Source organism: Musa acuminata, chromosome BXJ1-9 (assembly GCF_036884655.1).
Source record: "Musa acuminata AAA Group cultivar baxijiao chromosome BXJ1-9, Cavendish_Baxijiao_AAA, whole genome shotgun sequence".
Taxonomy (NCBI): domain Eukaryota; kingdom Viridiplantae; phylum Streptophyta; class Magnoliopsida; order Zingiberales; family Musaceae; genus Musa; species Musa acuminata.
In genome coordinates this window covers 41,072,420-41,216,598 of record NC_088335.1, presented here as the reverse complement: position 1 = coordinate 41,216,598, position 144,179 = coordinate 41,072,420, and the positions used below count along the sequence as shown (strand labels likewise).

Sequence of the window (144,179 nt, the reverse complement as noted above, 5' to 3'; positions counted from 1 at the left end):
TTGAGAATTTTTTGATGAAACCAAAGGAAAATCCACTGTTAGGAATGTTAAAGCTATCATAAAAATTTCGTAGAGATTTGGATAGAAACAATATAGTATCAAGATCAAACAAACAGTGCTATGTGGTTGAAATTTTACAGTGCAGATTTTCAAGTATAGCAGATTAGACATAAAAGATCAATGGCTTATATTGAGAATTTTTTGAAAAAACCAAAGGGAAATCTGCTGCTAGGAAGTGTCAAAGATGTCATAAAAATTTCGTAGAGATTTGGATAGAAAAAACACAGTAGCAAGATCAAACAGACGGTGCTATACGGTTGGAATTCTGCAATGTATCTTTCGTCGTAGAGATGAAATCTTTATGACGAAAAGTATATGCAGCAATATAGGAATAATTTTTTTGGGATTTTCAAATAAGGATAACTAAATTGCAGCAGCAGTAAGGTGGGAAACCAGAACATATTGCAATTCACAGGGAGATCAAAAGATGATCCGTGGTGGTGGAGATGATGGCAAAATTTGGCAACGATCTTTTAAGCAATTGTGGGAATTGCTTTGGGCGGTTGTGGAGGGTTGATGGATGGCTGTGGAAGGGCAGCGAGATGCCAAGAACGCTGCTCCGATACCAGGTGTTAGAACCCTTGCAGATTCTAAACTTGGGGTTGATCTCTTTAGGGGATCGGCCTCCTTGGAACTCTATAGGGGTTCCTCCCTCCAAGTTGCTGCTCAAAGGCTGCAGAAAAGATTCATCTATTGCTTATCAAAAGAGGAGGAATACATGGCTATTTATAGGGTTTCTAAACCCTAACTCCTAATAGGACTCCTACTCAAGACTCCTACTTCTAACCAACTCCTAATAGGACTTCTAATCAAGACTCCTACTTCTAACCAACTCCTAATAGGACTTCTAATCAAGACTCCTCTTCCTTTACAACTCCTAATTCATCTCTAAGAAACAATCTCCTAACCCTAGCCGGCCTCTTCACCTCTTTAATAGGGGTCGGCTTAGGTAGGTTTTACATGAATGTCCCTCTCAATTAGGACTCTCCTAGCTAGAGTCCTAACAGTTTGGCTATCCCCAGATCTAGTATAGCTGGTCATTGGGAGTGGTAGTCGACCTTACGAGGGCTATTGAGTGTCGATAGAGGATCATCCACTCTTGGCGTCATGAGAGGAATATCCTATGTGTTCTTGCTCAGACAAATCCCTGGCCAGGGTCATTCGGGTTGAGAGAGAAAGAGTTCTCCGGGAGAATCCGATTAGAGCGAGACTCGAGTAGAAACCGTATGGGTCTGATAGCACCATGCTCAATATACGGTCTCTGGGATATTAGATGGATGAGGGACTATAGGTACATGGTAACTGAGGACAGACAGGTCCAATGGATTGGATTCCCCTGTATCGTCTGGGGACTACGGCATAATGGCCTAGTACGTCCGTAGTCGATGAGTCGAGTGAATTATTACAGAGATAATAATTCACTGAGTTAGAAGGAGGTCTGACAGGTATGACTCACGGCCAGCTCGATATTGGGCCTAGAGGGTCACACACATATGGTAGACATTGCGATGAGTAGAGGTTCGGATATGAGATATCCGACGGAGCCCTTGTCTTATTGGATGCAGATCCAATACCCACTAGGGAAGGACCCATTAGGGTTTGACATGGAATCTCTATAAATAGGAGGGATTCACAGCCTCATAGGCTAGAGTCTTTGCTTGCCTTTCCTATTCTCCTCTCCCTCTCCACCTCAGAGTAGGCCTGGAGTTTTGAGGAGCGTCGTCGCAACCCTGCTGTGTGGATCACCGCTAGAGAGGAGGACGCTTGACCTCCTTCACCCTCTCCTAAGGATCTGCAAGGAAACAGGGATATACGATCTCCCTAGGTAACACAATCTCTATACGCAGTTTTATGTTTCGCGGATTTTTCGCACCAATCTTCGCCCGACGACGAACATCTTTTTGGGAATCGGGGATTTTGTTTTCTTGTTCTTCCGCTGCGCATGTGATGTCGCCCCCATTGATTTCCCAACAAACTAGCCGATTGGGCAATAGGCTGCAAGAGAGGACAATGTGCCGAAAAATCGGACGAAACATCGATGAACCAATGACATGTCAAACAACATTTGATTAGCTTAGTAATAATTATCTAGATCAAAGTGGGTTTTAAGTGCACAGGATTAACTACGATAGTAAGGCATAAAGCAAAATGAAGTCCCGGAGTTAAGAATAAGATTTTGTTGGGAGTTCGAGAGTTCATCGGAAGTCCGGACGTTCGTTAGAAGTTTGTTAGAATTGATTGAGAAGTCTAGGAGCTTGCCAAAGAAGCTCATTAGAACTCACCAAGAAGATCATCGTGAAGTCTAGGAGCTTGTTGGGAGTCTGCTAGAACATTGCCCAGAGATCGTCGGAAGTTCACCGGAATCGCCGGAAGCTCGCCGAAAGAAACCTAGACTTATTAGACTTATTTAGCTTAATGTATGCCTTAAAGTTTGTAGTTAGCACATAATTGAGTTTGAAATAGGCCAACTCAATTAGGGGCCAATTGGGCCTAAATTGGGAGTGATTTAGGCTCACTGGGAGGCCCATTCAATGACCAAAATGTTGGGCCAAGCGGTGGCACCGCCAGAACAAGCGGTAGAACCGCTTGTGAGTTGGAAAACTCGAAAAACTAGATCTCCGAGGCTGTCAGGTGATGGTACCGCCAGACTAGGCGGTGGTACCACCTAATGATAGTGTGTCAAGTGATAGTACTACCAGACTGGGTGATGGTACCGCCCAGTGTCAGGCTACAAGCGGTGGTACCACCTAATGCAGGCGGTGGTACCACCCGTACCCCGAAATCTCGAGAATTTAAATTTTGGCTCTAAGTTTTGAAGCCATTTGGGGTCTATAAATGTTAGGAAAAGAGTCGGCACTAAGAGGGAGGGTAAAAATTATGTCGGTTCAAATCTTCATTGCGATTAAATTCGTTTCCGATAAAAAATAATTTCATAAAGATATTAACTTTGAAAGCATAAGGAAGAGTATAGTGGATGTAAAGCAAGTAAAGTGGTTTGTAGTAAAGTAAATTATATAAGAGAAATGCAAACCAGATTTTTATAGTGGTTCGGTCGTCATGACCTACATCCACTTCGCCAATTCCTCTTCCATTGAGGCCACCAGCATCCACTATCGGTCTTCTTTCAATGGACGAAGACTAACTATCCTTTTACATCCCTCTTCTCCTTTTTACAAGTTTAGGAGATAATCTTTTACAACCCTCTTTTACAAGGTATTCCTCTCACGTCTCACTTAGAACTCTCTCTAAGCTTTGGGAGGAGGGGACTCAACTTTCTAAGGTTTACAACTTTAGAATCATAGGATTTTGCTCAATATTTCTTATTAATCCATGCAGGAATAGCTGAGATATTTATAGGCCCCAAATGGATTCAAATTTGGAGCTTAAAATTTCAGGGTATAGGCGGTACCACTGCTTATACTAGGTGATACCACCACCTGTAGCCTAACATTGGCGGTACCACCGCCCAGACTAGTGGTATCATCACCCAGAGAGTCTTGAAGACTGAGTCTAGGTGGTACCAATGCCCAAACTGATGGTACCACCGCTTGACACAGTCTCGGAGACTATGCCGTGACGGTTTCACCTGTTTGGTCACTGTTTGGGTCTTTCTCTTGGCCCAACATAGCCCAAACTTGGCCCAACTATTCCCTAATTGAGTTGGCCTAATTCTAATCCCTATTATGTCCTAACTACAAATTTTAAGATATTTACTAAGCTAAACAAAGTCCATAAGTCTAGGTTTCTTCCGACGAGCTTCTAGTGATCTTCCGATGAATTTCCGATGATCACTCAGCAATATTCCAACTGACTCCCGGCAAGCTCTTGGACTTCATAATGATCTTCTTGACGAGTTCCAATGAGGAGTCAATGTCTACTTTCTCATTTGATGAACTAATAAATTTTTTGCAAGCATATGAAAAGCAAGGTTGAATAGGCCATTTAAGAAAACTAAAGAAAAACATTTCAAATTAAGAGAGTCTTCTACTTCAAAAGAAGAAACAAAAATAATAATCAAAAGAGGACATGGCAAAGGAGGATTTCATGGTAGAAGAAATGGAAAAAGAAGAAGAAGCAGACATTTTAATGAGTATAATAAATAAAAATAATTAAATTATAATTAAAAAATATAAGAGTGGAATTCAATATCAATATGATAAAAAGTTTGATGATATAAAAGTGAATTGCTGGAAAAGAGAAAAGCAAGCAAGCTATGTAGAGGAAAATGAAGAAAGTAATAAGTTGTTTATAACTTATTCATAAGTTAATGATATCTCAAATAATATTTGATTTTTGGATAGCAATATTCTAATTGTCAGGTACATGATCAATGTTTAGAGATCTTGTTGAAACTTATAAGTTTACTAATGTGGACAAATGAAAACAAACTCATTTGATAGAAGTTAATATTTTATATTATTTATTAATGATTATAGCTACATGAGTTCGGTATATCTTCTGGAACTAAAATATAAAATTTTTAATAATTTTTAAAAATTCAAGGCACTTGTAGAAAGGCAAAGTAGTTGATAAAAAAAGAATCCTCGGACAAATAGAGGTGGTAAATTTTTATTTAATAAGTTTAATTTTTTTATAAAAAAATATTCATAAAAAATTAACAACATCACATACACCAGAGCAAAATAGTGTAGTTGAATGTAAGAATCTAACTATAATTGAAATGACAGGAAGTTTGCTTAAGGAAAAACATCTTCCAAATTAATTTTGGATAAGAGCAATTGCAACAACAGTTTATTTATTAAATATTTCACTAATAAAAGTTATTATGAATTAAACACCTTTTGAAACTTGATATAGTGCGAAACTAAGTGTAAGCCATTTAAGAATTTTTTATTATATTGTTTACACTTTGATAAATTTATAAAATCATCATAAGCTTGATGAAAAATCTAAAAAATACATCTTAATTGGTTATTCCTTATAATCTAAAGTATATTGATTATATAATCCTATTAGTAATAAAGTTATTATTAATAAAAATATTATGTTTGATGAAAGGACAAGTTAAAATTGGGAGAACAATAAAGGTGAAAAACAAATTTAGATGACAACAGAACTAGACACTCCATAGAATAAGTGATAGATTATGCTCAATAAGTTCATTGTCAACTTCACCCAATAGCAATTTAGATTCACTAGATGATTCCTTAGATGAAACCCCTAGTTATGATCCTTTTCTGAGCTTTTGAATAATGATTATTGAGTCTGTTTAGTCCAGTTGTTTATTGAGTTGGTTTGGTTCAATTAAAGTCAAGTAGAGGTTTATTTAATATTTATTTATTATTAGAGTTTAGGTGGAACTCTATAAATAGGGATGTAACTACTTCTTTTCAATTATTTATGAAAAATATTATTCTATCTTTTGACAAACCCTAGGAGGCCGATCCCTTTGAAGCGATCAAGGAGGGCCGATCCCCTCGAAACGATCAAGGAGGCCGATCCCCTCGAAGTGATTATCCCCTTCCCTTTCTCTTCTTCTTTTTTATGATAAGACTTTAGGATCTTATCTAGAGCAGCGATCCTCGACGTTCTCGCTGCAGTTCGTCATCTCAAAAAAAAAAAAAAATTATGAGGGTGAAGCCGGTAGCCACGCACGTTGTTCCTTCTCAACCAAGAAGGAACATTTGCTTCCCGGCACCGACCACCCCTGCTTTCCTTCTCCTCCACCGCCGGCGCTGCTTCCTGATCGACGACCACCGCTACCGCTGCTCCCCGGCCAGCGCCCACCACTGCCGCTGTGCCCTGGCCAGCAACCTTCTCACTGATAGAAGATAAGATTTCCCTAACTATATGAGGAAATCTCTCTATTCTGTTGAGAAAAATCCTCTATTCTGTTTAGGGAAATCCTTTCTCCTATTTTGTATAAATAGGAGAGGGAACATGTTAATGTATCGAAGTATTTCATTTCTAAAATAAAGCTTCTTCTCTTCTTCAATAATTGTTCTATCTTCTATTATTTTCATCATGGTATCAGAGCAGTGAGAAAAGCGAAGTTTCGCTCTTGCCTTTGGCAAGCGACCAACGTCGTTGAGAAAAGCGAAGCTTCACCCTTGTCTTCGACCAGCGACCAACGCCGCTGTAGCCACATTCCTAAGAGGCTCCATGGCCAATCCTTATCTTCCTCACAGTAGTAGCCTTCGCTACCTTCGCTGATCTGTCAAAAGATGGTGGACTTAAGGAGAACGAAGGGCGGATTTAAGGAGAACGAAGGGAACGCCTATGCCCTCATAGTTGTTGGGAAATCAATGGGGGTGACATCACATGCGCAGTGGAAGAACAAGAAAACAAAATATCCGATTCCCAAAAAGATGTTCGTCGTCGTGTGAAGATTGGTGCGAAAAATCCGCGAAACATAAAACTGCGTATAGAGATTGTGTTACCTAGGGAGATCGTATATCCCTATTTCCTTGCAGATCCTAAGGAGAGGGTGAAGGAGGTCAAGCATCCTCCTCTCTAGCAGTGATCCACACAGCAGGGTTGCGACGACGCTCCTCAAAACTCCAGGCCTACTCTGAGGTGGAGAGGGAGAGGAGAATAGGAAAGACAAGCAAAGACTCTAGCCTATGAGGCTGTGAATCCCTCCTATTTATAGAGATCCCATGTCAAACCCTAATGGGTCCTTCCCTAGTGGGTATTGGATCTGCATCCAATAAGACAAGGGCTCCGTCGGATATCTCATATCCGAACCTCTACTCATTGCAATGCCTACCATATGTGTGTGACCCTCTAGGCCCAATATCGAGCTGGCCGTGAGTCATACTTGTCAGAACTCCTTCTAACTCAGTGAATTATTATCTCTGTAATAATTCACTCGACTCATCGACTACGGACGTACTAGGCCACTATGCCGTAGTCCCCAGACGATACAGGGGAATCCAATCTATTGGACCTGTCTGTCCTCAGTTACCATGTACCTATAGTCCCTCATCCATCTAATATCCCAGAGACCGTATATCGAGCATGGTGCTATCAGACCCATACGGTTTCTACTCGAGTCTTGCTCTAATCGGATTCTCCCGGAGAACTCTTTCTCTCTCAACCCGAATGACCCTGGCTAGGGATTTGTTTGAGCAAGAACACATAGGATATTCCTCTCATGACGCTAAGAGTGGATGATCCTCTATCGACACTCAATAGCCCTCGTAAGGTCGACTATCACTCCCAATGACCAGTTGTACTAGATCTGGGGACAGCCAAACCTATAAGTCTGGTATCAAAGAGTGGAGCACTCATACAGGACATCCTTGGTGTCTCAAGTCTAAGGACCAGATACACCACTAGGACTACGGAATCACTATCTGACAATAAGGCATCATCAACCATCCAGCATTCCGTAAGCGGATCAATCAGTGAACTCATTCTCCAATGAGCACCTGTACTGTATCCCTAGTGTCCCTACACGAGCAGCTATGAGACCAGCTGCATCCATCATATGAACGGGTATACAGCACACCAGTCTATCCGGTTATCACGATGTCCCTCTCGAGTAACCTATGACCGGGATTATTTAGGATATGTGTTTAAAGGTGAATCGATCTCATTATCGTGATCTCATCACGATCCGATTCCCATTGCACAAATCCAAGGACATCACAATATATGTATGCATTTATGCAATAGTTATAAAGTGATATATGCCAAAATATAATAAGCAAAAAGATTATGTATCAAGTCACACGTGCCATCACTCACGTGATTGGCTTGCTGGGCACCTATGACTAGCAATCTCCCACTTGACCTAAAGCTAATCACCTATGTGTCTGATCCCCATCAGACCCCTGTGACACTCAAAGATAATCTGAGACAACGACTTTGTTAGTGGATTTGCAATGTTATCTTCGGATGGAACTCTTTCCACTACTACATCTCCTCGGGTTATGATCTCTCTTATAAGCTGGAACTTCCTCAGAACACTTTTGATGAGACCCGGGTTCCCTTATTTGAGTAATCACCCCATAGTTGTCGCAATATAAGGAAGTCGACTTGTCGCTATCTAGCACGACTCCCAAATCTGTGATGAACTTCTTCACCCAGACTCCCTCCTTTGCTACATCTAATGCAGCAATGTACTCCGCCTCTGTGGTCGAGTCAGCAGTGGTATCTTGCTTGGAACTCTTCCAGCACACTGCTCCTCCATTCAAGGTGTACACATACCCTAAATTTGACTTGCTATCATCGACATCAGACTAAAAACTTGAGTCAGTGTAGCCTTCAATCTTAAGGCTATTACCTCCATATACTAGTAAAAGATCCTTAGTCCTTCTCAAGTACTTAAGGATACACTTTACTGCTTTCCAGTGCTCCAAGCTTGGATCCGCCTGATACTTGCTCGTGACACTCAGAGCATGCGCTATATCAGGCCTAGTACATAGCATGGCATACATGATAGACCCTATTGCTGAGGCATAAGGTATCATATTCATGTTTGCCCTTTCTTCTAGAGTCTTTGGGGACATACTCGTAGAAAGCGATATCCCATGTCTCATCGGTATGAGACCTCTCTTGGAATTTTCCATGCCAAACCTTTTGACAATGGTTTCTATGTACCGAGACTGGGACAAGCCAAGCATCCTTTTGGATCTATCTCTATAGATTATAATCCCCAAGATATAGGATGCTTCCCCTAAGTCCTTCATGGAGAAGTGTCTAGATAACCAAGCCTTTACTGTGGATAGCATTCTTACATCATTCCCAATGATGAGGATGTCATCCACATATAACACCAAAAAGGTGATAGCGCTCCCACTTACCTTTCTGTATACACAAGGCTCATCTTCGTTCTTAACGAAGTCATAAGATCTGATTGCCTCATCAAATCTTATGTTCCAACTTCGGGAAGCTTGTTTTAGTCCATAAATGGATCTAAGCAACCTACACACCTTATTTGGGCAGTTCTTGGACATGAATCCCTCAGGTTGCATCATATACACCTCCTCCTTGAGGTTCCCATTGAGGAATGCAGTTTTTACATCCATCTACCAGATCTCATAATCATAGTGTGCTGCAATAGCCAATAGAATTCTGATGGATTTTAGCATTGCTACGGGTGAGAAGGTTTCGTCGTAGTCAACACCTTGCCTTTGACGATACCCGTTAGCCACTAGCCTTGCTTTATAGGTCTCTACCTTTCCATCTACTCCGATCTTTTTCTTAAAGATCCACTTGCAACCGATGGGTACAATACCTTTGGGCGCATGAACTAGGTTCCAAACCTTATTGGAGTACATAGAATCCATCTCAGAATTCATGGCTTCTTGCCACTTCCCGGAGTCTATACTCATAATAGCCTCCTCGTAGGTCTGAGAATCAATATCCTCTACATCCTCTCCTCTAATATGTCCCACATATCTCTCAGGAGGATGGGATTCTCTATCAGACCTGCGTAAAGTTGATACTTGTGTATTAGGTACCTGAACAGACTCGGGCTGTAGAGTGGTGCTTGAGCTTGGTTCTCCAACCTCGCTCAACTCTATCATTCTCCCACTGTCTCCGCCAAGAATGTGTTCCTTCTCAAGGAACACTGCTCTCTTAGCTACAAAGACCTTTTGGTCCTCGAGATGATAGAAATAATACCCACAAGTTTCCTTGGGGTATCCCACAAATTTGCATCGCTCTGTCCTTGATTCTAACTTATCGGGGTTGTGTCTTTTAACGTGGGCTGGGCAGCCCCAAATCTTAACAACCTTAAGATCAGGCTTCTTCCCTTTCCATATCTCATATGGTGTAGACACTACCGACTTAGTTGGAACTCTGTTCAGAAGGTAAGCTGCGATTTCTAGGGCATATCCCCAAAATGAGATGGGTAGGTCAGCGAAACTCATCATGGACCGTACCATATCTAATAATGTACAATTTCTCCTTTCAGAGACACCATTGAGCTGAGGTGTATAAGGAGGTGTCCATTAGGATAATATCCCATGGTTCTTGAGGAATTGAGTAAACTCTGTACTTAAGTACTCACCTCCTCGATCTGATCGAAGAGTTTTGATACTCTTTCCAGTTTGGTTCTCCACCTCATTCTTATACTCTCTGAATTTCTCAAAGGCCTCGGACTTGTACTTCATTAAGTACACATATCCATACTTTGAGAAATCATCAGTAAATGTAATGAAGTAGGAGTAACCTCCAATGGCATGAGTTGACATGGGTCCATATACATCACTATGTATGAGTTCCAACAACTCAGTGGCTCTCTCTCCAATTCCACTAAATGGAGAGTTGGTCAATTTTCCACGAATGCAAGGTTCACAAGTTGTATATGACATGTAGTCAAATGGATCTAGATATCCATCATTTAGTAACTTTTGAATCCTTCTTTCATGGATGTGACCTAGCCTACAATGCCACAGGTATGCACTGTTCACTTTATCTCGTTTCCTCTTAGACACATTTACATTCATGATATGTGGAGTAGTGTCTAACATAAATAAACCATTATGCAATGTTCCTTTCGTGATGATCTTATCATCTAATAATATTGAACAACCATTGTTCTCAAAAACAAATTTATATCCACTAACTATTAAACATGAAATGGAGATAATGTTTTTGATAATAGAAGGAACAAAATAACATGCATCTAATGCAATAAAAGCTCCACTAGGCAGATGTAGGGAGACCTCGCCAACAGCTAATACAGCAACTTTTGCTCCATTACCCATCTTGAGGTCCATCTCGCCTCTCTCTAGTCTCCTAGGCCTTGCCAGAACCTGCAATAAATTGCATATATGATAAGCACTACCAGTATCCAATACCCATGTGTTATCATAAGAGTCTGACAAATGGAGACTAATCATAAATGTACCTGAAGCTTCATCAAGCTTTTGTTTCGCCCTTTCTGCAAGGTACTCTTTGTAGTTCCTCTTCCAGTGCCCATCTTTACCACAGTGGAAGCATTGGCCTTTGTCCTTTACTGGGTCTTTCTTAGCAACTTTTGCTTTACCTGGTCTGCCCTTGCCCTTTCCCTTCTTAAGGGACCTTTCTGCTTTCCTTTTCTTTCTGGTCTCACCAGTGTAGAGAACTAGCTTCTCTTTCTTAATAGTACTCTCTGCCTCCCTCAACATATTGAGGAGCTCTGGGAGAGTCACCTCAAGCTTGTTCATATTAAAATTCATTATGAACTGTGAAAAGGAATCTGGTAGGGACTGAAGCACAATGTCCACACACAAGTTATCCTCTAGGACCATTCCTAGACCTGTGAGTTTCTCTATCCACTCAATCATCTTTAGGACATGGTTCTGAACCGGTGTCCCCTCAGTCATCCTAGCACGGAAAAGGCTCTTGGATATCTCATATCGTTGAGTCCTTCCCTATTCCTCAAACAATTTGCGAACATGTAGGAGAATGGATCTGGCATCCATCTTTTCATGTTGTCTCTGTAACTCAGGAGTCATAGAGCCCAACATATAGCACTGAGCAAGAGTGGAGTCATCAATGTACTTCACGTAGCGAGCGATCTCATCCTCGTTTGCCCCTTCTTCGGGCGTAGGCATCACTATATCAAGGACGTACACGATTTTCTCCGTTGTGAGAACAATTCTCAAGTTACGGAGCCAATCCGTATAATTTGGACCAGTGAGGCGGTTGACATCAAGTATGCCACGTAAGAGATTTGAAAGCGACATTTTCTGAAAATAAAGATGTAGCAGAAATGAATAACATGCAGATTTTGCAAGAAATAAACTATCAAGATATGGACTTCTATCTTAATATGCTCCCACTATTTTACTATCGAGTCACGCGACACCCTCAGCACGTAAAACGGAAGTCTCCGGCAGACTTCTAGTGGGGATCAGGATCCAATCAGCGTCTTAGTGTAACCTCGAGGGACTCGACCAATCACACTAAGCCTAAAAGGTAGGCAACTCTTGCCGATCACAACTCCTTGTGATTCCCATCCTGTTCGGCCTCCGAATCACCATGGCCTCGAGGGACTCGACCAACCATGATGCTCGGTTAAGTCAACACCTTCGTTACAAGATGAGTCTGATTTGATGATATACCCTCGAGGGACTCGACCAAGCATACCATGCCCTCAGGTCACCGGTGACATCTCTATGTCGTAAGCAAGATAGCGAATCGCGATATAGGTGAGTCTCGAGGGACTCGACCAACTCAACCTATACCGGGAATCGGTTCCTACTCATAACGATGGAAGGCCACGTGGGTCAATCTTATTGCCTCACGTTTACCAACTTAATATTATCGAGAGATGTTTCTATAATTTGGTCTCCTAATATGACATGTCACACATATACATATTTAATATATATCTACATCGCATGCAAATATATATACATATCTAGTATGTGTATAAGCAATCACATCAGATGATCATGGACCACAACCTAATATGATTAGGCCCGAGCCAGTAGGCCTAATCACTCACATCAAGATCTATGTGTGCAACGGTGCATCTCCATGCCCTGTGATCGTCCATCTCGTCCTCGTCGGTTCCGTCGACATCTTGATGCATCTCCATGCATCACGATCGTCCATCTCGTGGGTCCCGCTATCGCATCCACGCTCCCGCTGCGCCTCCTCATGTGATTATAACTTAATCATAGGCACGCAGGCCCGACAATAAACAAGAAATATAATGGAGGTTCGCAAACCTCAATAATAATAATCACAAGTACACACATCATACGGTCCATGATCATCCGTCCACACATCATACATCACATGTATAAATAATCATCATCATGTAGGACTACTAGATAATAATAAAAATAATAATCAACTAAACCTTTTAATTAATTAATATTTTTCTGAAATCAGGGAGATGTAGGGAATTTCTCAATTCCTAAGGTTATTTTCGTAATTTGGACAAAAGACAGAAATTGGAATTTCTCAAATTTTGAGGGGCAAAATTGTCTTTTGCCCGAAAAACCCTAATGTCCTCTCTCCCTTTCGCTGCTGCCACCGCCGCCACCCTGCCGGCGGTGGCCTGTGCGGCGAGGGGCGGGGCGCTGCCCTCGCCTGCGGGTGGCACGCCCACTTGCGGCGTTGCCGCTGCAGGTGGGCGCCCCCGCAGGCGTTTTTGCCCGTGGGAGCAGCGGCCACAAGCGCCGCTGCCATGCGGTGCCTCAGCCCGCGCTGCTGCCCCACGGCGCCTCTGCCCGCGGGCTCAATGGTTGCAGGCGCCTACTGCAAGCAGACCGCCGACCGGCTACTGCAGGCACAGCGCTTGCGCATGCGCCGGCGCTGTGCTGCCTGGCTGCGGCTATGGCTGCGGCTGCCGCTGCAGGTGGCTGCAGGCATGCAGATCGAGGGCAGCAACAGTTGCTGCCCTTCCTCGCTTTTGCGTCAACGATTTTGACGTCAAAATTCTTCCTAAACACAACACACGCAGTTCAAAACCAATCATTCGCACGAACAACCTGGCTCTGATACCACTGTTGGGAAATCAATGGGGGCGACATCACATGCGCAGCGGAAGAACAAGAAAATAAAATCCCCGATTCTCAAAAAGATGTTCGTCGTCGTGCGAAGATTGGTGCGAAAAATCCGCGAAACATAAAACTGCGTATAGAGATTGTGTTACCTAGGGAGATCGTATATCCATGTTTCCTTACAGATCCTTAGGAGAGGGTGAAGGAGGTCAAGTGTCCTCCTCTCTAGCGGTGATCTACACAGCAGGGTAGCGACGACGCTCCTCAAAACTCCAAGCCTACTCTGAGGTGGAGAGGGAGAGGAGAATAGGAAAGGCAAGCAAAGACTCTAGCCTATGAGGCTGTGAATCCCTCCTATTTATAGAGATCCCGTGTCAAACCCTAATGGGTCCTTCCCTAGTGGTATTGGATCTGCATCCAATAAGACAAGGGCTCCGTCGGATATCTCATATCCGAACCTCTACTCATCGCAATGCCTACCATATGTGTGTGACCCTCTAGGCCCAATATCGAGCTGGCCGTGAGTCATACCTATCAGAACTCCTTCTAACTCAGTGAATTATTATCTCTGTAATAATTCACTCGACTCATCGACTACGGACGTACTAGGCCACTATGCCGTAGTCCCCAAACGATACAGGGGAATCCAATCCATTGGACCTGTCTGTCCTCAGTTACCATGTACCTATAGTCCCTCATCCATCTAATATCCCAGAGACCGTATATCGAGCATGGTGCTGTCAGACCCATACGGTTTCTACTCGAGTCTTGCTCTAATCGGATTCTCCCGGAGAACTCTTTCTCTCTCAACCCGAATGACCCTGGCCAGGGATTTGTCTGAGCAAGAACACATAGGATATTCCTCTCATGACGCCGAGAGTGGATGATCCTCTATCGACACTCAATAGCCCTCGTAAGGTCGACTACCACTCCCAATGACCAGCTGTACTAGATCTGGGGACAGCCAAACCTATAAGTCTGGTATCAAAGAGTGGAGCACTCATACAGGACATCCTTGGTGTCTCAAGTCTAAGGACCAGATACACCACTAGGACTACGGAATCACTGTCTGACAATAAGGCATCATCAACCATCCAGCATTCCGTAAGCGGATCAATCAGTGAACTCATTCTCCAATGAGCACCTGTACTATATCCCTAGTGTCCCTACACGAGCAGCTATGAGACCAGCTGCATCCATCATATGAACGAGTATACAGCACACCAGTCTATCCGGTTATCATGATGTCCCTCTCGAGTAACCTATGACTGGGATTATTTAGGATATGTGTTTAAAGGTGAATCGATCTCATTATCGTGATCTCATCACGATCCGATTCCCATTGCACAAATCCAAGGACATCACAATATATGTATGCATTTATGCAATATTTATAAAGTGATATATGCCAAAATATAATAAGCAAAAAGATTCTGTATCAAGTCATACGTGCCATCACTCACGTGATTGGCTTACTGGGCACCTATGACTAACAATAGCAATAGCAATTGCAACAGTAGCAGCGATCTGCTCTTGCTCTATTCATAAAGTTCTTTGCATCAATCCAAGATTGGTATACAGGAGCACCGGGGGCATGATAGAAGATAAGATTTTCCCAACTATATGAGGAAATCTCTCTATTCTATTGAGGGAAATCTTCTATTATGTTGAGGAAAATTCTCTCCTAATCTGTATAAATAGGAGAGGGATATGTTAATGTATTCAAGCTAAAGTTATTTCAATAAAACTTCTTCATTTCTTATTCAATAAAGCTTCTACAATAATTTTTCTTATCTTCTATTCTTTTCTTCATGGTATCAAAGCAGTGAGAAAAGCGAAGTTTCGCTCTTGCCTTTGGCTAGCGACCAACGTCGTTGAGAAAAGCGAAGCTTCGCCCTTGTCTTCGGCCAGCGACCAACGCCGCTGTAGCCACATTCATAAGAGGCTCCACAACCAATCCTCATCTTCCTCACCGCAGTAGCCTTCGCTGCCTTCACTGATCTGCCAAAAGACGGTGGACTTAAGGAGAACGAAGTGCGGACTTAAGGAGAACGAAGGGAACGCCTATGCCCTCATAGCAACAGCAATCGCAACAGTAGCAGCGATCTGCTCTTGCTCTATTCACAAAGTCTCTTACTTGTAAACCATTCTTTGCATTGATCCAAGATTGGTATCCTTATTAGAAGCACCATCTTGCGGGGGCATGATAGAAGATAAGATTTCCCTAACTATATGAGGAAATCTCTCTATTCTGTTAAGAAAAATCCTCTATTCTGTTTAGGGAAATCCTTTCTCCTATTTTGTATAAATAGGAGAGGGAACATGTTAATGTATCGAAGCTAAAGCTATCTCAATTCTAAAATAAAGCTTCTTCTCTTCTTCAATAATTGTTCTATCTTCTATTATTTTCATCACTCACCTCGCCTCCTCGCTGCCCGCATCTCGCTAGAGCGAGAAGGGCCATGACCACCGTTTCCTAGCTAGTGGACCACCCATCGCCACTTCTACCGTCGGCGACGCTGCCCTAGCCACACCGCCATCGCTGCCTTTTCTTGGTTGTAGCTTCTGCCGTGTGATCTGTCGGCGTCGCTGTTTCTGTGGTGCGATAGAAACAAAGCAACCGCCGGTCCCTCTGCTGCCGCAGGCGCCGGTTGCCTCTACCACCACCGCTGTTTCTCGGCCACTTCAACGCCACCCCTCTCCTCCGTTGCCGAGCCACCACCGCTGCTAGCCACTGTGTGACGATCGTCGCACGCCTCCCAGCAGCCGATCCTCCTTGCTCTGCATCCGTAGTGCCAGAAACAGGGCAACTCACCGGTTGCCCTTATTCCCAACCGTGACACCGCCGACTCCTCCTTCTCCACCGCTGCCGCTGCTTCTTGGCCGCACGATCACCACTACACTGACATTGCTAGCATCGCCAGTGGCTCCGACTATGGTGTGATAGAAACATAGCACCCTATTTCCCATCTCTAGCATTGCAACTTCCCGGCCAGCGACGATGCTCGCTGCCTTTTTCTCCACCACCGCCGCTGCTTCCCGATCGCTCGATCACCGTCGCCCGCCTCCCAGCCGAAACCCTTGCCATGCCCCCCCCCCCCCCCCCCCTTGGGTCGTAGCCGTAGCCGCCAGTTGCCGCAGCCCTCGTTGCAACGGTTGCAGAAACAGAGCTTTCTCTGTTGCTGCAGTCCCCATTGATCCCGGTCGTGACCCTCGCTGCCTCCTTCTTCACCGCCAACACTGCGCTCTAGCCAGCGACCATCGCTACTGCTAGCCACCGCAGCCTTCTCCTCAACCGCTCATGATCCTTCCGGCCAACTCCTTCGGTGGTGCGACAAAAATAGAGTACGCAGCAAGCACCACGTAGCAACAAAAATAGTGGCACCCTCTGTTGCCGCAGCCACCGATTGTAACCACCGTCGTCGCTCCCGGCCAATGACCAACCCCTCGTTCTGCAGCAGCCGCCCTCCAACAGCGAATGCAGCAACCGCAGCAAGTACGCTGCATTGCCTCAACCCCAGCAGCGCATACAACACCGATTCCTCTTCTCAACCTCGACCGCATCAACGTCGCCTCCCCCTTGCTTAGCATATTTTGCCACAATCACAGGTTGCCATCACTGTAGCCTCAACCCCATTGCTCGACGATCGCCCCTTAGGTCGCAGCAGCTGCAGCCACATCAACGTAGTCGCCTTCGAACCCCTGCGCTCTCACCCCATACAGCGATAGAAACATGGCAGCTACTCTTCCTCCAACACAGTGACCGTAGCACTGCCCTTGGCGTCCACCTCCTCGGCAATTTCGCATCGACAGTGTTGATGCCCTTGACCGACACCAAAAACAGGAGTTGAGATTACATATTTGCAGTCTTACGCAATGGCCACTGATAACTCGGTGAAAGCACAAATGAAAGCATTGGAAATTAGAATTGAGAACCAACTGTAAGAAACACTTAATGATTTCAAAAAGAGCCTGCTAGAGAGCCTCAGCAAATTTCAACAAAATGGGGGCTCAAGTTTTACGTTGCACATATCTAAAAATACAGGAAAATGACCCCAAGATTATGACATAAATTACTCACACATGAAGATGGAATTTCCGAGATGGAAAGATGGAGATCCGACCAATTGGATCTCTAAGGCAGAAATTTTTTTCCGTTTTCACAGAACCCCAGAAGAATCCAAAGTAGAAGTGGCCTCAATCCAGCTTGAGGGAGATGCACTCTAGTGGTACGATTGGTATGAAACTTTCCACGGAGTTCCTTCATGAGAGCAGTTCAAAAGAGGGCTTCTTGTTCGCTTTGGCCCATCTGAATATGAGAATATTGGTTGCTAGCTCGCCAAAATTCGTCAGACTTCTACAGTGTTAGAATATTAGAGTAGGTTTGAAAGATTGTCAAATCAAGTTAGAGATTGGTCAAACTGACAACTTCTGGATACATTTATTGAAGGGCTTATTCCAGAGATCTAGTGTGAAGTTAAGTCTCGTCAACCCCGCACTATGATAGCTGCGATCTCATTTGTAAATCTATATGAGAAAAAAATTAGCAAGGAAAGATTAGCAAGGCGTTTGTATTATGATGAAAAATGGAGTATGGAGCACCGATGTAAACAAAGGCAACTTCTGATGATTGAACCAATTGGAGAGGAACCGAAAGCTAAGAATGTGGACTCCGATCATGAAGGTATAAATTCTAATGAAGATGTTAGACCTACCATACATACAATGCATGCATTAGCCGACTACTTTAACCCGCAAACTATGGAAGTTGGCGAAACTCTGGAACATCAGCCTGTTATAGTTTTGATTGATACTAGTAGCACTAACAATTTTATGGATAGTGAGACTGTTGACCGATTGACCCACCATATTAAAGGCTATGACAGATTCGAAGTAAAGATCGTTGATGGACGGATTTTCATTTGTGATAGTAAAGGTTCAAAGATAAAATTGATTATACAGGGCAAAAAATTTCATGCAACGATTACTACACTGAAAGATTGACCTGTTGCTTACACTATAAAAAAGTAGAGACCATACTTACTTGATCAACGGGTTGTGATACGTTGTAGATAGTCTATGGCTAAAGTGCTGAAAGAGAAGCTCCCCTAGATTGATGCTGCTCAGCCTTGAGGACAAGGCTGATTTGAAGAGGGAGGAATTATTAGGATCCTTTTTCTGAGCTTTTGAATAATGTTTATTTAGTATATTTAGTCCAGTTATTTATTGAGTTGTTTTGGTTCAGTTAGAGTCAAGTAGAGGTTTATTTAATATTTATTTATTATTAGAGTTCAAGTCCTGATGGACTCTAGGTGGAACTCTATAAATAGGGATGTAACTGCTTCTTTTCAGTTATCTATGAAAAATATTATTTTGTCTTTTGACAAACCCTAGGAGGCCGATCCACTCGAAGCGATCAAGGAGGGCCGATGCCCTCGAAGCGATCAAGGAGGTCGATCCCCTCGAAGTGATCATCCCCTTTCTCTTCTTCTTTTTTACGATAAGACTTTAGGGTCTTATCATTTGATATCAGAGCGATGATAAGACCTTTAGGGTCTTATCACCCCTTTATGAAAATTTAGATTATTGATAGAAATTTATGATTCAGCATTTGCTTTATTTAATTTAGATCCTATAAGTTTTGAGAAAATAGTTGAAAAATAGAAATTATAAAAGGTAGGAGAAAATTAAGTTAATTAAGAAGAATAAAACTTAGGACCTAACAGATCTATCGAAAGAAAAAAAAAACTATTGAATTGAAATGAGTATTCAAAATAAAATATAATGCAAATGGAAATATCCAAAAGCACAAGGCTCAACTTGTAGCAAAAAGATATTTATAGCAATAAGGTATTAATTTTAATAATATTTTTTCTCAATTTGCTAGATTTGAAACTATCAAAACTTTCATGGCTTTAGTTAATCATTTGAGTTGGCCTATTTATTAATTTGATATGAAATCTATATTTTTCAATAGAAATTTAAAAAAAAAAATATCTTTATTACTTAACCTGAAGATTTTTGAGTGAAAAGACCCGAAGAAAAGGTATATAAGCTATAGAAAACTCTTTATGAGTTTAAACAAGCTCCAAGGGTCCGATATAGTAAAATGAATTACTATTTTCATAAAAATAGATTTAAGATGAGTAATAATGAACCTAATCCTTATCTTAAGAAGGAAAATAAATATAATTTTCTTATTATTTATCTTTATATTGATGATATTATATTTATGGGTTCATCTAACTCTTTTGTGATAAGATTTAAAAAATGCTTGATGAATAAATTTAAAATGTTAAATTTGACTCTACTATACTATTTTCATAGGTTGAAAATGAATTATTGATCAGATGACATTTTTATTTCACAAAAAAAGTATATAATAGATCTACTTAAAATGTCTAACATGATTGATTGCAAAGTTGTAGTAACATCTATGATTGTAAATGAGAATTTAAAATTTGATGATGGTACATGTTAGATAAATACAAGATACTATAGAAATTTAGTTGGAGATTTGACCTATCTAACTTATATTTGATCAGATATTACCTTCTCGATTGGTGTAATATTAAGATTTATGCATAATCTAAGTAAACATTATCTCGGAGCTGTTAAAAGAATTCCATATTATATTACTAGAATTGTAGAATATAACATTTAGTATTCATATAATTTTAAATTTAAATTATTTAGTTTCACTAATAATGATTAGGCAAGAGTTTTGGATGATAGAAAGAGTACTTCAAACAATATTTTCAACATCAGAAGCAAATGATAATTGCATGACTAGAAGTAAATGACAACTATTAAGCAAATGACAATTGCATTGTCAACATCAGAAGCAAAATGTGTCCCTACTGTAACTGTTAAGTAATATGGCTTAAAAGATTTATTGAAGATCTTCATCAAAAATAAAAAGAAGTAATTAAAATATTTTATGACAACAAAGTCACAATTGTAATGAAGAACCCAATATTTCATAGAAGAACTAAGCATATAAAGATACATTATCATTTTATCCATATTCTTGGAGTAAGTGAAGTGATAACAATGAAGAAAATTAAAACATAGATGAACAAGTTATTTATATTCTTACTAAGTCACTTCCATTTCAAAAGTATATCTATTTCATGTCTTAATTTGATGTATATAACTATGAATCAAGAGGAAGTGTTGAGAATTGATTTATAGGTAGTTTCTTAGATAGTTATCATGTTTTAGATAGTTTTAACCATGTTATAAAATAGTTTACCTAAGTGGCCCATGATCTAAAAAGTTATCATGATGAGGATAGTTTCTTCACTCAACTTAATCATGGGTAATATGACGAGGAAATTATCATTAGATTCTATAAATAGTTTCATAGTTCATGAAGTAAAAGTGATGGTGTTCTCAGAAATATTTTATAAGTATTCTTAATTTTACCTCTTGCTTAATATTATCATTTTTTTAATTTAAAATCTTTTTAATTATATAATAATATTTTATTTTTATCATCTTTTTCTCGTCCATCCCCAATATTTTTCCTCATCTCTGATTTCGGATGTTGTGTTTATTGTTTAGTGTATGCAAGCATCTCGTTTTTCCAATTTCTGTCCTATTTCAGTGAATTCTTGGGCTGGTAAGAGTATTTCGTCTTCAATCTCTGGTTTAGATATAGTATCTCTGTGTTGTAAGAAGGTTTTTCTCTTGTTTTTCTTTCTACACTTTTTAATCCTATCTCGTATTCCTTGGTTGCAGGTAGTATCTATCCTTCACGTGCCTATTTTTTCTAAAGATGACTTTGCAAAATATGATCTCTTTGACCAATCACATAAACAACTTTCATTTATGTATTTTGGATTGTTTTTATTCAACAAGATGCGTTATACTACTAAAGATTGCTAAAGTATCAATTTAATGCTTATAAATTGTTGAGTTGGCAACTTAATTTGTTTGATAATTTTTTTCTTTTTCGCTCCAGGAATACATGCTCTTTCTTTTGTTATCATTTGGTTATAGTAGATATCAAAAGTACAGTTATTCAGGTTTTGTATTATCAAACTCCAGACTGCGTGGTAAAAGTTCCATCTTATTCTTTTATCTGCTTCACTAAACATGGCATAAAAAATATGTGTTTTGGTACTTGATTGCTGTGCAATCCAAATGCCTTCCTCATGGTCCTGTATGATAAAAAAAAAAGTGACCTCGGTTCTCATCGATAGCCAAATGTGTGCGGTTAAATTTTCTATCTTCTCTTTTCCCTTTATTTGGCACAGGTTATATCTCCTCTAATAATCTGTAAATGTTCTGTGTCTATTTGGCTAAGATTTTTTTAGGACCACTATTATATTTGCTTTACTATTCCATGTTTGTGTGATGTAATTGTGACCGAGTACTTGTCCCTAATGGTGGGGAGATTGCTTTCTTTCTCTTTTTAGACATTTTATTATGAAAGAGTTCTTTTTTTTTTTTGAAAAAATATAATGTTGTCGTCTTGTTGAGGGTCACAGAAAGTAATATGTTCCAATAAAAATTTTAGTTTTCTCAGTGAATATTATTATGTTTTATAGAGTCTTGACTGGAAAAGCATCTGATTCTCAAATCATTTTCAAGCAATTTATCCACTTTGCATGTAATGAGCATAAATCCATCATTTTCTTTGTCCTACATTGGCTTAGATGACTTTTGTTTTCATATTCAATTTTCACTATGATTATTTCTTTACCTTAGCGAACGTTTAATTCATGGTACTTTGGTTTCATCAATTGTTTTTTGAACACTTTCGGTTGTTCATCTAGAAACTGTTAGAACCCTTGCAGATTCTAAACTTGGGGTTGATCTCTTTAGGGGATCGGCCTCCTTGGAACTCTATAGGGGTTCCTCCCTCCAAGTTGCTGCTCAAAGGCTGCAGAAAATATTCATCTATTGCTTATCAAATGAGGAGGAATACATGGCTATTTATAGGGTTTCTAAACCCTAACTCCTAATAGGACTCCTTCTCAAGGCTCCTACTTCTAACCAACTCCTAATAGGACTTCTAATCAAGACTCCTCTTCCTTTACAACTCCTAATTCATCTCTAAGAAACAATCTCCTAACCCTAGCCGGCCTCTTCACCTCTTTAATAGGGGTCGGCTTAAGTAGGTTTTACATGAATGTCCCTCTCAATTAGGACTCTCCTAGCTAGAGTCCTAACAGACCCGCCCTCTTCAAATCAGCCTTGTCCTCGAGGCTGACGATTCATGAATTTTGGGAATTTGATCTTCAAGTCGTCATAGTTCTCCCAAGTGGCATCTTCTGTTGGTAGGTTTGCCCACTGTATTAGCACTTTAGTAGTGGGTCGTCGTCGTCGTCGTCGTCGAGTCACGATCCGTCGATCAATAATGACACTTGGCTGGGTCTGGAGTTCTTCTTGGATAGTCATATTTGGTGGGTGGCTTTGGGCTGTCTCCAAGCACCTATTGACAACTTTTGTCTGGCCGTTGATTTGTGGGTGATATGCCATACTCCTTTTCAATTTAGTACCTTGCATATGGAATAGCTTTGTCCAAAATCTGCTCGTGAAGATGCAAGTAGAATTTATCATAAGCACAATGCGTCCCTTATAGTGTAATTCTTTTGAGTCCCAATTGTAATGAGTCACGGAGCTTGGTGCTTCCTCCAATTTTTTTATAATTTTACTAGTCTCTGAATCTTCTTGCCATTCCATCTTAATATCCTCAAGGAAGTCGCTGGTCAGAAGTGAAATGGCCAAAACTTCAGCTTGCTCGGGTAGTTGCGAAAGCGCATCAGCAAGAACATTCTCTTTCCCCTTTTTGTAAGTTATTTCATAATCAAATCCAAGAAGTTTTGTTACCCATTTTTGCTGCTTAGGGGATGATATCTTTCGCTCCAAAAAGTACTTGAGGCTTTTATGATCGATTTTAATTTGAAATCGTCGACCAATCAAGTAGGGTCTCCACCTCGTTGCTGCGCGCATAATGGCGAGCATCTCCTTATCATTTGTTGACTTATTTTGATGGGAGGGAGATAATGCCTTGCTAGTGTATGCGAGTGGTCGACCATCTTGCCTGAGAATGGCTCCAATTCCGACTCCAGATGCGTCGGCCTCAATAATGAAGGGTCGGTTGAAATCTGGTAGTGTTAGCACCGGCGTCGTCGTCATGGCTGCCTTAAGTTTGTCGAAGGCAGCGGAGGCTCTGTTCGACCATTGGAAGATATCTTTTTTTAGTAAGGAAGTAAATGGTGCACTAATCTCTCCATAGTTTTTCACGAACTTGCAGTAGTAGCCTATTAAACCCAAAAAGCCATGTAGCAATTTTATGTTCCTCGGGGTCAGCCAGTTTTGCATTGCTCTAATTTTGAAGGGGTCTACTGCCACACCTTCCTCTGATATGATATGCCCAAGATATTCCACCTTCTTTTGAAGAAAGCAAAAATTCATAGTGGTTGTTGTGTGTTCAAAAGGTGGTTTTCGGTATGTCTTCTTCGCATACTTGTATTTGATGATACCCGGATCGAAGGTCCAACTTTGTGAAGATTTGTGCTCCCTTAGCAACTCATCTACTATTGGAATAGGATATTTATCCTTGATGGTTATGCCATTGAGAGCTCGGTAATCAACACATAATCGCCATATTCCATCATTCTTTCGTATGAGGAGCACCGGTGAAGAGTAGGGGCTACAACATGGCCGAATAACTCCTGTTTTGAGCATCTCTTTTATAATCCTTTCTATTTCATCCTTCTGGAGATATGGATACTGATATGGCTAAGCATTTGCTGCAGATTTTCCTGGAAGAATCGTTATACAATGATCATGCCGACGGGTAAGGGGTAGGTTGCACGGTTCATCAAATATATCTGAAAATTCAGCAAGCAAAGGAAGTAGATTTGGATCTTCAAATTTTGTTGGCTCTCCCTTAGTTTGCTGCTCAATTGTTGTGATTTCTTCGGGCTTAGTGGTCGGCCCAATCTGAGTTCGGTAAAGAGCGTCCGAATCTTATCCTCCATTCGCGCCTCCAAGGCTTCGAATTTAGCATTGATTGCCTCCTTAGATGCCATAGTAGATGCCCCCAAATCTATGATGTTAAGATCTCTCTTTTGTTGTTGGGTTAAAGGCGTGTATAGGTTGAGAGAGGTGATAGTCGAAAGGGTTGGTGGATTGGTAGATGTAGGCTACGGTTTAGGCTTGTTTTGTGGCTATTTTGGGTGCAGTTTGAGGGTGTGGTTTGGTGGAGTTTTAGGGCTATAGATGAAAGTTTTGGATCTGTGATAGATGGTAGCAAAGATTTGACAGAAATCCGTGCAAGTTGCAGCAAGTATGTGCTGTCTTGTAAGAGTAGAATTGTCGTCGAAGAAACAACGGTTTCTCGACGTAATTTCCACCAAAAACTTGAGAGAATTGAGGAGGGAATTGATAGCAAAATCATAGTTTATATGATAGCACGGATATCTAATTTAATCAAGAAAATTTCGGCAGTATAACAGCAAAGAAATTGGTGCAAGTTGCAATTGCAGAATTCTCGTCGAAAAATTTCAGCAGGCTACGACAAAAATTTGCAGCAACATAAAATCATTTTTTGAGATGAATTTTCTTAATAGATCAATCTTAGATAGAAGCCAAGATGATCTATGAAGTGTATAAGAAATTTCATTCAAAAAGGATTGCAAATAGATGGGTTAAGGAAACAATATGTGGCTGAAATTTTCTGCAGCACAGATTTTTAAGTATAGCAGATTGGACGTAAAAGATCAGTGGTTTATATTAAGAATTTTTTGATGAAACGAAAGGGAAATCCACTGTTAGGAAGTGTCAAAGATGTCATAAAAATTTCGTAGATATTTGGATAGAAAAAACATAGTAGCAAGATCAAACAGACGGTGCTATACGGTTGGAATTCTGCAATGTATCTTTCGTCGTAGAGATGAAATCTTTATGACGAAAAGTATATGCAGCAGTATAGGAATAAATTTTTTGGGATTTTCAAATAAGGATAACTAAATTGCAGCAGCAGTAAGGTAGGAAACCAGAACCTGTTGCAATTCACGGGGAGATAAAAGGATGATCCGCGGTGGTGGAGATGATGGCGGAATTCGGCGACGATCTTTTAAGCAATTGTGGGAATTGCTTTGGATGGTTGTGGAGGGTTGATAGATGGCTGTAGAAGGGCAGCGAGACGCCAAGAACGCTGCTCTGATACCAGGTGTTAGAACCCTTGCAGATTCTAAACTTGGGGTTGATCTCTTTAGGGGATCGGCCTCCTTGGAACTCTATAGGGGTTCCTCCCTCCAAGTTGCTGCTCAAAGGCTGCAGAAAATATTCATCTATTGCTTATCAAAAGAGGAGGAATACATGGCTATTTATAGGGTTTCTAAACCCGAACTCCTAATAGGACTCCTTCTCAAGACTCGGACTTCTAATCAAGACTCCTCTTCCTTTACAACTCCTAATTTATCTCTAAGAAACAATCTCCTAACCCTAGCTGGCCTCTTCACCTCTTTAATAGGGGTCGGCTTAGGTAGGTTTTACATGAATGTCCCTCTCAATTAGGACTCTCCTAGCTAGAGTCCTAACAGAAACTCTGATGTTTCTTTAGTTACTATTATATTTGCTGATGCTTTTTATTGTAGCAAAATAAATGGATAAAAAGATTGAAGAATCTTCTTTAATCAACTTCACATATTTTTAATCACAATATTATCCAAGATACTAAATATGCCAGCTTTGTCAAGGTTGGACAGGAGGCACACCTTTCATGCCTCCCCAAACAAGTGCCTGGAAGTATGAGAGGGTGTGTATGTACATGACTCATTGCTGGAATCATGACTTCCATGAAATGCCCTTTGTTTTGAGAAAATAATGTGTAATACATGTGCTCATATTTTTTTTTGCAATAATTATTTTCTGTTCTACTTATTGGTAGGAGTGGTTGAAAGGAAACAACCATGACTGACCAAAATGGAAACTTTGAAGTTGCTACTCTTGGACTGTAGCAATACTACCTAAATGCTTTGACATGCATCTAGATTTCCTGCATAAACTCTTCTTATATATTTTTCGGATCATAATCTTGATTTCTTGATTTTTATTATATTCTTTTTAAATCAAAATTATTTCCTATAATTTCTTCTATTTACAAAAAAATATATATAAAAAATGATATACCATCTTTTGATATTCATGACTTAGATCTTTTATTTTTTTATTATTGAAACATTGTAAATCTATCCTTGTTATTTATTTTTATCATAATTTAAAAATTACTGTAAAGGGAAAAGAATTACAATATTATATTTTTCCCTTCTATTTGACAATATGATAAAGGGGGAGCAAAATTTACTAGCTTGTTTATCTCAAAAGAGAATCAAGAAAATGCAAAACTAGGCTTGCACATCTCAAAAGATATAAAATTTTGCTAACTTTCATATGGAAAAATTTTACTAGCTTGCATATCTAAAAACTTAAAATTATGTCTCAAAAATTATACAATGATTTAAAATTATGTCTCAAAAATTGCTAGTTAGACTTCTCCTTTGTGTCGATGATATAGGAGAATGATCTTATATAAGTTATGATGATAATCATGCATGATTTTATGTTACTTGCAACGATATGATTAATTAGTTCTTTCAATATTCATGATGCATGCAATGGTGAAATACTTATAATTCTCTGAATTTAAAGGTTCTATCAATACGATATATTGATTGAGGAGTTTAGTTTAAACTTCATCATCAATTGGTTGTCATCATAAAAAAGGGGGAGATTGTTGAATCTTGGATTTTGATGATGAAATCAATTGATGTATGTGTTTATGATCTAATTTATATTTTAAGTGACGCAGGACTAGCTTCGATCAGGAGAGGTAAATTGATTAAAGCAAGAGGAATCAGATGATGGGCCGGAGTTGAACATGTTAGAAGATTGGACGTCGGGCCGGAGGATCGGTCAACGTGTCGGTAGAAGGCTTCATGCTATGATTTCAGACATCAGGCTGAAGGATCGGACATTGCGCCAAGGAGATCGGAAGTTGCGGGTGTCAACATGCTGATTAGGCAATACACCGAAGAAGAGAATGATGCACTGAATTCACAACACGAAGCCTCCTACCGACACGTCGACCGATCCTCTGGCCCGACGTCCAATCTTATGACATGTTCAACTCTGACCGAACATATGATTCCTCCTGCTTTAATCAATTTGCCTCTCTTGATCGAAGTTAATCCTACATCACTCAAAACGCAGATTATATCACAAATACATCAATTGATTTCATTATTAAAATTCGAGATTCAATAATCTCTCCCTTTTTTATGATGACAACCAATTGATGATGAAGTTTAAACTAAACTTCCCCTATCAATATGTCATATTAATAGAACCTTTAAATTAAGAGAATTATAAGTATTTCACTATTGTATGCATCATGAATATTGAAAGAACCAATTAATCATATCGTTGCATGCAACATAAAATCATGCATAATCAAATTATCTAAGTAAATCATCTCATGCATGATTATCATCATAACTTATACATCATTATCAGGAGGAATCAAATGTTATGCCAGAGTTGAACATGTCAAAAGATTGGATGTTGGGCCAAAGGATCGGTCGACGTGTCGACAGAAAGCTTCGTGCCATGAATTTGGGTATCGGGCCGAAGGATCGGACATTACGCCAAGGAGATCGAAAGTTGTAGGTGTCAATATGCTGATTGGGCAATACACTGAAGGAGAGGACGATGCGCCTAAAGATTGGACGAAGTGCCGAAAGAACCAATGACATGTTGGACAACAGATGATTCATGCTTTGTAATAATTTATCTAGATTGAGTTAGTTTAGGTCATAATTGGGTTAGTTTAGAATATAATTAAACCAACTCAATTAGGGGTCAATTGAGCCCAAAGTGAGACTATTTTGGGCCAAGAGAAAGGCCCATTCGATGACCCAAAAGTTGGGTCATGTGGTGGCACCGTTAGTGGCTCAATCTCTAAGACACATCTCTAAGACTATGTCAGGTGATAGTACCACTAGATTGGGCGATGGTACCACATAGTGTTAGATGGTGGTACTATTAGTTTGGGTGATGGTACCACCCAACACAAGCGATGGTATCGTCAGGACCTAAGATGAGACCTTTTTTAGCTCCAATTTTGAAGTCATTTAATGTCTATAAATATCCCTAGCTATTCTTGCATAGAGATGCAAGAATTGAGCACGAAATTGAGTTAAAAGGGGGAAAAAAATACATAAAACAAGTTATGTAATCTCTCTTAGGATTTAGAGTCCCTTCTTCCTAGTATTTAGAAAGTTCTTCTAAAGAGAGAAGTGAGGTCTAAGAAAGAGACGTTGTAAGGGTTATCTCCTAAACTCATGAAAAGAAGAAAGAGTGTAAAAGGGTAGTTGACCTTCGCCCATTGAAGGAAGATCGGTAGTGGAAGTCGGTGGCCTCGAGTGAAGAGAAATCAGGAGTAGATATAGGTCACAATGACCAAACCACTATAAATCGGTTTGCATTTCTATTTTGCTATTTACCTTTATTGTCAACTGCTTTATTTTCTTATTACTTTAGTTACACACTCTTATGAATGTTTTCAAAGTTAAACATTATCGAAATGATTTTATCGTACGAAGATTTTGACTCGACGTATTTTTACGTATGCACGAATTAACCCCCCCCCCCCCCCCCCTCTTAGTGCCGACTCAATCCTTACAATTGGATCTCTATCCAATTATCCAATTAGATCTTATCCATAAGATCCAAACTAAGGGCTCTACGAATATCTCATATCTACACTTCTACTCGTTGCAATATCCATCATATGTGTGTGACCATCTAGGCCCAATACCGAGCTGGCCATGAGTCGATCCTATCATAATTCCTTTTGACTAACTCTTTCTAATATAGTAAATTATTGTCTCCATAATAATTCACTCAACTCATCGACTATGCACGTACTATGCCACTATGCCATAGTCCCCAAACGGTATAGGGGATCTAATCTATCATACCTATTTGTCCTCAGTTATCATGTGTCTATAGTCCCTCATCCATCTAATATCCTAGAGATCGTATATTAGGTATAGTAATGTCAAGCCCATACAAAATAGAATCTGAGTCTCGTTCTAATCAGATTCTCCTAAAGAACTTCTCTCTTAATCCAAATGACCCTACCTATGAATTTTGTCTAAACAAGTACATATAGGATATTCCTCTTATGATACCGAGAGTGGATGATCCTCTGTTGATACTTAATTACCTTCATAAGATTAGCTATCATTCTTGAGAACCGGTTGTGCCAGATCTAGAACTTCCAAAGCTGTAAGTCTAACATCAAAGAATGGAGTACTTATACAAGGTATCTTTGGTGTCTCAAGTCTAAGGACCAAATATACAACTGGGACTACGAAATCGTTGTCTAACGTCATGTATCATTAACCATCCAGTATTTTATAAGTGGATCAATCAATGAACTCATACTCCAATGAGTACCTGCATTGTACCTCTAGTATCCCTACATGAGTGACTATGAGACCAGCTGCCTCCTATTAGGAATGAGTCGGCACTAAGAGGGGGGGGTGAATTAGTGCAACAAATAAAAACATCGGTTTGAAAATCTTTCGTTCAATTAAAAGCGATCTTGAAAAGATGTTAACTTGAAACATGTTTGTAAGAGTGTGTAGATAAAGTAATGAGGAAGTATGGTAGTTTGTAATTAAAGTAAAGAGCAAAACATAAATGCAAATCGAGTTTATAGTGGTTCGATCATCGTGACCTACATCCACTCCTAATTCCTCCTCTGTTGAGGCCACCGGCATCCATTATTGGTCTTCCTTCAATGGGTGAAGACCAACTACCCTCTTACAACACTTTTTTCTTTTTACGGGTTTAGGAGATAACCTTTATAAGTCACTCTTTTATAAGTATTCCCTCACACACCTCCCTTAGGACTAACTTTAAGCACTAGGAGGAGGAAACTCAAAGTTTTGGTAGAGTTTACTCAATTTTTTCTCTAGAATTCTTGCTCTTTTCTTATTGCCCAAGTGAGGTATTTATAGGCCCCAAATGATTTCAAAAATGGAGCCAAAAATTCAAACTTTCATATCTTTCGAGTACGGGTGGTACCATCACCCAATCTAACGGTACCACCACCCAATCTAGCAGTACTACCGCCTAACAGCCTCGGAGACCGAGTTTTTCGAGTTTTCCAACTCATAGATGGTTCTACCACCTGTTCTGATGGTGCCACCGCTTGGCCCGACATTTGGGTCATTGAATGGGCTGAGCCCAAATCACTCCCAATTTAGGTCCAATTGGCATCTATTTGAGTTAGCCTAATTCCAATCCAATTATATGCTAACTATGAATATTAAGACATTCACTAGGCTAAATAAGTCCATAAGTCTAGGTTTCTTCCGGTGAGCCTCTAGCGCACTTCCGACGATCTCTTGGCAATGTTCCAACTGACTCCCGGCAAGCTCTTGGACTTCACGATAATCTTCTTGGTGAGTTCCGATAAGCTTCTTTGGCAAGCTCCTAGACTTCTTGGTCAATTATAGTAGAACTTTCGATGAATGTCCAGACTTTCGACGAACTCTTAAACTCCCAACGAAATCTCGTTCTTGACTTCGGGACTTCATTTTGCTTTATGCCTTGTTATCATTGTTAATCCTATGCAATTAAAACCTACTTCGATAGATAATTATTACAAAGCTTGAATCAAGTATTATCCGACATGTCATTGGTTTATCGATGCTTCATCCGATTCTTCGGCGCATCATCCTCTCTTACGGCATATTGCTCAATCGGTTAGTTGACCTCTACAACTCTGATTTTCTTGGCACAATTTTTCCTCTTCATGGCCCAATGCCCGAACTCATGGCCCGAAGCTTTATGCCGATACATCAACCGATCCTTTGGCTCGACGTACAATCTTCTAACATATTTCTCTCCGGCCCAACATGATTCTTCTTGCTTTAATTGTCTCTCCCTGATCGAAGCTTCCTACGTCATTTAAAATGCATATCAAATCATAAACACTATCGATTGGTTTCACCATCAAAATTCGAGATTCAACAATCTCCCTCTTTTTTATGATGATAACCAATTGATGATGGAGTTAACCTTAACTCCCCCTATCAATGGATCATATTGATAAAACCCTTGAATTCAAAAATCCAAGCAACATGTCATCATAAAATCATGTATAATCAAATTTACAATACATCATTCCATGCATGATCATCAACATAACTTCTCCCCCTTTGTCATCAACAAAAAGAAGAAGTGCAACTAGTAAGTGTTGAGCCATAATTTTAAATCATTGCATAATAAACATAATTTCAAGTTATATCATCATGCAAGCTAGTAATTTTCTTTCTTTTATTTTGAGAAGTGTAATTTTTTGCTTCCTTGGCAAAGCGCAAGCTAGAAAAATTTACATCATTCTACATGCAAGCTAGCAATAATTTTGGGTTTTGCAAATTTGTAAATTTTGCTAGATGTGCAAGTTAACATTTTTGCTTCTTGAGATAGACAAGATAGCACTTTTTCTTCTCTTGAGATTGCAAGCTAGCAATTCTTGGTGATGTTCAAGATAGCAAGTTCTACATCATATTAGAATATGTAAGCTAGCAAATTTATATCATTCTATAGTATGCAAGCTATCAAATTTTACACATAGGAAAGTTAGCACAATTTTACATTTTTTAAAATGTGCAAGATAGACTATTTTTGTATCTTCTTGAAATGTGTAGCTTAGCAAACATTGCTTCTCTTGAGATTTGCAAGATAGTACTTTTTGCTTCTCTTTTGAGATGAGCAAGATAGCAAGTTTTCTTCTTTTGTAATGTGCAAGTTTCTAAATTTTGCATCTTGAGCTTACAATTTTTCTCCCCCTTTGTCATTGTCAAAAAGAAGGGAAGAATATAATGTTATAATTCTTTTCCCTTTACATCAATTCTCTGACAAAATTAAAATATTAATTTTTTTTCAATATGTTTATGCATCATTATACTTTCAAATCAAAATATGCATAATTTCAAAATCTTACATTTCATTTTTACTTCATGCATGATACCAAAAATAAATCAATCATCACTATGGGCATATCATACATGATCCTAAGACAATAGAATTTTTAAGCATTTATCACTTCATGCATTAAGTCAAAATTTTGATTATGATACCAAACATTCATCATTTCTCTCATGCATTATACTAAAGCATTCATAATATCAAATATTAAATTAACCTTTTTAAGCATTTATCACTTCATAATTGTTCGACCAAACATTCATCATTTATTTTCTCTCCCTTTGTTATGGGAAAAAAGAGAGGAATAATAATATAATGGTACAATTCATTTCCCTTTTCATCAATTTTCAAATCATCACATAAACAATAATAATAAAAAAATTAATTTGGTGATGAGTTCTACTTTATGAAAACAAGGGAGTATCAAAACATAAAAGAAAATCAATTTATGTATACAATGTTCTAAACATCAAAGAACATCATCTCAAGTTGTGAGTATAAAAAAATAATCAAGGAAACATTATGATTCATTTGGATAAGTATTCTCATTAATAAAATACAAGAGGTCACTTGAGAATAAAAAGTAATGGATCTTGATTCATATAAGGAAAATATCAAGTTTTGATTTCGAGAATTCAAAATCATGATTTCAATAATGCTTCTTTTTAATATATTTCAATTATAGGAGATGAAATAGTAAAATATCTTCAAAAAAAAATTTTAAGTCATGAATTCCGAAAGAAATATTCTCTTTAGTAAATGGCAAAAAGAGACATAATAGATCAAATGAGAGATCTTGATTCATATAACGGAAAATCCTAAGTTATAATTTCGAGAAATCAAGATTATGATATATACAAAATTCATTCAATTTCATAATCATCAAAATCACTTTCATAATTCAAGAGATTCAAAATATAAACAGATTCATTAATCTCTTTTTGAAAAATCGATAAGATAGTAAAAGAGAAATTTTCAAAATGCATTCTCTTTTTAGTTGTTTCAATTTATGTGATTTGATTTAGCATACCCTTTTCTTTTATGCCAAATCCATACATCATTGATTAAAATTAAAAAATAAATTTCATTATCAAAATCGTCCTGACAAAAAATATAACACATTAAACATAAGGCTTCTTTAAACAAGCGATTTGATTTATCATTTTGATTCCATTGATAATACATTTTCCTTTTTATGTGTTTTATTTTAAGCGATTGATTTCATATAAATATTCTCAAGTTTTTTGTATGAAAATGATATATCATAGTTTAAAATTGAAAGAGCAAATCTTAGAAATCATCAAGATCAGTAAATCATAAATTACCCAAGAATCATCATTACTTCAAATCCTTATGCATAATATAAAATCATCAAGAATGATACAAAATCTTTTAACATTTTCATTACGTCTTACATTATTATGTCATTAAAATATCGAGCATGATTTCATTAAACATAAGGCATTTTCATTCAAAAACATTTTATTTGTTGTAGTAATACATTTTTCCTTTTAAGTAAATCTTAGTGCTAGGAGTTATCAAGCAATTTTCATGCTCATTTTTCTTTTTAAGTAAATCTCTAAAATTTTTGCTCCTTTCTTGCTGCCCAAGTGGGTATTTATAGGCCCCAAATGATTTCAAAAATAAAGCCAAAAATTTAAACTTCCGGGTCTTCCGGGTATTGGTGATACCACCACCTGCACTGGGCGGTACCACCGCTTGACAGCCTCGAAAATCGAGTTTTTTGAGTTTTTCAACTCATAGGTGGTTCTGCCACCTATTCTGGTGGTGCCACCGCCTGGCCCAACATTTGGGTCATTAAATGGGCCTAACAATGAGCCCAAATCACTCCTAATTTAGGCCAAATTGGCCCCTAATTGAGTTGACCCAATTCCAACCCAATTATGTGCTAACTATGAATGTTAAAACATTCACTAGGCTAAATAAGTCTATAAGTCTAGGCTTCTTCCAGCAAGCCTCCTGCAATCTTCCGACAAACTTCCGACGATCTCTCGGCAATGTTCCAGTGGACTCCCAACAAGCTCTTGGACTTCACGACGATCTTCTTGGCGAGTTATGATGAGCTTCTTTGGCAAGCTTCTGGACTTTTTGGTCAATTCTGACAGAACTTCCGATAATCGTTTGGACTTCCAACGAATTCTCAAGCTCTCAACGAAATCTCGTTCTTGACTTCGGGACTTTATTTTGCTTTATGCGTTACTATCTTAGTTATTACAAAGCTTGAGTCAAGTATTATTCGACATGTCATTGGTTTATCGACGTTTCATCTGATTCCTCGACGCATCATCCTCTCTTACGGCCTATTACCCAATCAGTTAGTTGACCTCCACAACTTTGATTTTCTTAGCACAATTTTCATTCTTCTTGGCCCGATGCCCGAACTTATAGCCCGAAGCTTGTTGTATCTCGGATTTTGTTGATGAAGTCAATTATCATTTGTTATCTAATCCATATGTTGAGATAAGTGTGCAGGATTAACTATAATGAAAGTAAGACATGCAGTAGGAGTTGAGCCGGTGTCAAGACTATGATCACGTTGGGAGTTCGAGAGCTCGATAGAAGTCCGGACGGTCATCGGAGGTTCTGCGGGAACAAATCCGAGAAGTCCAGGTGCTTGCCAAAAAAAGCTCGTTAGAACTCGCCAAGTGGATCGTCGCAAGTCCAGGAGTTTGCTAGAAGTTCGTCGGAGCATCGCCGGAGGTTCGTCGGATGTTCGCCGGAAGAAGCGATTGACATACTAGAGCAAGCTATAGTAAATGTCTTAAGAATTGTCATAGTTAGCATGTAAATTAAGTTAGGAATGGGAGGTGATCCCATTAACTTAATCTGGGGGCAATTGGGCCCTTGACAGACCCAAATTGGGCCGAATGGATCAACCCATTCGGACTAGAATTCTTATTAGGCGGTGGCACCGCCAGGGTCGGCGATGGCACCGCCCAAAAGAGGGTCTCCCAGGAAAGCTGAGTGGTGCAACCGCCCCAGGCAGGCGGTGGCACCGCCAGGGCTTAGTCTCCGAGCGAGACTAGGCGGTGCAACTGCCCCTGACAAGCGGTGGAACCACCTGAACTTGGTCTCCGAGCTCTGCCAGGTGGTGCAACCACCCTAGTCAGGCGGTGACACCGCTAGGGCTCAATCTCCGAGCGAGACTGGGCAGTGCAACCGCCCTTGACAAGCGGTGGAACCGCTTGAGCTCGGTCTCCGAGCTCTGCCAAGCGGTGCAACCACCCTTGTCAGGCGGTGGCACCACCTAGGGGCTTAGTCTCTGAGCTCTGCCAAGCGGTGCAACCGCCCCTGTCAAGCGGTGGCACCGCCCAAAGGCTCAGTCTTTGAGCTCTGCCAGGCGGTGCAACCGCCTCAGTCAAGCGGTGCAACCGTCGGACCTCGGAATTCCGGGAGATGATAGTTTTGAGCTCCAAATTCAAACTAGTTTTGGGCCTATATATACCCCACCCTTTCCTGCATGAAAGGGCACCGAAAATCCAATCTTACTCTGAGATTTTTAGAGCTCAAAAGTGTTGTAAAGGCTAGAAGTCCTCCTCCCTCTTTTCTTCCAAGTTTTCATCTTTCAAGAGAGGAGAGAAATCTTGTAAGGGTTGTCTCCTAAGCCCGTCAAAAGGAGTGAATATGTAAAAGGATGGTTAGCCTTCACCTATTGAAGGAAGGCTTCTAGTGGACGTTGGTGACCTCGTCGGAGGAGGAAGCCAAAAGTAGATGTAGGTCAAGATTGACCGAACCACTTTAAAATTACGGTGCTCTCTGGTTTGCATTTATTCTTGCTGCTTACCTTACTGCAAACCTCCATATGTGCTTTACTTCCTCTTTACTTTTGCGGCACTCTTTTACAAACTCACTTTCAAGTTAAGTTTCCGAAAACGGTTTTACGTCGAAAATCGGTTTTATCGTACAAACATAATATTTCAGTTTGCGCTTACATTCCGATTTCTATCTTAACTGCAAACTTCCTGCCTTACTTTACTTCAAATACATTTTCAAAATCTTTCAAAGTTATTATTTGCATGAAACTACTTTTACGTCGGAATCATATTTCAACGTACGAACGCAGTTTTAATCGTCGAAAATTTTCTGCTGCACTAATTCACCCCCCCCCCCCCCTCTTAGTGCTCTTGATCTTAACAATTGGTATCAAAGCGGGGTTAACTCTCAAACGGATTAAAACCCAAGAGAGATGGCATACACCGGAAACCAAGAGGGCCACTCTATTACATGTCCACCCATATTCAATGGGACGGACTACACCTATTGGAAGACCCGAATGAGGATCTTCCTTATTTCAATGGATTTTGAACTTTGGAATCTTGTCAAAAATGGATTTTCGAAGTCCTCTCTTCTAAAGATCGATTGGAATGAATTGGAGAAGAAGACTTTCGCTCTTAATGCAAAGGCTATGAATGCCTTATTTTGTGTGCTTGATAAAAATGAGTTCAATCGTGTATCGGTTTATGAAACCGCATTTGATATTTGGTATACACTCGAAGTGACTCACGAGGGCACAAGTAGAGTGAAAGAGTCAAAAATCAATCTTTTGATACATTCTTTTGAACTTTTCCGAATGAAACCGAGCGAGACTATTGGCGACATATACACCCGTTTCACGGATGTCATCAATGGTCTAAAAGGACTCGAAAAAAGTTTTTCAGATTTTGAGCTCGTAAATAAGATTCTAAGATCACTTCCTAAGAGTTGGGACCCTAAAGTCACTGCTATTCAAGAGGATAAAGATTTAAACAACTTCCCTCTTGAAGAACTAATCGGGTCATTGATGACCTATGAAATGACTTGCAAGGCTCATGAAGAGCAAGAACACATCCTTCCAAAGAACAGGAAGGATATTACACTTAGAACTTTGGATGACCACTTGAGAGAAAACTCAAGTGATGAGAACTGTGACGATGACTTGGCACTTCTAACAAGGAAATTCAAAAAATTCATTAAGAGAAACAAGTTTAAAAGTGACACAAAAAATAAACTTGAACCCAAAAAGGACCAAGTTATTTGTTACGAATGCAAAAAGCTGAGACACTACAAAAGTGATTGTCCCCAAGCCAAGAAGAGAACATCAAAGAAGAAGGCGCTCAAAGCAACGTGGGATTACTCGAGCGCGTCCGAAGAAGAGGAGTCCAACACCGAGCAAGTTGCTCATTACAACTTAATGGCCATCGGAGAAGAGGTAACAAATTTAATTGATGCAGATTTATCATTTGATGAATTATTAAATGCCTTCCATGACTTATTTGATGAATGCAAAACAATTAGTAGAAAATATAAATTTCTGAAAAATAAGCATGATAGTCTTGTTAGCAATTTTGATAAATTAAAAACTAAATATCATGATAGTTTAGCTCAATGTGAAAAATGTCATGATCTAGAAACTTTCTAAAAGGAAAACTTGCTACTTAAGGACACCTTGAAGAAATTCGAAGTTGGTAGCAAGTCTTTGAACATGATCCTTGCAAACAAGGGTCATGTTCCCAAAAGAAGTGGAATTGGATTTGTGAGAAGTCCTCACCAAAATCCAACCACCTTTATAAAAGGCCCTATCTTACATGTTCAATACCAAAACAAATGCAACTTTTATTACAAACATGGACATAAAACGTATCATTGTCCATTCAAGAAAATTAGTCTGAACAAACTGATTTGGGTTCCTAAAGGAACCATGATAAACTCTATGCAACATAATAAACAATATAGATCAGTTTTTGAGGCACCCAAAAGTAAATGGGTACCTAAAAATCACCCCTTCTTGTAGAAACATACACCATCAAAAGCTAGAAGCAAGAGATAATATCTTGCTTTTTGGATACTCAATATTCATGACTCGAGATCTAAAAGAATACATAATGCTCTCTAGCCTAAATAGTAAAATAAGGATTAGAAAATTAATATTGCAGAGTGATACGAATACAATCCTATTTAATCCCTCAGATTTTGAAACTCATAATTCTCCCTTCACATACCCTCCGGATTTCTGAACTCATCGAATTGATTTCTTCTTTACCTTCGGATCCAACTATATCATTAACTTACGTCTTGCAAGCAAAGTTTGTCATAAACTTACAAAGCTTACCAACTTGGATAATAAGCCATGAACATGTCTAAAATTGTGTATGACATTTAAAGTAGAATATGCGTGTCATAAAATCTATTTTGAATGTACGAAATTTCTCATCTTGAAATGGAAACTCTTACATAATTACGAAAGTAAAGTTGATTGCTCCACAAATGAAAATTCTCCTCAAGTTGAAAACATCCAAATCAGTCCATACAGCCCCAAACAAGTGCTCGTCGCATGTAGGCGGTGGCACCGCCGACTGTCACGGGTTGCAAGCGGTTGCATCGCCCTAACCAGCGGTGCAACCACCCGCAATCTTGCCCCCTTTTAAACCGAGCTAGGGCCGACGGTGGAACCGACCCCAACTTACTCCCTTCCCCTCTTTATACCACCAAAGTGTTGAATCTCGTATTTTGATGATGAAACTACTTGATATATGTTTATGATTTAATCTGCGTTTTGAGTGACGCAGGATGCTTTGATCAGGATGAGACAATTAAAGCAGGAAAATCATGTTGTGCCGGAGGAACATGTTAGAAGATTGGACGTCGGGACGGTGGATCGGTCGACGTATCGACAGAAGGCTTCGGGCCATGGACTTGGGCATCGGGCCAAGAAGAGCGGGTATTGCGCCAAGGATATCGGAGTTGCGGAGTCAACTGGCCAATTGGGCAATAGGCCGCAGGAGAGGACGATGCGCCGAAGAATCAGACGAAGCGTCAAGGGACCAATGACATGCCGGACAACTTGGTTAATTGCTTAGGATTAATTGTCTTGATCGAAGTTTTGTTTTAATTGTGCAGGATTAACTATGATAACGATGAAGACATAAAGCGAAACAAAGTGTCGGAGTCAAGCGCGAAGGATTTGTTGCGAGTTCGAGAGTTCGACGGAAGTCCGAAGGTTCATCGGGAATGCTACCGGAACTAGCCGAGAAAGATCGGAGCTTGCCGAAGAAGCTCGTTGGAACTCACTAAGATCAAATCGTGAAGTCTAGGAGCTTGCCGGGAGTCCGCAGAATGGTTTCCGAGAGTTCATCGGAAGACCGCCGGAAGTTTACCGAAAGCTCGCCAGAAGAAGTCTTGACTTGCGGACTATGTAATAACTTAGAAAATATCTTTAAAATCATAGTTAGCACGTTAATTAGGGTTAGGATTATGTGTTAATCCTATAACCCAAGTAGGGGCCAATTAGGCCCAAGTTCAGACTGGTTTGGACCAAGTTTGGAGCCAAACCAAGTGAGCTGAAATAGTAAAAGAGGTGGCACCGCCAGGGTTGGAGGTGGCACCGCCCAGGAGAAGCTTTGCCAGGAGGTGCAACCGCCCCAGGCAGGCGGTGGCACCGCCTGGGCTTAGTCTCCGAGCGAGACTGGGCGGTGCAACCTCCCTGACAGAGAGGTGGCACCACCTGAGCTCGGTCTTCGAGCTCTAGCAGGAGAGGTGCAACCGCCTCAGTCAGGGGGTGGCACCGCTTGGGGCTCAGTCTCCGAGCCAGACTCAGGCGGTGCAACCGCCCCTGACAGAGAGGTGCAACCGCCTGGGCTCAGTCTTCGAGCTCTACCAGGCGGTGCAACCTCTCCAGTCAGGAGGTGCAACCGCCTGATCCCGGAATTCCGGGATTTGATCGTTTTGAGCTCCAAATTTGAATTGGGTTGGGGCCTATAAATACCCCACCCATTTAGCACTGAAAAGATACAGATCCACACCGAATTCCTAATCTTTTCTGTGATTCTAAGAGCTCAAATTTGTGTAAAGTCCTAAAGTTCTCCTCTTTCTGTTCTTCAAGTTTTGAGTTGTAAAAAGAGGAGAGAAAGGATTTGTAAAGGTTGTCTCCTGAGCCTGTCAAAAGGAGAGAAACTGTAAAAGGGCAGTTGGCCTTCGCCTATTGAAGGAAGGCCCCTAGTTGACGTCGGTGACCTCGCCGGTGGAGGAAGCCAAAAGTGGAGTAGGTCAAGACTGACCGAACCACTCTAAATCTCTGGTTTGCGTTTATTTTGAGCATTTTATCATTACTGCAAACCTCCTTCATAGCTACTGCTCTCTGCGCTTTCACGAACAAGTTTCTAAACTCTGATCTTTCCGAATCTGCATTCAGACGTAAATCAGTGTTTTCGTACGATCTTTACATTGCAGTTTACGTTTATGTTTTGATTCTATTTATAACTGCAAACTGTCTTCTGCGCTTTTACGAACGAGTTTCTAAGTTCAGATCTTTTCGTAAAACTACGTTTAGACGCAAACCGCGTCTAGACGTAAAACTGTGTTTAGACGTAAACTGCCCAAACTGTGTTTAGACGTAAAACTGTGTTTTTGACGTAAACTGCGCAAACTGTGTTTAGACGTAAAACTGTGTTTTTTGATGTAAACTGCGCAAACTGTGTTTAGACGTAAAATTATGTTTTTGACGTAAACTGCGTAAACTGTGTTTAGACGTAAAACTATGTTTTAGACGTAAACTGCGCAAACTGTGTTTCGACGTAAAACTGTGTTTTAGACGTGAACTACTTTTAAACGTAAAACTACGTTTAGACATAAAACTGCGTTTAGACGCAAACTGCGTTTAGACGTAAAACTACGTTTAGACGTAAAACTGCGTTTAGACGTAAAATTGCATTTAGACGCAAACTGCATTTAGATGCAAATTGCATCTAGACGTAAACTGTGTTTAGACGTAAATTGCGCTCAATCTTAAGTAATATTAGAATCGGCTTTTACATCGAAATCGTGTTTATCGAACGAACGCAGCTTTCGTTTTTAATCGCTAAAAGATTTCCGCTGCACTAATTCACCCCCCCCCCCCCCCCCCTCTTAGTGCTCTCGATATCCTAACAATTGGTATCAGAGCAAGGTTAACTCTCTAACGGATTAAAACCCAAGAGAGATGGCATACGCCGGAAACCAAGAGGGGCATTCTATTACATGTCCACCCATGTTCAGTGGGACGGACTACACCTATTGGAAAACCCGAATGAGAGTTTTCTTGATTTCTCTAAATCTGGATTTATAGAATATCGTTGAAAACGGTTTTCAACTTCCCTCTAAACCGATGAACGAATGGTCGGATTTAGAGAAGAAGTATTTTTCTTTAAACGCAAAGGCTATGAATGCCTTATTTTGCGCTTTGGACAAAAATGAGTTCAATCGGGTTTCTTTGTGCGAAACGGGTTTCGATATTTGGCGCACTCTTGAAATCACGCACGAGAGAATTAGTAGAGTCAAAGACTCGAAAGTAAATATTTTACTGCATGATTTCGAGCTTTTTCATATGAAACCAAGCGAAACTGTTGTTGACATGTACACCCGTTTTACGGATGTCGTCAATGGTTTAAAATCACTAGGTAAAATCTTTTCGGATTTTGAACTCGTTAACAAAGTTTTGCGCTCACTTTCTAAAACTTGGGATTCAAAAGTAACTGCTATTCAAGAATCGAAAAACTTGAACCAATTTCTACTTGAAGAACTAATTGGTTCATTGATCACATATGAAATGACGTGCAATGCACGTGAAGAACTTGAGAACCACCTTCCAAAGAACAGAAAGGATTTGGGACATAGAACATTTGAAAACCACTCGAGCATAAGCTCAAGTGATGGTGAACTTAAACTACAAATGAAACAAAAATTAAAAAGTAAAAAGAACGGAACTACTTGCTTTGAACGCAAGAAGAAGGACAAAAATTGGGATGAATCGAGCTCCTCCGAAGACGAGGAGAAAATCAAGAAAGGCGAGGTGGCAAACTACGCCTTAACCACTTTCAATGATGAGGTAATCGAAATCCCCCTAATTTACTTTGAAATTACTTGATGCTTTCATGATGTATTTTCTTTTTTAGTTTAGAATTAATGTTTAAAAAAAAAAATTATGATCATGCTTGTAATTTCGAAAATAATAATGTTACATATTTTATGATAAACAAACAAAATGATTTTGATTGAAATGCAATCCTCTATCTTATTGATTTTTCAATAAATCTATGCTTGTCATATATGAATTTACTGAATGTAATTTTGAGGATGATTTCAGATTTGACAAATGCTTGATTCGTATTTACGACATAAGATACACTTTAAATATGAATCATGCTTCAATCATGTTAAATGCTTCAATCATTTTCTATCTCTAGAGTTTTCGATTTTGATGAAATACAAGTGATAAATTCATTTATGATATCTTGTAAATTACTTGAATTATGAATGAGTTTTTATGATGTGTTAAAAGAATCACTTAAAAAGAAAATGCTTTTCCCATCTTATCGAGATTAATGATTTCATGATATTATGTGAATCTCGAAATTGATTTTGATGAAATAGTAATAACGTTATTCATGTTATGAATCTTAAAAATGATAATATGCTTCATGTGATAATATGAATACATGAAACACTTATGATATTCTGTGTATTCATAAAATATTTATCTCATCATCCAATAACTCTTCTTGATATTCCTTATGAGATGAAATGAAATAATGCATGAAATACAAATGAGGAGTTAATGATCATGCATAATAGGATGTAATGAATTCTAGATACCATCATTTGAATATCTATGATCATGTTGCCAAAATGATATATCATGAATGCTTGAATATCATGTTTGATATGCTCATGATGATGATTGATTTTTCGGTATCGTGCATAAAATTTTTTGAAATGTAATGTTAATGAATTTGTGCATTGAAACTATAATGATGCACAAATAAGAATGATTACTTACCTTTGTCATGATTTAGAAATTGATGTAAAGGGTTTTTCCCTTGTTGACAATGACAAAGGGGGAGATAGCTAGCTTGCACAAGTCAAGAAGATGCAAAAACTTGATTGCTAGCTTGCCTATCGTAAGTAGCAAATATTGCTAACTTGCTTATTTCAAGAAGCAAAAGTTATCTTCTTGAACATCACCATCTTGAATATCTCAAGAAGCAAGACTTGCAACCTGCACATTACAATAGGAAGCAATAATCATGAGCCTACACAAGAAAGTTATCTTGCATTTGCTTTCGAAGTTTTTGCTAGCTTGTATATTGTGAAACTTGTACATCGTAAAAATTGCTAGCTCGTAGTCTAAAGAGAAGCGAAAAGTTGCTATCTCAAAAGAAGCAAATGTGCTATCTTGCCTATCTCAAGAGGCAAAAATGCTAACTTACACATCTAGCAAAACTTGACAAATTTGCATATCTCAAGAAGCAAGAGTTGCTTTCTTGAACATCTCAAAATTACTAGCTTGCGGGCCTTAAAATGTAAAAATTTTTTGCTAGCTTGTATATGGTAAACTTGCTATCATACTACCATGATGATGAGCATGTCTTATCTTTATGATTGTAATTGAATATCTATAGCAAAACCTTGTCCGAATGGAAGAAAGAGTCAAATTTCATTTTCGGATTCTCTTGAATCTAACATATCAAGTTCACTCTCTTCCAAACTTAACAAGCATATGTCATATCAAGTTTAGTTCATATCATTGATTTTTGACATATGTAATTAACTAGCAAATACATCTCTCATACACACATCATGTGAAAAATATTTTTTGAGAAATGGATTTGATGAATATGGATGAAAGTGTTTTTACTTGCAAGGATTTATTTCACATACATAACAACAAGCACTTATGCTTAAAATTTGCTTATATCGTTCTCCGTTTTGTTGATGACAAAGGGGGAGAAATATATGAATTGATGCTATGAACACTATTGCAATGCTTGCATCATTAAGAGATATATGAATTGATGCTATGATTGCATCATGCATTAAGATATCAAGAACTTGTATCGTAATTTTACGCGTTAATATCTTACCATGTGATTAAATGCTACAATTGATAAACACTTGAAATGTTTGCGTTATGATATCAAAAGCTTACATCGTAATTTTTCATATTGATATTTGATATTAGCAAACTTGCATGATGATAAAACTTGATAATATGTTTTTCATGCAATGAGTTGAACCAATATCACACACACTTGATTGTGGTACTTCTCCTTTTTGTTGATGACAAAGGGGGAGAAGTATGTTGATGACATGACATGTGATGCATAAGTTTATGCATATGTTCATGTTGACGTGTTGCAAGTATTCATGATGAATATTGCAATGACTTGAATTCAGTTTGAATTCAAGATTCTATCAATATGGCATATTGATAGGGGGAGTTTGTTTAAACTCTGGGAGTTAAGGTTAACTCCGTCATCAAGTAGTTGCCATCATCAAAAATGGGGAGATTGTTGAATCTCGTATTTTGATGATGAAACTACTTGATATATGTTTATGATTTAATCTGCGTTTTGAGTGACGCAGGATGCTTTGATCAGGATGAGACAATTAAAGCAGGAAAATCATGTTGTGCCGGAGGAACATGTCAGAAGATTGGACGTCGGGATGGTGGATCGGTCGACGTATCGACAGAAGGCTTCGGGTCGTGGACTTGGGCATCGGGCCAAGAAGAGCGGGTATTGCGCCAAGGATATCGGAGTTGCGGAGTCAACTAGCCGATTGGGCAATAGGCCGCAGGAGAGGATGATGCGCCGAAGAATCAGACGAAGCGTCGAGGGACCAATGACATGCCGAACAACTTGGTTAATTGCTTAGGATTAATTGTCTTGATCGAAGTTTTGTTTTAATTGTGCAGGATTAACTATGATAACGATGAAGACATAAAGCGAAACAAAGTGACGGAGTCAAGCGCGAAGGATTTGTTGCGAGTTCGAGAGTTCGACGGAAGTCCGAAGGTTCATCGGAAATGCTACCGGAACTAGCCGAGAAAGATCGGAGCTTGCCGAAGAAGCTCGTTGGAACTCGCTAAGATCAAATCGTGAAGTCTAGGAGCTTGCCGGGAGTCCGCAGAATGGTTTCCGAGAGTTCATCGGAAGACCGCCGGAAGTTTGCCGAAAGCTCGCCAGAAGAAGTCTTGACTTGCGGACTTTGTAATAGCTTAGAAAATATCTTTAAAATCATAGTTAGTACATTAATTAGGCTTAGGATTAGGTGTTAATCCTATAACCCAAGTAGGGGCCAATTAGGCCCAAGTTCGGACTGGTTTGGACCAAGTTTGGAGCCAAACCAAGTGAGCTGAAATAGCAAAAGAGGTGGCACTGCCAGGGTTGGAGGTGGCACCGCCCAGGAGAAGCTTTGCCAGGAGGTGCAACCGCCCCAGGCAGGCGGTGGCACCGCCTAGGCTCAGTCTCCGAGCGAGACTGGGCGGTGCAACCTCCCTGACAGAGAGGTGGCACCGCCTGAGCTCGGTCTTCGAGCTCTGGCAGGAGAGGTGCAACCGCCTCAGTCAGGGGGTGGCACCGCCTGGGGCTCAGTCTCCGAGCCAGACTCAGGCGGTGCAACCGCCCCTGACAGAGAGGTGCAACCGCCTGGGCTCAGTCTTCGAGCTCTGCCAAGCGGTGCAACCTCTCCAGTCAGGAGGTGCAACCGCCTGATCCCGGAATTCCGGGATTTGATCGTTTTGAGCTCCAAATTTGAATTGGGTTGGGGTCTATAAATACCCCACCCATTCAACACTGAAAAGATATAGATCCACACCGAATTCCTAATCTTTTCTGTGATTCTAAGAGCTCAAATTTGTGTAAAGTCCTAAAGTTCTCCTCTTTCTGTTCTTCAAGTTTCGAGTTGTAAAGAGAGGAGAGAAAGGATCTGTAAAGGTTGTCTCCTGAGCCTGTCAAAAGGAGAGAAACTGTAAAAGGGCAGTTGGCCTTCGCCTATTGAAGGAAGGCCCCTAGTTGACGTCGGTGACCTCGCCGGTGGAGGAAGCCAAAAGTGGAGTAGGTCAAGACTGACCAAACCACTCTAAATCTCTGGTTTGCGTTTATTTTGAGCACTTTATCATTACTGCAAACCTCCTTCATAGCTACTGCTCTCTGCGCTTTCACGAACAAGTTTCTAAACTCTGATCTTTCCGAATCTACATTCAGACGTAAATCGGTGTTTTCGTACGATCTTTACATTGTAGTTTACGTTTACGTTTTGATTCTATTTATAACTGCAAACTGTCTTCTGCGCTTTTACGAACGAGTTTCTAAGTTCAGATCTTTTCGTAAAACTACGTTTGGACGCAAACTGCGTCTAGACGTAAAACTGCGTTTAGACGTAAACTACCCAAACTGTGTTTAGACGTAAAACTGTGTTTTTGACGTAAACTGCGCAAACTGTGTTTAGACATAAAACTGTGTTTTTTGACGTAAACTACGCAAACTGTCTTTAGACGTAAAACTGTGTTTTTGACGTAAACTGCGCAAACTGTGTTTAGACGTAAAACTGTGTTTTAGACGTAAACTGCGCAAACTGTGTTTAGACGTAAAACTGTGTTTTAGACGTGAACTACTTTTAAACGTAAAACTACGTTTAGACATAAAACTGCATTTAGACGCAAACTGCGTTTAGACGTAAAACTACGTTTAGACGTAAAAATGCGTTTAGACGCAAACTGCATTTAGACACAAATTGCATCTAGACGTAAATTGTGTTTAGACGTAAACTGCGCTCAATCTTAAGTAATATTAGAATCGGCTTTTACATCGAAATCGTGTTTATCGAACGAACGCAGCTTTCGTTTTTAATCGCTAAAAGATTTTCACTGCACTAATTCACCCCCCCCCCCCCCCCCCCCCTCTTAGTGCTCTCGATCCTAACACAAAGCTTCTCCACCTTCATTTCTCCCAAATACTCCTTATTTCAAAGCAAAAGATCAACAATCTCTCTTTCTCTTAAGGATCTCACTTAAGGTATTCTCTAAGAACCTTTTAAATTCTATTTTTGAGTCATTTACTCTTGTTCATTACTATCTTCTTAAATAGCAGTAGTTATGGGCTCTAGAAGATCCTCTAGGGACAAAGGGAAGAGGAGATTAGAAGAAGACTTTGATCTTACCCTTTTCGATTCAAAATATCATGCTGAAAAATTTTCTTCCTTCGAATTTAGAAGTGTCAATAAGGGAAAACATATAGATCTAGATGAACTAAGAGACTTAAAAACAATCCAATGGTTTGCAAACTTAGATCTACTCCCAATTTTACAAATTAGTGAACTCATCTATCCAAGACTGGTTAGATTATTTTACAACAATCTACAAGTAGATGAAGAAAGAGTGTCTACCTATCTCCTAGGATAACACATCTCCATTACGAATAGATTCATTTGCGACATGATAGGCATTCCCGTAAAAAATAAAGGTTTTTATTTTAGAGGATCATGGGATAATGAAACAGTTGGGACAACATATGTTGAAGCCTTATGAACAATTTTCGGTAATCCCAACTTAGAGATAGTTCCTAAAAGCTATGAACATCTACTACCACTAAACACTAAGGTACTTCATCATATCATAACTAGCATCATTCTCCTTAAACAATACCATCATGATGAAGTAAGTCAAATGGAATTAGGAACCATGTATTGGATCATGAAAGGACATAACATATGTTTTGGTTACCTTATCCAACAAAACATGATAGAATTATCTAAGAAAGACATGATGCTTCCATATGGTGGTATAATCACTAGAATACTTAAAGCCTACGATATTCCAATACCATCCGATGAAGAAGTGATGAAAGTAGACAGGTTTAGCATAATAAATAAAAATCTACTTCACCGATTGAGATATTTTTATAGAAATGACAATTGGGTTAGAATGCCTAGAAGAACCGATCCCCCTCAACTTGAACTAGAACCCGAAACACTAGTCTTTAGGGGTACTCAATCTCCTCTGATCTGTCCCTTTGAGGAAACACATCCATTTGAGCAAGCTCTTACATCATCTATCGAAAACATTGGGATTCAGATGGACCAATTTGAACAAAGACAAGATCGGTTGGAACATCGACAAGATCAAATCCTATCTGAGCTGCAACAAATTCATCGACAATTTGACTCTTTATTTAGGCACTTTAATTTTCCACCTCCTGAATAAGCTTGTATACGTGGACACAATCACCTCTTGTTGTAACAATTACGTTGTTGTAAACTCTTTATGTTACTCACCTTGATCACAATGCCTTGATGACTACTAATCTTTGATATGGTTACTTGATGTATTAATTGGTGAGAATATGCAGGGTTACGTTGCTCAATCTCGTTACTCATTGTCGGATTTCATGTTGAAATTAAATGTTTCTATAATGCCTACTTTGAAAACCTTGTGTCTTGGTTTTCATGATAAATGTGATTTGAGAAAGTAATATAGCCATGAAATTGATGTGTCATTTCCATGATGTTAATGTGTCATAATATTACCATGATGTTGATGTATTGCCATAATACTAAACATCAACTAGTTGATATTTTTACAAAACCTTTAAGGAAGAACAATTTGATTTCATTAGAAGAGAATTAGGAATGTTAATGTATCCGAATGCATAAACTTGTTAAAATCATTTTTCGGACTTTATTGATTGAATGATCAAATCACTTGATTGTCATTACATGCCTAAAATTACATGTTGGAAATTATGTTTTTTGGATACAAAAATTTCCATAATAATGAGCATGTTTTGTCTTCAAGATTGTATTTGAAAATCTATAGTATAGTCTTGTCCGAATACATGAAAGTGTTAATTTTATTTTCGGATTCTCTTAACTAGTGGTATCATAACAATCGGATTTTCTCGATACATTATCCTTTTCCGAACTTAATAAGCATATGTTATATCGAGTTTGATTTTTATCATTGATTTTTGACATATGAAATCAACTAGCAAAAACATCTCTCATACACTTATCATGTGAAAATTATTTTTTTAGAAATGAATTTGATAAAATGATTCCTGCGTGTAAATTCCTTCTTGAAATATGGATGATAGTGTTTTTACTTGCACGGATTTGTTTCACATACATATCTTGATCCTTGTAAAAATGAAATATAATTTAATCTCTCATCGATTTTAACTTCATTCAAAGTAAACTCATAAATAGCTGGTATCATAAATAGCCTTCCTCCTTCATGCAAAATGATAATAACAAATGAAAAGGAAGAAGTATTAAAAGCTATCTCCATGTCATGTTTTCCTTGAGATGTTTGCATAATTGGTATCCTATCACTCACTGTTGGAAAACGAGAACCTAGTTATGGCATGAATAAAATCGTACTTATTCTTAAAAATTGTTTATATCGTTTTCCTTTTTGTTGATGAAGAGATATATGAATTGATGCTATGAGTATTGATGCTATAATTATGCCATGCTGCTTGCATCATCGAAAATATATGAATCGATGATAACTATGATTGCCATATTTGCATTATGCCATGTTTATCAAGAACTTGCATCGTAATTTTACGTGTTGATATCTTACCATGTAATGAAATGTTACGATTGTTAAACACTTGAAATGTTTGCTTTACGATATCAAAAGCTTCAATTGTAAATTTACATGTTAATATCTTATGTTGAACTGCTACAATCATTCATATTTGAAATGTAAAACTTGAGAATGGATGTCAAGTCTTGACATCATTTTCAATAAGATATATCATGATAGGAATAATGATGGGAGTAATTGATAAGGTTAAGAGTTCTTAACTTATCAATAAGTCTATTGATTTCAAAGGCCTTAAATTCAAGAATGACTTATCTCAAGTATGGCATATAGATAGGGGGAGTTAAGGTTAACTCTGTTATCAATTGATTGTCATCATAAAAAAGTGGGAGATTGTTGTATCTCGGATTTTAATGATGAAGTCAATTGTCATTTGTTATCTAATCCATATGTTGAGATAAGTGTGCAGGATTAACTACGATAAAAGTAAGACATGCAACAGGAGTTGAGCCGGAGTCAAGACTATAATCACGTTGGGAGTTCGAGAGCTCGACGGAAGTCCAGACGGTCGTCGGAGGTTCTGCGGGAACAAATCCGAGAAGTCTAGGAGCTTGCCAAAAGAAGCTCGTCGGAACTCGCCAAGTGGATCATCGTAAGTCCAGGAGTTTGCCGGAAGTCCGTCGGAGCATCGCCGGAGGTTCATCGGATGTTCGCCGGAAACTCGCCGGAAGAAGTGATTGATACACCGGAGCAAGCTATAGTAAATGCCTTAAGAATTATCGTAGTTAGCATATATATTAAGTTAGGAATGGGAGGTGATCCCATTAACTTAATCTAGGGGCAATTGGGCCCTTGATAGACCCAAATTAGGCCGAATGGATTAACCCATTCAGACCAGAATTCCTACTAGGCGGTGGCACCGCCCAGGAGAGGGTCTCCCAGGAAAGCTGAGTGGTGCAACCGCCCCAGGCAAGCGGTGGCACCACCAGGGCTCAGTCTCTAAGCAAGACTGGGTGGTACAACCGCCCTTGACAAGCGGTGGAACCGCTTGAGCTCGGTCTCCGAGCTCTGCCAAGCGGTGCAACTGCCCCAGTCAGGCGATGGCACCGCTAGGGCTTAGTCTCCGAGCAAGACTGGGCGGTTACACAAGCGGTGCAACTGCCCCTGTCAAGCGGTGGCACCACCCAGGGGCTCAGTCTCCGAGCTCTGCCAAGCGGTGCAACTGCCCCTGTCAGGCAGTGGCACCACCCAGAGGCTCAGTCTCCGAGCTCTATCAGGCGGTGCAACCGCCAGACCTTGGAATTCCGGGAGATGACAATTTTGAGCTCTAAATTCAAACTAGTTTGGGGCCTATATATACCCCACCCTTTCCTGCATGAAAGGGCACCGAAAATTCAATATTATTCTGTGATTTTTAGAGCTCAAAAGTGTTGTAAAGGCTAGAAGTCCTCCTCTCTCTTTCCTTCCAAGTTTTCATCTTTCAAGAGAGGAGAGAAATCTTGTAAGGGTTGTCTCCTAAGCCCGTCAAAAGGAGTGAATCTATAAAAGGGTGGGTGGCCTTCGCTTATTGAAGGAAGGCCTCTAGTGGACATCGGTGACCTTGTCGGAGGAGGAAGCCAAAAGTGGATATAGGTCAAGATTAACCGAACCACTTTAAAATTGCGGTGCTCTCTGGTTTGAATTTATTCTTGCTGCTTACCTTACTGCAAACCTCCATATGTGCTTTATTTCCTCTTTACTTTTGCTGCACTCTTTTACGAACTCACTTTCAAGTTAAGTTTTCGAAAACGGTTTTACGTCGAAAATCGATTTTATTATATGAACATCATATTTCAGATTGTACTTACATTTCGATTTCTATCTTAACTGCAAACTTCCTGCCTTACTTTACTTCAAATACATTTCCATAAGCTTTCAAAGTTATTATCTGCACAAAATGACTTTTACGTCAGAATCAGATTTCAACGTACGAACGTAGTTTTAATCGTCGAAAATTTTCCGCTGCACTAATTCACCCCCCCCCTCTCTTAGTGCTCTTGATCCTAACAAAGCTTTCTGTTGATACGTCGACCGATCCTTTGGCTTAACGTCCAATCTTTTGACATGTTTCTCTCTGGCCCAACATGATTCTTCTTGCTTTAATTGTCTCTCCCTGATCGAAGCTTCCTACGTCACTTAAAATGTAGATCAATCATAAACACTATTAATTGGTTTCATCATCAAAATCTAAGATTTAGCACCTCTATCAGATGGACGAGTATACATCATATCGGTTTATCAGTTATCTCAATGTCCTTCTCGAGTAACCTATGATCGAGATAATTTACGATATATGTTTAAAGGCAAATCGATCTCATTATTATGATCTCATTGTTGAATATTAGATTTTGATGATGAAACTAATTAATAGTGTTTATGATCTTATCTACGTTTTGAGTGACGTACGAAGCTTCAATCAAGGAGAGATAACTAAAGCAAGAAGAATCATATTGGGCTGTAGTGGAACATGTTAGAAGATTGGACGTCGAGCTGAAGGATTGGTCGACATATCGGCAAAATGCTTCGGGCTAAGAAAAGCAAAAATTACGCTAAGGAAATCGGAGTTGCGGAGGTCAATTGGCCGATTGATTAATAAGCCGCAAGAAAGGACAATGCACCGAAGAATCGAACGAGGCGTCGATGAATCAATGACATGCTGTACAATATTTAATTTAGCTTTATAATAATTATCTAGATCAAAGTAGATTTTAGGTGTAATTAGGTTGAAATTATGTCAATTCAATTAGGAGTCAATTGGGCCCAAGTTTGGGTTATGTTGGGCCAAGTGAAAGGCCCAAATAATGACCCAACTGGTGGAACCATCGGTGGCATAGTCTCCGAGATTATGTCAAGTAGTGGTACCGCCAGTTTGGGTAGTGGTACCACCCAGACACAGTCTCCGAGATTGCTTCAAATGGTGGTACCACCAAATTGAGTGATAGTACTGCCTAGTGGTAGGGTGTTAAGTAGTGGTACCGTCAGACTAGGTAGTGATACCGCCTAGTATTAGTATTATAAGTAGTAGTACCTAGAAGACTTGGGATGAGACTAGTTTTGGCTCCAAGTTTGAATCGATTTGAAGCCTATAAATACCCTTCTCATCCTTGGTTAACAAATAAAAGCACAGAGAACTTAAAAGTGAGAAAATGTTGTAGCAATCACTTGAGAGATCCCCTCATATAATTCTAAAGTTTAGAATTCTATTTAGGGAGGAATGAGTACTTGTAAAAGATTATCTCCTAAACCTGTTAAAAGGAGAAGAGGGGTGTAAATGGATAATTGATCTTCGCTTGTTGAAAGAAGATCGTTTGTGGATGTCGATGACCTCGACGGAAGAGGAATCGAAAGTGGATGTAAGTCACGACGACCGAACCATTATAAAAATCTGGTTTGCATTTACTTCTTACTATTTACCTTCATTGCAAACTATTTTACTTTCACTACGCTTCCGTATGCTTTCAAGTTCAACATCTTTCCGAAACAATTTTATCGAACAAGATTTTTGACTCAACGTGATTTTTATTGCTGCACTAATTCACCCCTCTCTTTTAGTACCAACTCGATTCTAACATTCATCATGATCTGACTCCCATTACATAGATCCAAGGATATCATAATATACATCCAGATAATATGTGAGAAAAAGCTAGTGATAATAAGCAAAGATATTATCGTTGCATATCACAGGTGTCATTACTTATGTGATTGGCTTGTAAGGAATTTATACTAACAAAAAGTGTATTGCTCTCTCCACCACAGAGGTAAAATATATTGTTGCTATAGAGATTTGCAAAGAAATATTATGGATAAATAAATTCTTATAAGAATTGAGGTTGAAATAAGAAAACTATGTAGTGCATTGTGATAGCCAAAGCACCATCCATTTGTATAAGAACTTAACTTTTCAATCTAAGTCAAAAGCATATAGATGTCATATATCACTAGATTCAAAATGTACTTGAATATAAGTAGTTGCAACTGTAGAAAATTAATACAGACAATAATAGAGCAAACATATTGACAAAGACTTTACTAAAAGAAAGATAGGAGATATGTCAACAGTTAGTTGGCATAGTTTCACATTGAGAAGTCATGGGACAGTCTCTCTTATGAGTTGAAGGGGGAGGAGGCTTTAGTAACCCACAGCCCACTTTTTTCTAACTTAAACCCTAACTCATAGGTGTGGCAACTATGGTAGAAAAAAAGAAGGCATCAGTGATTGTGAACTTGACTAAAAATTACAGTAACATGATTCAAAAAAGAGAAGAAAAGAGTAAAAAAATAAGAGAAAAGAAAAGGGAAGAAGACAAGGACAACGATTATTCTTAATCATTCAAGCAGTACTATCACATTAGATCAGATTTATAATGGATTCTTACTGTGATTACTCGAAGAGATTTTGGATATTGTGCATGGTGACATAATTCTTATATCTCAGTTATTCTCTTGTGATTGTTGTTTGGATTTTAAGCAAAAGACTCTGAGATTTATATATTCATTATTAATAGTAGATTTTATCTAATTTGTCATATAATTTTTACTTTTCACGTTATAGGAGTTTTTCATTAGAGGAGTTTTTTATATAAATTATCCTATTTGTTTATGATTTCTATTTAATTCCATTATACTTGTATTTGTTCGTATATAAATTTTTTTTTTTTTATCGGATCATGATTTCTAGTACCAACTCGTAACATCATTCATACAAAAGAAGTTTAACCTTCGGAATAGCATATACAGACACCGTAACTGTTGAGAACTGTCATTCAGGTACGCTCGGTTCTGATTGCAGTGTCTAATGTGTTCGAACTTCTTGGGAGATATGTGCCTCTTGTAGAATACATCAAGATAACATCAAGGAAAGGACTCCGGCAATTCTTTTAACTCATTCCATCCTTCTATTTCACTGCAAAGTATGGAGATCAAGGTTGGATGATTATGATGACATCTCTGTTAGGATTGACCATTGGTTATTTTACGGTTTGTATTCTTACTGAAGCACCGAAAGGATCCAAGGGTGGTGAACCTGAGATTTGTGTCTTCCAGTTTCTCTTTTGCTTTCAAGATTTGACAATATAGTTTCAGCATCTGTTAGGAATGACCAAATATAATCACAGTAAGTTTCTTTGTCTGGACCAGAGCAAAATGCCTTGGGAAACTTGCTTGTGTTCTTTCTTTTAGCTGGTATATTCTCTGGGGTGGCCCTTTATTGGCTCTGGTTCAAAGGCAAGGGCTGGTGATGCTATATAGATTATGATGCAGCTCAGTATCTGTACATGGATCATGTTGTCTCCCGTTGCCTTATTGCAGCTGAATGATTGATTCTGTTGTTGACTTGATGAACACGAAACACAATTGCAAGTGTTCTTATTCTCTCATCCACTTTAATATCATGATTGACTTTTAAGTGTCGACTATACTTTAATATCATGCATGACTACTGCAAGCACCAATCTTTCGAACCAAATAAGCATTGGGGATCCAAGATTCCTAGGGGAATCTTTTGCAGAGATTCTTCGAAGATTCGAAGCAGGAGTCAAGCCAACATCAATTAAGACCGGCCCAACACATAAATAAGAGAGAGAAATCTGTGACGACTGGTTATGATGGCCAGAAGATAACACTTGGATTTCGTGATATGAGCTGTGGATAGGCTTCGAATCCTTGTGAGATCTTTTATTGGTCCGAACAAAATCCTGAAATCTCCACCTCACACTTCTGTCGGAACTGCTCACCACTCCTTTCTCTTTCCGTCCCTTACATACCCTCCTTGGCATCCATTCCTTTCCATCCATCTCTCGGCTCTTGAGCTCTACCAGTAGCAGACATGGCGTCCTCCACTGTTGTTACTCCGACCCGGTTCCTCGGCCAAACCCGAACTTCAACAAGCGCCAACCCTCTCAGGGATGTCGTCGCCATGGGAAGAGGAAGGATCACCATGGTAAGCGAGCGTGCTTTTGCTTTCCTCAAGCAGAATAGTAGGAATCTTCTTACTGTGTTTTGTTGTGGTGCGCAAATCCACACCAGGGGAATGAACTGTGGTACGGACCAGACCGCGTCAAGTACTTGGGACCCTTCTCAGCTCAGACGCCGTCCTACCTCACGGGCGAGTTCCCCGGCGACTACGGCTGGGACACTGCCGGGCTCTCCGCCGACCCCGAAGCCTTTGCGAGGAACAGAGCTCTGGAGGTACCACCAACTGCTCTACTGATGTGACTGCAGTTAAGCGGCGATTAGTTCTCATCTCACTTACCTTCCTCATGGTGTGGGTTCAGGTGATCCATGGCAGGTGGGCGATGCTGGGGGCGCTGGGCTGCATCACCCCGGAGGTCCTGGAGAAGTGGCTGAAGGTGGACTTCAAGGAGCCCGTGTGGTTCAAAGCAGGGGCACAGATCTTCTCGGAAGGCGGGCTCGACTACCTCGGCAACCCCAACCTCGTTCACGCCCAGAGCATACTGGCAGTGCTGGGGTTCCAGGTCGTGCTCATGGGCTTGGTGGAGGGTTTCCGCATCAACGGACTCGCCGGAGTCGGGGAGGGCAACGACCTGTACCCCGGCGGCACCTACTTCGATCCCCTCGGCCTCGCCGACGACCCCGTCACCTTCGCCGAGCTCAAGGTGAAGGAGATCAAGAACGGGAGGCTGGCGATGTTCTCCATGTTTGGGTTCTTCGTGCAGGCGATCGTGACAGGTAAGGGGCCGCTGGAGAACCTCTTGGATCACCTCGACAACCCTGTCACAAACAATGCCTGGGTTTATGCCACCAAGTTCGTGCCAGGCTCCTAAATCTCCCTCGCCATCGATTGCAAGAACAAGAGAAATGTGCATGCCAGCTTGCTGTATGTAGGAGAAGCTATTGATTGCTGTGTATTGCTGATACATTTAGGATGTTCTCTAATCATACCTCTCAATTCACTCGTTCTCTGCAGCACCTGCTCAACTTTCATTCTTGCATGTCCCTAACATATTTGAGTTCTGGATATAAGCCAAACGTTAAGTTTATGAGGGATATGTATGCCATTGAATGATTTGGCAGGGATATCCACAGTATAATTTCTATATCATGACATTGATTCATAAGGCTTCTCTTTTTCTCTCTGCGTTTGACAAGTATATCATACTATTGATTCATGTCCTCGCTCACTCGACATGTTCGCCGAGATGGCATTCACATGGCAAGTCGGAGGTTCCATTGCATTGTTTCTTCCTTTGTCTAAAGAAGAGTACTTGTCTTTTGGACGTGGAGATTTCTGTCCCCAACAAGAACCTCTATTTGTTCGCCATGGCAATGTTAAAAGTTGCATCGTCCTTTCTCTCAACGACATGCATGCAAGAAAGCATTTTTGGGAATGTTAAGAGCTTGTAGTGCTGGCCACTTACTGAAATGTAGCCTACAGTTGCATGCAGTTACTTATTTTACTCTTGCAACTTGGTGCGTAATGCAATGAACTCCATCAGTAGTACGGACAACAGTACTACTGTCTTCATGTTCCGTTCTTGGTACTTCCCGGCCATATTAGTCTGCTAATTCAAGTGTCAATCAAAATCTCACATTCACTCTTCTGGGTTGTGGTCGCATACTATGTTTTTCTAACTTGTCTTCACCTTCTGGTTCAACTTTGGTGGGTTGCAATAACATTGGCTGGTCCACATGGGTAAGTAGGCTAAGTTGAGAAACCTGTAAGCTAATTAATTGTTCAGATTTCAATGCATGCGTGCATGATGTAGGGAATCCTACCAATTGAAGCACTGTATGCTCTTTGAACAAGGAGTTGATCTTTGTAAGGAAATGACAAGTGGAGAAGTGAGCTTTGAGAAGTTGTGGCCAGTAGGAACTACATGAAGTAAGGAAGGCATTTCATGGAAGGCATGCATTGAGAAATCAAGCACTCTAGTTTTGCAGAGCTGAGTTTGAAAGTGTCCTCATGATGATTGTTGCCATTTCATTTTAGCACCATACCTTTTCTTCAAGAGAATCTACGATACTGTTCCACCAAGTGTTGTGATGTCTGTATGAAAAAGGAGAAGCTTTGTTCCAAATAAAACATATGTATCCTCTTTGATTGGTGTTCATGGAAAGTGTTCAGCACTGAAAGGATGAACAGGATGAAGAGTTTGGACCATCAGAGGGGGAGAGGGGTAACATGAGCTGCTGCTGCACCAATAGGCCATGGGATGCACTTGAAAGGAATAAAGCCAACCTCTTCTGCTGTGGCTCAAAATCCAAGTACGATACCTGGACAAAGGCATCAGCAACATACCGCAGGCAATTGGAGGGAGAAACAAGTACACCCTTTTTGTTCAGCTGCTTTACTTTCGATTTCATTTCCCTCTTCTTTCTTTCTTCAATCTTTGTTCTTTCTGTACAACAACAAACGCTTGTGAATGTGTGATGAAATGTGATATATATATATATATATATATATATATATATATATATATATATATATATATATATACATATATATATATAATATTATTGTTCATGTCATGTCATGCACGAGTGACAGAGCGCTGCTGCTTACTGATGCCGATGCCAGCTCACATTAGGCCGCTTGCGGTATTCCCAAAGTGTCCCTCCGCCTCCTGCTCCGGTCCTCTTTGTTATGAAACGATTCTCTCTCGCGCGTTCAATCTCCTCCAGATTTATCGCTTTCTGGGTAGGCTTTGAAGGAGATGATGGTGGGATTGGCTCTGCGGATTGAGGAGCAGTTCACGGAGACGAGAGAGAGGATTTTTAGCCTTCGATAGGAAAGCTATGTGCCTATATTGTTCTGAGAGGAGAGGTGCGAGAGCCGTATCCCTTTTCCCATCGGTTTATCAGGGGAGGAGCATGTGAGACGTTGTTGCTTTCGATGGTTCCTTGCAGGGTCTCGCGTGTTGCCGTGCCGCAGTAACTCTCCGGTCGGAAAGGTGACGCCTTTGGTACTCTTTGTGCCTCTTTTTCTGTGAGCCACTGCTTCCGACGAGGTTTACAGGTCACTAGTGCGTCTCCTTTGACTTCTCGACGTCGACTCCTCTTAGAATCCTAGATTTCCCCTGTATATCCTCTAAAAGTCGTCTTTTTGTTCTCCTTTTATTGATTGCATTTGGGTAATTCTTTTCGTTTTGTTTCGTATGTCTCAAAGCGCCTGAAGGCCATCTTGGTTCTTATCTCAGCTTCTTCTCACGGTTTTGGCGCTTAAAAGAGTTATCTTTACGAGGTTTTGGTGAGGTTCCCCGACAGAGAGAGCGAGATGGCCGGTGGTCAGGGAAAAGATGCCGCCTTTTTGTTTGCAGACGAGGAGCTGATCGGGATGACCGAGTTGAAGAAAGGCGCCGACTTTGTTGAGGTGATGTGCGGGTGCACGAGCCACCGGTATGGCGACGCTGTCGGGCGGCTTAGGGTTTTCGCCTCCGGTGATCTCCAGATCAGCTGTGAATGCACGCCGGGCTGTGAGGAAGGTGAGTCGGATCGTTTGATGCAACGACTCTTGATCGGTCTGGATGCCTCGTAAATGTTGTCATGACGACTAAGATAATGGTGGTGATTTCATGTTCTTGATGTTCGGCTTTCTTGGAAAAAGGAGGATCTGGTCTTCATAGCACCTGTTTGATTCAGGACTATGCTTGTTGTCTTACAATCAGATTATCATGTCCTCATCATTGAAATAGTTAGTTCTTTGTTACATGCAAGTTGTCCCTTGTCTCGTTCATCTAGACTTATCCACATTTGCATGCAAGTCAAACTGTCCCTTTAGTACTTGGCACGTCTCCTTTGTGGCTATTTTAGATTTCCTGTTTGTTTGTGATTTTTCAGATCTATTTTATCCAGAATTACATCATTGTGTCCTGTGATTGCTGGTCTTATGTTGCTCCTCCTTGTTTTCATTTTTGGAGTTATGCTTCTATGTTCAAAAATGTTGGTTTCTCATGCTTGATGATAAATATATATCGAGTGCTCACCTGAATGATCACTGATAGTGTCTTTTGTTTAATCTGTTTCTCTAGAGGATCCTCTTTATGTGTTTTTTTGGTTGCATTATCTTCTGCTGAATGTTAAAGTTGAACTAGTTTGGTTAGTTTGAGCTAATGTTCATCAATGCTTTTCTTGGAATAGTAGCTGAATTGTTGCATCCTACTTCGAACCGTTTGGTCTTGCTATTATAAGAAGCTTGAATTAATGACGGGTATCGACCTCTGTTCTTTAAAAAATTTATTTTGACGATCTGATATCATAAACTTTAGTGGGATTAGTATAATTTATGTACTAGCTCCCTTTTGTTTTGTTGGTGATGTCAGCCATTGAATATTGTCATTGTCGCCATCTTCACAAGGCAAGCAAAACATCTTCTCCAAGAAGTGTCTATATCTCAAGGCCTTTGCAACCATTTCTTGCAGCAGCATTGTAAGGAATAATTATCAGATCTGGAATTATAAGTTAATTTGATCTGAATTTTGTACCTTGTTTGCTATATACTTGCCTTCATGAGATTTTCATCTTCCTGGTCTTTGGTGGTCTTTCAATTAGTTTAGTTCTTGATTTTGATATTTTGAAATGTTTCTGCATAATTCTTTTACGTTAGTAGAGAAATTAGATATCTGTAAGTTATTCGTGTGAAGGTGTTGGTTTACTTACAAGTTTGCTTTGATTCCTTTTTAACAGTATAATTGAAATGTCACAAAAGAACCATCAATGTAACTAAAGATCTTAATATGCCAATATTTGCATGTATCAAACACTAAGTCAGGGGTGAAAATGGATCTAGAAGAGATTGGATAGTTTTAGGTATCAAGAGGATACTAAATTCTACAACCAACTTTGTTTAAACTTGATATGAGTATGAACTGGATGTATGACAAATACAATTCAAATAGAATCTGAGGCAGATGTAGTTGGGAATACCAGATCTAGAATCATAGTTCAAAATCACTTCTGGACTGGTATGTACTGAGCGGTATTTAACTGTCAAATATTGAATCAGCATGCAGACTATATTTTTTTTCACTCAGTCTATGTGGGTTTCAGGGTTATCATCTGTCTGATACCTCAGCTCCTCCTCCTCTCATCTTCTCAGTGTTGACCAATATGTGGATATACCATGTCTTCTTATGCTGATTTGTGTCAGATCCATACCGGTCCCTAGCTGGACATACGGATACCGATACCAAAAGTTCGAACCATACCTAGAATAATGTGAAACAAGTAATTAAGAAATTAAGAAATTAATTAAAGGTGAAAAATTATAGAAGCATGAGAAAAAAAAAAAATATATATATATATATATATATATATATATATATATATATATATATATATATATCAAGTAGCATATTTTCTTAATTTATTATATGTAAATTTGGAACTTTTAGTATATTTAGATAGTCAGATATTCAGATTGTTTGGAACTCAACTCATATCCATATCTATGTCCAGAAGATTTTGTATATGAATATGTGATGATTGATGACTAGATCTTGTGTAACCATGTCAGGTTCCTCCGGACACGGAAATGGATTTAGATGGATACATTTCACCACTACATGAAATAGCTGTACACTACTTTGCTAGCTAAACAGGAGAAATTTATTTTATTTCCCTTTTATCTTTTTCAAAATTTCCTGATTAAGTACTGTTAGTTCAGGTGAAACAATCTGGTTATGCATAAAAGCCACGCTAGATGGGAGGCTATCAATGTGTTAAGGCTCTTAGAGAACAAGAATAGAATGAGAGAGTCCATACTTCCTCAAAAGATGGAATTCTTGAAATTAGTAATTATTGCTGAAACATGCATATCTTGTACAGATGTATCGTTACAGTTCTGCTTCTAATTATCTGAATGATGCAATGGACTTCTCCTCAGCCATGATCTGTGAATCTGTCTTTGGATTTCTCCTCTTGTTTCTTACATGGAGAATGCCTATGATTGCCTAAGGATTTCCTTATTGGATAATTGTATAATTATATATAATAGAATCTACCATGCTGATGTTAAGTAAGATATAGCTTTTATAAATATTAGTTGTAACTTGTAAGCATCATGGAAAATGTCAGGAATCGAAAGTTTATGCATCTGAGGCTTCTAGTTCTGATATATAATGTATTTAATCTCCAATATCAACTTTGTATACCATGTACCTGTTTGCTGACTGTTCATAATTATAATCAGATAAGTTGACACCAGCTGCGTTTGAGAAGCATTCTGGGCGGGAGACTGCAAGAAAATGGAAAAACAATGTGTGGATCATTATCAAAGGAGACAAGGTTCCACTTTCAAAGACTGTGCTGCTTAAGTACTACAACCAGGCATCAAAGGCTGCTAATGGCTCTCATAAAGGTCCCAATGGACGGCCATTTCACCGTGATGAATTTGTCTGCTGTAAAAGATGTAACAAAGAGCGTAGATTTCGCTTACGTACTAAAGATGAATATCGCAATTATCATGATGCTGTGAGGAATCCAAATTGGGAATGTTCTAACTTGACGTTTGACAGGTGAAATTCTCCTTTTTTGCATATGGCTACTGCCTTTCTGACAATTTTGATTTCTTGGTCTGCTATGGAAGAGAAAGATTCTGTTAACCAATGCCTAGTGAGCTTTTGAATGTTAAACAGATTGTGTTAGTAGCCTTTTTAAAAGCAAATTTCTTAGTACTTATCCTGCTCCTTTTGCAAGTTTTGCATGATTGATAGACATTCTGTGGGATACATGAGAGATGATATGACTGCTTTTGCACATGCAATTTCATCTCACTTAAAAGCTCAATGTTCTTGATAAACCAAGCTGAACTACTTTCTGTCTCACTCTTTGTGACTTATTTCATTGTCTTTCTATCTCACGAAATAGTTTTATATATGCTTCTTAATCTCTTACTGGAAATATAGAATTGACAATACTCTGATCTCCATTATTTTCTTTTAACTTTTTTCTTCACCAATTCTTTGGATCAAGTGAACAAATTCTCTTGCTCTTCTGAAAACTTATTTAATAATTGGTACTTAAATTATTGTGGTAGAATGGATTTTCTTTTGTTGTCTTTGAAACAAAAAAGCATCTAGGAAAACTGTTCGAATGATGATTAAAGCATTTTCATGCATAACTATTGGTCTCATGACCATCAACAAGCTAGTAAGTCCTTTTGATTTGTTTTCTGCACCTAATTGCTTTTTAAAACTTGATTAAGATGCTAATGTCAAATACCCAACGGCAATTGTTGTGCGAGGTGCTCGCTAGCATATAGGCATGCCAGGACAAGTAAATTCCCTTATTTATCCATGTGGTCATACTTATCTGTTGAGCTTTAATTGGTTGATGTGCAATGCTTTCTTGATATTGATTGTCAACAATTTAGTAGATAGGTAAAATAACTTGCTGATATTGGTTCATGGAACATGTTATTTATATGGTAGACTTAGATAAACAGTCTTGCTATGCATTTTACACTTGATGATTGCTATACAACTCATATCAGTACTTAGTATTAGGTTCTAAGTGTGTAGAAGGCAATGATTCCCTTAAATTGTGTAGCATGTAGGTGAGAAAAGGATTAGATTATCATAGCCTATCATATTGAGTGCTATTTTTCAACTTTGCTGCATCATCCAATGTAATGTTTGTGTTGAATTATGATTTCCTTTCAAGACCCATGTTTCTCATTAAGTAATGTTGTCCATACTTCCCAAAAATAAAATATTAATCTCTAGGTGTCTGTTTTGTTCATTTTCAACATATCATAACATGTTTAGTAAAAATTCTTAGTCTTCTTTACTTCGTAGGGATAGTATATCTTCAATTTAATTACATATTGATTGTCATGACTCCACTTATAGGATAATCATGTCAACTTATAAGTTAAAGTTAATAATAGTACTCACATCAGACCCTTATAAATCAATTTTAGTTGTACCCAGTTCCGATGTGGGACTAATTGAGGTGTTACAAACTCTCCTACTTAAGAGCTTTGACGTTCTCATTAAAACCCAGCATAGCCCCTATCAAACCCTATCATTGTGCATGTAAGGTATAGTCTAATGGTGGCTCCATATCGTGATGAGCAATGATTTAAAAAGCACTAGGCGCCAAGGTCCAAAAACGCCCGAGACGCTAGGCGCTCGCCCGAGCAAAGCGAGGCGCTAAAATATAAAAATATATAATATAATTAACAACATTAAAATCAAAATAATATATTATTAATCTATTAACAGTATTGAAAATTAATCATTTCAAAATTCAAATAAACTTAATATTAAGAGTATACTGTATACTGAGCCTGACGAAGAAACGAGGAAGCAGCGGCGAGCGGCGGCAACGGCGAGCGACGGCAGCAGCAACAACGAGCGACGGCAGTGGCAGCGGCAGCGGCAGCGGGGAAGGGAAACGGAGCGGGAGGCGCGAACAGCGGGAGGGCTCGCGAGCAGCGGGAAGGCTCGTGGGAGGCGCGAGCAGCGGGAGGGCTCGCGGGAGTCGTGAGCAGCGAGAGGGCTCGCGGGAGTCACGAGCAGCCGGAAGGCTCGCGGGAGGGCTCGCGGGAGGTGCGAGCAGCGACAGCGACGAACAGCGGCAGCGGGAGCAGGAGCGACGAGCAGCGAGATCGGGAGCGACAGCGGCAGCGGGTTAGGGTTATATTGGTTTAGTTGGTTTGATTGAACCAACTAACAATCGAACCAGGACCGAACCAGACCTAAAATCCTAGTTCGGTCACTTGGTTTACCTAGGTGCTCGCCCGAAGCACCCAGCGCCTGGGCTCGGGCGAGCGCACAGGCGGCGCTTGTTTGAAGCGCACCGCCTGGGACATTAGCAAGGCGCTCGGGCCTCGCCTCGCCTCGCCCGAGCACCTAAGCGAGCGCCCGAGCGCCTCTTTTAATCACTGGTGATGAGTCCTCTGACTCCATCCGCAGATAGTCTTATCCTACTTGAGCAACCTCACCATGCTCCAGTACTAAATCAACCCTGATACCAATTGTCATGACCCGGTCTGATGAGATAACTGTCTTGTCAACTTCTTTTGGCTCAAACCACTAATTAAAATGCTCAACTTGAAATTAATAACTCCCATCAGACCCTGAAAAATTAGTCTTAATCTTGTTCACTTCCGATGTGAGACTAATTAGGATGTTATATTGATAATATCAGTTTTATTACTATGTGCTTGATAAGACATTTGGAGGTCAACTAATTGAAAGAGATACATTTGACTGAGAATAGATGTCACAGCCAAATAGTTGATCTTTGTGCATGCTACTCTTCATTTACTCAATATTCCCTTGCTGTTTCATGTGCTAAAAACATGGATCACGGGAAAATTAATTGGGAGGCTTTCAGTAACTAACTTAAGGTTATAAATTACTAAAGTAAATATGGTTGCAGTGGAACTTTAATGCATCTTTGTTTCTTGCAAGTTCATGTGGTCATAAAATGTTTCATGAGGATGCTCTTGATGCATAAAGCATTGCAATTTTATGGCACTATTAATTAATCAAGTAGAGAAGGCTTAGACATACCATTTTAACTACCATTTCCTCGTACTTGAGATGACTGCCTTTGTTCATAGCAATTCTAGAGGACCTATGGGAGTATTAACTGTAAGCATTGACTTTGTACTTTGCAATTTGAGGTCAACCTTATCATTTCCTTTTTCTCTAGTTTAATGTTGCTTGTACTGTTAAAATTTACATTCTCTTTTTCACTCCTTTTATCACTGATAAATTCAGGTCTTTCCATAGGGTTTTACAATGGTGTATTCCTTTTCATTAACTGTTATTTAGGTGTCCTTTTCCTAGAGGGTCATATACGATGGGAAGATTGAGTCGCCTCAGTTACATTTCTATTTTTCTTGAAAACTTCTGTAGCATGAAAATTGGTGGGTCATCATGCAGTAAACAACTTTTGGTTTATAACTTTTGTATTCGCTTAGTATCAAACAAAATTGGGTTAAGCCACTACAATTTGGAATAAATAGTTTGCCATATCACCCAATTCTGATATGATACAAGAGATCTAAATTGAATATTCAAGGCCAACCTGATTTTGGCCGATTTCTCGGACTTCCAAGTTAGAATTTAGTCAGAATTAGCTCGAATCAACCTGGTACATATTTTATTCTTATCTTGTGTATTTAAGTTAGATTCCCCATATATTATGAATGTCTGATGTAATGATGTTATCTATTTGCAATTTTTAATCTATTGAGAATTCTTTTGATAGCTTGTTACCTTTTTATCCCATGCATCAGAGCCACCTGCGATGACGAAGAGGAGCGAGCAAGCCGTAAGGTCCTCAGGGGATGTTCCCGTTCTCCATCCTGTAGAGGATGCACCACATGCGTATGTTTCGGATGTGAGAACTGCCGTTTCTCAGATTGCAGCTGTCAGACCTGCATCGATTACACACGCAATTCTAAAATCTAAGCTTGTTCGATGGAGAACTATTTATCCTCCATGGGTGATTGCATAATTGTGTTATCAATGCAGGTATTTTGATGCAGACCTGAAACCCTCAATCATAAGGTTCAAAATTTTGACAATCCCATCAAATGGGGCTTTCTATGTTTCCTTTTCCTCCACCCCACTTCTTCCATTTGAAACATTGCTTATAGATGAAGATGGTGGAAGCTATGAATAAGTGACATGGAAAACTTTTAAAGGCATATCTATTATTTTCGTACGATTTAATTTTTCTCTTAATCCATGATCATATGTATCCTTTCTTTACTTAATTTTGAATTGCATGAGAATATTAGACTGAGATAGCAAGCTGTTTGCGTCTGATGACTCTACAGAATAATCCAATATTTGTCTTCATTTGGAGATTTGCAGCAGCTGCATCAGTTGTCTCATCTCAGAAATGCTGCTATAGGTTGAAGGAGGGAGGGAGGGAGGGTTTAGGCCTCCCATCGTGATCACCAACACAAGCTTGGCTAAATCCTGATCATCATACTTCAGTTGGTTTAAACCTTGAAGTTTCGTTTTACAACCTAACTAACATATCATAGATGGTGCTCGAGTTTATACAATGGGATCAAAATTTGTTGACCATAAAGGAAAAAAAATTGCAAAGAAGCTTTATGGATCAGGTCACTGATGTGGAGTTTAGCATGTGCTCTGTTTGGGACACACAGGGTTTGCAGTTGCAGTGACATGATGTTGAAGATGACAGGGTAGTTTATTGAAAAAATGCTCCTGGGTTTTGATCGGATGGAATCGTCACAATTGATGAGATATTTTTTTAAAACAAAATTTGATAATATCCTTAATTGGGCTGTTTCAAGTTTGATAGATTCGTGATTCGTGGGTTGGTTCAGTTTGGAATAGGGTCGATTCGGGTTTAAAAATATGTTACAATCGAGTTACACTTATTTATAGAATTTATTAAAAATATATTATTTTTATATAAATTTATTCTAAAATAATCATAAAATATAAAAATATTATTTTTTTGTTAAAATCATATTCTAGTATAATTCTCAAAGTTTTAATAATTAATTATCTAAAAATATCTTAAAATAAAAAATATTAATTTGAAAAATAAGTTAGTCGATATCGAAAATATAAAATAGGAAAGATAAGATTTTGTGATTAGTTTTATGATGAATTTATCTAAAAATTAATATATCTTTTAACATATTTTGTGAATAAGTGTAATTCAAATATAACACGAATGTAATTCAAGTGAAATAGTATTTTTAGATAATTTTACATAAAAATTAATATTTTTTTAAGGATAACTTAAGTTTTTATTTTTGGATGAATTTAGGAAAATTTTATATAAAAACTAATATATTTTTTAATGATAACTCAATTTTTTTAGTTTTATGATAAATTTAAGATTTTTTTTTATATAAATAATAATATTTTTTAATATATATATATATATATATTTATATTTATATTTATATTTATATTTAATGCAATTCAAGTATAGCTCAAGTGTACATTGAGTGTAATGGGTTTTCTAGAAAAACTATGAGGTGAAGGTGTTGGATGAGAAAGGAAGGGAAGGAGCAATGGAGTAGAAGGAAATAAAATAATGGTGAGGGAGGTTAAAGGGAGAGAGGAGTAGGAGAAAACTGAGAAAGAGATGGAGTTAAGGTGGAGAAGGTAAGGATAATTTTAAAATATTAATAAGTAATCTAGGTTTTAATTAAATTAACTAAATAATAAAGATTTAATTAATCCATCTGATCCGGTTCATCTCAAGATAATCGATTCATTTAAAAATAATTGAATCAAGCCTAATCAAGAATTAATCATTATTTATTTAAAATATTTTGATTAAAAAAATATTCTTGGATAAAAAATCGAGTGCATCATATGATAAAAACCTGAGGGTTTTTTCTTTCTTTTTTTTTTATAAATTGCTCAAGAAATGGAAGTAATAGGCAAGAACAGACAAACAAAAGGGAAAAATCGCCACAGCTTGGACTGGATAAGGCACTAAAATGTACTCTTTAGGAGCTGCACGTTGACGACGGAAAAATCTAGAGCGAGCATCAACGCTGAAGAAAATGTGCAACATTAAATAGGAAACAAGAACCAAAATGAACACATCCTGATGATCATTTGTAAACTCACAGAAAATCATGAGTAAGGCCAAATAAAGAGAGCTTGCCAAAGATATATCTCCTAAGCAATATCCACGAAAATAAGCCACCATGCTTGCTGAAGCAAAAAGACCCTTTTTTATATATATAGTTTATCACATTGGAACATTGTGTCGTTGACTAATAAAAATGTGAAAACAACAAAAAAGCTCAGGTAACATAACCTTTTAACTTAAGTGGCTTCCCATGTTGATCAAGGATCTTTTAATTGCACTTGTCATGGGATGCGAAGTAATTTATTGTGATAACAGGCATCAATTAGAAAAGGATCAAGAATATATCTACAAGATATGCCCATTAACCACCGTACCAGTAATTGTCACTAATTTGCATTCTTCTATAGCACAAATTCACAGGATGAAATGAGATGGTAGATACAAGCGAGAATAGGCTTCAAAGAAGCTAACACACGCTACATGCTTCCCAGATAAATTTGGAAAAGGAACGATGTACCTTTTCCCATTCAAGGTAACACACCTGACAATATGCCAAAGACATCATGAATGACCAAGAAGAAATCAAGCAAACAAAGACATTAATCAAACTATAGGCCTGATCAACTGCATTTCTCGTCTTCCCCTCAAACAGTGGCTCTGGATAAAATAATCATATTGCTGCCCTCATAGCACCACGTGCTGCCTCACGCTTCATTTCTGCAGCCTTTCCACTCCCACGGAAGTACATATATACTTGCTGCACAGAATTACCAGAACCCTCAGGTTGAACATTGAGTTTAACCAAATAAATCCATTTCCAGATTCAATTTTCACTGAAGCTCATTAAGTACTACTGATTTCTTAATAAATAAGATATAAAAGCCTCCAACTATATTTCATTTAGCATATAATTGATAAGCAACTTTACCAATCAACTGCAATTCCCTTAAACCTTACATAAACATAATTTATTCAATCAAGGAACATGGTTAACTTTAAAAGGAAAAACAGAATGGAATTGTTAACTGCTGGCAACTTCCATATTAGGTGCAGAAAAATGACCTGTATGACCCAAATGCTGAGCAGTGACTCGAGGCAGAACAAACCGAATCCAACAAAATAGAAGATCTACAAGCAAACAAGAATCTAGAGTCACATAACACTACAATTAGATCAAGAAAACTTGCAATAACAGTGAAAACATTTCAACTTCTCTGCTCTAATTTACTAAAGAAATACAGATGCTGCAACTAAATCAAAACTAGTGATTTCTTGAAAATATAGTGTTTGCTTGCAGCATCATACCAAAAGGAGAACATCCAATTAAAGCAGATATTTAGCTGTTAAATTACAATAGATAACTATTGAGTTGCCAAGTGTAGGCCTAAGTGTTCCAAGCTGCAGTTTGTGCAGTCACGTGTTTCACGTATGCCTATGTGGTCATATGACGCTATGCAACTAATATGTCATATTATTGGATGTGAAAACAATCAGATTTGTGGTCCACATCAGCATGAAAATGCAAGCATATGGTTCAGATATACTTCTTATTAGCGTTAATTTACTACGATCTTGATAGTAGGAGATGATGATGATATTATACATTCACCAGTCGTAGAAAGTCTAGCTATACAAATCAGTTGAAGTTGTACTAGTTGTGTCTACAACTACCAGCATACACTTAATGAACAAAGTGACTTAATTATTGCTTGATTAATCTACAATTAGCATACAGTGTATCAATACTGAATGCCATGGGAGCACAAATTATGGCCTTGATATTCAACCACAAGAACCTCCCAGAAACACAACATTCGTTTTGGTAATTAGTAGGGCCTGTACTAATAAGGTACAGCGTGTATCATGCATAACTCATGTGTCATGTATTTATTTTAATGTTTCTATAAGTGTTTTTACTTATGTAGTACGATTTATGTCTCTCAATAGGTCTTATATGCATATTTTGATCCATTTTTCAGGATATATATAAAAAGCTACATTGAAGAGATGGACTAGTCTGAAACTGGACCTGACTAGTCCAACCATTATTGACACTTGGTAGGCTATGGTACCATTGTCGTGGACCAATAAAGAATTGGTACGAATATCACTGAGATTAACTACTAATTTCAATTTGCGTGTATCCTTCATTTAGTTACTAAAAACTATCTTGAATACTTAATTCCACATACTGTTTATATGCTATGTGATACTTTGGTAACTTTTAAACCATTGGCAGATATCAAGTGCAAACATATAATATTGCTTTAGAATTGCAACTTAAACCCTCTAACCTACATTTCCACATGCAACCAAGCTACTGTTAGAACCCTTGCAGATTCTAAACTTGGGATTGATCTCTTTAGGGGATCGGCCTCCTTGGAACTCTATAGGGGTTCCTCCCTCCAAGTTGATACTCAAAGGCTGCAGAAAAGATTCATCTATTGCTTATGAAAAGAGGTGGAATACATGACTATTTATAGGGCTTCTAAACCCTAACTCCTAATAGGACTCCTACTCAAGACTCTTACTTCTAACCAACTCCTAATATGACTCCTAGTGTTTATATTGACTCCTAATATGACTCCTAATATAAACACTATTTATTGAGTATTCCCTTTGGTAACTTTTATATGCTATATTGAGTATGGCTTCTAAAAGATTCATCTGCAAGATCAGTAGTTTATATTGAGAATTTTTTGATGAAACCAAAGGGAAATCCACTGTTAGGAAGTGTCAAAGATGTCATAAAAATTTCGTAGAAATTTGGATAGAAAAAGCACAGTAGCAAGATCAAACAGATGGTGCTATGCGGCTGGAATTCTGCAATGTATCTTTCGTCGTAGAGATGAAAACTTTGTGATGAAAAGTTTATGCAGCAATATAGGAACATTTTTTTTTTTTTTTTGGATTTTCGAATAAGGATAACTAAATTGCAGCAGCAGTAAGGTAGGAAACCAGAACCTGTTGCAATTCACGGGGAGATTAAAGGATGATCCGTGGTGGTGGAGATGATGGCGGAATTCGGTGACGATCTTTTAAGCAATTGTGGGAATTGCTTTGGATGGTTGTAGAGGGTTGATGGATGGCTGTAGAAGGGCAGCGAGACGCCAATAACGCTGCTCTGATACCAGGTGTTAGAACCCTTGCAGATTCTAAACTTGGGATTGATCTCTTTAGGGGATCGGCCTCCTTGGAACTCTATAGGGGTTCCTCCCTCCAAGTTGCTGCTCAAAGGCTGCAGAAAAGATTCATCTATTGCTTATGAAAAGAGGTGGAATACATGACTATTTATAGGGCTTCTAAACCCTAACTCCTAATAGGACTCCTACTTAAGACTCCTACTTCTAACCAACTCCTAATATGACTCATACTCAAGACTCCTATTCCTTTACAACTCCTTATTTTTCTCTAAGAAACAACCTCCTACATGAATGTCCCTCTCAATTAGAACTCTCCTAGCTAGAGTCCTAATAGAATGTCCCTCTCAATTAGGACTCTCCTAGCTAGAGTTCTAACAGAATGTCCCTCTCAATTAGGACTCTCCTAGCTAGAGTCCTAAGAGACCCGCCCTCTTCAAATCAGCCTTGTCCTCAAGGCTGAGATTCCATGAACTCAGGGAACCGGGTCTTCAGCTCCTCATATGGTTCCCATGTGGCGTCTTCAAGTGGTAGATTATTCCAATGCACTAGTACTTCGGTAGATGGATGTCGGCGACGCATCACGATCCTGCGATCGAGGATGGCTTGTGGTTGGGCTTGAATAACTCCATCCTCAGTTGTGTTGGGCAGTTGGATCTGGGGTGACTCGTGTTCTCCCAACTTGGGCTTTAGGCATGATACGTGGAAGACAGGGTGAATTTTGGCATCTTCAGGTAATTTAAGTCTGTACGCCACGGCTCCAATACGCTCTGTGATCTGATAGGGCCCATAAAAACGTGGGGATAGCTTCATAGAGGCTCGAGTGTTGATAGAGAGTTGCTTGTATGGTTGTAGGCGAAGATAAACCCAATCTCCCACTGAAAATTCTCTTTCACTTCGTCGTGTGTCGGCTTGCTGCTTCATTCTGGCTTGAGCGGTAGAGAGATTATCTTTTAACAGTTGTAAGAGTTTGTCCCTATCAATCAATTCTTGATCAACCTGATCTACCTTGACCGAGCCAATTACATACTTTGGAATCACAGGGGCTGGTCGACCATACAATGCTTCATAAGGGGCACATTTTGTAGATGAATGATATATAGTATTATACCACCATTCGGCCCAGGGAAGCCATTTCGCCCACTCTTTTGGTTGGTCGCTAGTGAAATACCGGAGGTACGTCTCTAAGCACCTATTTACCACCTCTGTTTGGCCGTCAGTTTGTGGATGATACGCTGTGCTCATCTTGAGTTTGGTGCCTTGTAACTGAAATAACTCGGTCCAAAATTTACTAGTGAAGATCCTGTCACGATCACTTACGATGGACCTGTTAGGACTCTATCTTGGAGAGTCCTAATTGAGAGGGGCATTCATGTAAAACTGCTAGGACTCTAGCTAGGAGAGTCCTAATTGAGAGGGGCATTCATGTAGGAGGTGTTTTCTTAGAGAAGAATTAGGAGTTATAAGGGAATAAGAGTCTTGACTAGGAGTCCTACTAGGAGGTTAGAAGTAAGAGTCTTAAGTAGGAGTCTTATTAGGAGTTAGGGTTTAGAAGCCCTATAAATAGCCATGTATTCCTTCTCTTTTCATAAGCAATAGATGAATCTTTTCTACAGCCTTTGAGCAGCAACTTGGAGGGAGGAACCCCTATAGAGTTCCAAGGAGGCCGATCCCCTAAAGAGATCAACCCCAAGTTTAGAATCTGCAAGGGTTCTAACACCTGGTATCAGAGCAGCGTTCTTGGCGTCTCGCTGCCCTTCCACAGCCATCCATCAACCCTCCACAACCACCCAAAGCAATTCCCACAATTGCTTAAAAGATCGTCGCCGAATTCCACCATCATCTCCACCACCGCGGATCATCCTTTGATCTCCCCGTGAATTGCAACAGGTTCTGGTTTCCTACATTATTGCTGCTGCAATTTAGTTATCCTTATTCGAAAATCCAAAAAAAAAAATTGTTCCTATATTGCTGCATAAACCTTTCGTCACAAAGTTTTCATCTCTACGACGAAAGTTACATTGCAGAATTCCAGCCACATAGCACCATCTGTTTGATCTTGCTATTGTGCTTTTTCTATCCAAATTTCTATGAAATTTTTATGACATCTTTGACACTTCCTAACAACAGATTTCCCTTAGGTTTTTTCAAAAAATTCTCAATATAAACCATTGATTTTTTACGTCTAATCTGCTATACTTGAAAATCTGTACTATAAAATTTCAATCGCATAGCACTGTTTGTTTGATCTTGATACTATATTGTTTCTATCCAAATCTCGATGAAATTTTTATGATAGCTTTGACACTTCCTAACAGTGGATTTCCCTTTGGTTTTATCAAAAAATTCTCAATATAAACTACTGATCTTTTACGTCCAATCTGCTATACTTAAAAATCTGTGCTGCAGAAAATTTCAGCGGCATATTGTTCCCTTAACCCATCTATTTGCAATCTTTTTTGAATGAAATTTCTTATACACTTCATATATCATCTTGGCTTCCATCTAAGATTGATCTATAAAGAAATTCATCTTAAAAAAATGATCTTGTGTTGCTGTAAATTTTCATCGTAACCCGCTGAAATTTCTCGACGAGAATTCTGCTATCGCAACTTGCACCAATTTTCTTACTGTTATACTGCCGAAATTTTCTTGATTAAATTAGATATCCTTGCTGTCATATAAACTGTGATTTTGCTATCAATTTTCTCCGCAATTCTCTCAAGTTTTTGGTGAAAATTACGTCGAGAAACTGTTGTTTCTTCGACGACAATTCTGCTCTTACAAGACAGCACATACTTGCTGCAACTTCCACTTATTTCTGTCAAACCTTTGCTACCATCTACCACAGATCCAAAACTTTCATCCACAGCCCTAAAACTCTACCAAACCACACCCTCAAACTGCACCCAAAATAGCCACAAAACAAGCCTAAACCGCAGCCTACATCCACCAATACACCAACCCTTTCGACCATCACTTCTCTCAACCTATACATGCCTTTAACCTAACAACAAAAGAGAGATCTTAACATCATAGATTTGGAGGCATATACTATAGCATCTAAGGAGGCAATCAATGCTAAATTTGAAGCCTTGGAGGCGCGAATGGAGGATAAGATTCGGACGCTCTTTACCGAACTCAGATTGGACCGACCACTAAGCCCAAAGAAATCATGTCAAGGAGAGAGCTTTGCCCAATCACACCAAGCCCAAAGATATGACTTCCAAGAGAGGGGAAGCTCTATGACCAACCCCAACTATCCATGTATGAGAGTGGACTTCCCTAGATAGGAAGAAGGAGACCCAATTGGTTGGATCTTGTGCGCGGAGCGATATTTTCGGTACCATAAAATCGCGGATGCATCTATGGTGAAAATTGCAGCTATATATCTTGAAGGGGATGCTATACAGTGGTTTGACTGGTTTGAACATACTTATGGAGTCCTTTCATAGCGACAATTCAAAGAAGGACTGCTGATCCGCTTCAGACCAACCGATTACGAGAATATTGACGGACAACTAGCAAAGATCTGACAAACCTCTACCATTCAGGAGTATCAAACCAGGTTTGAAAGGTTATCTAATCAAACTCATGATTGGTCTCAAAAACAGCTATTGAGGACCTTCATTGAGGGCTTGAAGCCGGAGATCCGAGGAGAAGTTAAAGCGCGACAACCATATACGCTTATGGCAGCCATCTCTTTCGCACGACATCAAGAGGAGCAATTGAACCATGAAACTCGGAGGACTAGGGTCGTTCCTCAACCAGTAATATTGAAGCCCTCAGCCCCCCCTACTATTGACCAAGTCCCTACACCAAAGAGGTTAACAAGAGAAGAGCTTCGGGAGCGATATACGAAGGGGTTATGTTGGCATTGTGACGAACCGTGGAGCCGTGAGCATCGCTGTAGTAAAGGGAGACTTCTTATGATTGAACCAATAGAAGAAGAGGTCATTGAACATCCAGAAGAGAGCCTTGAACATGAAGAAGAAGATGCAGAAGAAGAGCCACAACCGACTGAAGTTACGGTGCATGCACTAGCCGGCTACTCAAACCCGGAAACGATGAAAGTTGGAGGCCTTCTCAAACAACAACCGATCACTGTTCTCATCGACACGGGCAGTTCTAATAACTTTATAAACAGTAAGGTTACTATCCAGATGGCCTTACCTATTGAGAATTGCAGCAGGTTTGACGTTAAGGTCGTCGACGGACGGATTTTGAATTGTGATCGTAGGCACCCACAGGAGAAACTATTGCTGCAGGACCAAGAGATAATTGCATATTTCTTCCTTCTCCCTCCTGATGATCATAAGGCTATGTTCATAATTAAATGGTTGACGACATTATGTGATATTTCTTGGAATTTTATGCAACTAATTATGAAATTTTACAGTAAGGAGAAACAGGTGATACTGAACGGGAAACGTGGGGGCAACATAACGACGATTTGCACACAACAAATGGAGAAGGTTTTGCATAAAGCATGCAGCAGATTTTTTATACAACTTGAGCAGCAAACTAAGGGAGAGCCAATACAATTTGAAGATCCAAACCTACTTCCTTTGCTTGTTGAATTTTTAGATATATTTGACGAACCGTACAACCTACCTCTTACCCGTCGGCATGATCATTATATAATGACTCTTTCAAGCAAACCTCCAGCAAATACTCGGCCATATCAATATCTCCAGAAGGATGAAATAGAAAGGATTGTAAAAGAAATGCTCAAAACAGGAGTTATTCGGCCAAGTTGCAACCTCTATTCTTCACCGGTGCTCCTCATACGAAAGAAGGATAGAATATGGCGATTATGTGTTGATTACCGAGCTCTCAATGGAATAATTATCAAGGATAAATACCCTATTCCAATAGCAGATGAATTACTAAATGAAAGGGAGCACAAATCTTTACAAAGCTGGACCTTTGATCCGGGTATCATCAAATATGAGTGTGCGAAGAAGACATACCGAAAACCACCTTTTGAACACACAACAACCATTACGAATTTTTGCTTTCTTCAACAGAAGGTGGAATATCTTAGGCTCCTATCAGAGGAAGGTGTGACAATGGACCCCTTCAAAATTGAAGCAATGCAAAACTGGCCTACCCCGAGGAACGTAAAATTGCTACATGGCTTTCTAGGTTTAACAGGCTACTACTGCAAGTTCATGAAAAACTATGGCAAGATCAGTGCACCACTTATTTCTTTACTAAAAAAAGATGTCTTCCAATGGTCAGACAGAGCCTCCGCTGCCTTCGACAAACTTAAGGCAGCCATGACGACGACGCCGGTGCTAACACTACCAGATTTCAATCGACCCTTCATTATTGAGGCCGACGCATCTGGAGTCGGAATTGGAGCCATTCTCATGCAAGATGATCGACCACTCATATACACTAGCAAGGCATTATCTCCCTCCCATCAAAATAAGTCAACATATGATAAGGAGATGCTCGCCATTGTGCGCATAGCAACGAGGTGGAGACCCTACTTGATTGGCCAACGATTTCAAATTTAAACCGACCATAAAAGCCTCAAGTACTTTTTGGAGCGAAAAATATCATCCCCTGAGCAGCAAAAAAGGGTAATAAAACTTCTCGAATTTGATTATGAAATAACTTACAAAAAGGGGAAAGAGAATGTTCTTGCAGATGCGCTTTCGCAGCTACCCGACCAAGTTGAAGTTTCGGCTGTTTCACTTCCGACTAAAGACTTTCTTAAGGATATTAAGATGGAATGGCAGGAAGATTCGGAGACCAATAAGATCAAAAAAAAAAAAAAAAAAAAAATAGAGGAAGCACCAAGCTCCGTGGCTCATTACAATCGGGACTCAAAAGAATTATGCTATAAGGGACACATTGTGCTTGTGACAAATTCTACTTGCATCTTCAATAACAGATTTTGGACAAAGTTATTCCATATGCAGGGTACTAAATTGAAAAGGAGTGCGACATATCACCCACAAATCGACGGCCAGATAGAAGTTGTAAATAGGTGCTTGGAGACAGCCCAAAGCCACCCACCAAATATGACTACCCAAAGAGAACTCCAAACCCAACCAAGTGCCATTATTGATCGACGGATCATGACTCGACGACGACGACCCACTAATGAAGTGCTAATATAGTGGGCGAACCTACTAATAGAAGATGCCACTTGGGAGAACTATGACGACTTGAAGATCAAATTCCCATAATTCACGAATCAACAGCCTCGAGGACAAGGCTGATTTGAAAAGGGCGGGTCTGTTAGGACTCTAGATTGGAGAGTCCTAATTGAGAGGGACATTCATGTAAAACTGTTAGGACTCTAGCTAGAAGAGTCCTAATTGAGAGGGACATTTTGTTAGGACTCTAGCAAGGAGAGTCCTAATTGAGAGGGGCATTCATGTAAGAGGTGTTTTCTTAGAGAAGAATTAGGAGTTGTAAGGGAATAGGAGTCTTGACTAGGAGTCCTACTAGGAGTTGGTTAGAAGTAAGAGTCTTAAGTAGGAGTCCTATTAGGAGTTAGGGTTTAGAAGTCCTATAAATAGCCATGTATTCCTTCTCTTTTCATAAGCAATAGATGAATCTTTTCTGCAGCCTTTGAGCAGCAACTTGGAGGGAGGAACCCCTATAGAGTTCCAAGGAGGCCGATCCCCTAAAGAGATCAACCCCAAGTTTAGAATCTGCAAGGGTTCTAACAGGACCTTGGCATCCCATGCAGTTTAACAATATTTTCTATGAAAATCTGGACAATACTAGCAGCAGTGTAGGGATTTCTCACAGCACAAAAATGAGCATATTTCGTAAGTCGATCAACCACCACGAGAATCGTGCTTTTACCTTTGGAAGATGGCAGCCCTTCAATGAAGTCCATGGAGATGTCAGTCCACACTGAGTCTGGTATGGGTAGTGGTTGTAGCTTCCCTGGATTTGCCACAGTTTCACCCTTATGCTGTTGACATACATCACATTGTGCCACATATTCAGCAATAATTTTTTTCATCCCTCTCCAATAAAAATTTTGCTTCACTCTTTTGTAGGTTCTTAGGAATCCAGAGTGTCCTGCTGAAGGTATGGAGTGCATTTGATGCAAGATGATTGTGATGCAAGGGGAGTCAGGTATAAGCACAATGCGATCTTTGTAGCGTAGATCCCTCGAATCCCAGGTGTAGTGGGCTATTGCACTTGGATCCTCCTCCAATTGTTTTATGATGTTGCTGATCTCTGGATCCTTCTTCCATTCTTCCCTAATGTCCTCGAGGAGACCGGTGGTAGGAAGGGAGATGGCTGAAACCTTAGCTTGTTCAGGTAGCCGTGAGAGTGCATCTGCAACAACGTTTTCTTTTCCCTTTTTGTAAATAATTTCATAATCAAATCCAAGAAGTTTGGTTACCCATTTTTGCTGCTCAGGGGATGATATCTTTTGTTCCAAAAAGTACTTGAGGCTTTTATGGTCAGTTTTAATTTGAAATCGTCGGTCGATCAAGTAGGGTCTCCACCTCGTTACTGTGTGTACAATGGCAAGCATCTCCTTATCATATACTGACATGTTTTGATGGGAGGGAGATAATGTCTTGCTAGTGTATGCGAGTGGTCGACCATTTTGCATGAGAACAGCTCCAATTCCGACTCTAGATGCGTCGGCCTCAATGATGAAGGGTCTATTGAAATTTGGTAGTGCAAGCACCGGTGTTGTTGTCATGGCTGCTTTAAGTTTGTTGAAGGCAGCAGAGGCTTTGTCCGACCATTGGAAAACATCTTTTTTCAGTAAAGAAGTGAGTGGTGCATTGATCTTCCTATAGTCCTTAACAAATTTTCGGTAGTAACCCGTTAGTCCAAGGAACCCCCGCAGTAATTTCACGTTTGTAGGTTTTGGCCAGCCTTGCATTGCCTCAATTTTTGTTGGGTTTACCGCCACTCCTTCTTCTGATATTATATGCCCAAGGTACTCTATTTTTTGCTGGAGAAAGCTGCACTTTGGTTGCTTAACAAAAAGAGTATTCTCCCGAAGGATCGTCAAAACAATCCGTAAATGCTGAAAGTGAGTCTCAAGAGAAGGGCTGTAAACGAGAATATCATCGAAAAATACCAGCACAAATTTACGAAGAAAGCTCCGAAATATATCATTCATGAGACTTTGAAAGGTTGAAGGAGCATTAGTGAGTCCAAAAGGTATTACCAAGAATTCATAATGGCCATCATGTGTGCGAAATGTAATTTTTGGAATGTCATTGTCACATACCCAAATTTGGTGGTAACCGGATCGGAGGTCCAACTTCGTGAAGACTCGAGCTCCTTTCAATTCATCAAGAAGTTCATCCACCACTGGTATTGGGTATTTGTCCTTGACGGTTATGCCATTTAAAGCTCGGTAGTCGATGCACATCCGCCAAGTTCCGTCCTTCTTGCGTACAAGTAGCACCGGTGAGGAATAGGGGCTGCAACTTGGCCGAATCACCCCTGTTTCAAGCATCTCCTTTACGATCTTTTCAATTTCATCTTTCTAGAGGTGAGGATATCGGTACGGTCGAGTGTTCGCTGGTGGCTTGCCCGGAAGGATTGGAATTCGATGGTCATGTTGCCGAGAAGGAGGAAGACCGCGCAGTTCAGCAAATATGTCGACAAATTCAGTAAGCAATTGGGCAAGATTTTGATCTTCAATTTCTATTTTCTTCCCCTCTGGTTGCTGCTGGAGGTGCATCAAAAAGCCACCATTTACCTTGTATAAAACTTTCTCCATTCGTTGGGTTGAAACAGTGGTAACGTTGCTTCCACGCTTCCCGCGTAGGATGATCTGTTTGCCCTTATAGTAGAATTTCATAATTAATTTAGAAAAGTTCCAAGAGACATCACCTAGTGCAGTCAACCATTCTATACCAAGCACTGCCTCATAGTCATCGATTGGTAGGAGGAAGAAATCGGTGATAATTTCTTAGTCTTGCAGTAATAGTTTCACCTGCGGGCATCTTTGGTCGCACTTTAGGATTCTGCCGTCGGCAACCTTTACTTCGAACTTGTTGCAACCTTCAATATGCAGTGCCATCCGAGCAGCAACCTTACTATTCAGGAAGTTATTAGTGCTACCCGTGTCGATAAGAACAATGATCGGCTGTTGTTTAAGAAGGCCTCCAACTTTCATCGTTTGCGGATTTGAGTAGCCGGCTAGTGCGTGTACCGTAATGTCGATCGGTTGTCGCTCTTCTTCCATATCTTCTTCTTCATGTTCAAGACTCTCTTCTAGATGTTCAATGACCTCTTCTTCTACTGGTTCAATCATAAGAAGTCTACCTTTTTTACAGCGATGCTCACGGCTCCATGGCTCGTCGCAATGCCAACATAACCCCTTCGCAGATCGCTCCCGAAGTTCTTCTCTTGTTAACCTTTTCGGTGCAGGGACTCGTTTGATAGTAGGGGGGGTTGAGGGCTTTAGTATTGTAGGTCGTGGAGTGATCCTAGTCCTCTGGGCTTCATGGTTCAATCGCTCCTCTTGAAGTCGTGCGAAAGAGATGGCTGCCATAAGCGTGTAAGGTTGTCGCGCCTTAACTTCTCCCCAGATCTCCGGCTTTAAGCCCTCAATAAAGGTCCCCAATAACTCTTTTTCAGACCAATCACGAGTTTGATTAGATAACCTTTCAAACCTAGTCTGGTACTCCTGAATGGTGGAGGTTTATCGGATCTTTGCTAGTTGTCCGTCAATGTTCTCGTAATAAGTTGGTCCGAAGCGGATCAGTAGTCCTTCTTTGAATTGCCGCCATGAAAGGACTCCATAAGTGTGTTCAAACCAGTCAAACCATTGTATAGCATCCCCTTCAAGATGTATAGCTGCAATTTCCACCATGGATGCATCCGCAGTTTTATGGTATCGAAAATATCGCTCCGCGCGCGAGATCCAACCAATTTGGTCTCCTTCTTCCCATCTAAGGAAGTCCACTCTCATGCGCGAATAGTTAGGGTCGGTCATAGAGCCTCCCCTCTCTTGGAAGGCATCTCTTCGGGCATGATGTGATTGGTTAGAGCTCTCTCCTTGATGTGATTTCTTTGAGCTTGGTGGTCGGCCCAAATTGAATTCGGTAAGGAGAGTTCGAATCTTATCCTCCATTCGTGCCTCAAAGGCTTCAAATTTAGCATTGATTGCCTCCTCAGATGCCATAGTATATGACTCCAAATCTGTGATGTTAAGATCTCTCTTTTGTTGACGGGTTAAAGGCATGTATAGGTTTGATAGAAATCAGTGAAAGTTTGCTGCAGAATTGTGTTGTCTTGTAAGAGCAGAATTATCGTCGAAGAAACAGCGGTTTCTCGACGAAATCTCCACAAAAAATTTGAAAGATTTGAGGAGGGAATTGACAGCAATATCTCAGTTTATATGACAGCAAGGATGTCCAATTTAATCAAGAAAATTTCGGCAGTAACAGCAAGAAAATTGGTGTAAGTTGCGATAACAGAATTCTCGTCGAAAAATTTCAGCAACTTACGATGAAAATTTGCAGCAATATAGGAACGAAATTTTTTTTTTTTTTTGGATTTTCGAATAGGGATAACTAAATGGCAGCAGCAGTAAGGTAGGAAACCAGAACCTGTTGCAATTCACGGGGAGATCAAAGGATGATCTGTGGTGGTGGAGATGATGACGGTGGAATTTGGCGACGATCTTTTAAGCAATTGTGGGAATTGCTTTGGGCAGTTGTGGAGGGTTGATGGATGACTGTGGAAGGGCAGCGAGATGCCAAGAACGCTGCTCTGATACCAAGTGTTAGAACCCTTGCAGATTCTAAACTTGGGATTGATCTCTTTAGGGGATCGGCCTCCTTGGAACTCTATAGGGGTTCCTCCCTCCAAGTTGCTGCTCAAAGGCTGCAGAAAAGATTCATCTATTGCTTATGAAAAGAGGTGGAATACATGACTATTTATAGGGCTTCTAAACCCTAACTCCTAATAGGACTCCTACTTAAGACTCCTACTTCTAACCAACTCTTAATATGACTCATACTCAAGACTCCTATTCCTTTACAACTCCTTATTTTTCTCTAAGAAACAACCTCCTACATGAATGTCCCTCTCAATTAGGACTCTCCTAGCTAGAGTCCTAACAGCTACCTATCAATGAATTCTAAAATTAGTTGAAATTTAAGATCTTATTTCAATCCTTACTCCAATAGACCTATGTATGGGCTGGGACACTTACCCGACCCGACAACCTGGCCTCCAAATAGGAGAGCTCTTGGGCAAAGTTTTGACTTGCTCAGGCCCAAGATGGGCAAAAAAGTTGGGCCCAATTAAAACTAAAGTCAGGCCTGGGTAGAAAATTTTGCATCTAGACCCTACCAGAATAAAATCATTATTATTATAAATTTAGGTTCACAATGTAACAAAATGAAGAAAAACACAACAAGGCTAGTAATGGTGTTTAGTTTATTGCGAGGTCTTGTCTCTTATCGTACTTCAATATTTTGAGTGCTTAAGCTAATATTTTTTGTCCTTAGTAATTAGTTATGGGCAGGGATTGCATACATTGGTCCAAGCCTGGAAAAAACAAAAACTTAGTAGGCACAAGCTAAACCAGGTTTGAGCCAACCCAAGGATAAGTGAACTTCCTCCAATGCACCTCCTATATTACATAAAATCGCTGCCTACTCTCTCAGCATTCCTGCAACTATTGTTCTCCCTCCAACAACCCACCTTGGCCACCATCTGTTCCTTCATCCTTCAGTGAAATAGCAATCGCAAATAAAGGCAACCAAACAAAATGAAGGTAAGTTGCACTTACAAATGCAGGAAACCAAACAATTGAGCTTTTTTTTTATGCAGCACTTACAATTACATTGAGATTATGTTAGCAGGTACTTCTACTTTTAATAATCAAATAGTCCCATGGTACTAAATAGTTTAGACTTACATGTCTCTATCCAGTTATGCCCAAAGTAAGCCCCATGCTGGATTTAAAATAAACTCCATAACATACAATCTTATTTAATCAGCAATATTAAGACACAATGTTCATGTCTATCTGCTCAAGTTATTTCAAGAACATAGAAAAAAGTTCAACAAATTTTCTATGGAAACCTATACTCACCCCAACCAAAGCCTTACTGCTGATAAGATCCACTGCTGGCAAAATACCTCTGCAACAGAAAACATGAGAAGGACATGCATAAGCAGAAAAGAAAATGGAAGTTGTTCAATAATTTTGTATAAGTTGGCAAGGAAGCAAATCCTTCCTCAAGGTGATACAGTAAAAACTTTCATTTTTCAGCATCCAATGAAACAATAACAAGTTTATCTATTTTCATCCTTTTGTCTACAAGAGTCTGATAAAAAAGTTCTTTATAGATTAGGTCAGACCACAACTTTTGTAGTACCAGAATAGCAACAAATTACATAAGTCCATCTGGAGAATACTAGGTTGCCCAAAGAGCAAACAAGAATTGATTTTACACAAACTAAGTGAATCACGATATCATGTCCAAAGTTGTAAGTAGTAATAATTAATGTTACAGCTAAGTTGTAAGATGTCACCAGTGTCCTACTAAGAGCTAAGTCATGTTCCAAAACTCTGCAAACAAGCTCTAAAATGGTCTCCTACAATTCCACCACTATTGTCAACTTCATTTTAGCTCAAAAATCCTCTATTACTGGAACCATTGGTGAAGACTAAGATGCCCACATTTGTTAAAGTCCAACATAATATAGAAGGCAATACATTTTTGCTCAAACTGCCATGTTAAGACTATCGACAAAAAATTTCACAAAATATCAGAGAGTCTCCTTAATGCTCTCCTATAATCCGAGCAATCTTCAAACAAATTTGTTAGACTTACAAGATAACAATCTTATAGGATATTAGAAACTAAACTTGAATGTGGTTAGTTGGGAAACACACAATAACTAGATGCAACAAGCAATGAAATAGATACTTTTATAATAATGAGTAATTTCTAAGGGTAATTGAACTGGAAATAAAAATGATGAAGCTATCTAAATGAAAAATCTATTTCCTTGCAAAAGAATCCATTGTATTTGGAGTAATGGAAGAAAATCAAAATTACATTTTCTTTTCCTTTCATTGTGCTTAAGCATAGAAAAGCCTGAAAATACTTTATAGTTGTGACATTGATCAGCATAATCAAAAGCTATGCTTTTTCAATAAATGTAAAAAAGGTTGTGCAATTTTTAGTTTTCTGTCAATGGAAAACGTTCTGCCAACAAATTTTCCATGAAATCAATGGGAAATCTGACACAGAGAAAGGAAGAGTGGAAGGAATTGAAAGCCACCAAGTCTCATAGAGTTTAAAAGCAAGGAAGCTCGAAGGTAAATATAGCATATACCCCTAAAATTTCAAGATAAAAGTATCTCAATTGGGTTTGTTCCAACAAATTCACAGTTTTAAAAAGTCAACATAGTCCAAGGATAGTAATTCTGTGGCATCAGAATGGGAGGATACTAATACCTTTCTGCACATTCTATACCATGGGCAGAGAAATGCTACCAAATATTCAGCTGGCCATGTTTCTGCAATGATTTGGCACATCTAGGGCACTTACTGACTCATGCTGGCCATACGGTTAAGTTTGCCTCCTAGTATTATTCACTTAGCACACCACTTGCACAATGGACTTATGCACTAAATAGACTTTCCTTCCATTTCATATCAAATTAAAATTGTGATGTGATTATTTATCACATCAACTTGTGTCTTCTCCAGAATATTTAGCAATAACAGCAAAAATTCCTCATTGTTTCATGTACAATACCCAATGAAGAAAAGCTTAATAGATTTTAAATTAAAATTCAACTATTTGAATATCTAGAAATCAACATAACTTGACTATATTTTCTTCTAGCTGACACACATTACTAAAAACAATAGCTGATGGATTTTTAGGAAAATACATTTTGATGTCAAGCTGCCAAAAATCATGAGCATGAATGCATGATCTCTAAAACAAATTTTGAAAGTTAACCTTCCAATGCACAAAAGGTAAAAGGCCAGTCTCAATTATTTTCTCAGTGAACAAATCAAATTTGCATTCACCAAATTTGGAGGATGTATCAAAATGGGTTAGCTGTAGCCTCTGTATATATGAATTTATTACTTTCACCATTCACCATATATTACTCATAAAAAGAGAAACTTACGTCAAAGATTTTCCCTTGAAAAAAATTGGAGGAGCCACAGCAGAATATATGACAAAAGCAATGTGAAGCTGCACAGACATAAGAGAGTCAATTGGAGAACATTTTACTTTCCATAAAGCATTACCATGAAAAAAGATATCTGAGACAACATCTTAAACCACCAAGAACATACCAAGTAAAATAGGAAAAACCATCCAAAATTCAAAGCGCTTTCAGTCCTATAAAACATGTTGCAATGTCATGTGAACATATGACATCATAAGCTTAAAGCATAAGTTTGTATCCATCATAGTCTTGAAGTCCACAAACTTTAGTAAAGGTTGAGATATGAAACTGTACCTCATGGCACGATAAAGAGGCCGATACCACAACACATATGCACCTGGGACACCAGAGATGAAGTAGATGATTGCAAGCAACCAGATCTTGACACCTAGAAATAAGAAGCAAATAAAATTAATTTCCATTGTGGCATTATAGTATCCACTCACAAAAAAGATCCTCTAAGTACCTTCCCCTTTAATCCATGCTGTTGTAACTGCTATAATATTCCAAAACAGGCATGCAGTCAAACCTGTCAAACACCCAAATTGAGAAATAATTTCATATTTTGTTTTCACATAAAAATTTTACACCCAAAGTTCAATAACTATCTACTAGAATTATTCCTACCATGTAAATCTTATCAATTATACATTTTGTCTCCTAAAGCAACTTAGCTAAGCGATCATATGAGAATGTTCCAAAAGCCTATATATACCATGGTAAATATTTTTGGTTTAGTCCACTAAAGTCCAATATTACTCCTGAATATGAGGGCACAAAACAATAAGAAACTGCTTCTTAGATAACAAATCAACTACATGCAGCACATACATTTCACATTCATAAGATATCTTTGTCAACAGATGTCAATGCCCAAACTAAAATGACAGTGAGAAAGTTACTATCATAAGATGAAAAATATGTCACATATCAAAATGGTTAACTGATTGTCCTCATAATTTGGTTAGAATGTGAACAAAAAATGCAAAAGTTCAAGTGTTCTGAGCAAGAAAAGCAACAAGGCCTTAGAACCATAAAAAACAAGGGCGGAACTTTGATTAATGATAAGAGCCTAAACATACCTAACAATGAAGCAAATGCAAGATACTGCAATCTCTGCAGGTGAATGGGTATCTCATTTGCAATATCATGATGGATAATAGGAAAAAAACGTGGCCAGTTTTTCTCATCTATAACAACACCAGCTGCAAAGAAGCAAAAAATAAGGAAGGGCAACCAATTTAAGAAAAGATAAATTTAACTTGTATTCATCTTAAAACAGTAAGGCTCTTGCCTAACATTAAAAGAAAAAAAAGAGTACTAGTCAATTTATTCTATGAAAATATAGACTAGTCACCTTGTGCTGCAGCCTCTTCTTTACGTTTTAGTTCCTGTTTTACCAGCAAAATAAATAAATAAAAACAAAGAAAAAGCACACATGCACAATTAAAGACAACCATTCCATTTGACAGAAGTAAATGCAAAAAATTCTTTTTTTCATGATCTGTAGAAACATAATATGATTTTAGGGCTTTTTGCATACATAAGCCATCAAATTAGTATAAAAACAAACCAGTGAGAAACAAGTAATCATAGTTTCAGAAATATAATGTAGTTTGATCAAAATACAGCATTTTTGTATACAATATGTGGTAGAAATGTGTGGGTATTAATATAATGATGATTTAAGAAGTGCTCAAAATTTAATGTTCTATTTAAAATTTTCAAAGTTTGAGCCGTTGTCATGATATTTGGGACTTCTTCCGAAGCTTGTGCATGCCAAGGCATCCTATGGCTATAGGATAACAAATTTATTTTATATTAGTTCTTTAGATAATATTTGGCTGTTGAAAACAATTACATGCATTTGCATGTTGCTTGCCTTAACTACAAGATCATGCATTTGAGTGTCACTTGCCTTACTATGCTTGAGTGTCAAGAGAGGTTGTGAATATCTATGAAGCAATTATATTGCTAGTTCATTAGTTATTTTTATTCTTTTCTGATTTTAAATGATACTTACAATTTTCAAAAAAGAACCCACATATGCAACTACATACACACTTGCATTGTGCAAACACACTATGTCACAACCTAATCGCCTGCATGCCAATTCCACTTTTATAACCTTGCACACAATAGATCTTATACACATGACGAGCTTATAAACTGAGTAATGTTAGCTTTTGCAAAGCATATAAATAAGATACTCTTTTTTAATAGATCAGGCTAGTTAACAATTTCATTGCATAAAGGTATATCATATACCACATATTACCTAGCACGTATTGTCCAACACACTTGAGTATCAAGATGTTTGTTTTACAATTGTCTCACAAATTAATTATATAACAATACAATGGTAAGCATAGCATAACATTTTTGGACAAGAATATTCCACATATTCTTTTATTTAGTTTCAAACTATCTAAATCTTTAACGCAAGAGAAGCAAAACTGAAGTTCCAAGAATAAGGGCAGGACTTGCATTTGTGACCATTAAACTCAAGGACATACAGGACATACCTTTTCCCTCTTATTCAGTTCTGCCTCCCTGGCTTGTAGTTCTCTTTCCTTTTTCTTGAGATCCTACATTATAAACACAGATAAAATAAGCAACTAAGAAATATCAATACACCACAGTACTTGCAATGCAATCTATGTTAATCAGATAATTGATTTAAGAATGATGTGATCACTATTACAAGTTTTGCAAAAAGTTCATAAAAAAAAATGGTTCATTAGTTGACTCACTATTCAAGGAAGTGCTCATAGGTTCTTGATCCCATCTAAAATGCAAAGACATTGAAAGGTTTTCTTGTTTAAGAAGTACATGTATCCTCACAAAATGGAACTAAAATGTATCTAGAGACTGGTCTTGTGAAAATGTCATTATAACTTCTGCCTATACTCATCATATCAAAGAATATCATAATGGCACAACAGCCATTGCAGAAATCAGCAGGGTTCCAGTGGGAGCAGGAAAAGCTAGCATTTGAATAAGAAGGGTTCAAGAAATGTATCTTGTCCATTCAAATTATTTGATAGACCTAGGATTCTGGGGACGTGATGTTTCATCAATTATTAGTTCTTCAGTTCCCTAAAACTCAGGTCCCTAAAAAGAAGTATTCTAGTGCCCTGATTATTTCTACGATATCTTCATCCTCTTCACCATTTATCAGGATAACTGGAGCTAAATCTCTATTCACTTCACAACCCTCAGGACTATATTTAAAATAATAATGCCAGGAATAAAGGAGCTACATCCTCAATCACCAATTGGAGACAATTTATGTACATCAGGTATTAGTAAAAGGTTTCAACTGTCCCTGAATTATTGAAAACTCTTTGTTTTTTTGACAAATTATTGAAGAATCTCTCTAATTGAGACTTGAAGGCTCTCTTTCTTCTTTCTCGTGGATTAATATGCTCTGTGCCACTAAGGCTAGCTTCTCAATACTACATCTTTTGCAATGACGAAAGACTGCATGACAAAATATTATAAATCATTTTAGAATATGGTGCATTGTGGTAAATAGATTTCAGTTCTGAAACAGATATAATAACAGGTCTGCTGGTGCAAGATCCAAATCAATAAAGAATAGTATGATTTCCATAGCAACAGAAAGTAGAGGGAAAGGAAGGTAGAATAGCAGTGAGATGGAGACAAAATATGGAACATCATAAGCAAAATAAAGATACAAGTGCAACAGAAAAAAATTATAGAAATAAGGATATGAATCATGGAATTTTGTGTCAAAGCCTTCTGAATAGGTCAAACATCTCATGATCCTTAATTCAGGTCAGATTGGGACCTTATGACCACCCTAAAAGGGATGCAAATCAGTATTACAATATCTTTGTTATCCCAAATCAGATAACCTTCTAAGATATTTAGAATCATGTTAATAGTTCCTTTATTTTCTAGGGAATAAAGGTCTGTCATACAGGAAAATCATGATTCCACCGCCATTACTTTCTCCTAATAAACTCTAGTGACAGCCCTTAAATTTATAAAATCACAGTAAAAGCTTCAAAAAAATTGAAAACAAGATCTTAAGACTAATATATTCAAAGCAAGACCTACATTTGACACAAGCTGCACCTTAACTTGACCTTGATTGCAAAATTGTAAGTTCATGATGTACACGTACCGCTGAACCTAGTGAGCCTCCACCATAATTTGATCCAGCTGCTTTTCCACGTACCCCAGAATCCTGCCATAGACGTTATTAAATGATACCGAAAGGATATATGGTAAAATAAAACAAATAAAAAGTTGACACATTAATATCAAAGAAACAATGAGGTTATTGGGTTAGATATCAATTTGAAAGAAGAGCGATATACATTAAAGCAATAGTTTAAATAGGAGTCCAGGTGCTCGCTTAGGTGCTTCAATGAAGTGCCACCTAGGCACTCGCCTAAACCCAGGCATCGGGCGTCTCGGGTGAGCGCCCGATTGAAACAAAGCAACTGAACTAGAGTCTGAATCGGTTGAATAGTAGCTTAGTTGGTTCAATTGAACCAACTAAGCTACATAACGTTACTAAACTTGCACAAAACACACACCCCCCCTCCCCGTGCGACCCGGAGCCATAACCCTAGCACAGTCGTTTCCGATGCTTCCTTTGCCGCTGCCTCCGCTGCCAATTGGACCAACCCTTCCTCTATCGCTGACGGACGAGTCCAAAGGTCTAGCTTTCGTGCGTAGTTCCCTCCACCATCACGGCTTCCATGTGCAGCTCCTTCCACCGTCAAGGGAGAGGACCACAATTTCCTTTGCCACCGATTGACACATTTGAAGCTTCTTCCGCCCACGACGTCATCGTCCGCAGCTTCTACCGCCATTGTTGTCAGTGTTTGAAGCTTTCTCCATCGGTACTACTACTGTCCGCAGCTTCCTCCGCCGCCAATGCTGTCGTCCGAAGCTTCTTTCACGGCTGTTGTCATCTGAAGCTTCCTCTACTGCTGGTTCTACCATCCTATCACGCACTTAGCTAATTTTGCCTAAGTCATGCGGCACCCTTACGTATCCGTCTGCAAAGGTCAGCCTCCTCGAAACCTCCTATTGTCCCTTAGGACCTACAAAAGAGAAAACGGATTAAAGAAAGTTTCTCACTCAGGATCCACAAGCAATCATTTCAGCAAAAACTTTATAGCCAATGCAAATTACAAACAGACTTCACAAATTCTGAACGATCACACAACAAAGGATCTAAAATAGTCCACTATAGATCAAAATCCCCACAAGTGCCCACATGACACAAACCTTTGTTTGCAAGCCTAAGACGACCACTAAAACAAAATAAAATGGGGTTGCTAAGCCTACTATCAGCCCTTTACATATTGTGCAAAGCATGAACAAAATCGAAAGACACGGACATATATGAGAATTACATTAAACACCCAAATTATAGTTTTGTCCGTGACATTCTCCCCCACTTATTCCTTCGACGTCCTCATCGAAGTCTTTACAGATGTTGCATTTCCTAGCCTTTACTGAGTCTTTAATCTTCTGCTCCAGTTGTAATGCGTCACTTGGCGCCCAACTGCACTCCGCTGTTATTGTTAAGTAGTCGAACTTTGATCCATCATGCTGCTTCAACTCGCCAAAGACTCTGACTTTAGTGTGGGGTCGGCTAAGTTGTGTTGATCCCTGCTGTTTTTTGCGGATCCCTTAGATGAAGGAAAAGATCCTCCTTAGTATGCGCTAGTCTCTCAAATGCCTCATGCCGCTAGAACTAGGTGGATGCATGTTGGAGCTTTAATGAAAATCGCCTCACAAACTTTAAAGTTTTTAGGTCCTTCCTCCATAAAATTTGCTCATCGTTTTTTCTTCCACTTAGACATCACTTCCAAGTAGGTTCGCATCACTTCCACTTTCGATTGACATTCTGTTGGGAAATAAAGCAGATAATCTACTCTCAGTAGCACTGATCACCATTGGTGAGGATTTGACAACTAGTGTCTTCCATTCGGTTCTTCGAAGGGTTTATGAACCTATGTAGAGCTCCTTTGCTGGATAGATAAGAGAATTAGGGTACTCGGTTTCACCCATTCTATTAAGAGTTAAGAAGGAAAATGTTACCTTGATTTCGCCCACCTCCTTGAGGGTTGTACTCCATGCATCGAGCTGGTTACTAGCCTTCACCCGCTCATTGCTCATACTTCTAAAGCACTTGAAGTGTTTACACTCCTTACGTTGAGTTAGCAGTTGTGATTCACCTTCTCAATGCCATTGAACTTCTGAAATGCAAGAAGTTTTCACCCCAACTTAGAGCAAGTTTTTAATAGTTTTGGTCGCCTCTGGGATTATGCCATCTTCTCCATCATCTTTGCTGCCTACTCCTCTGAGTTGTAAAGGTACAGCATCGCGTACTGTCTACTTCATTCCTTAGTCGAGCACTCTTGCATCGACCTGAAATCGTTCACTTTCGATTATCTTGATGAGAAGCTTGTTGACACCGATCTTACGAAGTTCCCTGACATCTACCCTTCAGCCTTATCTCGGTACTTGGAGTTTGCCTTTGCATTCTCCACTACCTCGACCCCTTTCACGACCAAGTACTCTCCCTCCAAGAGAGCAAGGGATCGATGACTTCATAGAAGTCCCGCCTCTGAGGTACCATAGCGCTGCCATGCCCATGGCCCTACTATTCGTCGTCTCGTATCTGCGTCCCTTTCTTCCCGATCAGTAGATTTGCCTTTGTGGCACTGTGGCACACATTCAAGTCCACCTCCATTCTAACCAACGCTTGGTTTTGGGTAGCTAGGTCCCTTTGGACTCGTCATTGCTTCCTCGCTCCTTTCGACCCTCTGCTTCAACACGTTTGTGTTCTCCGAGCAATTTCCCTTGGTCGATGGAAAAATAGACTACAACTCTTATGCATGGCCACCGCCATCATGTTGCAGGGTTCGTATCGATTTTGTTCTCCTTAGCTTTATTGGTAGCAACATTTGCTTGCTCGGCCTAATCCTCTGACTTATCGGGTCCCTTAGACGAATATGAGCTCTGAAGCAGTCCAACTCTCTAGTCGCTTTGATCATACCTCTGTATGATCAAGTCCCCCCTATTAGACTCGCTCGTACCTGCATTCGAAATTCTCCTTCGGTGGTACACAACCCCTATATACTGATGACCAAGGCTTTTATCCGATGCAAGATTCGATGCACGCACGGAAGACCCACCTCTGCAATACCATGACATTCACTCCTTGAATCCATAGTCTTTCTTGTCATCGTGTTGTTCACCGAAATGGTGTTCGCAGTAGCTCCCGATCATACCTTTGTATGATCTAGTCTCTTGCGGGACTACTTACGTGTGTATTGCATTGCCACGAACTGTTCCACTATAATCCATTGCACCATGTCGCCTCCTGGTGATATCTTCATTCTATTCTGATCATTGTGGGATGAACTCGGATTGTGATCCCTCTATGTATGGTCTTTACCAACACATTACAGGGCCTCTTCCACCTTTGATTGTGTTCGCTCTTTTGGCAATCGACCTTCGTCCATTCGCTCTCGGGTCACACCCAGACGAAATACAATTCTAAGACAGTCCATCACCTAGTAGCTCCCGAAGTCGACCGACTTCGCTGAAATTGGTGCACCATTGTCTGGATCCTGGGCCTCTGCCCCCACCAGCACAATCTCCGCTACGCATTGCTTCCTTCATAGCAACTTGAATGGCAGTACTATGGAGTATTACTCAAGAGTACCCGCCTTCACATCCTCTTGCCTTGTGCCAAGGCCTTCTGAACCCAACTTCGCCTCCGTAAATTGAGTAACCTTGGTTCCTCCGTCAAAAGCTTCTTCGAGATACGATGCATGTGTCTCGAAGCTCCCTTCGTCTTTGGCACCATGTAAGATTAGTCCGCTCCATCAGAATGAGAGACTTATGGAACGATATGATCCTGCTCTTACCTCTGCAAGAGTTCATGTCCTTGACCTGTCTAAGGAAAGCTTCGTGCCTCCACTCCATGTTCCAACTTCTATGCCAACTTCCTTCATGCGGCTTAGGTCCTTCACCAAGTTATACCCAAGTTGCTCCGCTCCTCGATTTGCATTAAGTTGATGGGGGCTCTCATGCCCACCATTCCACGGGTCAGCCCTCCATTGAGTCCAATCTCCATATCGACTCCAAGTATGCCTTCATTTTATGTTGCCTCGAGTCGCTCCCCCACTTGATATCACAATGCATCCACCAATGCATTACCTCATGCGAGATCATGTGATACTCTTCGCCACTCGCTCGATCCGTTGAGCTTTGTGGGGTTGTTGTCTTAAAGTATTCCTCCTCAACATATGGGGTCCGTTGCACATGAATCTCCTTCCGGAGAACTGGGACTTATCCCTCAAAGGTCTTTGTCTTATTGGAGCAACTTCTCTCTTTACATCCTTCCCTTTGAAAGTTTCGGAGGCCACCATCCCCTTAGACTACTCCGCCTTACTGAACAAACTGTGCATTGTTCTGCCTTTGCAAATGCACTTGCTAGATTAGGACTCCTCGCTAATACAGCTCCTACTGCACCCCTCAAGACCTAGGCAACATGTTGAACTCGCTGCACACTTCAGCTTTATACGGACGTATCATTCTCATGCCGAAGAGAAAGTTTCAATGCTCCATGGCGCCGAGTTTCGGTCGCCTTGGTGTCACGGACTTAGTTGGAATTGCCTAAGCCATAAGGCACTCTTGCGGCAAAGACGGGAACTTAACTTAAGTTGCCTAAGTCGCAAAGCACCCTTGCGCCAACTTCTCAAACTTAGTTGGGATTGTCGAAGTCATGACGCGCCCTTGCGATATGCGTCCGCAAAGGTGTAATCAATTTGTAATCTCACTCAAGTCCCGAAGGACCTGTAAAAGAGAAAGTTGATTAGTTCGAATAACGAGTGGCGGAAAAGTCCCGACGTCTCACGGAAAGGGAAGCTTTACAAGCAATTCAGCGAGCACCTTGCATGCATAAGAGAAAAGAGGAGGAAAACAAGGATTCTAGAAGGTAGAACGAATAGTTGCAAGTCCATAAACAACTGCTCACCGGGTGTCGGGCGCGAAAGCAAGTTCCCCTTAAGTTAACGTGCGAACTTGTGAAGATTTTTCAACGCTCGATAATATACCGAAGCCCTATCCAGCCCTATGCCACCTAGGGGGTTCCAAGGTGCTGAGATGGCAAACGTTTTGTGTGCAGCTGCGGCTTGCAGAAAACAAGCTGTGGCACATAAAAATGGAGCCATTTTGGGGCAGTTCGGCCCGACACAGCGAGCGGTCGCACTACAGCACTGCAACCTATTAGAACATGCATTTTTACAAACAAAAACACACAAACCAAGGCAAAACAGGCTGCCATGTCTTTGTACAAGCATGCAAAAGCGACGAACAGTTCATTGAACGAAGTTGTTGCGGGTGCACGACGATCGTTCATGACATTCTCCCACACTTAAACTATCGACGCCCTCGTCGACGCTTGTTGGTAGTTGTTGATGACTGCTTCTTCATGTCGTAGGGCATCTTCGAGCTCCCAACTGGCTTCGGTTCAGGGAAGCTTTCGCCACTTCACCAAGTACTCGATCTGCTCAGCTCCATTGGGTAGCTTTATCTTGCGATCCGCTAAAATGGTTTCAACTCGCTTTTTGTATGAGGCTCTGGTGGGAGATAACCGAGTTGGAACACTTCGGGAAGCATCTTGTGGATCTGAGTGGTAGGCTTTCAAGTTGCTGGCATGAAAAACATTGTGAATTTTGAGTCACACCGGCAGTTGCAACTTGTAGGAAATATTGTCCACCCTATTGATAATTAGAAATGACTCTTTATACTTGTACACCAATCCTTTATGTACTTTGTTTCTAAAGAATTGGAGTGATGCTGGTTGGAGCTTTACCAACACCAAATCGCCGACTTTGAACTCCTGCTGTCGCCTTCCTATGTTTGCCCGCTTCTTCATCTTTTTGGTCACCTTCTCCAAGTAAGCCCACGCAATATCTACATTTAGGTGTCATTCTTTTGCAAAGTGATATGCTGACGAACTACTCCCAGTATACCCAATAGCCAAGGTGTGAGGAGTTGACGGTTGTTGTCCTATAATGATCTCGAGGGGGTTCTTGTTAGACATAGAGCTCCGTTGCAAGTTGTAGGAGAATTGAGCTATGTCCAACGGCTTCACCCAATCTCGTTGGTTGGCACTCATGTAGTGCCGAAGATATTGCTTAAGGAGCGTGTTTATCTTTTCAGTTTGGCCATCCGTCTAGGGGTGGAGGCTTGTGGAGAAGTATAACTTAGACCCCAACAATTTGAATAGCTCGGTCTAGAATCATCCCAGGAACCAAGTGTCTCGATCACTGATGATATTGTGCGGGACTCCCCAATACTTCACCACATACTTCATCATCAGCTTGGCCGCCTCCTCTACTGAACAGTGTAGGGGTGCAGCAATGAAAGTTGCATACTTTGAAAATCAATCGACCACCACAAGTATCGATCCGAGTCCCCCTACTATCGGCAAGCTTGATATGAAGTCTAAGGAAATGCTCTCCCACGACTTTTCTGGTACAGGCAACGCTCTGAAAGTAACACCGGCTTCCGTTGCTCCACCTTGTCTTGTTGGCAAGTGAGGCACGTTCGAACATATTCCTCCACATCAATCCCCATCTTCGGCCAATAAAAGGCCCTCTCCACGAGAGCCAAAGTTTTATGAATACTCGGATATCCAGCCCAACGGGAATTGTGACACTCTCTTAAGAGTTCACGTCTCAAATTGTCCACTCAAGGAACATAAATCAAATTCCCTTTTACGTACACGAGTACCTCATAGATCCAAAATCGTCGTGTCTTGCCTTCTTTGATGAGTTGCATCAGGGGATCACTGTACAGTCCATCCCTGATCCTGGAAAAGAAGTTGGAGTGCAACTGACTTGCTTGGCCTCTGCCCTCCAACTGTATGGCATTCACTCGCTCCACTTTCTAACTCAATACATCGGCCATGACATTTGCTTTTCCGGGCATGTACTCCATTGTCATATCAAACTCAGCCAGGAAGTCCTGCCATCGTGCTTGCTTTGGGGAGAGTTTCTTTTGAGTTTGGAAATAGCTCAAAGCGATGTTGTCTATCCTCAGCATAAATCGCAATCCGAGAAGGTGGTGCCACCAAACTCGTAGATAATGGACCACCGTTGTCATCTCCTTCTCGTGCACTGGATACCGCCGCTCGGTCTCGTTGAGCTTGTGGCTCTCGTAGGCCACCGAGTGACCCTCCTGCATGAGTACTCCAATAGCGAAGTCTAAAGCATCTGTGTGGACTTCGAAGGGCTCCCTATAGTCCAGCAATTTGAGCATCGATTCTTCCAACACGGTAGCCTTCAGATCTTGGAATGCAGCTTCACATTTGTCAGACCACCTCTAAGGCTGCTCCTTTTTCAGCAACTCCGTCAGTGAAGTTGCACGCTTCGAATACCCCACTATGAAGCGCCGATAGTAGTTGACGATACCGAGGAAAGATCTTAGCTCCCACACCTTATTTAGAGTTTGTCATTCCGCAACAGCTTGCACCTTTGATTTGTCCATCCGAATGGAGCCATCACCGATTCGATGCACCAAGAATAAGATCTCCATTTGAGCAAAGTAGCACTTCTCCCTTTTCACGAACAAAATGTTCTCCCTGAGAACCTTGAAAATTGTCCGAAGGTGTTCGACATTCTCCTCAAGCGTTTGGCTATAGATGACGATATCGTCCAAGCAGACGACCACAAACTTATCCAAATACTCCTTGAATAGTTGGATCAAAAGAGTGCAGAATGTGGCTGGAGCGTTGGTTAAGCCGAAAGGCATCACCAAGAACTCAAACGCCCAGTACCAGGTCATGCAAGTAGTCTTTGCTTTATCGCCTTCAACAATGCGCACCTGCCAGTACCCCAACTAAAGGTCGAGTTTGGAGAAGTACTTTGCCCAATTGGTCGAACAAGTCCGCAATGAGCGGGATGAGATACTTGTTCTTTACCGTCACTTTGTTGAGAGCTCGATAATCGACGAATAGTCGGAGGCTCCCATCTTGTTTCTTTTGGAAGAGAACTGGAGCTCTGAATTGTGCTTTAGGACTACGAATGAGACCACCGTTTAGTAGTCAACCTAATTGCTTTCTGAGCTCTGCCAACTCTGGAGGGGGCATGCGGTAGGATGGTCTCGCTGGAGGCTTCACTCTTGGCTCCAACTCGATATGATGATCCACGCCTCTGCATGGCGGTAAAGTCTTCGGCAACTCGGGTGGCATAACATCTATGAACTCCTTCAGGACGTTCGCCACCACAGCAGGTTCATGAATGGCCTTCTCGTCGAGTGGCTCTAGTTTCATAGCAGCCACGAATATTAATTTGCCTTTTTGTACCCCATTCTTCAGTTGTAATGTCGATATCTGTTGGGGTTCGTTGGTTCCTCTCTGAGAGATGGAAACCACATAGGGGTCATCACCTCCCATCATACATAGGGAGTTTAGGAACATCATTGGCACCAACTTTGCCGCGTGCATGAATTTCATTCCAAGAATCACTTTGAAGTCGTCCAGTGGCACCGCCATCATGTTTGTGCTCCCGCTCCATGTTCCAATCTTGATGGGAACTCTCTTTGCCAACCCGGAGATTCGCTTGGCCTCCGAGTTCACCGCCTTCATTCGACTTGGGTTCTTCTCCAAGATCAGCCCAAGTCGTTTTGCTTCTCGATCGGCAATAAAGTTGTGGGTAGCACTCGTGTCCACCATTGCACGGGTCGTTTGGCCATTGAGCTTAATGTCTACGTACATCAGCTCGCTACTTCTTGCTTTTTGTGGCCTTATCTTCATGTTCTCCCCCACTTGACCTCGTATAGCGTTCAACAAATGCATTGCCCCCATCTGGGGTCTTTGCAACTCCTCATCGTCACTGTTGGATTCTGAACTACTCGAACTAAGAGCGACAGCCTTGCCCTTGTCCGATTTGGGGGGATGGATAGAAGCTGTTAAGCCATTGAGTGCTTGCTTCTGTGGGCACTCTCTCACCATGTGTGGCCTTCCACACAAGAAGCATCCGTCAGATTTTGGAGCCTTGCCTTTTGAGCTTGGCCATTTGTGGGAACTCTTCTTCCTTTGTTCGTCGCCGGGCTCCTTCCCTCGAGAATATTTTGGAGGGTGATTTCCTGAAGATTGTTTCCTTTTTCCTGACTCCTCGGAGGAAACAAAGTCGGTGAGCCTTTCTGCAACAACAATTGCCCCGATCACATCGGTGACATTCCTTCGATGTAGTTTTTATTGAGCCCATAGTTTCAAACCATCGAAGAAGCTGAATAGCTTATCCTTCTCGGACATGTCCTGTATGTCCAGCATTAGCGTAGAAAATTGCTTCACGTAGTCTCGGATGGAAGTACTTTGGCGGAGTTGTCTCAACTTCCTCCTTGCAATGAACTCTGTGTTCTCAAGCAGAAATTGAGTTCTCAACTCTCGCTTTAAGTCCTCCCATGTGTCTACCCGACACCGACCTTGTTGGATCTCCTCCCAACGGGTTCGCAACCAAAGTTTTACATCCTCATTCAAATACATGGTTGCTATCGAAACTTTGGTTTCTTCAGTGCCCTTGTGAGCATAGTCACCCTGGAAGTGAGTTCTGCCAAGACTTCCGGCAAATGTTGCACGGAGTCTTTGGTGTCGTCCGATAATCGATCGACTAAGGCCTCAACCTTGTCGATTCGGGATTCAGCTTCTTCTTGCAAGCTCTCTACCCCAAGAAGCCTTCGCTGGCCTTGGTAGAGTTTCGCCAAGCTCACTTCAAGAACATCCAAACGGGTTTCCGCCACTGTAAGTCTCTCCTTATGACTCTTCTTCCTGGTTAACGCTCCATATTGCACCTCTTTCGCTCGCGGAGAGTAGCTAATTTCTTGCTCATCATGTTCGCTGCCACGATCCTCCAAAGCGGCTCTAACAACATGAGAGCGAGTTTGCACTTACAGCCCACCTGCGGCTGCTTGGGACAAAGGTCCGGCTTACCCCCGCCCTGCTTGATTCGCTACGATGCTTTACCATGGCGAAATTACAAAGTTCCTTCGCTGCTTGCTCAAATTGCTTGCCCGCTCTGATATCACAATGTCACGAACTTAGCTGGAATTGCCTAAGTCGTAAGGCATCCTTGCGGCCAAGACGCGAACATAGCTTGAGTTACGTAAGTCACGACGCACCCTTGCGCCAACTTCTTGGACTTAGCTGGTATTACCTAAGTCTTAAGGCATTATTGCACATATGCGTCCGCAAAGGTTCAGCCTAGTTGCAACCTCGTATAGGCTCCGAAGGACCTGTAAAACAGAAAGTTGATTAGATTGAAAACAAGCAACAGACAAGTCCCGACGTCTCGCAAAGAGGGAAGCTTTACAAGCAATTCAACAAGCATTTTGTGTGCATAGGAGAAAAAAGAGGAAGGAGGAAAAAAAGGACTTTATAAGGTAGAATGAATAGTTGCAAATCCACAAACAACTGCTCACCGGGTGTTTGGCACGAAAGCAAGTTCCCGTCAAGTCAACGTGTGAACTTGTGAAGATTTTTCAGCGCTCGACAATGTACCGAAGCCCCATCCAGCCCTGTGCCACCCGGGGGATTCTAGGGTACTGAGATGGTTGACGGTTTGGGCGCTGCTGCGGGCTACAGAAAACAGCCCGCGACACGCGAAACGGAGCCATTTTGGAGCTTTTTGGCCCGACGCGGTGAGCAGTCGCACTACAGCGCTGCAACCTGTTCGAACATATATTTTTACAAATAAAACACATAAAACCAAGGCAAAACAGGTTGCCATGTCTCTGTTCAAGCATGTAAAAGCGACGAACGGTTCGTTGAACGAAGTTGTTGCGAGTGCGCAATGACCGTTCGTGACAGTTCGTGACATTGGGTTGGCCACGAACATTCCATCGTTCGTATGCAAGCCCTTACATGAGTACCGAATTCTTCGAGTTAGCAATTCCTCTCATCTCTGTGAGTTTTACATAACTTTTTCGATCGTTAAGCAACTCATTCTACTTTGCATAGTCTGATCCTTTACTAAGCGTCTCGCTTGCCTTCAGCACTATCAAGTATGGTTGCCAACGTCGAGTCGTAACTCAAACTCAGTCATCCCAACCTTTGTGCACTACATATTCTCCCCAGCTTGCTTGTCTTCATAGTGTCTCTTACACAAAGGGTTATCCATTCCTCTAAATGTCATTCTCAAATGTCGGCTCCTCTGAGTGACTCCTTTTCCCTATATCTCCATGCCCGTTTTCCCTAAATGGTCGTGCATGCTGGCTGCCCTCAATGCAACCCTACTAGGTCCCCTACGTTTGCATACCAAGTGTTTATATGTGTGCTTGTCCCGCTCTGATACCATATGTCACGCACCTAGCTAGTTTTTCCTAAGTCGTGTGGGACTCTTGCATGTCCGTCCGTAAAGGTCAACCTCCCCGAAACCTCCTATTATCTCCGAAACCTCCTATTATCTCTTGGGACCTACAAAAAATAAAACGGGTTAGAGAAAGCAACTCACTTGGGATCCACAAGTAATCATTTCAGCAAACACTTCATAGTCAATGCAAATTACAAACAGACTTCACAAGCTCTGAACGGTCGTATAACAAAAGGTCCAAAATGGTCCACTACAGAGCGAAATCCCCACAAGTGCCCACATGATACAACATTTAATTATAAGCCTAAAACAACCAACAAAACCAAAGAAAATAGGGCTGCTAAGCCTACTATCAGCCCTTTACATACTATGCAAAGCATGAACAAAACCGAAAGACATGGACATACATGAGCATTACATCAAACACTCCGGTTACAGTTTTGTCTGTGACAATCTGCAACTTCCTCCACCACCGTCACTATCGTCTGAAAGTTCCTCTATTATCGTCGTCCTCTCCTTCCCCACTTTCTACCATCGGTGATTCTTTACACCGCTCTAACTATTGTTAACAGTAAATTGTTAACTACTAGTATTATATAATAGTCCCTATTTAGATTTTAACAATACTAATCATATTTATTAACTGTATTATATATTTTTTATATTTTAATATTTCAGAACGTCTCGCTTTACCTGGGCGAGCACCTAACGCCTCGGGTATTTTAGGACCTTCATGCCTTTTGACGTCTAGCGCTTTTTAAATCACTACATCAAAGTAAAAGACAAACAGTCTACATCAAATTGAAAGGCAATAGAGAGTCCTAATGTGACTACAACTTATAATGGAGAATGAGAACTTGGGGATTATTTTACCATCTCTAAACAAGAAGAAATAAATTCATATAGCAATATCGTAGCAGTACTACATTGCTTGTAATTATAATTGGTGGCCTTCTCCACCTCAAATTGGACTTATAAAAGGCAACACTCTAACAAATTAGGAATATCCACAATACGAGTATGCTTAATTCCTCAATGACATCAAAGATAGGAAATTTTTGGGGTTGTTACATAAAGTTAAAACCACTAAAAAGCAGTTAAAATATTGGCGTCACTCTGATATCAATTAATAGGATGTGACACTCCTGTTATTAGAAAAGGAGGAAAAATCCCCACAGCTATCAACTAGAGAATCAAGCTACTGACTTAGTATTTTTGTCATACAAAAAATAGATATAAGATTCAGGCAAGAACGTCTACATTCACATTTCTCATACATATAGATAATTAGGAGTGCTAACTAATAAAAATGTTATTTCGGCATTAATTAACTTACCCTCCAAAATTTTGCACAAAAAACTCTGTAACTCTCAAAACACAGGACCTTATAGTTAAACAACAGATCTAACTAACCTTTGATGTGATCAAATTAGGATTCTTATACACTCAATAAACAAGGCCCTATATAAATCCCTAAAATAGCTAATATAATTAGTGAGAAAAGGCATATTCTCTTGTCTAATCATGCTTAGGACTCTTTTGTAATTTGGAAAATAATAATGTGAGCTTTTCAAAATTACCCCAATGATGTCCTAGTCAAAGTCATAATCTAAACTATCTAGGGCCTAATTAACATACTCTTATGGGTTCAGTACGGCCACAACAAGGGCAAGTCGAGGTGCTTTTAGGTCATAACAAAAATACGGAGGTCTCGGACTGATCTAAACCAAGTTTGGCGGCGCCAAACCGCAACAAGGAACTTACTTTGATTCGATGCAAAATATTAGAAGTTTAAACGTTTTCTAGCTCCGTAAGTTTCTAATCAGGAAAAGAACACGCGTACGCCTAACAGTTGGAATTCAGATCTTTCAGATTCAGTCTTCTTCTTCCCTATCCTTCAACATTAGAAGTGATTGTCGTGACGACCTGACTAGGTTTTGCAAGATCCAAAAGCAAAATACGACACATTGCCGATAAGCACTCAATTCAGCACCCAATGTACGAGAAACCAACAAACAAGTAATCTCTCACACCCCGAATGTCGCAGTCAAAATCAAGAAGCGCGAAACAATGATCCAATTTCGAGAAGCGGAGAGAGCAACCGGGAACGATCGGACACGTTGGGAACCCAGCGAAACATCAGATCTGACACAGTGATCTAAATGCCGAACCAAATCACCGACTACAGCATCGATCACTAGAAATGTTCCTAGTAGAGATGAAGTTGGAGAGATCGGGGAACTCACCGCGAAGGGATTGACGTCTTCCTCCTGAAAGGGATCGCTGTCGTAACGCCCCGCCATCAGATCCCAACAGTAGAGAGAGAGAGAGAGAGAGAGAGGCGTAGGCAGGTGACTCGGGGAGAAGAAGGGCGACTTCTTGTCGGGTGTATCCCTAGTCCCTGCGTGACAACCTCTACGTGTGGGATCCCCTCCAACTCGTACGGATTCAATATCCTTCCATTAATCTCCTCATGGTTCTTTAATCGGCTAGAGAAGAAGACCACATCAAATGTACTAAATTTTACACACACACACATATATATATATATATATATATATATATATATATATATATATATATATATATATATATATATATATATATATATATATATATATATATATATATATATATATATATATATATATATATATATATATATATATATATATATTATGTATACCTTGTATTCTCGTAGAAACTAATAATTACTTTAAAAAGGTTTTCTTTTTCTCACAAAGCATCCTTCGTTTCTCTTTTTTTTCCTGAACATCCTTTTTTTCATATATAATTTAAGTATCCTAAAAAAAGTAATTTTATTTTTCTTTGATTTACTCTTCAATTGACACGGTTTAACTCATAGTTTTACAAAGATTCAAAATAATATATGTTTTTTCTATAAATTAATAATTAAAATAATTAAATAATAATAAATAAATGCTAAAGAAATTAGCAAATAAAATAAGAAACAATACTATCTTAAATATAATATTTTAAAGCTTAAATATTTAATAAAAATTATTAATTCATAGATATAAAATTAGATTTTATTAAACTAAGAGGAAACCGACAAATTGAGAAATAAAAAAAAAAGTCTCGATATTGTCAAAGCTATTATGTAAAAGGATCTCATATTAGAGAGGGATAGTAGAAAACTTGAAACACAAAAGAAAAGAGATTAATAATAAAAAATATATCAAAAAATTCGATGCATCATGTAATATAATTCGATAACTCTCTTCATATATCTATAGAATAAATCAAAAAATTTGAATATATCAATAGAGAAAATCAAAATTTTCATCATAGGTCAATTATAAAACTTTTAAATTATTCATACTCTAGCACAACTCCCCTTATATACCTTATCATATAAAACCAAAAAACTCTTCTCTAACTCTCATTAGATTCAAAAGAGAAACCTCAAAAGCATCCAAAGCCTCTTATCTCTCTTTCATCAAAATCTTAAGATTTAAAATGTATTTATAGAAGCAAATCTTAATTATCTAAGAACTCTTCTTACTTTAATCGCAAGTAATTTGAATACAATTACAACTCCTAAAATATTTATCAACCCAAATAATATCTACTATAGTGAGTACTTTCTCATTTTGCATCTCCTATAAAAATTAAACTACTGGCTTGAAATATTTTTCATAGCTACATAAATCAAATCAGTTCATAGTTCAACACTTGATTTTAATAAATTCGTCAGAACCAAATTAATTACACTACTTGATAGAGAGACGATACTTGATAAGCAGATAAGATTTCCTCCATGTTGAATGTGTATAACCTCCCTGCTAAGTGTGTATAAATAGCTATCAAGAGTTCACTATCAAAATGAACTAGACAATTACATCTTATACATTTCATAGTTTCTTCTACAATTTCTATCTTTTTATATTCTTCGTTTAATTTTTATCATGGTATCAGAGCCTTCTTCCTTGCGGATGTAGGCAGCTCTACCGAAACCTTCTACTGCTCCTCTTTTCTATTCAGTTGGAAAGGGCAGTGTTGTTGCTTCCCTCTCCTCCGGTGTCGCTGCTTCTTGTTCCGGAGTTGGAGATTGCTCGGCCACCTCTTACCCTCATAAGAACCTCGCCTACACTATCATGGTGGCCGCCGTCCTTGCAACTGCTCCTCGGCCAACCGCTTCCCTCTGCCGCAGCAATTTCTCTACAATTGTAACTGCTGCAGATTTTTTTTTTTCTTTCTTTTCACCTAATCGCTGCAGATTTCTCTCCTCTGTAGTGCATCGTTGTAGCCTCTTCTGCAATGCATCATTGTAGCCTCCTCTATAGTGCATCGCTGTAGTCTCCTCTGCAGTTCATCATTGTAGCCTCCTTTGTAGCGCATCGATATACTTTTCTCCTCCTCTCTCCCTCCTATATCTTTACATCTTTTGTAAAGATCACTTAAACTGCCACAAAATATCTGGGATGTCTTCATTTTCCTCTTCTGATATTCCTGTCCCTGTTTTTGTAGGGACTATAAACACGTTTCAAAGTCTTATCACCATCAATGCTGCAGCACTTATTCCCTTCAAATTATCCAAAGTCTTATCACCATCAATGCTGCAACACTTATTCCCTTCAAATTATCCAAAGGCGGCAACTACGCATCTTGGCAGGTACAACTTTCTAATTTTCTATTTGGCTATGATCTCCTAGGTTACATTGATGGCTCTTTTCAATGTCCACCTGAAATGATCAACATCCCAGGTGAACCCAATCCAGTGCCAAATCCAGCTCACAAACTATGGTTACGTCAAGATCGCCTCATCCTCCAAGCTATTCAAGCTTCCGTTGTTGGATCCATTACCCCGTTGATATCCTCATGTATGACTACTGCAGAAGCATGGTGTAAGTTACAAACAACTTTGGCAAATTGCTCGCGTACTGTATGCTCGGACTTCTCTCCAATCTAATGAAAACGAAACAAGAGGGAAGTACTATTAATGATTATCTACAACATATCAAAGTTATCATCGATGATTTAGTTTTGATAGGTTATTCTCTCAATGATGAAGAAGTCCTAATCCATACCCTCAATGGCCTAGGAGGCGACTACAAAGAATTGACAGCAGCACTTCGGGCATGCGACTCACCGTTATCATTCGAAGAACTTTATGATAAGTTGATTGACTATAAGACGTACTTGAAGCGTGATGATAGGTTGCCCGGACCACCTATTACAGCTCAGGTTAATCAAAAATCTAATGAGGCTTAGACCAAACCCCCCTTATCCATATCAAGATGGTAACTTTCATAATCCTCAGCCGTCGCGTCCTGACTTCACAAGCCACCAACGAGTTGTTTGCACCTACGATTAAAAGAAACCTTATTTCCGTTTCTCAATTCTGTAAACAAAATAATACCTCAATTGAATTCTTTCCTAACTTTTTTCTTGTCAAGGATTTGAGCATAGGGGCATTCTTGGTCTAGGGCCAGAACAAAGACAACATTTATGAGTGGCCATCCGCTTCGCAAATTACCCTTCCTACTGCTCACTCTTTAATCGTAGCTCCGGTTGATATATGGCATCGTCATCTTGGTCATCCCTCCCCTTTTATCCAGCAAAAATTATTTTCTCATTATTCTCTTCCTACCTTAAAATTCAATAGTACAATCAATCATTGCGATGCTTGTCTTTGCAATAAAAGTCATAAACTGTCTTTTGGGACAACCTCCATTTCTTACTCTAAACCATTTGAAATTATTTATACCGACATGTGGGGCCCTGCCCCAATTCCTTCTTTTGACAAGTTTCGCTTTTATGTCATTTTTGTATACTATTTTACTAAGTACACATGGTGTTTCTATAGTATTTACCAACTTTCGAAAGTTGGTCGAGAATTTTTTTCAATCTTCCATTAAAACAGTTTACTCTGATGGCGGAGGCGAATATCAAGCCCTCGCATCCTGTCTCTCTGCTTGTGGTATACAACACCTCAAGTCACCCCCACATACTCCTTAGTTGGTTGGCTCTACCGAACGCAAACATCGATATATCGTTGAAACTTGTCTCTCCCTTCTACATCAAGCATCCATGCCACCACCTTTTTGGTCAGTAGCTTTTCAAACTGTAGTTTATCTCATTAATCGTATGCTCACTCCAATCTTACAATACCAATCACCATTTGAAAAATTATTCTACAAGCTTCCAAACCTTCATAAACTCAAAGTTTTTGGCTGTTTATGTTATCCATGGCTCCGTCCCTATGCGTCAAATAAGCTAACACCACGATCTAAGCCTTGTACTTTTATATGCTACTCTCATGAACATAATGCTTTTCGATGCTATGAATCCCAAACTAAAAAAGTCCTTATATCACGTCATGTTATTTTTTAGGAGTCCGTCTTTCCGTTTCAAAATAATCCTACCATGCAAGCTACTTCGATAAACATGCATCACTAGAATATCCCTCCGATCTCATCACACGAACCTCCAATGACACCATCCAGTCCTTACCCTCAAGATCCGCATACTACTATTACTCCAGTTCAACAGCTTTTCACTCCCTCTATTTCTCCACTCCCTTCCTCACAAGTTTCCCCTATTAATGAAGCAATACCCTTGGCAACATTGCCACTGGCTTTACCTTCTCCTAGATCTAGTGACATTGTTGTGCCGACGGTTGGCCCGGTCCATGACAGTGACTCGTCCTCGGCTATACCACCAACACAATCTACCACTTCTATCCCCCCTAAACATCCAATGACAACACACTCCAAAAGTGGTATTGTCAAACCACGTCAAGTCCTTGATTTACATGCTATAACAAGTTCCTCCACTGAGGCCAGTGAACCCATTACAATCACTCAAGCTCAAAAATCTTCTCACTGGCGTAAAGCCATGTGTGACTTATATGATGCTCTCCTCCATAACTCTACATGGACCTTAGTACCCTTTCATCACACACAAAATATCATCGGGTGTAAATGGGTCTTTCAAATTAAGCGGAACCCAGACGGATCTGTTGCCAGATATAAAGCATGTCAAGTCACCAAAGGGTTTCATCAACGACCTGGTGTCGACTTCACAGAGACATTTAGTCCTGTTGTTAAACCTACAACAATCCGTCTTATCCTGAGTTTGGTCATCTTAAAGGGCTGGCACATACGACAATTGGATGTTAACAATATCTTTTTACATAAGACACTTACTGAAGATGTCTTTATACAGCAACCTCCTGGTTTCGTTCATCCTCAATATTAGAGGTATGTCTACAAACTTCAAAAAGTTATTTATGGACTTCGTCAAGCTCCAAGGGCAGGGCTTGGTATAATGAGTTTGGCTCATTTTTTACCTCAATTGGCTTCATCAATTCCAAGTCTGATACCTCATTATTCATTTGCCAGCACAATGGAAGTATAATATATCTTTTAGTATATGTGAATGATATTATTGTCACAGAAAATGATCCTTCGAAGGCTCAGGCATTTCTAAAGCAGTTGGCCGATCGATTCTCCCTCAAAGATCTAGGAACTTTAAGCTACTTTTTGGGAGTGGAAGCAACATTTACACCTTCAGGTCTCTTCCTATCATAAAGAAAGTATATTCAAGATTTATTATCAAAGACAAACATGCAGGATGCGAAAGAGGTTACAACTTCTCTCTCTACTAGTGAATCACTTAAATTATGTGATGGAAGTCTTACTACAGATTCGACTCAATATCGACAAGTCCTTGGGTCCTTATAGTACTTGGCTCTCACCCATCCAAATATTTCATTTGCCGTCAATAAATTATCATAATTCATACATCGACCATCTACTACGCATTGGTCTGCAGTTAAATGAATTTTGTGGTATCTTAAAGGGACTCTTAATCATGACATTTTTCTTTGCAAAAATACTTCACTCCATCTCCATGCCTTTGCTGATGCTGATTGGGCAAGGAACTTTGATGATAGAACATCTACATTAGGATACATTGTCTTCCTTGGAGCTACTCCAATTAGTTGGAGTTCTAAAAAAACAAAATACGGTTGCACGATCTACAACTGAAGCTGAATATCGTGCCATCGCCACTACCGTTGCTGAACTCAATTGGGTCACAAATCTGCTCAAGGAACTCAACGTCAACTCTACAGTTATTCCTACAATATATTGTGATAATATTGGAGCTACCTATTTATGTGCTAATTCAGTGTTTCATTCCCGCATGAAACACATAGCTATTGACTTCCACTTCGTGCGAGATCAAGTTGTCAGACATCAACTCCGTGTTTCTCACGTACATACAGCTGATCAACTAGCTGACTCACTCATAAAGCCTCTCGCCCGTAAACTTTTTTCATCTCATCGGTCCAAGATCGGCATCCTTGATGGAAGCTCAATCTTGCGGGGGCATGATAAATAGATAAGATTTCCTCAAGACAATTGAGGAAATCTCTAAGCAGTTGAGAAAAATCCTGTATGCTGAATGTGTATAACCTCCCTACTGAGTGTGTATAAATAGCTATCAAGAGCTCACTATCAAAACAAACTAGACAATTACATCTTATACATTTCATAGTTTCTTCTACAATTTCTATCTTTCTATATTCCTCGTTTAATTTTTATCAGTACTAACACTGACACTAACACTGAACTAAATTAATTCATCGCCTAGTCTAACACTGACAATGAGTGGTACCACCGCTCAGTTTGGCGATACCACTACTTGACATAGTCTGAAAGACTGTGTTTGGATAGTACCACCACCTGATACAGTTTGGAAGATTGTGTTTGGGCAGTACCACTGCCCAGACTGGTAGTGCCACCACCTGATCCGTTTATGGATGATCGAAGGGGCCTTCCACTTGGCCCAAAACATCATCAACTTAAGCTCAATTGGCCCTTAATTGAATTGGTATTATTTCACCTAAAAACTGACTTAATTAAACCTAAACTAACTCGATCTAGATACATGATTACAACCATGAATCCTATGTTGTTCGGCATGTCATTGGTTCATTCGGCGCTTCGTCCAATCCTTTAGTGCATTGTCGTCTCCTTCGGCATATTACCCAATTAGCATATTGACTCCCGTAACTTTCGATCTCCTTGGTGTAATGTCCGATCCTTCGGCCTGATGACCGAACTCATGACATAAAGTTCTTTCAGCACGTCGACCATTCATCTACCCTAACATCCAATCTTCTGACATGCTCCACTCCGGCCCAATGTCCAATTCTTCTTGCTTTAATTGAATTATCTTTCCTTAATCGAGGTTAGTCCTACGCCACTCAAACACACATTAGATCTTAACTTCATCAATTGATTTTATTATTAATATTTGAGATTCAATAATCTCTCTATTTTTTATGATGATAATCAATTGATGACGGAGTTTAAACTAAACTCCCCCTATCAATATGTCATATTGAAAGAAGGTTTGAATTTCATAAAATGATAACCATTGAATTTCAGAAAATGATAACCATCGACTCACATCATTGCATGCATCATAAAATCATGAGTATTATATGTATCATTTCCAAATCATAAATATTTCAAATTATTATGGCATCAAAATATCAAAGTATATTACATCCTACTATATATGATTATCATAACTTTTCATTGTATGCATCTGTTAGGATTAAGAGCACTAAGAGGGGGGGGGGGTTGAATTAGTGCAGCAGAAAACCTTCTACGATTAAAAAAAAACTACGTTCGTTCGATAAAAGTGATTTCAGTAAGAAAGCTGATTCGTAAATCACTTTAACTTTTGATTAAGTGAGATGCAGCAAAAATATAAATGCAGTTTGCAGGTATGGTTCAAATCAGATAGTAGGCGCAAACTAAAATATGATATTCGTACGAAAAAACTGATTTACGTCTAAATGTTGATTCGTAAATCACTTGATTAAGTGAGATGCTGTTAAAGCAAGGATATAAAGGCAGTTTGCAGTTATGATAGAAATTAAAACGTAAAGGCAAACTGAAATATGATGATCGTACGATAAAACTGATTTACGTCTAAACGCCGATTCGGAAAGTGCAAAGCTTGAAACCCAATCGTATATGCGTAGAAAGCAGTAAGCTTTTGAGGAGGTTTGCAGTAAAGATAATATGCTCAAAGTAAATGCAAATCGAGAATTAGAGTGGTTCGGTCAATCTTGACCTACATCCACTTTTGGCTTCCTCCACTGACGAGGTCACCGACGTCCACTAGAGGCCTTCCTTCAAACTTATCAATACTCCCATCATGATGTATCTCTCTGAAGATGATGTCAAGGCTTGACATTCATTTTCAAATTTTACATTACAAGTTTGAATGATGGTAATAGTAGCAATTCATCATATTGTAAGATATCAACATGTAAAACTACGAAGTAAGATTTTTTGTTTGATATCTTGACATGATACAAACAAGGCATAATGCAAATTATAGCAATCATAGCATAGCAATTCATATATCTCTTGGTGATGCAAGCATGGCATTAATACTCATATATTTCTCCCCCTTTGTCATCAACAAAAAGCATGGTAATTGTGATACCAAGAGAACAATATAAGCGAATTTTGAGCATAAGTGTGATGCCTTTACTAGGTTCATGTCATTTTCAATAGTGAGTCAATTATGCAACCATGACATGGAGATATCAATTCTGTTTTTACCCCGCATCTCCACCATCTATTTGTGAGTTTACTTTAAATGAAGTTAAAATTGATGAGAGATTAAATCTTGCTTCATTTTCACAAGGATCAAGATATGTATTAGAAACGAATCCTTGTTAGTAAAAACACTATCATTCATATAATCAGGAATCATTTTATTAAATCCATTTCTTTAAAGAATATTCTTCACATAGGTGTATGAGAGATGTATTTCATATGTCAACAATGATGAGAATTAAACTCGTTATGACATATGCTTTATTAAGTCCGGAAGAGGATAATGTATCGAGAAACTCCGATTTTTAAGAGAATCCGAAAATGAAATTAAGACTTTCATGCATTCGGACGAGACTGTGCTATTGATTTTCAAATATGATCATGAAGACAAAACATGCTTATCATCATGAAAATTTTTATATTCATACACATAATTTCTAACATGTAATTGTGTAAAATCATCATAGCAATTAAGTGAAATTGATCAATCAATCAATAAAGTCCGAAAAATAATTTCAACAAGTTTATGTATTCAGACACATCAACATTCCTAATTCTCTTCTTATGAAATCAAATTGTTCTTCACTCGGAGGTTTTGTAAAAATATCAACTAGTTGATGTTTAGTGTTATGGCAATAATAATATCATGACAATGTCATGACTCATCAACTGCATTGGTATATCATTTTCTCAAATCATATTTATCATGGAAACCAAGGCACAAGGTTTTCAAAGTAGTTATAAAAACATTTAGTTTCAATGTAAAATCCGATAATGAATAACGAGATTAAACAATGAGAGATGTTTGTAACTCAGCATATTCTCACAAATAAATACATCAGGTAACCATATCAAGGATCAAGGCAAAGGGTATCATGGTGAGTAACATAAAGAGTTTACAATAACAATAGGTGATTGTGTTCACATACAAGCTCATTCAGGAGGTGGAAAATTAAAGTGCCTAAATAAAGAGTCAAATTGTCGATGAATTTGCTGCAGCTCAGATAGGATTTGATCTTGTCGATGTTCAAGTCGTTCTTGTCTTTGTTCAAATCAGTCCATCCGAATCCCAATATCTTCGACAGATGATGCAGTAGCTTGCTCAAATGAATGTGTTTCCTCAAAGGGACAGATCGGAGGAGATTGAGTACCCCTAAAGACTAGTGTTTCCAGTTCCGGTTTAGGTTGGGGGGGGATCGGTTCTTTTAGGCATTCTAACCCAGTTACTGTTTCTATAAACACATCTTAATCGGTGAAGTAGATTTTTATTTATTATGCTAAACCTATCTACTTTTATTACTTCTTCTTCCGGTGGTATTGGAATATTGTATGCTTTCAGTATTCTAGTAATTATACCACCATATGGAAGCATCATGTCTTTCTTAGATAGTTCTAACATGTTTTGCTGGATAAGATAACCAAGACAGATGTCATGTCCTTTCATGATCCAATACTTAGTTCCTAATTCTATTTGGCTTACTTCATCATGATGGTATTATTTAGGGAGAATGATGCTAGTTAGGATATGATGAAGTACCTTAGTGTTTAGTGGTAGTAGATGTTCACAACTTTTAGGAACAAATGCTAAGTTGGGATTGGCGAAAATTATTCCTAAGGCTTCAACATATGTTGTCCCAACAGTTTCATCATCCCATGATCCTCTAAAATAAAGTCCTCTATTTTTTAGGGGAATGCCTATCATGTCGTAAATGAATTTATCCGTAATAGAGATGTGTTGTCCTAAGAGATAGGTAGACATTCATTCTTCTTCATCTACTTGTATATTATTGTAAAACAGTCTAACAAGTCTTGGATAGATGGGTTCACTAATTTGTAAAATAGGGAGTAGATCTAAGTTTGCAAACCATTGGATTGTCTCTAAGTCTCTTAGTTCATTTAAATCTACATGTTTCCCCTTATTGACACTCCTAAGTTCGAAAGAGGAAAAACTTTCAGCATGATATTTTGAATCGAAAAGGGTAAGATCAAAATCTTCTACTAATCTCCTCTTCTCTTTGTTCCTTGAGGATCTTCTAGACCCCATAACTACTGCTATTTAAGAGGATAATAATGAGCAAGAGTAAATAAATCAAAAACAAAATTTAAGGGGTTCTTAGATAATACCTTAGTGAGATTTTCAATAGAAGGAGAGATTGTTGATCTTTTGCATCAAAATGAGGAGTATTTGGGATGCTATGAGGGGTGAAATGGAGGTGGTGAAGCTTTGGAAGAGTAAAGAGGGGAAGGGAGTGAGTTGGGGTCGGTTCCACCGCCGGCCCTAGCTCGGGTTAAAAAGAGGCAGAATTGCGGGTGGTTGCACCGATGGCTGGGGCGGTGCAACCGCTTGCAACACGTGACAACCGGAGGTGCTACCTCCAGCTGGGGCGGTGCCATCGCCTGTAGGCGGTGAACACTTGTTCTGACTACAGTGTGATCTGATTTGAATGTTTTTTGACTTGAGAAGAATTTTCATTTAGAGCAATCAACTTTACTTACGTAATTACGTAAGAATTTTCATTGTAAGATAAGAAATTTTGCATGATCAAGATAGATCTTGTGACGTGCATATTCTAAATGTCGTGCACATGTTTGTGAAAGATTGTTCAAGTTGGTAAGCCTTGCAAGTTTATGACAAACTTAGTAAGTTCATGATATAGTTGGATTCGAAAGTAACGAACGGATGACATCGATAGGTTCGAAAATCTAGAGGATATGTGAAGTGAGAATCATGGGTTTCCAATTCTGAGGGATCAAATAGGATTGTATCTATATCGCATTTGTAATTTTAATTTTCTAATCCTCTTCTGTTATTTAGGCTAGAGAGCATCGCGAGTTCTTTTTGGATCTCGGGTCATGAATATCGAGAATCCAAAGAGCAGGATATTATTTCTTACTCCCAGCTTATGATGTTTTATGTTTTTACAAGAAAGGATGATTTTTATGTACCCATTTGCTTTTGGGTGCCTCAAAAATAGATCTACATTTTTTATCGTGATGCATGGAGATGGACAATCACAAGGTATGGAGTTGCACTACTGCGCACATAGATAGTGATCCAATTTTATTTTTGCATTTTTATTAAACATGCAATTCTCAAGAAAAATAATTATTCTAAACTAAATTAAAAATAACTCATGAAAAGCATCATGTAATTTCGAAATAAATTAAAGGTATTTTGATTACCTCATCGTCGAATGTCGTTAAGGCATAGTTTGCTACCTCGCTTTTGTTGGTTTGCTCCTCATCTTCGGAGGTACTCGTTTCATCCCAAAGTGCTTTCTTCTTCTTCAATTTATTTTTATTTTTTGATTCTTGCTTTAAGTACTTTTTAAGTTTTATTGTGAGAAGTTCAAGTTCATCATTACTTGAGCTTTCGCATGAGTGGTCTTCTTTTGTTCGATGTCCGAAATCCTTCCTGTTCTTTAGAAGGTGGTTCTCAAATTCTTCACGTGCATTGCACGCCATTTCATAGGTCACTAAAGACCCTATAAGTTCTTCACTTGGTAAATGGTTCAAGTTTTTTGATTCTTGAATAGCCGTTACTTTTGATTCCCAAGTTTTAGAAAGTGAGTGTAAAACTTTATTCACAAGTTCAAGATTCGAAAAATATTTGCCAAGAGCTTTTAAACTATTGACAACATTCGTAAAGTGAGTGTACATGTTAATAATAGTTTTGCTCGACTTCATTTGAAACAGCTCGAAATCATGCATTAAAAAATTAATCTTCGAATCTTTTACTCTATTTGTGCCTTCGTGTGTGATTTTAAGAGTGTGCCAAATATTGAAAGCCGTTTCGCACAAAGAAACATGATTAAACTCAGTTTTATCCAAAGTGCAAAATATAGCGTTCATAGCTCTAGCATTTAAGGAAAAAATCTTCTTCTCCAAATCATTCTAATGGTTTATTAGAAGAGAAGACCTTTCAAATCTGTTTTCGACAATATTCCATAAATTTAAATCTAACAAAAGTAAGAAAACTCTCATTTGAGTTTTTCAATATGTGTAGTCTGTCCCATTGAACAAGGGAGGACGAATGAGAGAGTGACCCTCTTGAAAGCCGAAATGAGTCATTTCTCTTGGGTGTTAAACCAAATAAGAAATACGAGGTTCTGATACCAACTGTTAGGTAAAGAGTCAGCACTAAGAGGGGAGGGTGAATTAGTGCAGTGGTAAAATACATCGGTTTCGGAAAACCTTCTTTCGTATGATTAAAACCAATTTTGGAAACTTAACTTGAAACACGAAGTAAGAGCATATTGAAAGCAGTTTGCAGTTAATGTAAATTGCAAGAAGTAAATACAAACTAGAGAACATGCCAATTTTATAGTGGTTTGGTCATCATGACCTACATCCACTCCACTAATTCCTCTTCCGTCGAGGCCACCGGCATCCACTATTGGTCTTTCTTTAATAAGCAAAGACCTACCACCTTTTACACCTCTCTTCTCATTTTCATAGGTTTAGGAGATAACCTTTACAAGCACACACACTCTTCTCTAAAAGGAATTCTAAGTTTAAGCTAGAGGAGGGATTTCTTAAGTGATTTCTACAGCGTTTTCTTACTTTAAAACTCTCTGTGCTTGTGTTTATTAACCAAGGATGAGAGGGGTATTTATAGGCTTCAAGTTGATTCAAACTTAGAGCCTAAAAACATCTCATCCCGGGTTTCCTGGGTTCGGACGATACCACCGCTAGTGTCAGTTTGACACTAACACTACACTGGGCGGTACCACCGCCTGACACTGGGCCACTAGGCAGTACCATCACCTAGTATCCTACTAGGGGCGGTACCGTCGCCTGACATAGTCTCGAAGATTGTGCCACGACGATGCCACTTCTTGGGTCATTGTTTGGGCCTTTCATTGGGCCCAACACAATCCTTACATGGGCCCAACTGGCCCCTAATTGGGTTGGCCTAGTATCCTGCCAAGGGCGGTACCATCGCCTGACATAGTCTTGAAGATTTTGCCACGACAGTACCACTTCTTGGGTCACTATTTGGGTCTTTCATTGGGCCCAACACAGTCCTTACATGGGCCCAACTGGCCCCCTAATTGAGTTGGCCTAAATCCAATCCCAATTTCATGCTAACTATAAATTCTAAGATATTTCCGAAGCTAAACAAATTCGTAAGTCTAGTTTCTTCCGGCAAGCTTCTAGTGAACTTTCGACGATCTATTGGCAATGTTCCAGCGGACTCCCGATAAACTCCTGGACTTCACAACAATCTTCTTGGTGAGTTCTAATGAGCTTCTCTGGCAAGCTCCGAGACTTCTCGGTTGGTTCTTGCAGAACTTCCGATGAACGTCCGGACTTCCGATGAACTCTCGAACTCCCAACGAAATCACGTTCTTGACTTCGGGACTTCATTTTGCTTTATGTCTTACTATCGTAGTTAATCTTGCATATGTAAAAATACACTTTGATCTAGATAATTATTACTAAGCTTGAATCATGTTGTCCGGCATGTCATTGGTCCATCGATGCTTCATCCGATTCTTCGGCGCATCGTCCTCTCTTGCGGTTGATTGTCTAATCAACCAGTTGACTCTGCAACTCTGATATCCTTGGCATAATATCCGCTCTTCTTGGCCCGATGCCCGAATCCATAGCTCGAAGCCTTCTATCGATACGACAACCGATCCTCTGGCCCGACGTCCAATCTTCTGACATGTTTACCTTCGGCCTAACATGATTTTTCCTACTTTAATTGTCTCTCCCTAATCAAAGCATCCTGCGTCACTCAAAACGCAGATTAAATCATAAACACTTATTAGTTGGTTTCATCATCAAAATACGAGATTCAATATGGTTTTGAATGATGATGCTTGGCTTTGGCATAGGAGATTAGGTCATACTAGCATGAAACTAATCTCTCAAATCTCATCTAGAGAACTTGTAAGAGGTATTCCAAACATTAAGTTTGTTAAAGATAATGTGTATGATGCTTGTTAATTAGGAAAATAAATAAAAGGTAGTTTCAAGTTAAAAAATCAAATAAGTATCTCTAGACTATTACAATTAATCCATATGAATTTGTTTGAACTAATTGATACAACAAGCCTAGGAAGTAGCAAATACGCCTTTGTAATTGTAGATGATTATAGTAGATATACTTGGACATACTTCTTAATACACAAAAGTGATTGCTTTATGCATTTTTCTAAGTTTTGTAAACATGTTCAAAATGAAAAAGCTTTATGATTTCATCAATTCAGAGTGATCACGGTGATGAATTTCAAAATCGTAATTTCTAAAATTTTTGTGAATCTAATGAATACAATCATAATTTCTCTACTCCGAGAAATCCTCAATAAAATAGAGTAGTAGAAAAAAAAAATGAGTTTGCAAGAAATGACAAGAACCATGTTGAATAAAGATAGCCTGCCCAAATATTTTTGGGCCGAAGCCATTAACACAACATGCTATGTCATGAATATGGTTTTAGTAAGACTATTATTTTCCAAAACTGCTTATGAATTATAGAATAACAAAAAACCAAACGTTTCATATTTTAAAGTTTTCGGTTGTAAATGTTTTAATTTGAATGAAAAAGATACCTTAGGAAAATTTGATGCAAAATCCGATGAAGGCATTTTTCTTAGTTATTTTTCTATTTCAAAAGTCTTTCACATCTTTAATAAAAGAACCTTGGCCATAGAAGAGTCTATTCATGTTGTCTTTAATGAAGTCTCTGAATTTAAGAAAAATGAGTTTGATGATGATCTTATTTTGATGCTTTGAATTTAAATGAACCCTCTCCTCCAATTAGCAACTTTAATATATCTTCTTCTGAAACATCCTTACCCAAAGAATGGAAGTATGTAGATGCTCATCCTAAGGAGCTAATCATAGGAGACACATCAAAGGGGATTTAAACTCGTTCTTCTCTAAAATGTTTTTGCGCCAACGTCGCTTTTCTTTCTCAAATTAAACCAAAATGCATTGACAAAGCCTTGAAATATAATTCATAGGTTATCATAATGCAAGAAGAGTTGAACCAATTTGAGAGAAACGAGGTGTGGAATCTTATTCTGAGGCCAAATGACCATTTAGTTATTAGTACTAAATGAGTCTTTAGAAACAAACAAGATGAATTTGGTATCGTGGTTAGAAACAAGGTAAGATTAGTGGCCAAGGGTTTCAACTAAGAAGGTATCGATTATGAAGAAACCTTCGCTCCTATGGTAAGATTAGAAGCCATAAGGATGCTCCTTGCCTATGCTAGTAGTAATAATTTTAAGTTATTTCAAATTGATGTTAAAAGTGCTTTCTTAAATGACTTTATTTTCGAAGAAGTGTATGTTGAACAACCACCTAGATTTGAGAACTCTTTTTTTTTTAATCATATGTTTAAGTTAACAAAAGCTCTCTATGGATTAAAACAAGCATTGAGGGCTTGGTATGAAAGACTTAGCTTCTTTCTTATTCAAATTGACATTCTTTTTATTCAAATTTTGTACAAATGTTATTCAAATTGACATTCTATGGATTAAAACAAGCCTTGAGGGCTTGTTATTCGATACTATATTGTTTATTAAAAATTTTGAAAATGACATTCTTGTTATTCAAATTTATGTTAATGATATTATTTTTGGTTCTACAAACGAATCCTTATGCGAATCATTTGCTAAGAGTATAAGTCAAGAGTTTGAGATGAGTTTAATGGGTGAACTAACTTTCTTTTTAGACTTACAAATCAAACAACTTAGTGATGATATTTTTCTTAGTCAAACCAAATATACATTTGAATTGCTTAAATGGTTTAATATGGATGATTTAAAAGCTATCAATACTCCTATGAGTACATCCACTAAGTTAGACATGGACGAAAGTAGAGAAAGATTTGATCAAAAAGCTTATATGAGTATGATATGAAGTTTACTATACCGTAGCTAAACCGGACATCATGTTTAGCGTAGGACTTTGTGCTAGATTTCAATATAATCCTAAGCTATCTCATCTTAAAGTCATTAAAAGAATTCTTAGATATCTTAAAGGAACCCCTAATCTAGGATTATGGTATCTAAAATCCGAAGACTTTTAATTAATTGCTTATGCTGATGCATTTTTGCTGGGTGTAGAGAAGATAAAAAAAGCACATCCAGAATATGTCAATTCTTATGTCATGAACTTGTTTCTTGGTCTTCCAAGAAACAAAACTCAGTTGCATTATCCACAACCGAAGCTAAGTATGTAGCAGTTGGTGCATGTTGTACACAAGTTGTATGGATGAAAAATACATTAGAAGATTATAGAATTCACCTTAAGAATATTCCTATAAAATGTGATAACACAAGTACAATATGTTTAATAAAAAATCCTATTCAATACTCTAGAACTAAACATATTGACATTAGGCATCATTTTATTAGAGATTATGTTAATAATCATGACATATCTTTAGAGTTTATTGATACGAAATATTAATTAGCCGATATCTTTACAAAACCGCTAAATGAAGAACAATTTGATTTTATAAAAAAGAGAGTTAGGGATGTTAAATTGTCCGAATGCATGAGTTTATTGAATATCTTTTTCGGACTTTCTCGATTTTTTTGGAAAAGCCTTTATGAAATTTGGAATATCAATTTACTTAGTATCAAATTTGTTACGTACCTTTGCTCCATTACTTAATGATTTTTTATACACTTAGTCCCTTCACTCATGAATTTCATTGACAAATATATCTCTCATGAATTTCATTCATGGATTTTTTATCCTTCGTTTGATGCTCCTTTCCTATGAATTCTTCCTCACTCTTCTTATGAAAGAAGAAATTTTATGGATTTTTAGTATGTGATGATCACTTGCAAGAATAAGGATTTACTTTTGTATGGACATCTTGATCCTTTTAATGAATCCTTTCTCTTTGTTAAAATAGAAGCTTGATATGATGATACTCATTCATTGTTTTGGATTTGACTTGGTTCAAATCCTTTCATGAATTTGGTTCTTGATGAATCCCTCCTTTACTCTTCTTCCTCTTCTTCTTATCCTTATGGCAAAGGAAGAAAGAAACCTCCACATCTCAAGAAGAACCAAAAAACTTTTGCGCATCTAAAGTAAAAATGTTAGCTTATCCAAAAAGTAGTTATCATGCAAAGTTTTTGCTTAACTTCTCATTTTTGCTAACTTGGATAAATTGATGTTGAACTTACTTGAATAGTTTTCTTTAAACACTAACCTTGTTGAATGATTTCCTTTTTGTCGATGACAAAGGGGGAGAAATGTGGCAAATTGATGACAATGTAAAAAGAATCGTATCGTAAATGCTTGAATGTATTGCGAATGCTTGAAATATGACTAGTTTCGTCAAATACAATGTGAAAAACGAATCATATTGTAAATGCTTGAATGTATTGTGAATGTTTGAAATATGACTAGTTTCGTCAAATACATCACAAATACTTAAAAAATATCAAAATGTACGATTGATTTCTATTGTAATGTGGCATGGATACTTGAAATTGTTTATTCTTAAAATCATGCTTGATTTCATATCAAAATAATAAATGTCTATCATTATGATGAGGTATCGAATTTATCATGCTCTTTACAATTGTTATCATGCTTTAGAATGATGAATTTTCATCTTTTATTGAAAATTGAATCTTGTTAAATTTCATATTTGAAATTCATATCATACTTAAAATGATGATTGTCTATCATCATTCTATATTGGACTTAAGAATGGATGTCATGCCTTGACATCATTTGTATTATGATAAATACATGATATCATATTTTGAGATGGTAAATCATGATTGGTATCATAATGTGCATATCGATAAGTTTAAATGCATATAACTTATCGATTTGATGCTTGAATTCAAAGGCCTTGAATTCAAGAATGTCTTTTCTCAAGTATGGCATATAGATAGGAAGAGTTAAGGTTAACTCCGTCATCAATTGATTATCATCATAAAAAAGGGGGAGATTGTTGAATCTCGAATTTTGATGATGAAATCAATTGGTAAATTATTTAATCAAATCTATATGTTAAGAAATGTGTGCAGAATTAACTACGATAGTGATCAAGGCATAAAGCAAAATGAAGTACCAGAGTCAAGTTCGAGATTTCGTTGGGAGTTTGAGAGTTCATTGGAAGTCCGGAGGTTCGTCGGAAATGCTGTCGGAATTGACTGAGAAGAAGCTCGTCGGAACTCGCCAAGAAGATCGTTGTGAAGTCCAGGAGCTTGCCGGAAGTCCACTAGAAGATTGTCGAGAAATCATTAGAAATCCACTGAAAGATCGCCGAAAGCTTGTCGGAAGATACCTAGACTTACCAAGCTTGTTTCATTTAGTGTATGACTTAAAAATCACATAATTAGGATTACGTTTGGGAGATAATCCCACTAACTTAGTTAGAAACCAATTGGGCTCATAATTGGACTGGTTTGGGCCCGATTCAAGGTCCAACTAGGTTGTTGGACCTTGTCTGGCGGTGGCACCACCAAACTAGGACGGTGTAATCGCCTAGGGAACGGTCTCCCAGGTGGTTTGGGTGGTGGTACCACTGGCAGTTATTACCTGCCAGGCGGTACCACCGCCTATAGTTATTACTTGCCAAGTGGTGGTACTGCCAGAGCTCAGTATCCGGGACTTTATAAAGCGATGGTCCCACCAGACTTGGCAGTGGTACCGCCGGTACCCTAGAAATCCAGGATGAGATATTTTTTAGCTTCAATTTTGAAGTCATTGGGGCCTATAAATACCCCACCATTTTTTTGCATGAAAAGGTAACAAAGTACAATCAAAGTGTGAAAAAAACTCGATGTGTTGGGGTGTTAAAAGTGTTGTAATAGTGAGAAGAGTCTTCCTCCTCCCTCTCTTTAGTTTTGTAATCATTCAAAAAGAGGTGTGAGGCTTGTAAGGGTTATCTTCTAAACCCGTGAAAAAGAGAAAGCGCTGTAAAGAGGTGGTTAGTCTTCGCTTATTGAAGAAGGACTATTAATGGACGCTAGTAACCTCAACGGAGGAGGAATCAGAAGTTGATGTAGGTCACAATGACCGAACCACTATAAATTTCGGTGTGTTCATTCCTTACTGCTTAATGTCTTTACTGCATTCAACTTTACTTTATTATAAATTATTCAATCTCCTCTTCTCTATTTATTCAAGAAAAACAAAATGATTTTCGTCAAAATCAAATTTTATCGTACGAAGATTTTCAAACTAACATAATTTTTTCGTTGCACTAATTCACCCCTCCCCTTTCAGTACCGCTCTTGATCTTAACAATAAGAGGTGAGAGAGTTTTTATAAAAAAAAAGTGTGAAGGTTATCTCCTAAGTTTAAAAAATGGAGAAAGTTAAAAAAAGAATAATTAACCTTAACCAATTGGAAATAAGATCGGTATTGAAAGTCGATAGTCTCAAGAGAAGAGAAATTATAGATATAGATTGAAAAGACTAAATCATTATAAATAGATTTGCCTCTCTCTTTACCTATAACTTAGTTTTATTTTCTTTAATCATAACTTTAACATGAAATATATTAATTTTTTTATTAAATTAGTTTTCAAAATATATTAATTTTTCGATTGAGTTTTAAATCCCCCCTCCCCATTAAGGTCCTAATATAAACTCTTTTTAAAAATTATAAGTTTTTTTTTATCACAAGCATCATTCAATAAATAAATCAAAATTTGAACCATAATAATAGAAAGATAAGAAAAAAATTATCAGTTCTTTTGTCACCAGCATCATTCAATAAATAAATCAAAATTTGGACCATAATAATATAAAAATAAGAAAAAAAAACATCATCTGATACCCCTAGTTTTAATAAATATTAAGAAAGCAAATCATTAATGAAACAAACAAAGGAAAGAGTCATAATGTAAGTCTTGATCCATTGAATAAACTTCCTAAGTTAGTCATATCAATCACCTCTCTAGTCTATCATAATTTTTTTAAAAATCAAATTTAATAAGAATATAATAATTTTTTAATTTGAAATTAAATATTAAATGAGTAACTTTTTAGGTAATCAAGATATTATTATCGATTCGAGATAAAATCAAACTATTCTCTAAAGACAAGAGAATTTAAAGTAATCTTCAGTCTATTAGCTAACACCTTGATTAATATAGTTATATTTGATTTTGAATATTATAAAATAATCACTATTATTCTCAATGCCATAAATGTATATGTAAAAACTAGACTTGCTGGTGGCTTTTGTTTTTCGATCTCAAAATGAAAACAACTTTAGAAATATATATACTATTTCCCTTGTTATATTATATTTAACATTAGGATAGAGAAAAGGAATGAATGGAAGACAATTGTGCATGGTAGTAGATCATATATATCTAACTTCAAATCTTCAGCTCCATAACTAGATCATATATATCCAACTTTTAAATGTAAATATAGCATTCCATTATGTATGGTAGTAGTTAACACACCACCTAATATATAATTTTTATTCTACGTTTTCTCAAAATAGTCCCAAAAATTATATTTTGATAAGTATATTTAGTCCGATTGAGGAGTAGATAAGACTCTGTGGGATCAACCCACACGACTAATTTCTTGTGCACTCTTATGCTAGGACTCTGGATAATAAATAATAATTTATTAGCTGATGGGCCCAATCAACCTCACTAGGGATGGATTTAAGGATACTTGGGCTCTAATTATGTCATGTGTGCATTACCTACTCTCAACCTTTACTAGTCTATGTACAATGAAACGCAAGTTGATTTGATGTAGAATGAGATTATTCTGAGAGATCTCCATTTGAACTTACTCATCTTCGTGTCAAAACGTGGCACGATTCCCAAGTGCTGACTTGTACATTGCGAGTCTTCACGATCCATTCATGGGAGCTGCACATTGTTGTTCAGAGAGCATGCATGTGTCCAGGGGCCATAAATACAATTAAACTATATCCAGTGGTAAATTATCACGTTTATGTTATAAGTTTTGACTCGGTTATCCAAATGCTTGGTTAGACAGCATCACCTGTTGTTAATTACCTGAGAAGTCAAACCAGTTATGTATCTGATGACACTCATTCATGTTTACCAATAGAGATCTCGGAACTCAAAGTTTTTTATTTCTATTTATTCGAAATAAATGCATGATTTTCAGATTAGTTTGAAACTAAGATAAACAATTTTGTAAAAATGGAGGGTCATGTTTGAATCATCGATAGCTAAATATTAATAAAATATAGAGATTGATGAAAATATTATTTATAGAATAAAAATATAATTATTAAAATGATGAGAGAGATCAAGAATCTTATTGATCATTAAATACTCTTGAGATTAAAAAAATATAAAATAATTATTGAACTAGTAATGATTTATATATTTAAGTGTTGCACATAATTAGATTATTGAGGTGGATGTATGAAACAACTAAGAAAGATATAAAAAAGTTATTATTATTTGTGAATAATTAGGCATCGCTTTTGATAGAGAATGAAATGATAGTCATTTAAAATGATATAGATATGTACTAAAAAAACATACAATGATTTAAAAAATAAAATTATTACTATTAGTGATATAAAGAGAGATAGAGAAAGACGTGAAAATATATTAATAAATATATATAATTAAAAACTTTAAGTATTCTTAACTTAACTCAACATATAATGTTTTATACATCTCAATAGTTAAAAGATCAACCTAATTGATCCATTACCTACAACTTGTTGTTTTGTTATATTATTAGATGGAGGAAACCTCATTGACACTTTCTTATGCAGGGGAGAATTTGCATTGATTAGGGAGTAATATATATGTTCCCTGGTTCTGTAAAGATCATAACCTGTCGTTGACTTCCACACACCTCACAACTTGCATAGAACGACATCAATCAATGTCGAAGGATATGTTTGTGTGTGGCACGTTTTAAAGAGCGCCAACCTGCTCTCCGTGTTTCACGTAGCCTACAGCGAGAAGGGTTTACAAAATTTTAGATAGAAAATGACGTACGGTCAAATCTTTGCAAAGAACACTAGAGAATATTAAATGGATTTTAGGTTATTTTTTGCTTTGGCGCACGACAAAACATGTTTTGAATGCGTACACACGCAAAAAAGAAAAAGACGAGTTTAATGAACCATATCCAAAAAAAATATGATGTTCATGTTTAAGAAAATAATATAATATTCTCGGTCTGACTAAAGAAGATTCGAGAAAATGTTTACCCCAATAATTATTTTCAACCAAATTATATTGACCACTGCAATTAAACCACCATCAGATGCAAGATTTCTTAATCACTGCTAGTTTATGCATCATTGACTACGAGCCAAAAGAATCACAGCTACGTGTAGATTTGTGTTGCGAGAATTACGGCGTTGACAGCTATGATGACTGCAAGATTTCTTTTCAGTCCAACCGTTGATAGGTAGAGAGATTTTACCGTTTTGTGGTTGAGAGGGGATAGGAGTTAATGATTTGATTCGGCAACGCATATAGTCAATTCTTTGACTCTATCTCCTCGTGTTCACTGCTAGTATATGCATCATTGACTACGAGCCAAAAGAATCACAGCTACGTGTAGATTTGTCTTGCGAGAATTATGGCGTTGATGACTAATTCGTCTTGTTCTTTTTCAGTCCAACCGTTGACAGGTAGAGAGGTTTTACCGTTTTGTGATTGAGAGGGGATAGGAGTCAATGATTTGATTCGGCAACGCATATAGTCAATTCTTTGACTCTATCTCCTCGTGTGACACGATCGGCAGCACTTTGAGGAATGCTAAGTCAGATCTCACGGCCAATGCTTCTCCTCCCCCTCTCATAAACCTGATGGTGTTCGACCAAAGTTCCCAAGGTAAACTCCCCCAGTCTTTGGCCCAATTCATGTTTTGTTCGTGTCGTTGTAGAGATTCCAAATTGTTCTCTTCCTGGTAGTGTATATTCTACTGGAGATCAATTGACGGCTGAAGAATGTTGAATTCTGAGATGACATAAAACAAATCTGGAACAAGCAAATTGAGGGTATGGAAATAAAGGACATATCATCATGTGGTGGACCGAGGTGTTGTGGCAAGCTTCATTCCATCTTGTTAAAGATGATGATTGCTCATCAGCTTTCTCATACTGTTTAGTTCAAGAGTGCACTGCATGCCTTGCTACGAAGAACAACCTAGCTGTCAATACAAGATTCTTATGCACGAAATTGAAGTGGATTTGACAGGAAAATTGTCCCTTGAATCAAATATTTGACCTATGATCTTGTAACGCCAGACATTAATATTTTTGTCTTCTCTGTTATCTTCTTTATTTATTGAAAGTAGCATCTTCCGAGATATTTAAAGCAACCAAACGCCACCAGATTTGCATGCAAAACATATTTGATGGGCCAAAACTCATCCTCTCTCACAAATCAATATCACTGATGGATGTTGGTGGTCTGTATGCCTTTACGTGTAGATCTTCCATATGATTCTGTTGATCTCGATCGACAACGGCAAGCATATCTAATCTCATTGACTAATTTACGACAACATTTTCCTCTTTGTTTTATGAACTTAGAAGTGTCCTATTTTGGAATATTAAGGATCCGAAAGGCCACTTCCTCGCCAAAAGGCATTAGTGAATTCTTCGGAAAAGATAATCTTATAATGGGCGGGGATTGAATTATTATTTGGCTTCTAAATGATTGATTACATTAGTCTTTAAATTAGTCATCGCTGAAAATTTAAAAATCATGATTATATTACTATTATATAAAAAAATTTAATATTAAAAATTAAAATTAAATTGGAACCACTGAAGTAATTATCATTTTTAGAGAGAAAAAATACTATAGTGCCATTATAAAATATCTTCAGTAGCTTGGCAATTAAGTTAACCACACCTAGTTTTAATACAAAATTTTACAACTATAAAGCTTAATTTGTAGCATAAAAATATGTCATAAATTTACCATCCAATGTTAATAATGCAATAAGTGATTATTATTTTTTTTAAGAAATTATCTCTCCAGCTAACATTGATATAAATTCTAAAATTGACTTCGTACTATCGAGATAATTTACAAAATTAACATTTGAATATCCCACTTCAAGCTGATATGATCTTTTGTGTATGAGTATATAATCTTTCATCCTTAGTAGATACCTCATTACTTTCTTGTAGCTTTTCAATATTTCATTTGTGAGTTGATCTAGTATCTACTCAGAATTCTAACTAAAAAACTAATTTTTGATCTTATATATGCTTAAGCATATAATAGACTTCTAACTATACATGCAAAAGGAATATTCTTTACTTGATTCATTTTTAAGTCATTCTTAGGACACTAGTTTTAATTAAATCTTTCATCTCTAGTAATAAGTATATTATTAGTTGAATAAAGTACACACTAAATCTCTTTGAGATTCAGTTAATATATTATATCTGAGATAGTCCTAGTAATTCTTGAAATTTATCCTTGAATATCTTAATATCAATAACATATATTGCCTCCTTCGTATCAACTATTTTAAAATTCTTAATGAGAAATATTTTGATTTCATGTAATAAACCAAGATCACTACTAATAAGCAAGATATCATCAACATATAAGACTAATATAATAAACTTACTCTGCTTTAAATATATATTGATTAACAGTATTTTTCTTATATGTGAAGTGTTAGTTATAAGTTATAAGTGCCTTGCAAGTCAATCATATGAGTGATAGCACGTGTGACATGATGTGTATTCCTTTTTACTTCTTATATTATTTAGTATTTTATCACTTTATATTGCTTGATATATATTATGATGTCTATAGATCGATGCAATGGGAATTGGATCGTGATGAGATCATGATAATGAGATTGATTCACCTTTAAATAAAGACTCTAAATAATCCCGGTCATAAGTTACTCAAGAGGGACATTGGGATAACTAGATGGATTTGTGTAATATATACTTGTCCATATGATGAAGGCGACTGGTCTCATAGCTATTCATCTGGGGACACTAGGGATACAATGCATGTGCTCATTAGAGAATAAGTTCACTAATTGATTCGCTCACAGAATGGTTGATGATGCCTTATTGCTAGACAATGATTCCGTCATCTCAATGGTGTATTTGGTCTTTAGACTTAAGATACCAAGGATATCTTGTATGAATACTCTATTCTTTAATACCAGATTTATAGGTTTAGAAGTTTCAGATCTAACATAATCGGTTATCGAGACTAGCAGCCAACCTTACGATGACTATTAAGTGTTGATAGAGGATCATCCGCTCTCACTGTCATGAGAGTAATATCTAATATATTCTTACTCAAACAAATCCCTAGCTAGGGTCATTTGGATTGAGAGAGAAAGAGTTCTCCGAGAGAGTCTAATTAGAGCGAGACTCGAGTAGAAATTGTATAGGCCTGATAGCACCATGTCTGGTATATAGTCTCTAAGATATTAGATGGATGAGGGACTATAGATATATGGTAACTAAATATAGATAGGTCTAAATGATTGAATTCTCTTGTATTATCTTAGGACTGCGGTATAGTGATTTAGCATGTCCGTTGTCGATAAGTCGAGTAAATTATTATAGAGATAATAATTCACTGAGCTAGAAGGAGTTCTGACAGATATGACTTATGGTCAACCGATATTAGGCCTAGAGGGTCACAAACAAATGCTAAGTGTTGCGACAAGTAGAGATTTAAATATGAAATATCCGTTGGAGCCCCTATCTTATTGGATATCCAATAAGCACCTGAATTATTGGATCTTATAAATGAGATCCAATAAGAATCAATGAGAGATTATTGGATAGAGACCCACTAATCTAAGAGGCTTGGGTAGTTAGTGCTAGTCATAAGTGCTCTACAAGCCAATCACGTGAGTGATAACACATGTAAGATGACACGCACTCTTTTTGTTTATTATCACTTTATATTACTTGATACATAAGTATATTATGATGTTCATAGATCTATGCAATGAGAATTATATTGTGATAAGATCATGACAATGAGATCGATTCACCTTTAAATATTGACCCTGAATAATCCTGATCATATGATACTCGAGAGAGACATCGAGATAACCGGATAGACTAGTGTACTATATACCTATCCATATGATGAAGGTGGCTGATCTCATAATTGCTTATATGGGCACACTAGGAATATAGTGTAGGTGCTCATTGGAGAATGAGTTTACTGATTGATTCGCTCACAGAATACTAGATGGTTAATGATGCCTAATTGTCAGATAGTGATTCTATCATCCCAATGGTGTCTCTGATCCTTAAACTTAAGATACCAAGGATGTCCTGTATGATTTCTCCACTCTTTGATACCAGACTTATAGGCTTGAAAGTTTCAAATCTTGTACAGCTAGTTATCGGGAGTGACAACCAACTTTATAAGGGCTATTGAGTATCGATAGAGGATCATCTGCTCTCATGTCACGAGAGGAATATCCTATGTATAATTACTCAGACAAATCCGTAGCTAGGATCATTCGAATTAAGAGAGGAAGAGTTCTAGGGGATAATCTGATTAAAGTGAGACTCGAGTAGAAACCGTATGGGCCTAACAGCACCATGCTCGGTATACGGTCTTTGGGAAATTAGATGGATAAGGGACTATAGATATATCGTACTAAGGATAGATAGGTCTAATGAATTAAATTCTCTTATATCGTTTGGGGATTGCGACGTAGTGGCCTAGTACGTCCGTAGTCGATGAGTCAAGTGAATTATTATAGAGATAATAATTCATAGAGCCAGAAGAAGTTCTGATATGTATGACTCACAACTAGTTCGATATAGGGCCCAGAGGGTCACACATATACGGTAAGTAATGCGATGAGTATAGGTCACACATAATAAGGGTCACACAATAATTCAAGTTCTGATAGGTATGACTCATAGCTAGTTCGATATTGGGTCTAGAGGGTCACACACATACGGCCTAGAGGGTCACACACATACGGTCACACATAGATATCTGATGGAGCCCCTTTCTTATTGAATATCCAATAAGCTCTTGAATTATTGGATCTTATAGATGGGATCCAATAAGAGCCAATGAGAGATTATTAAGTGGAGACCCACTAATATAAGAGGCTTGGGTAGTTGGATGGAGATCCAATACCTAATATAGTAAGATCCATTAGGGCTAAGTTAATAGGGTACCTCTATAAATAGGAGGGAACCAAAGGGTCATGGGCTAGGTTCTTTTTGGCTACCACCTCCTATTCTCCTCTCTCCCTCACCTTCTTAACAAGTAGTCCCTATTTGGAGCATGTGGATAACAAGAAAAGGTAGCCCCTTCTTGATTACATGGTGCACGTTATAAGGATGATTATGCAGTGATTTGAGGAGCATCTTCACAGCTCCTGCCATGTGAATCACTACTAAAGAGGACAATTGACCTCTTTCATCCTCTCCCACATATCTGTAGGAATTCAGGGATATACGATCTCCCTAGGTAATATAATCTCCCATGCATGCGCAGTTTTTGGTTTTGTGGATTTTTGTTGTTGGGAAATCATTGGGGGGCGACATCATATGCGCAGCGGAAGAACAAGAAAACAAAATCCCCGATTCCCAAAAAGATTTTCGTCGTCGTGCGAAGATTGGTGCGCAAAAATCCGCAAAACACAAAACTGCGTATAGAGATTGTGTTACCTAGGGAGATCGTATATCCCTGTTTCCTTGCAAATCCTTAGGAGAGGGTGAAGGAGGTCAAGCGTCCTCCTCTCTAGCGGTGATCCACATAGCAGGGTTGCGACGACGCTCCTCAAAACTCCAGGCCTACTCTGAGGTGGAGAGGGAGAGGAGAATAGGAAAGGCAAACAAAGACTCTAGCCTATGAGGCTGTGAATCCCTCCTATTTATAGAGATCCCGTGTCAAACCCTAATGGGTCCTTCCCTAGTGGGTATTGGATCTGCATCCAATAAGACAAGGGCTCCGTCGGATATCTCATATCCGAACCTCTACTCATCGCAATGCCTACCATATGTGTGTGACCCTCTAGGCCCAATATCGAGCTGGCCGTGAGTCATACCTGTCAGAACTCCTTCTAACTCAGTGAATTATTATCTCTGTAATAATTCACTCGACTCATCGACTACGGACGTACTAGGCCACTACGCCGTAGTCCCCAGACGATACAGGGGAATCCAATCCATTGGACCTGTTTGTCCTCAGTTACCATGTACCTATAGTCCCTCATCCATCTAATATCCCAGAGACCGTATATCGAGCATGGTGTTGTCAGACCCATACGGTTTCTACTCGAGTCTCGCTCTAATCGAATTCTCCCGGAGAACTCTTTCTCTCTCAACCCGAATGACCCTGGCCAGGGATTTGTCTGAGCAAGAACACATTGGATATTCCTCTCATGACGCCGAGAGTGGATGATCCTCTATTGACACTCAATAGCCCTCGTAAGGTCGACTACCACTCCCAATGACCAGCTGTACTAGATCTGGGGACAGCCAAACCTATAAGTCTGGTATCAAAGAGTGGAGAACTCATACAGGACATCCTTGGTGTCTCAAGTCTAAGGACCAAATACACCACTAGGACTACGGAATCGCTGTCTGACAATAAGGCATCATCAACCATCCAACATTCCGTAAGCGGATCAATCAGTGAACTCATTCTCCAATGAGTACCTGTACTGTGTCCCTAGTGTCCCTACATGAGCAGCTATGAGACCAGCTGCATCCATCATATGGACGGGTATACAGCACACCAGTCTATCCGGTTATCACGATGTCCCTCTCGAGTAACCTATGACCAGGATTATTTAGGATATGTGTTTAAAGGTGAATCGATCTCATTATCGTGATCTCATCACGATCCGATTCCCATTGCACAAATCCAAGGACATCACAATATATATATGCATTTATGCAATAGTTATAAAGTGATATACGCCAAAATATAATAAGGAAAAAGATTTTGTATCAAGTCACACGTGCCATCACTCACGTGATTGGCTTGCTGGGCACCTATGACTAGCATTTGTACACCAATCCTTGCACGATGATAAAACCTTATTTTTCTACAGGAAATTCTAGGATTTTATTTTCTATTCTTCACAACATATGTAATGTAGCCCTAGATTTTCCAATAGTGGTATCAAAGCTAGGTTGCTTGTACAAAAGATTAGTTTCTGGACTACGTGTGTTGTGTTCAATCGCGTAAAAATTATTTTGTGTGATTGCTATGATTTTCTTCGTAGTTTTTAAATCTATGCTGCACGTTTTTTTACTATTGAGAGGTGTTTTAAAGAAGTCTTTTAACGTCAAAATTATTGATGCAAAAAGGGGAGAAAGGGCAGTAACTGTTACTGCCCTACAATTTGGCTGAAGGCTACTTTTAGCCTTGGCCAAGAGCACATCTTGTTGCGCTCAGCCTAGCCAAAAGTAAAGAGGCCGAGAGTTGCAAGAGAGTTCTTGGCTTGTAGGTTGGTAGCCCCTGCAGCTAGGTTTCCTAGCTCTAAGGGGCACCACAAGAGTTTAGGGTTTTCTAACCGCTCAAGTGCCCCTAGCAGCCAGGACTTTTAGCCACATAGAGCAAGGTGGCGACTAGGGTTTCCTAGCTGCCCATGTTCACCCTACATCTAGGTATCCCTAGCTACAAAGGTAACCTTAGGGGCTAGGGAATCTTGGCCGCTTAAGGTAGTCCTACGTCCAAGGTTTTCTGGGCGTAGGGATAAACCTAGCGGCCAGGGTTTCTTAGTCGCATGGGGTACCCTAGGGTGGAGTACCTCATACTAGTCACAAGTGTACTGCAAGCTAATCACGTGAATGATGACATGTGTGATATGATATGTACTCTTTTTTGCTTATTATATTATTTGATATTTTATCACTTTATATTGCTTGATGCATACATATATCTTAAATAATCCTAGTTATAAGTTATACGAGAGGGACACCAAGATAGTTGGATAGACTGATATACTATATACCCGTCCATATAATGGAAGCAACTGATCTCATAACTACTTATATGGGGATACTAGGGATACAATGCATATGTTTATTAGAGAATGAGTTTATTGATTGATCCGCTTATGGAATACTAGATGGTTGTTGATGCCTTATTGCCCGATAGTATTTTTGTCATCTTAGTAGTGTATCTAGTCCTTAGATTTAAGACACCAAGGATAAGCTACATGAGTACTCCACTCTTTGATATTGGATTTATAGGTCTGCAAGTTCCAGATCTAACACAATTGATCATCGGGACTAATAGCCAACCTTACAAGGGCTATTAAGTGTCATTCGGATTGAGAGAGAAAGAGTTCTCCAAGAGAATCCGATTAGAGCAAGACTTGAGTAGAAACTAGATGTGCTTGATAGCACCATGCCCGATATATGGTCTCTAAGATATTAGATGGATGAGAGATATATGATAACTAAGGATTGATAGGTCTAAAGGATTGGATTCTCCTATGTAGTATAGGGACTGTGACATAATGGCCTAATACGTCCGTAGTTGATAAATTGAGGGAATTATTAATTTGAGGAGCATCTTCGTAGCCCCTACCGTATAGATCACTACTAGAGAGGAGGATAGTTAACATCTTTCATCCCCTCTCATAGATTTATAGGAATTCAGATATATACAATTTCCTTAAGTAACAAATCTCCCTTATACATGTATTTTTTTGTTTTTACGAGTTTTACACACCAATCTTTGTACGATGATAAAACCTTATTTTCTATAAAAAATTCTAAGATTTTATTTATTTTTCTTCTAGTGCGCATGTGATATCACCTCAGATTTTCCAACATGAAGTAAGAATATTATGTAATTTTATATATCATTATCTAGAAGATTGTTTAAAGTCATAAATAATTTTTTCAAATTTGCAAGCCCAACTTACTTTTCTCTTTTATGTGAATCCTTCAAGTTGTTCCATAAATATTCTCTTATTTAGGTCCCTATTTAGAAATATTATTTTCATATGATATAACTTAAGATCATAATGAGCTATTAATAGCATGATGATCCGCAACGAGTCCTTTTTAGAAACTATAGAAAATGTCTTATTATAATTGATGTTTTCCTTTTAAGAAAATCTTTTGACCATAACTTTGACTTTATATCATTTGATATTAACTTTTGAGTATGTTAAGTCTTAAAAACTCATTTATAATAGATTTTTTTATAGTTATTGGGTGATCTAATGATTTCTCATACATCATTCTGATCCATCAATTTTAACTATTTTTTTATAACACCATATCAGTTTCTAAAATTACTACTATATATAATAGTAATTTTGATCCCTATATCATAATCTAATTCTTATAGATATACCATATAATTATTAAAAAATAAGTTTTCTTTCCCATTAAGATCTTTTCAAAGTTGGTTGTGGTTGTTCTACAAGATTACTAGTGATCACATCAACATCACATAAAAATTTATCAATGTTATTTTATTGTTCATCTTCATTAACTCTTTTAGTGATTTGAAGAATAACAATTTCTTGAATAGGAAATAAAAAAGTAATATCAACCTATATCTCTTTGATATCAAAATTGATCCTTTCGGATTTTTTACTCCTATAAAATTTATTATTTTATGGGAATCTTACATTACCATAATGTACCATCCTCATACTATGATTAGAACAATAAAATCTATATCTCTTTGATTTTTCTAGATAACCAATAAAATATCCATAAGAGTATAATTTCGCCTTTTAATAATGTCATTCTACTATAACATATCTGATAAGTCATTCTAAGTATAAATATCTCATTTTTTTAAGAATATAACAAAATAACTAGTATTATGATCGAATTTATTATATTTGTTATAAAATTCCCCTCCTTGTGTGCTTGTTGTAGGTAGTAATAAAGTATTTATGTTACTTATAATTGTCATTCTTATAAATATTAAATTGAATCTATTAGATCTATCTCAAGCATTCATTTTATTAACTTATTCCCAAGTGATTCTATCAATCAAGTCTACAAGCTTTATAATAAGCAATGTTAAGTCAAAATCTAATACACTTAGTATGAAATACTTGTGCTTTAACTATTCTAAATAATATGAACTAGAGAATATAAGAATACTACAAGCATGAGTGTTTGGAAGAAAATACCACTATTAAATATAAAATAATATTTATACTTTAAGTTTTTAAAATATAATGAACTATAAATATCATCCATATTTCATCTCTAGGTGAAATATTAACATATCTAGTATTTACTCAAAATTATTTATGGAAGACTAATATTAATCATGTTGAATAATGTGACTATCTTTGGGTATACAACCCTAAAATATAAGATATCCAAAATAGTATTATCCTACCCTATCACATAATTATTTAAGGTTGAGTCTCCTTTGGTATTGTCTAAATATACTAATTATATGCATCATTATGAATATTTTTTTAATATCATTTAGGACTAATTCTTTAGTATAATTTTATAAGTTATTGGTATAGACTACTTTGGTGACTACAAAACTAATATAATAATTTAAAATATAATTTAAAATATCTTATAGTTGATAAAATATTTATTATAATTTATGGCCCATAAGTTTGCCAGCCACTTTGACAATTACCAATATGATAAAATTTATGGATATAAGTTACACATGGTATTCACTTACTATCTTTTAATCTAATATATGTCAGAATAATTAAATAATAATGATAATTATTAAACATTAATCAACATCAATATAAATAGAACTCATATGATAATTGTAATTAAGATAAAATATAAATTATGCTTTAATATAAAAATAAATATTATTTTATAATCTTAAAAATATATATATGAATAACTAAAGAAATACCCAATAATAATAATTGGAATTTAATCATCACTTGTGAAAATATGTTATATGAGCAAATAATAAAAGAATATTATTATTTATAGTTTTTTATTTTGTAAAAAAATCTAAATTAGACTAGTTAACCCTATTTAATTAGGTAGGCTCAAAATTGGACTAAATATTAGCCCAATTAAATCAGTAAAAAAACTAAAGTTGATCAAAGTCAAAATTAATCAAAATTTGACTTTTCCTAAAGTCGAATATAAATCTAATCATGTAATCAAAATATAATCATGATCAGATTCAATCAAAATATTTGATTAAAATAAATCATATTAGTCAATTTTATAATGAAGTATAATTTTTTTTTAATTTTTAAGGGGTAAAATTATAATTTTCCTTAAGATATTTAACAGAAATATATAGTTTGGATAGAACCATGAAAAGTTTATAAATTAGGACTAAATGGATCTATAAGGGCAAAACTATAATTTTTACAATCATTGTGTGAGGTATGCAACTATCGCGGTGTGCGACCATAGCTTGTGTGCCAACTATGGCCATTGGTTTAGGTGACAATTGTCTATACACTATCGACTAACAACCTCATTGGTCATTGTGCTGTGCTGTGCTGTGCCATCGTGTCCATGCATGAAAATACACATGCATTGCCCGACAACCCACATAATCACCATGGCATGTAGTTGTGCCCACGCTTCCACCTATATAACTGTTGGCCTTCAACGTCTAATTAGCACTAATCGCAGCTAACAAATGCCATTGTTGCCACATTGCTACAACTGTTGCAACCATTGTAATTGACAACACTATTGCAATCGTTGCACGTAACAACACTACTATCATGCTATAGTAGCGGCACTATTGCAACTACCCATGGTTGCTACAAGACTGCTACACATAAGTAGCCATGCATGTAATCATCCACGTGCTAGTCATAGATGTTCTGCAAGCCAATCACATGAGTGATGACATATGTGACATGATATACATTCTTTCTGTTTATTATATTATTTGGTATTTTATCATTTTATATTGTTTGTTGCATGAATATATTGTGATGTCCATGGATTTGTGCAATGGAAATCAGATCATGATGAGATCACGATAATAAGACCGATTCACCTTTAAACACAGATCCTAAATAATCCTAGTCATAGGTTGCTCGAGAGGGACATCGAGATAATTGGACAAACTAGTATACTATATACCCATACATATGATAGAGGTGGTTGGTCTTATAGCTGCTCGTGTGGGGACACTAGAGATATAGTACATGTGCTCATTGGATAATAAGTTCATTGAGTAATCCGCTCATGGAATACTGAATGGTTGATGATGCCTCATTGTCAGATAGTAATTCTGTTGTCCTAGTGGTGTACCTGGTTTTTAGACTTGAGATACTAAGAATGTCTTGTATGAGTACTCCACTCTTTGATACTAGACTTATAGGTTTAAAAGTTTTAGATTTAGCACAACCGATCATTAGAAGTGGTAGCCAACCTTACGAGGGCTATTAAGTGTCGATAGAGAATTATCTACTCTCGGTGTCATGAGAGAAATATCCCATATGTTCTTGCTCAGACAAATCCTTGGCTAGGGTCATTTAGATTGAGAGAAAGAATTCTCTTGGAGAATCCAATTAGAGCGAGACTCGAGTAGAAACCGTATGGGTTTGATAGCACCATGCCCAATATATAGTCTCTAGGATATTAGATGAGTAGAGGTTCAGATTTAAAATATCTATCGGAGCCTATATCTTATTAGATATCCAATAAGCTCATATCTTATTGGATACCTAATAAGCTCCTGAATTATTGGATCCTATGGATGAGATCCAATAAGAGACAATGAAAGATTATTAGATAGAGATCTACTAATCTAAGAGGCTTGGATAGTTGGATGGAGATCTAATACCCAATAAGGCAGGATCCATTAGGGTTAAGTTGATAGGGGACCTCTATAAATAGAAGGGAACCAAAGGTTCATAGGCTAAAGCCCCTTTGGGTTGTCATCTCTTATTCTTCTCCCCTTCTCCTCCTCAAATAATGAACTTGGAGATTTGAGGAGCATCGTTGTAGCCCTACTGTGTGGATCACAACTAGAGAGGATGATACTTGACTTCCTTCATCCTCTCCTACAGATCTGTAGAGATTCAGGGATATACGATCTCCCTAGGTAACACAATCTTTCATATACATAGTTTTAAGTTCCATGGATTTTGCGCACTAATCTTCACACGATAACGAACACATCTTTAGGAATTTTGGAGATTTTGTTTTAATTTTCTTCCACTACACATATGACATCGCCCCCTAGATTTCCCTATAATAGTATTAGAGCCAGATTGTTCATGCAAAATATTAATTTTGAATTGCATGTGTTATGTGTTAGAGAAGCTTTTAACATTAAAATTGTTGACCTAAAAGCGAGAAAGGGTAGCAACTGTTGCTACCCTTGTTGGCCTCACAGATGGCAGCACTGCCATCTGTGCGTAACAGGATTGCAGCTGGCAGCTGGCAGCCTGCGAGGGTCGTCGGCCTGCTGGCACTACCTGCGGACACTAGCGCTGCTGGTAGCCCACTAGCACTATACCCGTGGGCATAACCGCCTGTAGGGGCAATAGGGACCACAAGGGGCGCTAGCAATTGTTCTTCCTCTGCCCCCACTAGAGGTTGTCGTCGATGGTAGGGTGGCGATGACAACATAATAGGGAGAAGAGAAGGGTTTAGGTTTTTTTGGCGAAAAGATAATTTTGCCCTTATGAATTTAAAAATTCTAGTCTGTCTTTTTTTTTTCTAAATTATTGAAATATCCCTCATAATTCAAAAAATTCCTTACATTTTTCTAATTTTAGAAAATATTAATTAATTAAAAATTTAATTAATTATTAATATTATTATCTAGTAGTCTTACATGATGATGATGTATACATGTGATGTATGACATGTGGACGGATAATCATGGACCGTGTGATATGTGTGTACTTGTGATTATTATTATTTGGGCTTACGAGCCTTCATTTTATTTTTCGTTTATTTTCAGGCCTACATACCTATGATTAAGTTATAATCACACAAGGTGTGCAGTGGGAGCGTGGAAGCGATAGTGGGACCCACGAGACTAAGATGGACGATCGCGATACATGGAGATGTGTCGAGATATCGACGAAACCGATGAGGACAAGATGGATGATCATAAGGCATAGAGATGCACCGCTGCACATGGAGATCTTGATGTGAGTGATTAGGCCCATTGACTCTAGCTTGATCACATTATGTTGTGGTCCATGATCATTTGGTGTGATTAATTATGTGATGTATGATTGTTTGTACACCTACTAGATATGTATATATATTTGCGTGCGATGTAGATATATATTAAATATGTATGTGTATGATATGTCATATTAGGAGACCAAATAAAAATCCTCTCTCGATAATATTAAGTTAGTAAACATAAGACAATTAGATTGACCCACGTGACCTTCCATCGTTATAGGTAGGGATTGATTCTCGATGTAGGTTGAGTTGGTCGAGTCCCTTGAGGCTCACCTATATCACCATTCGCTATCTTGCTTATGACATAGAGATTCCATCAGTGACCTTAGGGCATGGTATGCTTGGTCGAGTCCCTCAAGGGTATATTATTGAATCAAACTCATCTTGTAATGATGGTGTTGAATTAACTGAACATCATGGTTGGTCGAGTCTCTCGAGACTATAGTGGTTCGGAGGCCGAATAGGATGGGAATTACAAGAAGTTATGATTGGCAAGAGTTTCCTACCTTTTAGGCTTAGTGTGATTGGTTAAGTCCTTCGATGTTACACCAAGACCCTAATTGGATCCCGATCCCCACTAGAAGTCTGTCGGAGACCTCTATTTCATGTGCTGAGGGTATCATGTGACTTGCTAGTAAAATAATGAGAGCAAATTGAGATAAAAGTCTATATCTTAATTGTTTATTTTTCTACAAAATCTGTATGTTATTTATTTCTACTGCATATTTATTTTTAAAAAATGTCACTTTCAAATCGCTTACGTGACATACTTGATGTTAACTATCTCATTGGTCTGAATTATACGGATTAACTTCATAACTTGAGAATTATTCTTATGGTAGAGAAAATCGCGTACGTCCTTGATATAGTGATGCCTACGACCGAGGAAGGGGCAAGCGAGGAAGTATATAGATAACTCTACTCTTGCTCAATGTTACATGTTGGGCTCCATGACTCCTGAGTTACAAAGACAACATGAAAAGATGGATGCCAAATCTATTCTCCTACATGTCCATAAACTATTTGAGGAATAGGAAAGGACTCAATGATATGAGATATCTAAGAGCCTCTTCCGTGCTAGGATGACTGAGGGGACATCGGTTCAGAACCATATCCTAAAGATAATTGAGTGAATAGAGAAACTCACAAGTCTATGAATGGTCCTAGAGGATTACCTGTGTGTGGATCTTGTGCTTTAGTCCCTACTAGATTTCTTTTCATAATTCATAATGAATTTTAATATGAATAAGCTTAATGTGACTCTTCCTAAGCTCCTCAATATGTTGAGGGAGGCAGAGAGCACTATCAAGAAAGAAAAGCTAGTTCTCTATACTAGTGAGACTAGAAAGAAAAGGAAAGTAAAAAAGTCTTTTAAGAAGGGCAAGGGCAAGGGCAGATTGGGTAAAGCAAAGGTTGCTAAGAAAGATCCGATAAAGGACAAAGGCCAATGCTTCTACTAGAGCAAAGATGGGCACTAGAAGAGGAACTACAAAGAGTACCTTATAGATATTAGGATCAAGAACGCACTAAGAGAGGGGTGAATGAGTGCAGTGGAAAATTTTTACAATTTCAGAAAACTTATTGCTATTAAAGTCGATTCAATAAGAATGGTTTCAACTAAATCCTTTTCAGAAGAACTTTGAACTTGAAACCTTTCAGGAAAGAGCAAGAGAAGACTAAGATGATTTGCATCAATGTAAATCACACAAATGCAAAATATCGATTTCGTAAACCTTTCGTACGAGTAAAGCCGGTTTCAGAAGATGATTACGTTAAGGTGAATGTGGACGTATTTAAAGCACAGTAAGGAGGAGAGGCAGTTTTCTATAGAGGAAAGATGCTCAAAGTAAATGTAAACCAAGTTTTAGAGTGGTTCGGTCAATCTTGACCTACATCCACTTTCAGCTTTCTCCTCCGACGAGTTCACCGGCGTCCACTAGAGGTCTTCCTTCAATAGGTGAAGGCCAATCACCCTTTTACAACTTTTCTCCTTTTGATGGGCTTAGGAGACAACCCTTACAAGTTTCACTCCTTTCTTGAATGATCTCAACACTTAGAAGAAAGAAGGAGGAGAACTCTAGCTTTTACAACACTTTTAAGGCCTCAAAGTCTCAAGATTAAAGCAAGTTTTCAGTGCCCTTTCATGCAGCAAAGGGTGGGGTTTATATAGACCCCAATGAGTTTAAAAATGGAGCCTAAAAGTGTCCATTCTCAGATTTTCGGGGTCCTGGTGATACATTGCCATAACTGGGCGGTACTACCGCTTTGTCACGGACAAACTTCTAAACAAGATGTTTGATGTAATGCTTATGTATGTCCGTGTCTTTTGGCATGTTAATGCCTTGTACAACATGTAGAGGGGCGGCCGAAGGCTTAATAGTCCCACTTTAGTTGGGTTGGTGGCCTCTTTAGGCTTGTAAATAAAGGTTGTGTCATGTGGACACGTGCGAGAGATTTTTGATCTATAATGGATCATTTTACCCTTTGTTGTGCCACTGTTCAGAGCTTGTAAAGTCTGTTTGTAATTTACATTGTCTATGAAGTGTTTTTCGGAGATGTTTGCTTGTGGATCCCGATTGAGGCATTCTCTCTAACCCGTTCTCTCTTTTGGTGGTCCTAAGGGACAATGGGAGGCTTCGGGGAGGCTGACCTTTACGGACGGACATGCAAGGGTGCCGCACGACTTAGGCAAAATCAGCTAAGTCCGTGACAGATAGTATCAGAGCGGGACAAGCACTTATAGAAACACTTAGCATGCAAACGTGGGGGACCTAGCAGGGCAGCGTGGAGGGCAGTCAGCGCACGCGCGACCGTTTGGGTGAAAACGGGCATGGAGATGTAGGGAAAGGAGTCGCTCGGAGAAGCGGGCATCTGACATTGGCATTCAGAGGAATGGCCAACCTTTCGCGCAAGAGGTACCACAAGAACATGCAAGCTTGGAAGAATGCGGAGCGCACAAAGGTTGGGGTGGTTGAGTTTGAGCTACGGCTCAACATTGACAACTATACTTGATGGTGCTCAAGGCAAGCGAGGCGCTTGGCAAAAGATGAGACCATGCAAAGGTGGAATGAGTTGTTCAGCGATCGAAAGAGTTGTGCAAAGCTCACAGAGGTGAGGGGAATTGCTAACTCAAAGAATTCGGTACTCATGCATGGGCTTGTATGCGGACGACGGAATGTTCGCGGCCATCCCAAGGCGACCGAGACTCGGCGCCATGGAGCATTGAAACTTTCTCTTCGGCATGTGAAGGATACGTCCGTAGGAGGCTGAAGTGTGCAACGAGTTCAGCATGTTGCTAGGCCTTGAGGGGTGCAGCGAGGGCCGTATTGACGGGGAGTTGCAATCTAGCAAGTGCGTTTGCAGGAGGCAGAACAATGCACAGTTTGTTCAGTAGATCGGAGTAGTCCAAGGGGATGGTGGTCTCCGAAACGAAGAGAGATGTTGCTCCAATGGGATAGTTATCCAGGAGGGATAAGTCCCGGCTCTCCAGAGGGAGAATCATGTGAGACAGACCTCACATGTTGAAGAGGAGTGCCTCGACAAACAACAACTCCACAAAGCTCGATGGACTGAGCAAGCGGCGAGGAGTCGTCGCATGATCTCGCTTGAGAGAATGCATTGGTGGGTGCATTGCGAGATCAAGTGGGGGAGCGACCTAAAACAACTTAAATGAAGGTACACTTGGAGTCGATGTGGAGATCAGACTCAAGGGAGGGCTGACCCGTGGAATGGTGGGCGTGAGGGCCACCATCAACTCAATGCAAAAACGAGGAGCGGAGCAACTTGGGTGTAACTTGGCGAAGTACCCAAGCTGTATGAAGGGGGCCAGCATAGAAGTTGGAACATAGAGCGGAGGCATAGTGATTTCCTTAGACAGAGGTCAAGGACATGAACTCTTGCAGAGGCAAGAGTAGAATCATGTTGTTCCATGGGTCCTTCATTCTGACGGAGCGGACTCATCTTGCATGGTGCCAAAGACGAAGGGAGCTTCTGGGCACATGCACCTTATCTCGGAGGAGTATTTGATGGAGGAACTAAGGCGACTCAATTTGCGAAGGAGAAGTTGAGTTCAGAAAGCCTTAGCACGGGGCAAGAGGACGCAGAGGCGGGTACTCTTGAAGAATATGCCACTGTGTTGCCATTCAAGTTGCCATGAAGGAAGCAGTACGCAGCGGAGATTGTGCTGGTAGGGGCAGAAGCCTAGGATCCAGACAATGGTGCACCAATTGCAGCGAAGTTGGGGGACTTCGGGAGCTACTAGGCGACGGACTGTCCTAGAGCGGGGCTTCATCTAGGTGTGACCCAAGAGTGGGTGGATGAAGGTCGATTGCCAAAGGAGCGAACAAAATCGAAGGTGGAAGAGACCCTGCGATGTATTGGCAGAGGCCACACATGGAGGGTTCAC

The 144,179-nt window shown here is 38.8% G+C and overlaps 3 protein-coding genes across 8 annotated transcripts; 2 read left to right on the top strand and 1 right to left on the bottom strand.

Annotated features, from left to right (window-relative positions):
• The first annotated feature begins 55,679 nt into the window (after positions 1–55,679).
• On the top strand, positions 55,680–56,826 carry LOC135593542 (chlorophyll a-b binding protein 13, chloroplastic). Its single transcript, XM_065083665.1, has 3 exons — positions 55,680–55,840; positions 55,927–56,088; positions 56,175–56,826. Exons 1-3 carry the CDS (start codon positions 55,727–55,729, stop codon positions 56,682–56,684), a joined length of 786 nt encoding a protein of 261 aa, XP_064939737.1. The 5' UTR covers positions 55,680–55,726; the 3' UTR covers positions 56,685–56,826.
• A 1,516-nt stretch (positions 56,827–58,342) lies between these two features.
• LOC135581735 (protein ULTRAPETALA 1-like) lies at positions 58,343–66,576 on the top strand. Of its 6 annotated transcripts, none has more exons than XM_065083671.1 (5): positions 58,343–58,883; positions 59,058–59,342; positions 60,180–60,285; positions 62,048–62,372; positions 66,110–66,576. In XM_065083671.1, the coding sequence occupies exons 2-5, from the start codon at positions 59,259–59,261 to the stop codon at positions 66,282–66,284; spliced, it is 690 nt and encodes a 229-aa protein (XP_064939743.1). In that variant the 5' UTR covers positions 58,343–58,883; positions 59,058–59,258; the 3' UTR covers positions 66,285–66,576. The 6 variants fall into 6 exon arrangements, with proteins under 6 accessions (XP_064939743.1, XP_064939742.1, XP_064939740.1 ...); XM_065083670.1 differs by lacking the exon at positions 60,180–60,285 and having other exon boundaries at positions 58,354–58,684; positions 58,768–58,811; positions 66,110–66,564; XM_065083668.1 differs by lacking the exon at positions 60,180–60,285 and having other exon boundaries at positions 58,354–58,876; positions 66,110–66,565.
• Positions 66,577–68,767: 2,191 nt separating this feature from the next.
• On the bottom strand, positions 68,768–103,614 carry LOC103973939 (secretory carrier-associated membrane protein 1). The gene is made up of 12 exons (XM_009388616.3): positions 103,352–103,614; positions 89,879–89,941; positions 88,251–88,313; positions 87,083–87,116; positions 86,808–86,930; positions 86,192–86,254; positions 86,020–86,113; positions 85,853–85,898; positions 85,681–85,748; positions 83,617–83,665; positions 69,475–69,540; positions 68,768–69,169 (listed from the first exon to the last, which is right to left on the bottom strand). The coding sequence occupies exons 1-12, from the start codon at positions 103,406–103,408 to the stop codon at positions 69,083–69,085; spliced, it is 813 nt and encodes a 270-aa protein (XP_009386891.1). The 5' UTR covers positions 103,409–103,614; the 3' UTR covers positions 68,768–69,082.
• Between the last annotated feature and the right edge of the window lie 40,565 nt (positions 103,615–144,179).

Coding starts and splice junctions, on each gene's coding strand:
- LOC135581735 (XM_065083668.1), top strand. CDS start 59,135: ATGGCCGGTGGTCAGGGAAAAGATGCCGCCTTTTTGTTTGCAGACGAG. Junction 59,343..62,047: donor CACGCCGGGCTGTGAGGAAG/GTGAGTCGGATC, acceptor AATTATAATCAG/ATAAGTTGACACCAGCTGCG. Junction 62,373..66,109: donor TCTAACTTGACGTTTGACAG/GTGAAATTCTCC, acceptor CCCATGCATCAG/AGCCACCTGCGATGACGAAG.
- LOC103973939 (XM_009388616.3), bottom strand. CDS start 103,408: ATGGCGGGGCGTTACGACAGCGATCCCTTTCAGGAGGAAGACGTCAAT. Junction 86,931..87,082: donor AGAAGAGGCTGCAGCACAAG/GTGACTAGTCTA, acceptor GCTTCTTTGCAG/CTGGTGTTGTTATAGATGAG. Junction 69,541..83,616: donor GCAGTAAGGCTTTGGTTGGG/GTGAGTATAGGT, acceptor GTTTGCTTGTAG/ATCTTCTATTTTGTTGGATT.
- LOC135593542 (XM_065083665.1), top strand. CDS start 55,727: ATGGCGTCCTCCACTGTTGTTACTCCGACCCGGTTCCTCGGCCAAACC. Junction 55,841..55,926: donor GAAGAGGAAGGATCACCATG/GTAAGCGAGCGT, acceptor AATCCACACCAG/GGGAATGAACTGTGGTACGG. Junction 56,089..56,174: donor CGAGGAACAGAGCTCTGGAG/GTACCACCAACT, acceptor GTGTGGGTTCAG/GTGATCCATGGCAGGTGGGC.